Genomic DNA, 144,179 nt, shown 5'->3' with positions numbered 1-144,179 from the left:
ATGGATAATTATCAAAATGAACGACATGGCACGAGTAAACCACTGCTTCACCTTTGATAAAGGGTTTGCCTCTACATAAGTAAGAAAATTCACTGTCTGTGCGTGTGGATTAAGAGGAAGAAAAAATCGTTCAAGTAAGTGCATTTTTGCTGTGGCAGTTAGGCTAACAGGTGGAAAGCTAATAAGTTAAGCTATGGCTGACGATTCAGCTTCAGTACAAAAAAGGCAAGTAAGGCCAACAGCAAAGGCTATGAAGGAAGCTTTACAGAGGCAAACAAGTGCAAGGAAAGCTAAGCTAAGTCAGCTAACTAAAAGGAAAAACGAAATGCTTGAGTTAATGGAGGGTGATGTGGATGTGGTAAAAACCAAGTTGAATACAGAGTTTAAACAGCTACTTGGAGATTTTTGCAACCTCAACAATTCTGTAAAGGGGCTTTTATACCAAATTAAGTCTGAAGATGAAATGATAAAGGATGAGCAGTGCTGGTTTGAACCCAAAGCCACATCATTTCGTGAATTCATTACTGAGGTCAATGCTTGGCTTGATGCTGTTACCCAACGTAGGGAAGAAGCAAGCAAGTTTAATTAAGATGTGAGCCCTAGTGATAGTATATCAGCTACATCCTCTAGGAGGTCTAGGAAGTCTAGAGCAAGTTCTGGATGCTCTACAGCATCGTCTGTAGCATCCTCTGCACGTTTAAAGGCTGAGCTGGAAAAAGCAGCGCTGTTGGCTAAAGCTGCATCACTAAAACAACGACATTCTTTGGATAAAAAAAGAGCTAAAGGTTAAAGCTGAAAAGGAGCAGCTTGAGCTGCAAGCTGCACTTGCTGCTGCTGATGCTCAGCTTAAAGTGTTACAAAATTACGAAGAGTCATACGAGTCAAGTGATGCACAATGTGATGCAGGTGTGGTGTCTACAGTAAGGAAGGGAAAATCCATCCCTGTGCTTAATGAAGCAGACTGTCAGTCTGTCCACAGTCCTGCCTCAGATGTTCTTAGTGCTAATGGTGATGACTTACTCTGTCATTGTCCTCACACTAAGTGTGTTGCTCCTTCGATTAGTCCAGTATATACACAGACTCTGTGTACTGTAATGCAGAGGCAAAAAAGAGATTACAGATTGCTTAGTACAGCAACAAAAATGATCTTCTTTACCACCTCAGAACATTCCCACGTTCAAGGGAGAGCCTTTGGACTATATACTGTTCATGAGAGCATTTGAACATTTGGTGTAGAGAGTAGAACAGAAAACAGCACAGATCGACTGTATTTTTTGGAGCAGTACACCAGTGAGCACCCAAGGGATTTAGTACAGAGTTGTTTTCACATGAAGCCAGATGAAGGGTATTGTGAAGCTAAACGTCTCTTAAAGGAATATTTTGGAAATGAAAACAAAATATCTGTAGCATACATGGATAAGGCTTTAAACTGGCCTGACATCAAGGCAGATGACAGTGAAGCACTCAACTCATATGCCCTCTTCCTGACAAGTTGCAAAAATGCAATTGCAGAGTTGGAGTATACGGAAGAGATGGATAATGCTGCCAACATGTGTGCAATCATTTCCAAATGCCCATGTAAGTTGAGAGAAAAGTGGAGAGGTGTAGCCTGTGACATACAGGAAAAACAGGAGTGCAGGCCCAGATTCAGAGACATAGTAAGGTTTGTTACCAGACAAGCAAAGATTGCTCTCCACCCAGTGTTTGGAGACCTAAAGGACAGAAACAAAGCTCAGACAAAATCTCTGCCAAACATAAAGTCAAATAGAATAGGTAGCAAAAAGAGTTTTACTACCACAGTGACGAAGTTGGACAATCAGAGTGCAGATATGGTTTATGTCCAAGTAAAAAGATTCCTGTTAGCACTACTAAACCATTCAGTAAGCCCTGTATCTTCTGTCAAGGGGAGCATACATTGGAGCAGTGTAAAAGGTTGCAGAAATCTCTTCACAGAGAAAAACTGGATTTTCCCAGAAGCAAAGGCCTATGCTTTCGCTGCCTTAAACCAGTACACATGAGTAAGGCATGTGGAGAGAAATTGAGCTGCCAACTTTGCTCAATGATACACCCCACTCTTCTGCACATGAAGAACAAAGAGAAAGCTGTACCCAGTTCAGAGCAAGCAAAGGACACAGAGAATCCTACAGTGATCAGTAGCTTTGTGGACATAGCTGACAGAAATGCTTGCAATGGGGCTGGGAACACAGACAGTGTTCTTGCAATCTTCCCAGTACAAGTAAAGGCAAAGAAGGGCAGCAAAATAGTGACATCTTATGCTTTTTTTGGATCCCGGCAGCAATGCCTTATTTTGCAGCGAAAAGCTTCTGCATAAGCTTAACCTTTGTGGACGAAACATTAGCATTCTTCTGACCACTGTTGTAAACTTGTCTTCTGGTGGTTTCAAAGTGAAGAGAGGAGACCAGTCTGGATATAATGCTGTTTATTGAGCGCTCTGGTTGATCCTCAGACTGATCTCAGAATGATCTGGTCACAGGCTGAATCTCAGACTGATCTAATGGTTTGTAAGAGGCACACATCTTTATACCCATTTTACAACTTCACACATGGATTGATCTTTACCTAAAACAGGATCTGGAAGCACCAGGAACTGTCGTAACACATCACTGTCGTGAACAAGCCATAAACAACCTAGGCCATATACATCATCTGAGTTCCTGGTGCACTGTCGTAAAATTAACAGCTGTTCTTATCATAGGTGTTCAAAACAGGGAATGTGTGATCTCTAAAACAGTCCAAAATGTTATAGGAGAAATTGTACAATTCAGATCCAAAGGAAAAAAAACAAAAAAAAACAATACAACACCACCATGGGAGAGCAAAGGATTGTTCACTGTAATGCTGTAGCTGGGTTGGAAGTGAGTGGCCTTCATAGTAACAACTTTATTGAGTTAGAGAAAGTATTCTCCCAAAATGCAATTCCAGTGAGCAAGGCGAACATCCCAAGTCAGGAAGAAGTAGACAGATGGCCTCATCTGAAAGATGTTCGAATTCCAATCATATGTGGAGAAATAAGTCTGCTAATTGGTGCAAATGTGCCAAGGACATTGGAACAAGAGGAAGTAATCCACAGTGTAAAGAATGGACCCTATGCTGTGAAAACAATGCTAGGATGGACCATTAATGGACCACTTAGAGAGGACAGCTGCAGCAAGACCAAAACTGGTGTACCACATGTACTGTCAAATCGGATATCAGTGGACAGACTAGAAGAACTGTGGTGTCAACAGTTCAAGTATGACTTTCCTGAGGGTAGGCAAAAGGAGTAGGCAGAGATGTCAAAGAAGGCTCTAATTTTCATGGACAGGGTGTCCACATCAGCCCAGCTGAAAAATGGCCACTACTCTATTGGTCTGCCTTTAAAGAACAAGGAGGTTAAAATGCCCTACAACCGTGTCATTGCTGAACAGCGTGCCTTAAATTTGAAGAGGAAGCTTCTCAAAAACACTCATTTTAAAGAGGACTATATCACATTCATGAATGATATGATCACTAAAAGCTATGCAGTGAAAGTTCCAAACAAAGACATCAATCGCAGTGATGGAAGGGTGTGGTACATTCCACATCATGGAGTATACCATCCCAAAGAACACAAACTCCGTGTGGTGTTTGATTGTGGAGCATCATATCAAGGAACCGCATTGACTAAACAACTTCTCCAAGGACCCGATCTGAGCAATACTTTAATTGGAGTTTTAACAAGGTTCCGTCAAGAGCCTCTGGCAGTAATGGCTGACGTGGAAGCCATGTTCCACCAGGTAAAGGATCCCTCTGAAGATGCTGATCTGCTCAGATTCTTGTGGTGGCCAGAGGGTGATGTAAATCAGAATCTAGACGAGTACAGGATGGAAGTACACTTATTTAGAGCCACTTCATCACCAAGTTGTGCTAGCTATGCTCTGAGGCAACGTGCAGAAGACAACAAGCACAAATTTGATGCTTCTGTAGTCAACACATTCTTGCACAACTTTTACATTGATGATTGTCTGAAATCAGTTCGAGGTAAGACAAGTACCAGTAAGCTTGACAGACCCATCACTAAAATATGTCTTCTTCAAGCCACAGAATGAGGCAGTGGTAAAGACTGCACTCCTACGGTGTGTCAAGTGCTAGCAACCTCTGACACCAGAAGACATGATCTTTTTCTTCAAGGACTGTCTTGAATGTTTATGGGCTATTCACTTTATGTAAGATAATTGTTTCTATTAATAGAATAAAATTATGGGCCTGGTGTGTATGGGCCAATTACTAAAAATTATCAAACATTTAATTTATGTTTATTTTGCAGTTATTTAGTTTTTGGGACTATTGGTTTAAGATATTAGATTCCATGAGATAGTTTACAGTTTCTGTAATATTTAGTTTTAAACTAGATAATTTAATGTTTCTTATGTGTTAGTTCATAGTGGTACTGCAGTGTCAGTATAAAGGGGTACTGTCTCTTTAAGAAAGGCGCTGTTGGGAGGGAAAGCAGTGGATTGGCGAGTTAGGAGGAAAAAAGGTTTGCTTGGAGATAAAGGCTGTGGAAGCTCACGGTTTTCTTACCTTAGCCATCGTTTTTGTTTGATAACTGCAACGTGGAAACGTGTTAATAAAATTTGTTTTTCCTTTTAAAACATTCTTCAAGAGTGGAGAATGGATAATTATCAAAATGAACGACGTGGCACGAGTAAACCACTACTTCACCTTTGCTAAAGGGTTTGCCTCTACAAGTGCTGTCTGAAGCCTCAAAACTCATGTTTATGCAACTGTGGTGTCTGGCCTTGTCCTACCTCCAGAGATTCCATATTTACTTGCAAAAACTAAGCATGCGGTGGAAACTCCTTTTATAACTTCTATATTAAATCAATTATATTGTTAACGCGGCTTTACGTTGAATGACATTACCAGGAAATTACTGTGAAGTCATCTGATTGAAATGAATAAAGATTCCAGGACACCACAAACTCTTCCAAACTGAACTGTGGTCTATTTAATGTATAGGTTCCCCATACATATTACAGGGTATGTGTAATGTGTACGTCACATGGTTGGGTCGAAACAGAATACATAAGACTCAATTAGGAGTCCATGCTTTAACATGATTCACATTTAGGAGACAATTACCTATTCTATTTACAAGTGTGCATAAACACAGCACCCTCTAGTGGACTAAATGTTGCTCATACTGCACGTAAGTACAAGAATCACAAACTTCTATAGACAACAAACCAAACACTGAATCACTATATTGAACAACATTGCAACAAACACAAATGTACAACAAAATGGTCATGGGGTTTTGCTTTTGACCATGTACACTTAATATTAGTAACACTTTTCTCAGGCACAGTAGGGTTATCAGCAATAATGTGTCCACAGAAAATGGGTTTGCTTTCCTGTCCATCCTGATCTATACCAATTATATTGCATTTGATTAAACATGCTTTTAATATCATTGGCAAATACAATTGTATGCTCCCGAAATGTCAATAACACACCTATTAAAGAGGCACTTAGCACAGGTCCTGCCACAAGTCTTTCATTCAGATTGCTTCCTTCATAGTGGAATGAACAATTAAAAACTATTCTATGTTTTTCATTGTGGGTCACAAAGTGATGTGGAATATACAATGATTTTGGTGACTGCCACTTAGATGTTCTTCACTTCACTTCAGCAGTTCGCCTTCAAATATATGTGTAGTTGCAATTCTAAGCTGAAAGCCTGTAATTGATGATATAATGTGATAAATATTGTCCACCAGATGACGCTCAAACATTATTTATACAGAACACCAAGCCTGACACTTTTGCAAATGCAAGTCCATCAATAATATTTATAGTAAAACTGGATAGATTTTGTGTAGATTATAAAAGTTTGAAAAATCCCCATTTTAAAGGAATCTCTGTGCTTTAACCAGATTTTTTTTATTAAATAATATGATCATGAATGCCTTGGGAACTTTGTACACAGAGGCTGTTACAAAAGTGTGTCTTTTAATGTTCATAGTAATATTGCAAAATCTGAAATAATTAATCACAAATTTAAAACAGTGTGACAAACGTTTAAGGAATGCTGTGGCACAAGCTGTAAGTGCTTGACCTTAGAACCAGATGGCCTTAGTCTGAATCCTGTTGCTGTTCAATTTTGTGTTTTTTGTGTTTGAATTGGGATCAATATGTAATCAAACAGTGTAATTAAAACACAAAAAAACCTCATGCCACAAGTGGAGAAACCTGTTAGTTGTGGACTTTGTAACTAAAAGGCCTAGGTTCAAATATAACTGCTGATTAAACTAGGGAAGCGACTCATTAGAATAACATAGAATGAAGTACATTTTGACTGAATTACTTAAATCATATAAAATCTGAAATGATGAAGAAATTTATGCTTGACCCTTATTGATCCCAAATTTGTTGTATTAAATGAATGCACTGATGGTCAGGTGGTGTGAGTGGTGAAAAATTGTGTGTGAGTGGTGCAAGCAGTTGACTTTGTAACTTGGATGGCCTGTGTTTGGACCCAGTGGCTGGCTGGAGTATGTTAAGTGAAAAATTTTATATATAAGAAATATATTTAGGATATATCAAAGTAGCTCCAAATATTAGTGGACTTTGCTAGTACAGACCATGCCCGTAAAGGATGAAATGGGGAGGTGAACTCAGAAGCCTTTGGGGATAAGTTCAGGGTGACTTATGGATGCGTATGAAGCCGGACCCCCCGTTGAATAAATAAATACGAGAAAAGGGTGAAGACAGGGTGGAGACAGAGTGGAGGTGGGAGGAAGTTTGTCCAACTCATAAGTGACGTGAATTTGCGAGGTATATATAGGGCTGAGAGGACGAGTTCGGGCGTGGTCCTACTCCCAAAATTATGTTATTACATACCTTCAATTTGCTAGTACAGACCACGCCCATAGAGGCAGAAACAGGGAGGTGAATTCAGAAACCTTTGGAGAGGAGTTCAGGGTGGCTTAAGAATGCGTATGAAGCCGGAATGGACAGGTTCAGGTACTCTGGTCAAGGGTTTGATTGGTGTCCTGGATCGTGTGTAGGTGAATGAAAGGGGTTAGTGAGTCCATGAATTAACTACCTTTAATAAACTGGTGCACCACTGAGCACCATGTGAGATGTACAGAAATAGCATTGGGTGGAGTAAACTGAATGTCCTTTATTGATTATGATAATGACAGAAATTGTAGCGTGGTTGTTAATTTAAATATTTAAATGCCGCAGCGATAAAGGGATAATGATTGCACAATGTGATAGAGTCGAGGTTGGTCTTAAGATGGCCAAGATCATCGTGTCAGCAGAAATCAAATTGATCAACTACTGATAGAATTTTAAAGTATCACTATCTAAATGTCATTAAGCTACAGTGTAACAATAAAAATGACATTAATCTGGGGTCACCATGACAGTGCATCAGACTGGATGCACTGGACGGATTATTGCCACTTCAGTGTAATTGATATTGGTTGGGTAATGGTGAGGGGTCTGAGGCTGGCAACAATAGGTGGAAAGTGGATTAGTAGCAGCCTTGAAGTCATGTACTACTGATGGGCAGCATTAATAAAGCAAGATGTCCTTCGTTGGCAGCTATGCCATGATGGTGCATAGAGGGAATTGAGAATGGAAAGGTGATTTAGAGGGATGTCAGATGAGGCCAAATAAGAAGCCCCAAAAGCTTCATCACCGCAGGAATGGCAAGATAGAGAAAAGGCAGTTTGTCACACAGGAGCAAACTCTGAAAAAGACAAAATCCAAAAGGTGATGAGGAGCTCAAGCATGGTTGCAAGGTAGAAAGTTGACTCAAGGATAGCGGAGATGCCTAGATGGTGAAAAGCAGGTGCCAGAGGAGAGGTAGCATGAAAGAGGGTGAATTGAATTTGAGGTGGCATCAAGTGGCTGAGTGCTGGTCCAAGGCAACACCTTAGAAGAGAGCATAAGCTGAAACTTAGGGTCTAGGAGCAGCGTGGTTGCAAAAATGAGAGTTCAGGTTGAAGGCCCACAGCAGCTGGAGGAATCAGTGTGAACAGTACCATAAGAGGCAGGTGAGGTGCAGTTGCTACCAGAGAGATGAAGGATGAAGGTCCTCAGTGGCACAAGCAGGAAAGTTAGAAGCCGAAAGCAACGTGGGTCAATAGGAGAGAATGGGTTGAAGGTCCATGGCAGTACCTGATACAGAGTAAGGGGTGAAATTATAAGATAGGAGTGGCATAATGTAACCGGTGGCGGCTTCTTATTTTCTCTGCGTTGTGTTGGTTAATAATGACCGGACCACCGATGACCACCGAGCTCTCCACCGTCCGGGTGAGCCCTTAACCCTCCTCTTTTGTCCAGCGGTCAGAGCATAAAGCAGCTTTGCAATGGAAGAACAGCCTGGGATGAAATGTTGATAATACAACACCATCCCAAGGAAAGATTTGACTTTCCTCTGAGATGGCGTGAGCCCATCAGAGTCCATGAGGTCCTGTTTTCTGAAGGCTGAGATGACCTTAACTTTCTCCTGGTCAACTGAGACACCGCTGCTATCCACCATGTGGCCAAGAAATGTTACAGACCTGCGAAGAAAGTGACACTTCTTCTGTGACAGCTTCAGATTGTTTGCTCTGAGCCACGAAAAGACCATGTCCAGACGTTTCAAAGCCTCCTCCTCAGAAGGGGCAAAGGCGAGCAGATCATCAAGGTAGCAGAGGAGACTTGAAAAGTTCAAGTCACCAAAAACACTGATCATCATTCTCATAAAGGATGCCGGACTGTTGCACAGACCCTGGGGAAGCCTGTTGTGTTCGTACAGGCCCAAAGGTGTTGTGAAGGCCGTGTACCATCTGTCATCTGACATACCATCTGGAGGGGGATGTTGTAAAACCCCGATGTGAGATCCATGGTGCTGAAAAAGGCGTTCCCATCAAGGGCAGCAAGGCAATCCTTAAGTCACCTGACTTCTTCCAGACAAGGACCAATGGTGAAGCATATTCACTGACTGACTTACTGATGATGCCTTTTGTTTCCATCTCAGAAAGAACCTCTCTCAGCTTGTGATAGTGCGCTGGAGGCACACGACGATAAGGAAGTCGGAAGGGGCGGTCATCAGTGAGGTGAATGCGGTGGACAAAGCCCTTGGCTTCTCCACAGTCCAACTTGTCTTTAGAGAAGACATCCTGGTAAGTAAGTATGACATCGACCAGCTGCTGTGTCCACTCCTCTGACACCTCACATCCCTCCAGGTCAATATCTGCCAAACCACATTCCTTCAGCCGTTGAGATGGATTTGAGGACCGTTTTGAATTTGTGACAGGTTCAGTAGTTGAATTGGTCTGAGGTCTACAGACACCCTGAGAAATGGGCAGGTCTTCCACAGCAAGACATGGAAAGACATCTGCCCCCTTCGCATTGCGCCGCAGTGTCACAGGAGTCTTTGTTGTGTTCAAGATTTTCTGGATGTTGGATGTCACTACCCATCCAACAATTATGTCTCTAGGGGCTGAACGGGAGGAGGTGGGCTCCACGATGACAGTGCTCCCAGGTGATAGATGGGCATTGCTGGGCAACTTCCCCCACACAAGATACTCCTGTTGTGGTGCAAGGGTGATAGACTGCCTTAACTTAACTGTACCAACCTTGTCAGGCATGACAGACCCAGACCAACGGGTCATGCAACACAGCAAATCAAGAAATTGCTTGCACTCAGGATTAGAGGAACTGGAGCATACAAGCTCCCAGAATTTTACATCAGACCTCATCTTTTGGATCAAGGGTCTAATAACATTGCTTCCAATAATCAGCTCATCTCTCTGCCCTGGAACAAGGAACGTAGGGATGGTGAACTTGGAGCCATGAATCTCAATGTCAAGATCATAAATACATTTGGGCTTTGCCATAAGGCCACCACAGCCAACAAGGACCACCTTTTCAGGCACAGGTTTAGGAACAGTGAGGACACCTGCTGCTCTTAGTTTGGACTCCCCTTCTTCACTAAGCGTGCATGACATGCTTCCTGAATCAAGCATCCCTCTCAGAGTACACTGATCACTGACTTTCACTGAAGCATAAAACAGGTCACTTGTTTCTTCTATTCTGTGTGAGCCTACAATGATCACCTTTGTGTCATCTGGGAGAGAGCTACAACAGTTCACATAAGTTGACTGCAGATCATGTTTGTCGTTGAGGGTGTCTCTGGCATCGCCCATGTTAACCCTCTCATCACATGGGCAGGCTAGTTTAAATCAGCACCAGAGGGAGGAAGAGTAGGAGTGGCCCCATGACGGGGGGAACGTGAACACTCAGTCCTAACATGGCCGGGACTGAAGCAGTTATGGCATAACCTATAGAGCCTGCAGTGTGCATGTGTTGAGTGATCCTTTGAACCACAGACTCTACAAGGCTCTGGGAACTGTTTGTTGCCAGGATAGGCTGTGAAGCAGTCCTCCTCTTGTTCCTCATATGATGATCTAGGCACTCCTGGACCTCAGCTGCGGTCCACTTCTCAGGTGGCTTCAGCTGGAAAGTCAAGCCAAGAGTGGGATCAGGACAGTGGTTTATAAACATCATGACCACTTCAGCACTCGGGTCCTCCACAGATTTGCCTCGCCTCTGGAGACACTCATCAGCAGCATCAATGGATTTTTTAAGATGAATCCAGTAATCAAGAGCACTCTCCTGTGCCCGGGGCAGGGTTCCATAAAAGTCTTTCATGGGCAGATTAGAATATGCTAGCTCACTGAAGTTCCTCTTTAATATCTCAAACACTGCTGTGGGTAGATCAGATGTACACAGCTCAGGTCGACTGCGGGGAGATACTTTAACCACATCTCTAGCTCTGCCCGTCAGTCTTGACATTATCAAGTCATACATTTCAGTATACGTCTCACACTTAACCCTCTTCAGGTAAGTTTTCATCATATTTTCCCATTCATGAACAGAAAATGCGTCAGTGTGATCACCCCTGAAATAAGGTGGAGCTCTGGCATCAGATTGTACAACAACCTTAAGCTGTGATGCATCAATGGAAGACTGACACAGTGTAGGCTGAGACTGAACAGTACTAGGCTGATAAATGGCATTAAGGCTTGCTGATATGCTGTCCCCTATTTGTTTAGCAAAATTACTAAACAGACTACCAAGGGCCTCAACAGGAATCACCTGGGCAGGCTCAGGGTCTGGCTGGGAAATGGGTGTGGAGCTAGCAGTGGGGATCAAAGGTGAGTTGATAAAAGATTGATCAGCTGCATAGTTAGGGACACCAGGGGACACAGGTCCACCCCTACCAAAACACAGTGAAGGCATTTGTTTGCCCCTTCCCTCTCCTAAGATGACACCACGCCCATAACCTGCCATAAACTGAACCTTGAAAGGGTCCCCACTTGACATCATAAATAAAAAATTGGCAGAAGAGGAAAAAAAATAAAATAAAATAAAAAAAGTTTTTTTTTTTAAAGCACACAACCAGATATGCAGCAAAACATAAATAAAAACACAAAACCCCTCAAATTTTAAAACCAATATACAGAACCAAAATGTTTATATTTTTCCAATTAGAAGTTCAATGATCACTTTTAAAAACACACATCCCTTATTCAAGTTTATCCCCAAAAAGGAAAAAAAAAGAGGGTCGTATTGATGGGAATGACCCTTAGAGTGTCTATGGTGACGACACACCTTGACGGCCAGCGGAGGGCGCACGAAGGTTGTGAAGCCAGCAGCAGGGGGAGAGGAGACGGGGGTGACTGCAGCTACACCCGGAGATCAGACGAGCGCTGATCGGCGATGCAACGGGTCTCACGGCACCAAGTGTAACCGGTGGCTTCTTCTTATTTTCTCTGCGTTCTGTTGGTTAATAATGACCGGACCACCGACGTGTTTTGAAGTGCATCTCCATTTATTGGATGAGCAAACTGACAAAACAATGATCAAAATATCACACTCCGGTTAGCGATCACTAACTCTAAGCCCAGCTCCCGCCAAATGCCACAGAGAAAAGGGGCGCGCGGTGGGGAGGGTGCACACAGTAATGTACTGAATACAGCAACTGATTATATAAAACATACCTGACAAAACAATGATCAAAATATCACACTCCGGTTAGCAATCACTCACTCTAACCCCCTACACAAACCAAACAAAGATATTATTGTTTATTTCAGATGGTTTAAAAATTAATTTCCCAAACTTTCACTCACCGCTCCTGCTAAATGCCACAGAGAAAAGGGGCGGATGGGCACGAAACTACACCTTATAAAGGGGCTGTCCCCAGAAACGTTCCACACACTAACTGGAGTTACACAGACACGTCAGGTGATTTACATAAACAAATAAATTTTGTGAAATTATACATAAATAAACATGAAAATAACATATAAAGACAGGCTTTAACTGAACACTATTAACAAGGAATTGGCATTGTTACAATAACTCGAAAGGAGAGAGTCTGGGACAAAGGTCTGTGGTAGGAGAAAGCACGAGCTGCAAAGCTAGGGCTGGGAGCAGCTTAGCTGCAAGCAGAGAGGCAGTAAGTAAGATCCAGCAGGAGAGAGTGCAAGCCGTACAGTTGATGCAGGGCACTGTTTGTTTGTGAGGGGGAAGGCATAGGTATGAAGGTCCACAGCAGCTTCTCAGGAGAAAGCGCAAGTTGCAAAATTGGAGGTGGGTGGTGCAGCCTCAAAGCTAGGGGTTGGGACAAAGGTCCGTGGCATGAGAGAGGAGGGCTATAAAGGCAGGATGCAGCGAAACCGCAAGGGGAAGGGGATTAGGATGAAGGTCTACATCAGGAGAGAGGGTGTGCTGTAAAGGAAGAGGCAGGGTATGGGACAGCCGCAAAAGGGAGAGGATTAGGATATAATCCTAGCAGCACCTGAGAAGAGGATGAGCTGGAAAGTCAGAGACTGGGAGTAGTGCAGCAGCAAAAAAGGTGGGGGATTAAGGTCCACCAAAGCACCTGAAAACAGAGCAGGAGATAGAAGCTGTAGAGTGTGAGCAGCACAGTAGCACAGGGAAGGGTCTGGTACGATAGTCCACAGCAGCATCTGAAAAGAGAGCATAAGCTAGAAACCAGAGAGTGGGAGAAGCACAGCAGCAGAGGAGTCAGGATGAGGGTCCACAGCAGCACCTGATTATAAAAGTGAGAATTGTAAAGTTAGAGGCAGGGTCGGGCACGGCTGCAAATTCAAGAGGTTGGGTTGAGTGTCCACAAAGTACATGAGCTGACGATGGGAGAATGAGACAATAGGATTAGAGCAAATCTAGGATGAGGAAATTGTGCAGCGAGGAGACTGCGCTGAGTGCCTAAAGGGCCAGGCAGGCCTGCAACAGCAACATGTAGCGGGAGTGTGAGGTGGAAAGTTTGATGCATGGAGCGGCAGCTGCCATGGGGTAGAGGGTGGGATGATGAAGGGAGGGGGTTGGTAAGATGAAAGTAAATCAGCAACAAGGCATTGCCATGCAGTGAGAAGACTGCGTCAAGTGCCCACAGCACTGGACAGGAGGGAGGCCCACAGCAGCACCTATGGAGGGGTGTGGGCTAAAAGGTGTGAGGCATGTAGCTGCAGCTGCCACAGGGGTTGAGGTGGGATGATGAAGGGAGGGGTGGGATGATAAAGGGAGGGTGGGATGATGTGTAGAGACAGCTGTAGAGGAAGAGAAAGGAAGGAGTTGGGATGATAAAGGGAGGGGTGGGATGATGCATAGAGACAGATGTAGAGGAAGAGAAAGGGAGGGGTTGGAATGATAAAGAGAGGGGTTGGGATGATGCATAGAGAGGATAAGAGTAAACGAAACAAGCATGGAGAGCTGCGTCTAAATGGGTGCAATGCTGTCAATCAAGGCAGTGTTCAGAGGAAAGGAGCTGCTGATTCAGAATGAATGCTTAAACGTGCTGCCATGTTTCTTTTCCAATTTTTTCAAATAGGACCATCTTGGCAAGCAGTGTAGGTGAACTAGTGCCCAGGTGATGTGCATAAATATTGCAGAATCCAAGCCATTATCTAATGCAGCTCAGGTAAATATACTATTATCACAACAGCCCTCTAAGGCACCAACTTGTGAGACAGCAAAGACTATAAGACATTGAGGCTAATGCCTCCAGCTAGAGGTGGGCGATCCCGGGAATTTTGGTATCGATTCGATACCAAGTTAAATGCAGGGCCAGTTTCGCCAATATTGATACTTTATTTATTATCACAATGAACATTTTTATTTAGAAACAATGGAACAGTAACAAAACAAAGTTTGCCTTAACATTAGGAAAATAAATCTTTGAGGTAGAAAAGGAGAAACCACAATACAAAAATAAAATAAAAATTCTCCCCTCACTATACATCTTTTTTATTTCTTTTTTTCTTGTTTCTTTTTTCAAATAGAATTGTTCTTAGGAAAAACAATAAAAAATGTTCTTCCTTTCAGTTCAATTTTGTTTTTTTTTCATAATATATCACACAAAACACTTAAAAAAATCTCCTGAGATAGAGGGCTGACAAACCAAAATACAACAAAAATTAACACACCACAACAAATACTATAAACAGTTTAAAATTTATTCTGTTTTTCAAGATGAACAATACAATAAAATAATACAAAAAATAAAGAATTTCTTCCCTTCAGTGCACTTTCCTTAAATAAAGTGTGTAAAAAATATATAACTTAAACCTAATTAAAAATATAATTGAAAGCTACTTAAATCTCTACCTCGCAGACATTTCAATACTCTGTGGTGTCTCTCTTCGTACTGTGACGTGTTGACTTGAGGTGCAGGCTGAGTGGGCGGGCCAGGCTGAGCTTACCTGCATGGCTGTTTGGCTGGCGCCACTGAGCCACATGACGGTGCAACAACAAAAGACGAGAGGGAGGAGGGTACGCTGCTCCATGCTGTGGGACACAGCACAGCGCTACTCTTACAGAAGAGAGAGTAGACTTTGATGAATCCGCGTGCACTGCAGTCAGTGCGAGCTGGAGAGAAAAAAAGCTTGAGTATCGATCTTTTTACAAGAGTATTGCTCAATATCAGTACCAGCGTTGTTTTTGATATTTGGATCAGTCCGCCCATCACTACATCCAGCTTAGACACAACCAGGAAGGGTAACAGGAAGATGAAGAATGCTCCAGCTGGGGTCATTGAGTTGGAGATGGGAGGTTGTGACATTATCGCATTGCTGCGCAGGGGTTCCGTACACTGGCAGAGGGGTTCCTCTTGTTAGCTGAGTGAGCAAAGGAAGCACACCACACCACGATCCGATATTCAGTATCAGTATCGGTCCAATTCTGGCCTAAATTGCTGGATCGGATATCGGAAAGGAACAAAAGATGCAATCTGATCCATTAAATATAAAAAAAAAAAAATTTGGGTGGTGAAATTTGCAACATGCCGTAAGCCAATGCAACACTTTTGCATAGGACCAGCAAGCCAGTCAAACAGCAAGACCGCCAAGTGTAATTTATGTAATGCTACTGTTTCACGAGGTGGTAGCAGTGTTGGAAACTTTAACACCACTAACATGATTAAACACTTACAGAAACCCCACGGAGTCCACGGAATTTATCAACCTCAAATGTTAAGAAGAAAACTCCCTCCAGAAAGCAACAAAGCAAAGCTGATAACGAAGAAAATTGTTGAATTTGTTGTGCTTGATGACCAGCCTCTTTCTGTTGTGGAAAATGTTGGTTTTCAACGCTTAATGGAGCATTTGGAGCCACACTACGTGCTGCCAAACTGGCATTTCATCTTGGAGCAAGCTGTCCCAGCTAAATACAAGCAAGTATGCAAGTTTATCTCTGAATACTTGCCAATTCCCAATTTAAGCTTAACATCTGATATCTGGAGCTCAGATGTGAGTCCATTGTCATTGCTAACTCTGACAGCACAGTGGATAGACTCAAGTTTTACTTTACAAAAAGCAGTGCTGCAGGCTAAACAGTTTCGTGGTTCGTACACGGGAGAGTCCATCACTACAGCTTTGGAGGAAATGTTGAATGTATGGAAAATTTAGAAGAGCAAAGTCCATGTTATTTTACGAGACAATGCTAGCAATGTAACAAAGGCAAAGGACCGACTCGGACTTGCAAGTTTGGGATACGCGCATACCTTGCAGCTTGTGGTGAATGAAGGACTGCTAGCACAATGTAGTGTAAGTGGTGTGGTGGCAATTGGCAGAAAAATAGTGGGGCACTTCAAGCACTCACCACAAGCATATTCACGTTTGGAGGACATTCAAATGGAGCTGAATATGCCACCCAAGCGTCTGGTACAAGATGTGCGAACAAGATGGAATTGCACATATTATATGATCAAGACTCTCATTGAACAGAAACGAGTCTTGTGTGTGAGGTATATTTAATCATAAGGCCTTAAGCACAGTATTAAGGAATCTTCACTGTTCAGACATATGCTCTGTTTCTGTGCTCCACAGAGAGAAATGTTTAGGATAAGCTGTCAGTGAGGGTAGGAGACTATAAATTTTACCCCTCCCTTAGTCCCTAAACATGCAAATGTTAACCAACCTCTATGATTACCATATTTGGAAAGGTTAGAGAACCATATAAATCCTAGCCAGGAGGGGGAGAGAGAAATTGAGCGCTGAATTGAACACTCCTCTCACGGGATCCTTAAGAACCCGTAAGACACTGTTTTGGTAAATAAAGATGTATTTACACCTTTAACCGTGTCTGCTGAGATTCTTTTCCATCACCGGTCTTCACAACACAGCAAAGTTAACAACAAAGATGGCGACGAGGGTGGGATGCTGAGTTGTGGCCTTCCTGCTTCAGACGGCTCCTGCATTCGAACTCCCGCTTAAAGCCGGCAAATAGAAGGTGAGATTTTCACAAATTTCAGCACTGGTTGGGTGTTTGGGCTGTCTGATGCAGAAAGAGTTGCACCGAGATAGACTCATTAGTGTATGCAGTGTTGTGTTGATGATGGTGTTGGATAAAGTTTCTCCGTTCTAAATGTTTAACTATAGGAATAGAAAAATAGAAATGAAGGAAATAAAAGGGAATAATGAAGAAAAAAGTAAAAAGGAATAGAAGAAAAGGAAAGGAAAAGTTGAAGTATAAGTGTAGAATAGCTTAATTAGTAACGATGAGGTGAGCTGCTGATGACATGCGAGTTTGGGTAAACAGGGCCCTATTTTTGCTTAAAACTTTAAGACATGAATCACAGTCATTGCGTGAAAGTAAGCTTTGAGTTATTGTGGAATTGGATTATATTGAAATAGTGAGAAGCCCTGGGCCCAGTGGCATTTGGTTAAAATTGATTTAAGGTTAAAATGAAAAGGAATATAAAGGAATGGAATATAAGAGAAACAATATAAGAGGATAAAGGAAAAAAGCAAAAGAGCTAATAGAGTTAAATAAAAAGAGGATGCCGCTGATTCGGATATAAGCCCTCTGTTGAGGCGGGATTAGCCCGGCCGTAAACCCTGAAAAATTCACTAGGTGATTTTTTGGGTCAGTTTGATGAGAAACTGGAGGTGTGATACAGAGATTTAATTAGGGGTGCCCACTCGAAACACTGTTGATGAAGACTGTATTGATGCTGCCTCTTTTTGAATTATTACACCTCATAAGGTAGCATAAATTAAAAAATAAGGAAAAGAAATAAAGGAATAAGGGCGGCACAAAGCATGCTGTTAATTTGTGAATGAGTTGACTATGAGAATTGTGTTAAAGTGATATGTGTGTGTAAGTGCTGTTTGGGGGTTGTTGGATGATGTGTATGTGTGTGTGTGCTTAGTGAGTTAAGAAAAAAGGAGTGTCTTGCTGTGTATGTGTATGGTCAGCTGAAAGAGTTTGCAAGTGGGGGAATGATCACCCCCCTCCCTTCTTTGGTCCCTCATGAGTGTGTGTGGGGAGAACTGGTCTCTCCCTTGCGCTGTTAAGAGCCATACATTTTCTGTGGGTGTGTTTAGAGAAAGTGGGGAAAGGACACCTCTGCCCAGAGAGTGTCAGAAGGAAAGAGTGTTTAGAGAAAGTGGGGAAATGTGATGAAGAATGAGAGATTTAGAAATTAATAGGGAAAGAAATTTGTAATGGTAAAAATTATGAGCTTCATTCAAGGACAGTTATTTAAATGATTAAATAAAAATAAATGAGCTTTCTGGGAGACTGTAAATTAAAGAAAACAGTGGAAAATGAGCTCCAGAAAGACGATTTTATGAGCTTTCTTGGAGACTATAAATTAAGAAAAATATAGACAATGAGCTCCAGAAAGACGTTTTTAGATTATGAGAATAGGAAAAAGGAGAGCGAGGTGTTAAAGCTGAGTAATTAATAGGGTACATTGGGGAAACTGTAAGGTTTAATCATGGGAATTAAAGGAAAAATTGTTATTGGGGAAAAGGAGAGAATTTGAAATCTCCATATGTTGGCTTTTATTGGGAGAAGGGTCTGGGCACAGATCTCACGCCTGAGGCTACCTCTCCTGTGGTACCTATCTGAGGCGCTAGAGAAGAGGTGGCGCCGTTTCCATTATCGCCATCTAGTGTCATAGGGTGGTTTTGCCAGTAGACCCAGAATTGAAACCGTTTGTGTGGGAGCGTGTTTGTATGTGACAAAATTTTGGACGGACAGGTCTGGAGTTTTTTTGACGGTACGTTACGAGATGTCTTTGTTTAATTAACGAGGATATTGGGTCGCTGGGATAACTTTTTTTCCAAATTAATGAACTCACGTTAGCTCTGCATGCATCTACCTTGCTAATTTAGCTATATATATATATATATATATATATATATATATATATATATATATATATATGTGTGTGTGTGTGTGTGTGTGTGTGTGTGTGTGTGTTAAATACATTTTTTGACTTATAAAAATAATAAAGTATTTTTGTTTTGGCATGAAGTAGATTAACCAGATGGCTAAATGTGTTTGTTTCGTAGTTATGTAGCATATTGTATGATCTTTATATATATCAATTATTTATTTATACATTCATCTATCTATCGTTGTGTCTGTATGTCTATGTCTGTTGTTATATGTGCATATACTGTCCTGGTACAAGGCAAATGCATACACAGATCAACCAAAAACAATGTATACAAGAGAGCAACAGATGGACTCAAGTCTGTAATGTTATAACTACAAGGTGCTCCTGTGGACAGTGGAGCTGAGAGAATATACAGTGAGTGTAGAAACAAGGAGTTGGTCACAATATCATGGTTGATCCGCGTATAACTGTCTACAAAACTTCCATTAATGCAATTATTAATGTATGTTTTTTTCGTTTTTACTTAGATGCAGTCTCTCTTCAGTCTGGCTTTGTGGTTCAGCCCCATCTTTAAACAGATGCACAACATGCTGCAAAATGTTTCATTGTCCTTTGTGCCCTGTGAAGTTGTTTAAGCCTACCAACTTGGCAAGAGTTAAGAAGCACATTGAACTTCATTGGAAAAATGCAATACCGGTTAAAGGTATTGTAACCTTGCTATTTTTATTTTTGGCAGGACAAAATTCATGTTGATTCATGTGTTTTATTTTTAACTTATTTTCACATTTTTCACAGAATATCGAATTCACAGATGTCATCAGAATTGCAGATAAGAAGGACACTGTCATTGCGCTCTGTGCTCAAAAACCATTTTGAGGAGAGATAATATGGAAAGCCATCTTCAGGCATATCAGGTTACTTCCTCTGTGGTGCACACACCTTCACCTACAGAAGTACCTTATTATACCTCTGCTATATTCACTTCAAATTCCTTAAAGGAAGCACCACCTCATTTAAAGTCAACCACACCCCAGGCACCTACTTTAACAGTTGGTGCTTCTAAGATTTCATCATCTGCTCCTGTACTTTCCTCTACATCATCCATTCCTCTGTCACTTCCTTCTCCGAAAAAGGCTCAAACGACATCACCCCAAAGAATAAAGTGCCCTCACTGCACTACAATTGTACATGAGAAGAATTTGCCTGGTCACATTTCCAGAAAACATTCAGAAGCAAAACCAGATATAACCAGCACATCACATTTGAAAAGTGTTTGTGTGGAAAAAATAATGTAATGTCACAAGCTTCATTTTACTGTCTGTTCATATTTATGTCCAATAGTGTATAAATAAAACTTTATATTTCTCATAGACTGAAGCCATCATAGAGAGGACATTTGAGGTGATAAAATGCAACAGAGCAAGTCTGAAGTGTACATCGTTCGTTTTAGAAGTCATGACTCCAGAGGTAATAAATTATATTTAAAAATGTTGTTTATTAACATTGCATTATCCTGTCTAATCAATAATTTATCTCACTTTAAGATCACCATCCTTCTGTTGAGAAAACTGGAAGGATTCAACAGATATGAAGCTGAAAATGTTTTTTCACGTGTAGCCTTTGAATGACTCAAACTGATTGCTTTTTTCATTCACTAGTTTGTTGAATTTTAAAAAACTGCTTGTTTTTATTGTTATTATTATTTTGTTTGCATTTTGCTGTTACATAATATTGCTGTTTTTTGCATAATGACAGTTTGTTTTATTAGTAAAAACCTGTTCTTGCATGTCACTTATTTTTTTTTTTTAAATTCTGTAGGATTTATTCATTTATAACTACTTTCTTTTATTACATTTGTCTCTGTTCATATTTGCGTTTTATTCCATATGTTTTATAATTAAAGCAAGAATGCTGTCATTAAATGCAAGATTTCTCTGTTCAGAATATTTTTTGTTTTAAACTGTAAAATTGAATGTGTGCTTTTTCTTAATTGTTGTTTATTCACATTTTGCATTGTTTTTTTATTATTATTTAATTACTTACTAATTTTGGAATACAAATAAATACTTTGTTTTCAGTGTAATTTAGTTAACAAATCATTTTGAAAATGCACTATTATAAGGTGTCATTAAAATACAAACTAGCATTTTATTAAAGGAAATGCAATAAGAACGAAATTCTTAAAAAGGATGCCTAAAAATATGATTGAGAAAATGTCGAGACACATTGTTAGAGATCACAACAATTAGTCTTTATTTTTAGTCACTGACTCCTTCATATTAGAACATAAACATATCGATTATATCCCAATCAAATTTAGTGGAGATTCTGAGACTAACCTCAATATTAGCTAGGCAAATATTTCACTAACCAACCATATACTATAATTCCAGGAATATGTTTGACTTAAATTTTTGTACATCATAATATGTTACAGAATCGTATAAAATGCAAAAAGACGGCAAAAACATTGAGTTTATTTACAACTATTTCCACTTGCCAGAGATTCGCACACTGCGTGTTCCGCCATGTTCACTTTATCAATCATGTGACTTTCAGAAACAGTGATGTCATTTCCCGGACTGATGAGATAGGTCTCGGAGGAGAGGAGGACTGACAAATGAGATTCACGGCCTGATCCTGTTGGGAGAAAAAAGAGATCATGGGTTTAAGTTCCTCTCAATTTCGCTGAAGCTTTGAGATCTTACACTTTGATTGTTCCACTCTTGAAAAAGAGAGAGATGGCAGGACTTTGATTTGTGATGTACTGATAAAAGCCACAATGATTTGGTTTAAAATAGTTATTTGGGCAAATTAAAAATATAAATGTATGAAAAATATTGATGTATAGTGCTGTGCAGGAGTTTGGGGCTCCTGAGAATGGGTGTGTTTGAACTGAGTCTTTCTATGGGTGTGGTGCTTGTGTTGTGCTTGTGATCTAAAATATAAGGGAAATAGAGGATAAATTTAACATAGTGGGTAAGAGTGAATTGGTGGAGCAGTAATTTGTTTGGGTTCTCTTTAAATGCAATAGTTTGATGAAATTGAGACACATTGTATGGGGTAATTGTTTTAGGCCAGTGGAACTGAGGAATGGCCTTATATGGAGAGAGCTGCCACAAGATGAAATTTGGATTGAATTAATAAAGTGTGTTGGAATGGTGTTGTTTCAGTTGGATGTTGAGCTTTAATGTTGCTCATTTGGGTTTAATGAATTAACTGTTGAATGAATTAATTGTTGCTCAGAAAAAGGGGTTGAATCTTATAGTCTCTGGTGTTTAGATCTCTGTGAAGTACTGTTTCTTTATATAAAAAAAATGAATTAGCTGCCAACGGATAAATGAAAAAGTACTGCCAATGTGTGAATATTGGAAAACTCTGAGTGTTTGACAGTGGTGCTTTCTGGGGTTTAAACATACCACTGCGATGTTTTTATATGTGAAAATTACAACATAGTACATTAATCTTATCTTAGTATATACATTTTAAGAACCAAGATGCAGGGTTGAAAATTTACTATCAAGTGGTCATAAAATGTGACATAAGTATGTGACATGTTTATGTTAAACTGGTTAAGCAAAACCAGATGTTAAAAGAAGCTGTATTGAGGATGGACTTAGTTTTGCCATCAATCACTTTAGACCCTTTCGAGGGGGGTTGAGAAAAAGGTAATTCAGGCTTTAAGCCAATGAAGAGATTTGTTGGAGGTGTTTACAATATTGAATGAAGGGTAAAAATGTTATGAATGAACTAAATGTTGGTAAATAAAATATAAATAAGCATATTGAATGTTTATTTATCAAAAAGTAAGCTGAATGTATTAAATTTCTATTTGTCTGTTTCTCTTATCCTGTGCGGTGTGAGTGTGTGCGTCTGTTTCTCTCATCCTGTGGGGGTGCGTGAGACAAGGAGCTGGCTGGAAAAAGGGGGGTCAAAGTTACCCAGAACAGAGCTTCACAAAGGCCAGTTATTTTATCCACAAACTTCTTTCACAAACACCTGCATTGATACATTTAGATTAAATCATTAATAGGTTTCATTATTAAAAAGTAATAATTAGGAATTCATTGATTTGTTTATCTATTTGCATTTAGTCCATTATTTGTGCTATAGTACATGACATAGACTTTTTCTGTCGCTGATCTGGCAACCCGTTTGGCTGTTCCTGTACCCGATTAGAAGCTGTTTTGATCGCTCGGGTTTTCCTGTTTACTCGTTTCTACTGTTATTTCTATATTTATATCTGTTTTTATAACCTACTAACCATCCATAGATCTATCTTTTAGATTGTCTCCACAGGAATATTCATTACAGAGGCACTAAAACTGCCACTGGACCCTGGAGTAACGTTCTTGGTGTAAGTTACTAAAATCAACTAAAAGCGGTAAGTACCTGTAATTCCATGGCTACTACTGGCTGTTTTGCCTGCTCAGAGTGTGGCATGTTTAGTTTAACCCCCTTTTCCACCTCTAGCGATAAAGATAGTGGTTGTGTTTGTACTAAGTGTCAACTAGTTAGCTCTCTTGTGGATAAAGTGGACCAGCTAGAAGTGTGCATCCGGAGCTTATTATTGTTAAGGGATAAACAGCGAGATTCAGTGTTAGCAACTCCGGGTGCCTTAGGGAGAGTTAGCACCCCCACGACTCCGGCGTTAGAGCCCTCACAGCGGGGTGAATGGGTGACGTATCGGCGTCATAGCCGGAAAGCTAAGGCTGATGCTAACGCTGAGGCCAAAGCTAGCCCACTGGGACACCACGCTCCTCCGATTCGCGTGTCAAACAGGTTTGCCCTGCTCAGCGAAGCACCCGCTGAGGAGCCTGTTAAGAGTGCTCTGGTTATAGGAGACTATATTGTTCAACACGTGAAATTAGCTACTCCTTTAGGGGCACCGGCAATAACAGTTAGCTGTTTATCGGGAGCCAGAGCGCCGGATATTAGTGGCAACCTTAGACTGTAAGCTAATAGGAGATATTCGAGGGTAGTCATTCATGTAGGGGCCAATGATATTCGTCTGCGGCAGTCTGAGGTAACTAAGGGTAATATTACAGAGGTGATTAAACTGGCCCAGACGATGTCTGATGACGTAATCTGCTCTTGCCCCATACCAATGCGGCGTGGCGACGAAGCTTACAGCAGACTTTGGGTGTTAAACTGCTGGATGTCCAAGTGGTGTTCCAAAAATCAAGTGGGCTTTATAGACAATTGGTTATGTTTTGAGGGCAAGCCTGGTCTTATAGGTAGGGATGGTATCCACCCCACGCGGGAGGGTGCTGCCTTACTTTCTTGCAGCATAGCACATAGTCTTTTAGTTAGTCAGCAGAGTAGTGTAGAAGGCTGCTGACAATCCAGAGCCGGGACCAGGCCGCAGACAGACAGGCTAAACCGACCGTCTGCGAACTGTCTTGAGGCGTCACCCAGGTTCAACTGTATTGAGACTGTGTCTTTCCCCCAAACTAAATGTAAAAGTAGAAAAACAAAATCAGCCTGTTTCAGCAACCTAATCAATATTAAATCATACACAACACCTAGCAGCAACACCTCAGAACTAAAATTTGGGTTACTCAACATAAGATCACTAAACTCAAAAGCACTCATCATAAATGATATTATAAGTGATCATAAATTCAATATTTTCTGTCTCACGGAAACGTGGGTTAGACCAAATGAATATTTAGCACTAAATGAAGCAACCCCCCTAGGCTATAATTATGCACATAGCCCAAGAATATCAGGCAAAGGAGGTGGAGTATGTGTAATTTACCAAAATACCCTAGAAATTAGTCTTAAACAATGTGACACCTTCTCTTCTTTTGAGGTTCTCTCCACTATTATTACAAATCCGGTCACAAAAAAGGACGCATTTTTATTATGCAACATTTACAGACCACCAGGGCCTTACTTAGAATTTCTGAAAGAATTCAGCAATTTTGCTACAAACCTAGCGGTGTGCAATCATAAAGTTATAATTGTAGGAGATTTCAATATCCATTTTGAGAAGGAAAGTGACCCACTAAAAAAGGCATTTACCTCAATCTTAGACTCTATTGGTATTACTCAAAATGTAACAGGGCCTACACACTACTACAGTCACATTTTAGACTTAGTTCTGACACTAGGTCTTAACATTGACAAAATTAATATCTTACTGCAATCCTCAGCAATCTCCGATCATTACTTAATTTCATATGAGCTACGTCTTAGCCATAATATATGTAAGAACGCTCGCTATTCTACAAGGCATATAATAAAACCATCTACCGCCCTACAATTTATAGAAAACCTACCAGAACTATCGACCCCAGTTCCAACTCCATCAGACCCAATGGACCTAGATCACAGGTGTCAAACTAGATCTACGGAGGGCCGTGTGGGTGCAGGTTTTCTTTCCAACCATGCAAAAGCCCCACACTACTTTAGAAAAGGTAGCACCACTTAAACATAAAAGTATAAGACAGAAAAAGCTCGCATCATGGTATAATGATAAGACCTGTACTTTAAAACAAACATTACGAAAACTAGAGCGGAAATGGCGATCAACCAAGCTTGAAGTGTTCCATTCTGCCTGGAAGGACAGCCTTATAGAGTATAGAAATGCCCTCACTAAAGCTCGCTCAGCATATCTGGCCTCGCTGATCTCCAATAATAAAAATAATCCGAGAGCACTGTTTAGTGTGTTTTCTAGAATTACAAAAAATCAAGCAGGTTCTGAACAACTAATTCCAGCAACTCTCACCAGTAAAGATTTTATGGACTTTTTTAATAATAAAATTGAGAATATTAGACAACAAACTCAAGCCACAGGATTAAATCCATCCTGGCTGCCACCCGATGTGAATGATATAAAACATAATGTAACTGTAAAAGAAAGACTTGAAACCTTTTACCCACTCCCACAATTAGAACTAGAGAAGATTATCATCTCCACAAACTGTACAACTTGCACACTTGATGCAATTCCCACAAAGTTGCTCAAAGAAGTACTACCAGCTATTATTGATCTTCTTTTAAATATAGTAAACTCATCCCTTAGTCTGGGCCATGTACCCAAAGCTTTTAAACTAGCAGTTATTAAACCTATGATCAAGAAACCAAATCTAGATGCTAGTACACTGTCTAATTACAGGCCTATTTCTAATTTGCCATTTCTGTCCAAGATCTTAGAAAGAGCTGTGGCCCAACAACTTAGTTCAAATCTGCATAAGAATCATATATATGAAAAATTCCAATCTGGATTCAGGCAACATCATAGTACAGAGACAGCACTAGTCAAGATAACAAATGATCTTCTTCTTGCCTCTGATCAAGGCCACGTATCCCTGTTGGTGCTTCTTGATCTAAGCACAGCCTTCGATACAATAGACCACAATATTCTCATAGAAAGGTTAGAAAACATGGCTGGAATCACAGGGGCAGCCCTATTATGGTTCAAATCTTACTTAACGGAACGTAATCAATTCGTAAAAATAAACAATCTAAATTCAAATTATTCTAAAGTAAGATTTGGAATTCCACAAGGCTCTATTTTAGGACCATTATTATTTACATTATACATGTTACCGCTAGGCACAGTTATAAGAAACCATGACATTAACTTTCACTGTTACGCAGACGACACACAATTGTATATTTCAGCCAAGCCCGATGACAAACACAGATTAAAGAAAACAGAGGACTGTGTAAAAGACATGAAAGGCTGGATGTTGCGTAACTTCCTCCTTCTAAACAGCAACAAAACAGAGGTCCTGCTTTTGGGTCCAAAATTGGCAAGAAATAAATTATCAGATTTAATTTTAAATCTCGCTGACTTTCCAGTTAAACCTGGTTCAGCAGCAAAAAATCTTGGTGTCATAATTGACCTGGATTTATCATTTGATCAACACATAGGTAGTATCACTAGGACAGCTTTTTTACATCTTCGCAATATTGCTAAGATTAGAAATGCCTTATCCCTTCAGGACGCAGAAACATTAGTACATGCCTTTATTACTTCAAGGCTTGACTACTGTAACGCACTACTGTCAGGATGCACCAGCAGCAATTTAAGAAAACTTCAACTAGTTCAAAATGCTGCAGCTAGGGTCCTCACTAAAACTAGAAAATTTGAACATATCAGCCCAGTTTTATCATCACTTCATTGGCTGCCTGTTAAATTCCGCATTGACTACAAAATTTTGTTATTAACATATAAAGCTCTACATGGGCTTGCTCCTGAATATCTTCAAGATACAATTTCCTATTATGAGCCTGCACGTTCACTCAGATCACAGAATACTGGATTTTTAATTGTTCCCAGAATTCAGAAGGCCTCAGCTGGGGGAAGAGCCTTTTCTTATAAAGCCCCCAGACTCTGGAATGATCTTCCAGAAAATGTTCGGGACTCAGACACAGTCGCAATCTTCAAATCTAGGCTAAAAACACATCTGTTTAGTTTATCTTTTGGTAGCTAATGCTCCCCCATAGATAAAGGCGGCAGATCCGGGGGGTCCATGGACACAGGGAATTATAGTAAACTGAGACGCTGGTGCTGTCGTCCCGCCGCTTCTCGCGATCACTCAGGTTTGTTGACGGTGGAGCGGAGGGATGCCAGTGTTTCAGGATGCTCCCGTGTCTGTGTGTCCTCCTGGTTCTCTCCTTTTAGTTAAAGCTGTCATAGTCAGATCTGCCGGAGTCATTAGCCACACTCTGGAAATTTTCATATTTTCTACTTTACAAACACAAAACAGTTCAAAACTAATTCCATCCCTTTACATCTTTCCGAGTAAACGACTGCCCACCTGTCTGTCTGGACACTGATGGATGACTGTCGAGATCCTCCTCCACGCTTCAGACCAGCTGCCCATGCTCCAGCAACCACCAAGTGCCTTGAAGCTGTCCCTACACTGAAGTTCTCATGGGCTACTAACTATTATCACCAGTAGATTGACCAGAGGAGGATGGGTCACCCCTTGTGAGCCTTGGTTCCTCCCAAGGTTTCTTCCTCAGCTGGGGGAGTTTTTCCTTGCTACTGTCGCCCCTGGCTTGCTCACTTGAGGGTTTTACATTTGTTTTTACATTTCATGTCAAATCTTTGTCTTACTGGAATTCTGTGAAGCTGCTTTGTGACAACATCAGTTGTGAAAAGCGCTATATAAATTTGATTTGATTTGATTTGATTCAAAGAAAGCTTGGCAACAGGTTGTTCATTTTTTAAGATAATGCTTTGATTATATTTCCAATAAGAGTTAACGAGGTTTATGAAGAAAAATTATTATTTGGAAAAGGGGTTTCTGATTTAAGCTTTGTTATAGGTGTAATGGGGTTGCAAATATTTAGTGGTAATTATATGTAGAAGTGCTTGTTGAGCCTTATATAAGTTTGTATATTCTTTAATTACAAGGTAGTTATTGAATGTTTAATAAATCTAAGTTTATGGTGCACTTAGTAGTTATATCACTTAGTAAAGGGGATTTAGTGGTGTGAATTGTATTGCATATTAAGGTTTGATTTCTCTGAAGTTGGCAAATTCAATTGGGGTTTAATTTTTATTGATTGTGGTAATATAGTGGCCTATAAACAGAGGAAAAAGGGAGAGAAATAATTAATAAGTGTAAGTTGGGAACATATTTAGTCATTATTATGCTAAAAATGGGCACTGATGTTTCAAAAGGGGTTACTCCTGTTGATACAGTTAAGAAAAATAATCCTTTAATAAAAGGAATTGCAAAAATATCACAAAAATGTTATAAGCGATGGCCTGACATAGACCAACCATGGCCAGTAGAGGGGACACTTAACCCAGATGTAATTAAAACAATAGAGGTACTTGTATCAACATACAAAGCAGGACAGAAGAAAAGGCATCAAGGAGAAAAGCGAAAGGAAAAAAGAGAAATAGAGCTTGGCATTCTCCAGTTATTTGAACAAGAGTGTCAGAAACTGATAAAGGAGGCAAAGGAAAAGAGAGAGAAAGGTGCAGAAGCAATAAATCAGTGTACAAAGACAATTGAAAAACAAATGGCAGAAGTTAATGTGTCTTTTTCACATGTGGACTCAGTTAAGACACCACCACCTTATGAGAAGGTAGTGAAAACTGAGAAAGTCTATCCTCAGCCTCCAGTGATCAGTCAAGGTGGAAGTTATCACATTGAAGACGAGGATGAATGCATCATTGAAACAAGACAAGCAGAGACAACGATAAAACTATATCGAAGTTCCAAAAGCAAGAAGAAAACTCGACGTCTGCAGACTAGAGGTGAACTGAGAATGAGAAGGAGGACTATTGGAGATGAGGATCTGAGTGACCAGGAGGAGGCCATAGGTGGATATGACCCAGCCATCAGACGAATGCTGGCTAAAGCAGAAAAAAGAGGAGATGTGGGTAGAAGGAAAGAGGACTCAAGAGATGGAAGTTCTGTTGAAACAGAGAATGAAGAATGTGATGATGGATAGAAGAGTAAGGTACCGTCCCCAGGTCTGGTCAGATGATTCGGACAATCGGGTTTGAGGGAGTAAAACAGCTGATTCCTCTCACAGAACCAATTGAGCTCTGCTATAAACATCTGAAGACTACAATACCCATACTGGTATCAGAACATACACCTATTGCACTTTTGGGAAGAGATGCTTTGTGCAGACTGAACTGTACAATAAAATGCACACCAGACGGCTGCCTGGTGGAAGTGCTGAGTGAAATGATTGATCAATTGATGATGAAAACAGAGACTGAAGCTTCTTCAGTATTTTGGATTGGAAATCTTAGCGAAGAAGTCTTGGAACCAGCCAAGATGTGGGAGAGGTTTATTGTAGAAAACATGCCTGATGCAAAGACTCCAGAGTATCCATTTCATTGTACACTGAAATACTTTAAGGATGCTGAACAATCAGATACAGAACAATGGCTGAGTCATCAACCAAAGCAAGTTGAATTACGTTCATGTTGCATAATTTTGGGACCACAAGGAGCTGCTATGAAGATAGACAAAAATGATTACTTGTATAAAGAATTTGATATGGGAAAAAGTGTACCACATGTGACTTTGCTGGTGTCTGAAGATTGTGAGCAGAAACAAATAGGTGAAATGATGGCAGAAGCAGAAGAAGTTGTCTTTAAACCGCTAAAAGAGTATCTTTCCATCTGGAGGAGTGAAGATCAGTGATTTATTAACATTATGATTACTACTCAAGGACAGCCACAAGTCATGATGACATATGAATCACTTTGCAATGAGAAGATGGATTCAAACTCTTTGAAAGAGGAAATGCTGCGATATGTTCCAAAATGTTTATGGTCACAACATAGCACTGACATTGGATTTGTGAAATCAGCTCAACCAGTGAAAGTTGAACTCCGACCAGGAACAAAACCTCCATGGAAGCCTCAGTATCCTTTGAATAAAGAAGCAATCAAAGGGATCGAACCACAAATTGAAGGTCTTGTAAAAGCAGATGTTCTGATGATAACACAGAATCCACAGAGTAATACACCTTTGTTGCCTGTGAAGAAGCCAGATAACTCTTATCGTTTAGTACATGATTTGAGAGCAGTAAATGAAGTAGTAGCAGACTTTCCAGCAGAAGTGCCAGATCCACATGTTTTGTTAGCCCAAATTCCTCCGGATGCAAAGTATTTCACAGTATTAGATTTATGTGGAGCATTTTTAGTGTTCCACCAAGTATAGAAAGTGAGGGTTTATTTGGGTTCACATACAAGGGGCAATTCTATGAGTATAAGAGATTACCACAGGGAAATAAACATGGTCCTCACATTTTCAATGAAGTATTGAAAGATGATCTAGTTGAGGTAGATCAGAAGTTAAAAACTACTGTCATTCAATACATGGATGATATTCTTCTTAGTGCACCAGATGAGACATGCCATAAACTAAGTGTAAGTGTAAAGATGCACAAACTGTTGTCAAGTTTTTGTGTAGAGTAGTCATAAGTAGGTGGGGACTTCCAGATCGAATATCCTCAGATAGTGGGAAAGAGTTTGTGGATAAACAGTGAAATTTATTTTGCAAAGATTGGGAATTAAACAGCGTCTGGGAGTTGTGTACCATCCGCAAAGTCAAGGGATTTGTGAAAAAATGAAAGGTGTCTTGAAAAATCGGATTGTTAAAATCTGTCAGCACACGGGGTTAAATTGGATAGCAGCACTTCCATTAGCATTAATGGTGTGTCGCTCAAGTGAGCTGCGTGATTTACACATGACTCCTCATGAGTTGATAACAGGCAGACGAATGCCAACGCCATGTTTGCGTAGAAGTGGGAAAGGTCCAAGTTTAGCCCTTTTAGAAGATGACATGCGAGCATATGTTTCATAATTAGCTAATTTACAGAAAAGAATATCCACATACGTTTCAGAAAAGCAAAGAAAAGAGAAGGAGCAGGAGAGGCTGGATGAGCAAAGGAAGAATACAGTATGAGAACTGAAGAGAATGAAACTTTAGAGAATTTTACTTTTCCAGTGTCGAAAGTTAGTGAGAGGGTAAATGAATCACATCTAACTACACTAGTGCCTTTGATAATTTCAACAACGTCATCACCTTTAAAGATGGTGATTAAAGTTAAATTAGGTAAAACAGTTCATCTTCCCTGTAAATGTGGAAGATTAAATACAGGGAGTAATGGTCCTCCTAAGTGGAAAAATAGTTGTGGTGAAGAAGTGGTGTTAACTGGACCTGAAGTTGATCATTTGCTTCGTGACCAGAGAAAGTATCTTTTGTTTAATGCCTTTAGGTGGTTCAAAGTTAGAGATGATTGTTCAATTCTTTTATATAATGTTACATGGGAAGATCAAGGGGAATAGACTTGTACTTATTTGGAGCCAGAGCTTAAATTTGTGACATTTCAAAATGTGTGGAGAGAAGGGTACATAACTCGTACAGTGATTGTTATGATAAAGGACCCGAATCCTATTGAAATTTTTACATCTACTAAAAGAGTTCAGGACCAAACCACTGCAGCAATGACTCTGAAGGTTACTAAAGAACAAATTAAGCCAATTACTTTAGCTCCAGAAATAAGTAAAGGAAATAATGTAACAAATCAGATTACTATTTTAGATATGCCATTAAAGGAGATAAATAGTACTACACTGCCAAAGATAACTTCTGCTTCGGGTACATCTGAATCTATCACAGCTGTTGTAAATGGAAAAATAACAAGATCACATAATGTTGTAAAAGTAACCCAGACTCCAGAAGTAATGTCCTTTCCATTGCAGAAGAAAGTAAACATAGCACAGGGTCCAGAGTTAAATATAGAGCATGAAGTGAATATTAGTCAAGTGGCTTTTGAAGCTAGAAACCCAATGGAAGACATGTATTCAAATGGTTTAGTAACCACTCAGAAAATGACTTTAGAAGGGCAGAGAGAGTTTTTTGATTTTGACTGCACCTCTGAAGAAATAACTGACCATTACCATGCATTACAGAAAAGAGAAGCAAAATGGAAAGCAAATGGATTTGATTCTTCAGTGTCACAAATCACAGACCCATGGGTAGCTAGAAATGTATAGTTTCAGCAAATAACCCATTCCGTAAGAATGAGTATGAAGTTGACTGGTCCATGTGTGGCGAAAGTTCCAACACCAAGCACATGGCCGTCAATTTTAGAGACAGTACCAGAACCACTGCATGCTATGTGTCAATCTTATGCTTTATCATGGTTATTATATCAGCAAAACTCTGAAGAAGAATGGCTTTATCAGTGCATTTGTTTAGACCTAGATTAAATTGTACTTGGTTGATGAAGCTGCCATATGTGGATTTCCTTGATCAGCATGAAAATATACTAACACCACGGCCTGATGGGATGGAAGTAAAATCTGTGGAGACTAAAGACTGTTTTTGTTCCAATGATACTCACAATGGACAGGGGATGTTTATGGGAATATCCGATTGTGCTCATTATATGATGAATTTTAAAGAGTCTAAACCTAAGGATGCTTTGTTTAAAGTGAATTTTCATAAACCAGATAGCAAACAGAGTAGAACATTAATGGTGCAGTATGACATTTTGCCTGTAAATGTGACTATAGGAAATTTTAAGGATATTTGGTGGGTTTGTGGAGATAAAGCATACATATTTCTACCATATGGGTGGACAGGCTGTTGTTATATGGCAACATTAAAGCTTCCTTATGAGGTTTATACTCTCCAAAAAGTTGAAGCAACTGATGAAGGGAATTCTGAAGGGAATTCTGGGAGAAGAAAGAAAAGGGAAATGGCTCAGTTTCATAGCTTGGAAGCCTATCATTGGAGAATCAGTATAGGAGAAAAATGGGGTATAGGATTATTCCCATGGTATAGTGTGACATTTTTAGCAGATCATATAGATAATATTACGTACACTTTACAAGGATTTGCTAATGAAACAATAAGAGGGTTTCAGTATTTGTCAAATACACAAAAGTCACAGATTAACATTGTTAAAACATGACATGGCTCTGGATTACATTTTAGCTAAGCAAGGAGGTTTATGTGTGGCTTTGAATCTAACAGGGGATGCCTGTTATATCTTGATTCCGGATAATTCTGATAATATGACTAGTGTTATAGAAGCTTTGAAGCATATAAGGGAGGCATTTGGTCCATCAAAAGGAGCTGGATGGTCTGTGAATGCTTGGTTATTGGAGAAATTAGGACCACTAGGAGCAATGTTGGCTCAAGTTTTTGGAGCAGCTCTTTTAGCAGTGTGTATAATGTTTTGTTTTTGCACACTGTTGTTAACTTGTGCAAAAGCTATGATTTTGAAATGGGTTGGAGTTGTAATGCCTGTAGAACCGACTCAGACATACATGAGGAGGAAATTTTGGAGAACAACCTGGTGGAAAGATATCCATTTTGAATATCCACTATTATAAATTTTTACTTTTCAATTATAACATTATTCTATTAGTTTGTTAGGTTTAGTATTTAGTAATCAATTATAAAGATTCTAGGATGAAGTATACACTGTAGATTATAAAACATATTACTCCATTAGTATTACTATTATTAAAGTTGTATTTAATGTTTATTTGCATCTGCCATTTTTTGCAAAAGATACTGGCTGTTGTTTCTTTCTTCCAGAAAGAAAAAAGGGGGGAAGATCACTGTAAGGGAGGATGGTTGTTCGAGATTCCTGAAATGCTATAGGGATCCAAAAACTCAAAAGAGGACAATAAAACAGAAGTACTTTGAAACAGAATGGTGAAGACTTGCTGCAGCTCAGTATGTCATCAACATCACATCAGAAGACAAAATTGCTGAAAAGACAATATTATGTCATATGTTCCTATTGAATTGTTTATTATTAGTAATCTTTGATAGTGATAAACCATTATATGAGTGATATTAAAAATTGTAACAACTGTTTATTATGAAGACTTATAGACTGATGAAATGTAATCTGTGTAAGTGTATTAAAATCTCAGATGTTTTTTGTTTTTATCGATGTTAGGGCCAAGGGGTGTGTCAGGTAGGAACAGATCCATTGGAAGGTCCCATGGGTCGACCAGCCTGAATTTGGACATTGGTTTGATTTTATTTTATGAGATTTCTATACACATTTACTTAAGTCAACTCCCTACACATATAGAATAAATTTAATTGGACTGGAGTACAGTTTGTGATCGCCTAGGCAGAGGGATCATGGGGGAATTTTTCCTGTCTAAAGTGTTTGAAGGATTTTCAAGAAAGGTGGCTGCCTGGCAGGGGTTTTTTCGCCCTCACACTCCATGAAATTTTGTTACATCATAATGCAAGTGATGTTAAAATTGTGTGTAGGAAGGTATCACTTATTTGTTATGACATTAACATGTATGGGTTGCTTAAAATTTATGAGACTTGAACAGTCTCGAAGGGAGGAAATTATGAGGTATATTTAATCATAAGGCCTTAATCACAGTATTAAGGAATCTTCACTGTTCAGACATATGCTCTGTGTCTATGCTCCACAGAGAGAAATGTTTAGGATAAGCTGTCAGTGAGGGTAGGAGACTATAAATTTTACCTCTCCCTTAGTCCCTAAACATGCAAATGTTAACCAACCTCTATGATTACCATATTTGGAAAGGTTAGAGAACCATATAAATCCTAGCCAGGAGGGGGAGAGAGAAATTGAGCGCTGAATTGAACACTCCTCTCACGGGATCCTTAAGAACCCATAAGACACTGTTTTGGTAAATAAAGATGTATTTACACCTTTAACCGTGTCTGCTGAGATTCTTTTCCATCACCTGTCTTCACAACACAGCAAACTTAACAACAGCCACACTCAGTGCACAGCAGTGGGGTTTACTGGAAAAGGTCATGGCAGCTTGCACCCCTTTTGAGGAGTTAACAAGGGAGGTAAGCTCCTCATCGTCATCTGCATCTGATGTCATCCCGATAGTCTGTGTCCTCAAGCGCCTTCTCTCTTGAGAAAACGAGGCCGATGAAGAAATAAAGAAGATGAAAAGCACCCTTCTTGAGGCAGTTAACAGATGCTTCAGAGATGTAGAATCTGAGCCACTATACACAGTTGCAACGCTGCTGGATCCAAGATTAAGACATGTATGTGAATCTTCACATGTTATTTTATCAGATTAAAGTGTGTGTGTGAGTGTGTGAGTGACAGAGAGAGAGAAAAGGAGTGTGAGAGAAAATGATGAGGACATTTTACTCAAGATCATAGTTTAGTAAGCCTACAGGATGGTACTGATCATTTAATATTACAGTTTGGCAATTTTTATAATTCCAGATACTTCACAAGTGTAGAAACCTCAAAACAAGCATCTTTAATGGTTGAGGTGAGGAAGATGGAGGAGGTGCTGAGGGGAGCCATAGCAGATTCCTCAGAGCTAGCAGAGGGGGCATCATTTTCAGCAGCTTTGGAACCAGTAAGCAAGACACCACAGGTGGAATCTGCAAGCCCCAGCAGACTTGAAAGCATTTTTGATGAAATCCTGAAGGAGAACACTGTAGAATCTGTTCCTCAGTTAGCCACCACAGGTGAACACATTGAAGTGCAAACCTACCTCAGCGAGCCAACTATTTAGCGCTCAGACAATCCACTGCTATACTGGCAAGTCAACTAACCTAGATTCCCCACTCTGGTTTATACAGCAGCTCAATTTCTGTGTGCACCTACTATAAGTGTGGAGAGTGAGAGACTCTTCAGTACAGCCTCCATCATTATTGATGAAAGAAGAAGCAGGCTGACAGCTGAGAAAGCTGAAATACTGATCTTTCTACAGAAAAACCTGCCTCTCATGTTAGAGTGAACATACTGTTACAAAATGGTTTTCAAAAGTGACTGTTTTTCAATAATGGGCAGCTACTGCCAAGTCTCGTGGTAGGGGAATCCTATATCCAAATACTTGAGTTATAAAATAAAAATAAATAAATAAAGTCATATTTGTGTGTATGTTTATTTGTATTTTTATACTGGAAATGTTTTTATACAGGTGTTAAATTCTGTATAGAGATTGGAACTTCAGGTTTCACGTGATGGAAAAAGATTGAACTGACAGCCATCTTAATACTAGTTGAGGGTCACAAAAAGCCATGTTTGCACTATTTTCATTTTGAATATTACTTTAGATCCTTATATTTAAAGTTTTGCTTTAAGTTTTAATATTTGAGGATACATGTCTGAATAGTGTTGACCAGCTAAATGCTGTGAAAAATTGTAGTGGAAATAGTACGCACACGTTGCAGAGTCAATGATAATTAATTATTATTTTATTAATATTTAATTATTTAATTCGTTTTGCTATGCTCCATGTTTGGGAGCCATTAACCAATATGTAGCGTCCTTACCTGTCTTAATTTTAGCTTAGACAAGTAAGTCATCTTCACATATTATACAGCAGAATTAGCTAGAATTAACTATTATTAATGAATTATGCTCATTGACCCGCTGTGGGTTCTTGACTCTGAAATGGAATCTGAACTAGAAATTATAATTCCATACAAGAAAGGTGCACACACAAACAAATAACCAAGCATTAGTTTTATCACACAACTGGTTTATTAATTGTAATATCAAATAATGAATATTAATTAGACATTCATATAATGAAATGGATTAAAGCGATAGATGAGGGACCAGGGAGATTAATATATGAGGGAATTTCTCTATGATAATTATTACCCTAAGGTCTAAGAAAGGCTATTGTTTATCCCAGCAAACTTTCAGTACCAACCCATGAGCCATGAGAGACATGAGACCATGTGACCTTACGTATCCGGAGATCGACAGGGAGCATGTTGCTGACGGTGCCTTCTGGCACGACTTCCTGGAGGATTGCAGACGCGGGCCTTGTAGGTCGCAACCGCGGGCATTCATTTTCTCCCGAGGCTTTCAGATGCAGCCGTCGGAGCTGGTGGTGTTCTGAAGGTCTCTGTGGGGATTATTCGTCGTCGCTGATCTGCCGCCTTGTGAGAGAGAGACACGTCCATGCAGGTCTCTCCTGGGCAGGTTTCTGAATCTCAGAAGGTCATTCTGAGGGTGCGTGCAGCCATCCTCTTCGTGGCGTTGACATCGTTTGGAGGGTCAGAGGCATTGTGGCATTGAAATTTCGCTAGGGTTAAACTATAGCTTTTCTTAATCTATAGTTTCTATCTGGACCACGATTTAAAGGTCCAAGACTGTTTAAGAAAGCCATGAGTCTGACGCCTGCAGAGTCATTTCCAAAGCTCAGGTCATTTTACTCTTTTAGCCTTGAAAAAGGCTAAGAGAGATAATGCCCCAAGTATCTGGAGCCTTGAAGTGAAGAGTCGAACAGTGGAGAAAAAGTGGCAGAGGCCCAAAAGCCTGAAAAAGCTTAAAAAGCTTGTGTCATTTGTGTCAAACCCGCCCTGAATACCTGATTCGTCCTCAATGAGGGAGAATTGGAGCTTTTCTTGCTTTCTTGCTCTTGTTTCCTGTACCTTGGGAGTTGCATCACATAGAATTTATGACACTTGACAAGACAAAGACTTGACCATCCCTGAGTGAATACTTTGCAATATAAAAGATTATATGTTAACACAAAGTAATATCATTAAGAAAAAGACAACCATGTTCTATATAATTATTAGCCAACTAAACACATAGTATGTGGCTACCTTGGTTCTACATAAATTCATATAAACAAAAATGACTTTAAACACATGTAAATTAATTCCACCTATTTTGATTTTCAAAAAGGGATTAATTTCAAACAGTTATGCCCATATACAACTTGTTTTCCATGTAAGAACTTTGGGATGTTTGAGTCTTTAAAAAGGTGTCCTTTAAAGAGGGCATTGTGAGTTTCAATCAAGATTGAGTCTCTGTGTCTCTCTGCAAACTTTTCTTGACCCTGGGGGTCCTTAAGTCATAAAAAGGGTCTTTGGATGGGGATTTTAGGGCCTGCTCTGGAGGTTTATCTCACCTTACATCTGCTAGTGAGGAGATGTGTTAGCCTCTGACTTCAGGACAAAGGAAGTGAGGCTAACAGGGGCGCACCTCTGGGGGATCCATGGATAAAGAAATCCCTCGAGTGCGCCCATCAGACCCCCTAAACCCTTAACAGCTCCACTGCGGGACGTCGCTGCAGGGCCTCCTGTCTCCGTGAAGGTGGCGCCCGCCGCTCCTGTCTCTGTGAGCGCAGCGCCCGGCGCTGCTCTCACTGTGAGCGCAGCACCCGCCGCTCCTGTCTCTGTGAGCGCAGCGCCCGCCGCTCCTGTCTCCGTGAAAGCAGTGCCTCCAGCCGCATCTGTCTCAGTGAAAGCGGCGCCTCCAGCCACTCCTGTCCCTGTGAAGGCGGTTCCCTCAGCCGCTCAGGTCCCACCGAAGGAGGCTTCCACGGCCTTTTCTGCCCCTGTGACTGTGGCTACGGCCGTTTCTGTCCCTGTGAACGCGGCTGTGCTGAGAGCGAGCACATGGCTATGTTTGTTGTTGTTTCCTGTCTTCGCCTTTGTTCCGCCTCCTGGTTCGTCACCCTCGTTATCTGTTTCAGGTGTGTCTCGTCTATGTTTGGTATTTAAGCCCCCTTGTCTCACTTCCTCCTGTCGAACATTTCTCCTTTCACCTTTGTCTTTTCCCAAGTCATGTCGTGTTGTTTAACTCCCGCTTCTAGTCCGGTCGTTATTGTTTTCTAGTCTTGTCGTTTTGTGTATTTCCTGTCGTCATTTAGTCTCACGTTTGTTTGTTTCTACTTTCCCTCGTTTTGGTTTTTGCCCTAGTCCCAGTCTCTGTTTCGTTATTCTCTGTTTGTAAATAAAACCTATCTGTGTTTTAGCGAGTGCGTCCGCCTACCTCAGTCCGCCCCATGATCCGTGACAAGATATCTCTGAAAACTAGCGAAAGCTTGGGTATTTAAAATCACATCTTCAGAAAGTCAAAATTTCTTATTAGAAATGAATACACATTCATCATATCCACTACAAAGTTATGTTTAAATAAAAAAAAAACAGTACTGGCAACTGAACTGTGTTTTGGGTGCAATGTATTTCTTGCAAATGAGTATAATATAATAATGTTACAATACTTTGACTGTTGACTTATGTAAAAGGCACCCAATGGTTTTTTTTTCAAAGCAATTATTTAAAAAAAAAAAAACGGATTAGTTTTTGTAAAATAAGTTTTGTAAATGTAAAATATCGCTATCGTATCGGACCTAAAAAAGTGGTATCATGCCATTCCTAGCAGGTATTATCTAGGTGGTGGGCCATTCTCAGCACTGCAGGGACACTGAAATGTTGGTGGCGTTTTAGTACAAGGGGATCAGACACAGCAGTGCAGCTGGAGTTTTTAATCAGTGTCCACTCTATTAGACACTTCTACCTAGTTGGTCTACCTATACACTGCTAGATACAGAAGCTCATCAGCTGCTGTTTTTTGTTGGTCATCATCTAGTCCATCAGTGGTCACAGGACACTGCCCACAGGACACTTTTGGCTGGATATTTTTGGTTGGTAAACTATAATCAGTCCAGCAGTGATACTGATGTGTTTAAAAAACTCCAGCAGCACCAATCATACCAGCAGAACACTCTAACACATCATTGCCCCATTGATCCACCACTCAAATCATACCTGCTCGGTGGGGGTCCTGAGCATTGAACAGGAACACAAGGTATGCAGAGAAACAGGTGGACTACAGTCTGGGATTATAGAACTTACAAAGTGAGAACTATAAATGGGAATGAAGCTCATATATTGGACAATGAATGTAGAAGCAAGTCTTATGGTTGAATTGCGTAACACTGAAATTTTCATTACTCCATAACTAAAACTCTACAACCAAATTTTCTGTTCCCTGTTCACCCTCCCCCAACCTCTCATATCAGATAGCTACTACCAGTACAATGGATCTGCCAAAGAGGCAGTTAACAAAATCACAGAGGAATTGGCCCTCATGGCCTCATACCGCTTTGTGGTACCCAAGATCCATGGACCAAAGAAATTAGTTAGTATCTACCATTCCCTAATTTTACACCAAGGGCCACATACATGCAGCACTCCAACAGTAAGTACAGCAAAGCTCTTGTTATTATGACTATAGAGTTCATAATATAGTTATTACAGGCTGCTACGGCTGTCTTGAATCTGTGTTGTATTTCCTGTTAAAACTGAGAAGCGAGCAGACTTTTTAAAAGCAAGCACAAATTTCAGAAACAAGGAAAAACCTGGAATGCACACTGAAAACAGTGAAACGAACGCAGAGCTACAAGGAAGCGAGCACATGTTGCGGTTAAATAGCGATGATGTGACGATGTTTAAGGAAGTCTCCACCAACACTGTCTTACTTATATAAAGATTTTTTTATAAAGAAAGAACAGCATCAATCCAAGCACTTTGAGCTGCTTTGGAGAGAGTTTCAGCCAGTACTCCTCTCACTAACAGCTGTAAATCCCCACTTAAATAGGGGGTTGTTTTTCGTCCACTCATCTGAAAATTCTTCATTCCTTTGTTACTAAAAGAGGAAGAGTGAGGGGTCTGCTGACCTGGACCTCGCACCTCCTTCTTAACGCAGGAATGGGCCTTATATCCATACATTCTATATGTTGGAGAACTATGTGGAAGAAGCCCAGAAAACAATATATAAATATTCCATATGTTAAAGAACAATATGTGAAAGAAACCCAGAAAACAATAGGTGGAAAAAGCATGGATACCACAATGTGCTGCACAGTGCTTGTTTTCTGCTCTCTGTGTCAGGACTGGGTGGACTGATGGAGACGGATGCAAGTGCAGTAATACAATAAACTTTATTGAAACAAAAAGACCTGGACAGAGAGAGAGCTAAACAGAGACCTAGACAAGGAGAGATAAACTGAGACCTAGACAGGGTTACTTTCTTAGAGAGACCTAGACTAGAGAGACAGATACATAACAGACCTAGACTGGGAGACAGATACAGAGAGACCTAGACTAAGAGACAGATACAGAGAGACCTAGACTAAGAGACAGATACAGAGAGACAGACAGACCTAACAAACATAGAAAGGGAAAATGTCCAACCAAGGAGTGGTCACACTAAGGAACTTAAATGCACAACACAGACAAGGAACACCTGGATCAGATAACAAGGGGGCAGGACTACAAAGGTGGCACAACAAAAGGATGGAGCTAAGGCAGGACTAGGGCGGAGACTGGAACAATAACAAACAGAACCATGTGCTAGAGCACAGGGTGGGGAAAACAGACACATGACAGGGCCAGGGCATGACACTGTCACTGTTTTCACTTGGTTTTCTTGATTCTGTGTGCTCTTTGAGTCTGACTTGCTCGATTTAACGTTGTTTTTGCGCTCTTGCATAAAAGACAGTGATCTCACTCCATACACAACACGTACACTGTAGCATCCATCATCCGGACTTTGTGAAATGAGAATAGGTAAGAAATCTACTCTCACTAGAAAACTGCAGTACTGCATATCAATACAGTACTCAATGAGTACTGTAGTACAGTATTGCCTGTGGACTGTTCTGTAGGACTGTAAAAATAAAGTATTGTCAGGACCGGCCGGACTGACGGAGGCAGACCCACACGCTATAACACAATGTCTATACACAAGATAACAAAACTAAGAGATTCTAACAAAAGACCAGAACAGAGAGTAGGACAGAGAGGGAACTGGACAGAGAGACCTAGACAGAGGGAGCTAAACAGACAAAGAAATCTTGAGACTAACCTGGACAAAGAGAGCTAAACAGAGACCTGAACAGGGAAAGCTAAACAGAGACCTGAACAGGGAGAGCTAAACAGAGAAACCTAAACTAGAGACAAATACAGAGCTAGACTGGAAGACAGATACATACAGACCTAGACAGGGAGAGCTGAACAGACTAATAGACAAGAAAGGTACAAACAGACAAACCAAATGGGAGCACAAAGCACATGGAAAGAACAGACAGACCAGACTGATATACGAAGGAAGCAACTCGAAAAGTGAGGGCCAGACAAGCAGACTAGTGACAGATAAGCAAAAGTGGAATGTCCAGCAACCAGGAAGGCACACAAAGGAACTTAAATATACAACACAGACAAGGGACACCTGGAACAGATAACGAAGGGACAGGATTACAAAAGAGACACAAAAGGAGACACTGATGAGGAGGAGGAACTAAGGCGGGACTAGGGCAGAGACAACAACAACAACAAAGGGCCATGTGCTACATGATCACATGGTGGGGACAACAGACACAGGACAGGGCCAGGGCATGACAAATGTCCCCTCCTAAACACACAGCTCAGGGGCACGTAAACCTAGACCTCCCAGGAGCTGGCGCAGGAGAGGAGCAAGGAAAACAAGCCAAGACTGACGGGACAATGAACCAACAGGTGACAGGACTCAGGAAAAGACAGGAACGGACACAGAAAATGGAGCTGGGGTCATGACAGGACCGGAAACAGGAGACTGGACTCTGGACAGGACAGGAGACTGACAAAGGGGAGCAACGAGAGACAAAACTGGAGACCAGACAGGGGACTGGACAGGCGACTGATGAAAGGGAACAGGAGACGGGACTGGAGTGGAAACACAAGACTTGACAGAAGACTGGACTTGAACACTGGACGGGGACTGAGACAGAACAGGTGTAGGAAACTGAGACAAGACTGGGGACAGAACAGAAACATAAGTGGAAGACTGGACAGGAGCATGTGACAGGGGACAGGACAGGGTGCTGGATATTGGACTGGGAACTCAGACTGGACATGATTAGAAACAGGGGACTGGAATGGAGACAGGACAGGTGATGGGACTGAGGCTGGGTACTGGGAAAGGACTGGACTTGAGACAGGACAGGAGAAGGGACAGGTAACGAGACAGGAGACAAGACACTGGACTGAAATGGGGACTGGACAGGACTTGGCAAGTGCACAGGGGCCAGGAAGTTTACAGGAACTGACACAAACACGCTGACAGGGACCGGGACAGAGACAAAAGCAGACACAGGTACTGGGACATGGACAGAAACAGGGACCAAGACAGGGACTGACAGAGGAGCAAAAACAGACATTGGGGAGTGCCTAGGACTGGCAAAAGTCTGAGGTGAAGTCATGTTGCAATTTTGAACAAGCTTGACTTACTGCCGAGGATGTGAACACAACTCAAACTCTAAGAGGACCGTATGGCTCGCCGAACCAACCTTGGCACCCCATACTCACAAAGCACCTCCCACAGAATCTCTCGGGGAACACAGTCATGCGCCTTCTCCAAATCCACAAAGCATGTGTAGAGTGGAGTAGCAAATTCCCACAACCCTCAATCATCTGTGAAAAAGTAAAGAGTTGGTCCATTGTTCCACGGCCAAGACGAAGTCCGCATTGTTCTTCCAAAATCCTAGGTTTGACTATCGGACAGATTCTCCTTTCCGGCATATTGGCATAGACTTTCCCAGGGAGGCTGAGAAGTGTGATGCCACAATAGTTGGCACAGTTTCTCCTGTCCCTTTTTTAAAAATAGGAACCACCACCCGTTTGCCAATCCAAAGGCTCTGTTCCCAATGTCCATGCAATATTTTAGAGGCGTGTCATCCAAGAGAGCCCCACAGTATCAAATGCCTTCAGTAACTCTGGGCGAATCTCATCCACTCCTGGGGTGTTGTCACTGTAAAGTTTTTTCACCACCTCAGTGACTTCAGCCAAGGAAATGGACCCCCCAGACACAGACATTTCTGGCCCTACCTCCTGCACAGGAGGCATGTCTCTCAGGGTAAGGAGTTCCTCATAGTGCTCCTTCCAATGCCCAACAATATGCTCAGTCGAGTTTCGAGTTTCACCATCCTTACTGAGCACAGCTTGGACAGTGTCCCTCTCCCCATCCTGAGCTGTCTGAGTGTTTTCCAGACCCTCTTTGGGCCACCCAGAAATCATTCTCTATGGCCTCCCCAAACTCCTCCCATGTTCTGGATTTTGCTTCAGAAACTGCCACAGCTGCAGCCTTTTTTGCCTGCCGGAACCCATTCGCAGAATCAGAAGTTCCCAGAGCCAGCCAAGCCCAAAAAGCCTCCTCCTTCCCGTTCACAGTTTCCCTCACCCCTGGTGTCCACCAACAGGTTCTTGGGTTGCCACCATAACAGGCACAGACAAGCTTTTGACCACAGCTACACGCAGCTGCTTCTACAGTGGAGGTCTGGAACAGGAAGTCCATTCAGACTCCATTCCCTCCGGAACATATGAGAAGTTCTCTCGGAGGTGAGAGTTGGAATCCATCCGGGCAGAGTCCTCTGCCAGCTTTTCCCAGCCCTTCCTGTAGAAGGCATCAGTGTTAGCCCAGTCCAGTTTATTGTAAATGTGCACTCCCAAGCATTTGTAGTCCTTCACAGTGTCCACACCGACCCCCCTGATGGACACAGGGGACACCGGTGCCTTGTCCCTCCTCAGGTCCACCATCAGTTCCTTTGTCTTTGTCACATTGAGCTTCAGATGGTTCCGCTCGCACCATGCAACAGTCTTTCACCATTGTCCTGTACTCATTCTCATCACCCTTGCTGATACATCCAACTATTGCAGAGTCATCAGAAAACTACTGAAGGTGGTAGGTCTCTGTGCAGTAGCTGAAATTCATGGTGTAGAAGGTGAAGAGGAATGGAGAGAGGACAATTCCCTGCGGGGCTCCAAAGTTGCTGACCACTGTGTCCGACACACAGTGCTGCAGGCATACATACTGTGGTTTGCAAGTCAGGTAGTCAACATTCCAGGACATCATTGTCAGCTTTATCACACAGAAGAGCAGGCCTAATGGTGTTGAATGCATGGGAGAAGTCAAAAAGCATGACCCTCATGTGCTGGCTGGCTTGTAAAGGTGAGCATAGAGTCTGTCGTGCAGGTAGATGACGGCATCCTCAACTTTATTCACAGTATCAGCCCTGTGGAAGTTTCTGTGCAAAACAACAAATATTTAAATTTTACTCTGAAAGTAAACAGGGATGAGTACCATCGGGCATTGTTTTCACACCTGAGAAACATAAGGAATTTTAGCATGCTCAAAAAACATCCACACCTAGGCAATGTGAGGAATGTTTCAAGCAAGTATTGTTTGTTAACAGACTAAGAATGTCTGAAGTATGTCTGTCTTTTCACTAGTATTGAATGTCTGCTTCACTAAGTTTTGCACAAGACTTTGATATGCAAGTACATCACGACTCGACGCTCCAAGTCACCGAGGTAGCGTTTAGTGCAAAGCCTTCACTAGAAAACCAGCTGCTGAAATTAAAAGATGTTTTTAATCTCCATGGTCAACAAAAAGCGCATACTGTATTTGATGAATGTAGGTTTTAAGTGAGCCATACCAATACTAATATGTAAATTAGGCATAAGATTTAATGTGTGTGTGAAATCAGGTCGGCAAGGTTGCAAAAAAGGTCATTTTTTTGTAATTTGTAAAATTCACTGACATGGTGAATGCCTTCGGAACAAGAATAGAGAGGAAAGAATGCTACATTACGAAAAATCAAGCTCATGCTTTATGAAGACCATATTCTGAAGATTCTTGTGGGCCATTCCTATGAAAACAGGACAATCAACACTAACATCCAAGGTGGACTCTACCTGAGCGCTTCCCCATCAACAGTCTAAGGAAATTCCTGCCATTAACGTGCCTGAGGAATTTTATTCTGTACAACTTGAATCTGGTGTCATCTATACAATCAAAGGAGGTAATCACTGGACTGGAGCTTCAGGAAAGACGAACTTGCAGTCACGGACAGTCTGCATTTAATAAACGCCCCCACACAAAATGACAGGTTATTTTCCAAACTTACCAGTTCTGGCACATTACAAGATGTACAGAAAAAACATTTCCTTAATGTTGAGCGGGTGGTGGTCAAACACAATGTTGGAATTATAATCACATCAGTTGAAATATTCAAGGAAGAGTCCAACACCCAGGGCAGCATGTTTGCAGATGAACACACTGGTCCTTCACAAATCAGGTATAACATCAATGCAACTAATGCCACATGTTCTGCTGAAAATCTAGATCAGGATGACAACATGGATCATGTTATAAAGCTAGGGTTTTTAATTTTGCTCAAACATGATTCCATCACCCCCACATTTGTCAGATTAAAACGATACTAAAATATGCTACTCAGAGGTCAGCAAACCTAGGCACACTCGTGCAGATAAACACAGATGATGTATCAGTTAGCATCAGTGACAAGGGAAAGAGAGCTACAGATTTCAAAGTGAGCGAATGAGGTGTGTGAGTGAGCAAAGTATAGGAATGTCCTCCTGTCCTGCAGGATTTTGTAAGAAGAGTCAACACTCAACAGGTAGAATGAAGTGATATCAGACACTGCATCATGCTCAAATACTGAAGCAAAATTCAAAGTCTGTCATAGCATCAGCAATTTCTAGATAGCCTAATATGAATATGAATGCCAAAGTTAATCTGTGAACTGATGACATTGCTTTACAGAACCGTTAGGCTATATCTAGCATGCTTGCCAGGGGGTAACTTTACTGTGGGGTTTTTCAGTCATTCTCTTGCTATATAATCATAGCATAGCCCTATCATAGGACCGTGCATGGATGTCGTTACACCTGTTCTTTAGCCCATCGAGTTATTTCAACGTTTCTCCATCTCCAGATAGCCGTTGGCAATTGGTATGTATCGCTTTCTTGGTTGAATAATGTTGGCACAGTGTTGCCAACAGTCCCATAAAATATGGAATTGTCCCGTATTTGGACACTAAAAGCTGCGTTCTGTTTTGAACCAATACAGGACTTGTTTGGTTTAGTATTTTTGAGGTCACACTGTTATGGTGATAAACAAACACGCAGCTCTCTCTCAGCCGTAGCAAGGGGAAGATACTCCACAGCTCCACAGAGAACATGCTTTATATTGGTCGTGATCTTTATTTATCCAATCAGCAGCCAGAGTTATCTGTCCATCATTCAGTTCTACAGCCAATGAAGTCACAGTCCCTCCTACAGGGGGATTTTTTTGCAGCCACACGCAGTGGGTCAGTGCTCAAAAAGTGGGAACTGCAGCTCTGTTTTAGATAGAACTCAGTGTCAGTCCTCTAACGACCCTTGAATTGCACAAAGATTGTTACATTTCAATCAGTCCCTGAAACAGTCACATGATTGTGCTAAAATGAATTTTTGCTTGTTGTTATAGAATGATAAGTAATGAGGCACTTCTCTCTCTGAGACTCAGACCCCGACCCTTGATGGCCCACCCAATCATCCATCCATTCATCCATCCATTATCCACCACTTATCCGGGTCCAGGTCACCAGGGAAGCAGTCAGAGTAAAGAAACCCAGACCTCAATCATATTCATATGATAATATCATGATAATCTGACCACTCTTATTGGAGGATTACAACGTGAGAAAACACGCATTTTAGTCATATAAACATAAATACATAGCTGTGTTTTTACACTGAGCGCAGAGCTTTAGTATGGCACAGTCATGCATTTCAGCTGTTGATGCAGTGCAGCAGATCCAGGAGAGCTTTTCCCTGGAGAATGTAGAAGAAAGCAGGTACTCAAGACAAAAGCAGTGAGGACAGTGAGAAAGAACAGCTACATTTCGAGGAACATGTTGATCCGAAAGGGGATGGTGATGAGTAAGTGAAATATCTTTAGATTTTCTGCCGCATGTCTGGCGCTGATTTGCTGCTAGTTAGTTCAATAGTATTCCAACAACGTAATTCCTGAAGCTGACTGTATATGTTTAAATGTGCAGAGGAACACAGTCCAACTGATAGAGAAAAAAACAGCCTGTTTTTGTTATGAAAGTTATGAAATACTTATGAATGTGTGTCATTGCTGCTAAAATGTATAAATAGCCATTTCATAACACATGTAAACTAATGCTCTATCAATATGCCACCATTGTATTATGCCCCCATAGTGTGTGTGTGTAGGCTATTGTGATGCATACGTCAGGTGTAAATGACTGAAATACTTATAAATATGTGTCATTGCTGCTGAAATGTGCAAATTGCCATTTCATAATGGAAGGAAACCGATAGTCAGGGAGCTGTAAACACCAGTGTGTAGCCAACATCCATGTCTACAAATTGCAGACTTTTATGTGAAGAGAAATGTTCACAATGTGTTTTTTCGATATCAGCACCTTGAAAATATTTTTTGAGGAGTCAGTGCTTAAAAGTTAATTTTTTTAAAGAAAAACACATGAATGACACATACTTCCCTCGCATTACTGTTGCTGGGTTTCTGCTGAATATTAGCATATGTAGCTTTTTGGGAACAAACTTTTCTAGGTAAGTGAAATTTGTAAAAATATCAAGGCATGTCAGATCACCTCAGAGGCTGAAAGGCCTCAGAATCCAGGGGGTTAACAAGTCAGAATGACAATTTTAGATACCTGTATTTACACTCTGACTAATAAGTACAGTAATTTATAATATCTACAATTATAATTATATAATTCATTAAGAATGGTTATGATAATATAGGCATTAAATATAAGCTATAGGCATTCACTTAATGTTAGTTTATTATTTTATTTAAAACATGTTTATAGCCCCACCTAGGGATTCAGGAGCACCACAATTTAAATATGTCATCTGATACTCATTAAGATCAAGCCTATACATTTTTGTAATATATGGAGGAAGCATTTGTTAGTTATGGGGGCATGGTGACACAGCAGGTAGTGTTGCAATCACAGCTCCAGGGACCTGTAGATTGTGGGTTCAAGTCTCACTCCAGGTAACTGTCTGTGAGGAGTTTGCTGTGTTCTCCATGTGTCCGTCTGAGTTTTCTCCAGGTGCTCCGGTTTCTTCCCATGGTCCAAATATACATGTTGGTAGGAGGATTTGTGATTCAGAAGTGTCCATAGGTGTGAGTGAATGTGTCGCCCTGTGAAGGACTGGCACACCCTCCAGGGTGTGCTCCTGCCTTGCGCCAAGTGATTCGAGGTAGATTCCTGACCCACTGCGACCCTGAACTAGATAAGCTCTTTCCACAGCAGTCTGTAAAATTCTTTTCCCATTCTGCACTTTAAAAAGGGTCTCAGGTTTGATTATGAAGGCATTGTGATAAGTGCTGCAGTCCTTTGCTGTGAAGTGACACACTGCCCCATCAGCTGGTGTGAGGAACTGGGGACCCATCACACATGCATGGATCATTCATACAACATGCTTTTTGAAATCCAGGTGCTGACTGCTTTAACATAATTTTGTCTCCTGACAGCTCTTTGAAACTGTACATCAGACTCCCAAGTTATTTTACTGTGTTTAGCTGACTGCAGGAACTTCTGAAGGCTTGCCAGACCAGGGTAATTGCATGTGTTGATATAACATATATGCAGTTCTCAGACAGAGACAATAGAATAAATGGAGAGCCAAGCAGAGAATCAAAAAACATTAAAACAACAGAGAAACAACCACGAGAATGCTCAGCACACAACATGACTGACAATACTGGGCAAAGTACTGAGGGAAGCAAGATTTTTTACCTAAGAGAGGGAGAGGGCGCAGTGTGCCAAATCGACCCCTGACTGAAGCAGCCGAAGAAAGAAGAAGAGGAAGAGAGCACAGATATGTATAATTACTAAATTACTAAAAAGAGACCTCATGATCTAACTAGTACCACTCGTGACACTAAGACAATGACCTACCATTAATTAATATCCAGACAGAGCAATTACAAATTGTTGTATAATCTCCAAGTGTGCATGTAAAAACCCTAAAATTTACTGCTTTTTCTTACTAATCCTCCACTTCTCCTCTGTGACCCATAAACCGATTTTGTGCCACCATATTGACACTTGTCAAAAACCCGGTGGAGACTAATGAAGCCACTTAAAATTACCATCAAAGAGAGTATGCAAACAGAGAAGGCTACATACAAATATAACTCATTCAGCTGGTATAAGCAAATATAAGCAGGTGCTAAACATCCACAATGGAAGGAAGTTCTGTATATGTGTGCAGCAGCTGCAACTGACTCTGAAAGCAAATGTGATAGGCCCAGTTCTTCAGTAGTCAACTTCATATTTGAAAGGGATTATCTGTCCTGTTTCCATAATTACCACTTGTTCATATGAAAAATACATACATACATCTTCTTTCCGCTTTTCCATTTCAGGGTCGCGGTCATATGAAAAATAAATAAATAAATAAATTTTAAAAAGTAAAAAAAAGGTATATTTCTTGCTTAAATCAGATAAAACATAATAGGTGGCCTTGTAACCTACATTTCATGTGGTTAACATAATTCATGTTTAAAATCTATTGGCTAGTGGAGGGTTAAATTTTTCCTGAGAAGTGAACCGCAACTCGGTCACAACCATTGACAGTATAAATAAACATATCCAGCTGTTTTCATTGGGATAACGTGTTGCCAGTCATGATCTGATCAGCTCCTGCAATAAATACTCAAAATGTAACAGGGCCTACACACTACTGCAGCCACACTTTAGACTTAGTTCTGAAACTAGGTCTTAACATTGACAAAATTAATATCTTACCGCAATCCTCAGCAATCTCCGATCATTACTTAATTTAATATGAGCTACGTTTTAGCCATAATATATGTAGGAACCCTCGCTATTCTACAAGGCGTATAATAAAACCATCTACCTCCCTACAATTTATAGAAAACCTACCAGAACTATCGACCCCAGTTCCAACTCCATCAGACCCAATGGACCTAGATGTACTAACTGATTACCTAGAAAATACCTGTCGATCTACTTTAGAAAAGGTAGCACCATTTAAACATAAAAGTATAAGACAGAAAAAGCTCGCACCATGGTATAATGATAAGACCCGTACTTTAAAACAAACATTTAAAACGAAAACTAGAGCGGAAATGGCGATCAACCAAGCTTGAAGTGTTCCATTCTGCCTGGAAGGACAGCCTTATAGAGTATAGAAATGCCTTCACTAAAGCTCGCTCAGCATATCTGGCCTCACTGATCTCCAATAATAAAAATAATCCGAGAGCACTGTTTAGTGTGTTTTCTAGAATTACAAAAAATCAAGCAGGTTCTGAACAACTAATTCCAGCAACTCTCACCAGTAAAGATTTTATGGACTTTTTTAATAATAAAATTGAGAATATTAGACAATAAACTCAAGCCACAGGATCAAATCCATCCTGGCTGCCACCCGATGTGAATGATATAAAACATAATATAACTGTAAAAGAAAGACTTGAAACCTTTTACCCACTCCCACAATCAGAACTAGAGAAGATTATCACCTCCGCAAACTGTACAACTTGCACACTTGATGCAATTCCCACAAAGTTGCTCAAAGAAGTACTACCAGCTATTATTGATCCTCTTTTAACTATAGTAAACTCATTCCTTAGTCTGGGCCATGTACCCAAAGCTTTTAAACTAGCAGTTATTAAACCTATGATCAAGAAACCAAATCTTGATGCTAGTACACTGTCTAATTACAGGCCTATTTCTAATTTGCCATTCCTGTCCAAGATCTTAGAAAGAGCTGTGGCCAAACAACTTAGTTCATATCTACATAAGAATCATATATATGAAAAATTCCAATCTGGATTCAGGCAACATCATAGTACAGAGACAGCACTAGTCAAGATAACAAATGATCTTCTTCTTGCCTCTGATCAAGGCCACGTATCCCTGTTGGTGCTTCTTGACCTAAGCGCAGCCTTCGATACAATAGACCACAATATTCTCATAGAAAGGTTAGAAAACATGGTTGGAATCACAGGGACAGCCCTATAATGGTTCAAATCATACTTAACGGAACGTTATCAATTCGTAAAAGTAAACAATCTAAATTCAAATTATTCTAAAGTAAGATTTGGAATTCCACAAGGCTCTATTTTAGGACCATTATTATTTACATTATACATGTTACCGCTAGGCACAGTTATAAGAAACCATGACATTAACTTTCACTGTTACGCAGACGACACACAATTGTATATATCAGCCAAGCCCGATGACAAACACAGATTAAAGAAAATAGAGGACTGTGTAAAAGACGTGAAAGGCTGGATGTTGCGTAACTTCCTCCTTCTAAACAGCAACAAAACAGAGGTCCTGCCTTTGGGTCCAAAAGTGGCAAGAAATAAATTATCAGATTTAATTTTAAATCTCGCTGACTCTCCAATTAAACCTGGTTCAGCAGCAAAAAATCTTAGTGTCATAATTGACCCGGATTTATCATTTGATCAACACATAGGTAGTATCACTAGGACAGCTTTTTTACATCTTCGCAATATTGCTAAGATTAGAAATGCCTTATCCCTTCAGGACGCAGAAACATTAGTACATGCCTTTATTACTTCAAGGCTTGACTACTGTAACGCACTACTGTCAGGATGCACCAGCAGCAATTTAAGAAAACTTCAACTAGTTCAAAATGCTGCAGCTAGGGTCCTCACTAAAACTAGAAAATTTGAACATATCAGCCCAGTTTTATCATCACTTCATTGGCTGCCTGTTAAATTCCGCATTGACTACAAAATTTTGTTATTAACATATAAAGCTCTACATGGGCTTGCTCCTGAATATCTTCAAGATACAATTTCCTATTATGAGCCTCCACGTTCACTCAGATCACAGAATACTGGATTTTTAATTGTTCCCAGAATTCAGAAGGCCTCAGCTGGGGGAAGAGCCTTTTCTTATAAAGCCCCCAGACTCTGGAATGATCTTCCAGAAAATGTTCGGGACTCAGACACAGTCGCAATCTTCAAATCTAGGCTAAAAACACATTTGTTTAGTTTATCTTTTGGTAGCTAATACTCCCCCATAGATAAAGGCGGCAGATCCGGGGGGTCCATGGACACAGGGAATTATAGTAAACTGAGACGCTGGTGCTGTCGTCCCGCCGCTCCTCGCGATCACTCAGGTTTGTTGACGGTGGAGCGGAGGGATGCCAGTGTTTCAGGATGCTCCCGTGTCTGTGTGTCCTCCTGGTTCTCTCCTTTTAGTTAAAGCTGTCATAGTCAGATCTGCCGGAGTCATTAGCCACACTCTGGAAATTTTCATATTTTCTACTTTACAAACACAAAACAGTTCAAAACTAATTCCATCCCTTTACATTTTTCCGAGTAAACAACTGCCCACCTGTCTGTCTGGACACTGATGGATGACTGTCGAGACCCTCCTCCACGCTTCAGATCAGCTGCCCATGCTCCAGCAACCACCAAGTGCCTTGAAGCTGTCCCTACACTGAAGTTCTCATGGACTACTAACTATCATCACCAGTAGATTGACCAGAGGAGGATGGGTCACCCCTTGTGAGCCTTGATTCCTCCCAAGGTTTCTTCCTCAGCTGGGGGAGTTTTTCCTTGCCACTGTCACCCCTGGCTTGCTCACTTGAGGGTTTTACATTTGTTTTTACATTTCATGTCAAATCTTTGTCTTACTGGAATTCTGTGAAGCTGCTTTGTGACAACATCAGTTGTGAAAAGCGCTATATAAATAAATTTGATTTGATTTGATTACCAGGAAAGTGAGAGACTGCAAGTGCCTGCATGTGGTCAGAGGCATAACCATACATTCAAGTTAGTAAGAGTGCTAAGCTCAGTTTGGTATTATCAACATTAGAATATGTTTCTTCTAGTCATAAAATTTTAAATCTTAATAACTAATTAAATCTTTTTAATTTGCACTCTGAAACTCAGCATTTATGTGCAATAATGTAAGCTATAGTTTTAATCATAAATTATAATTCTCTTTATATAATTCTGGCTTATTCCCACAATGGTCTTATATTTAATCTCACTGCATTTAGCAAAATTTTTATATTGTTTTCTTTGGCCAGACATTGAATGTCCACATTTACAAATATATGTTATTTGACATGGTCATTAAACAAAAGAATAAATCGTCAAATCAAAATTATTTGTATAGCGCTTTTTACAACAGATGTTGTCACAAAGCAGCTTCACAGAACTCCCGTAAAGGCAAAGTTTTGACATGAAATTTTAAAAATGTAAAAATCCCCAGCTGAGGAAGCCAAGGGCGACAGTGGCAAGGAAAACCTCCCTTAGCTGAGGACGAAACCTTGGGAAGAACCAAGGCTCACAAGTGGTGACCTATCCTGCTCTGGTCAATCTACTAGTAATAATAGTTAAGAGTCTGTGAAAACAGTGTAGGAGCTGCTCCAATGCCCTTGGTGGTGGCTGGAGCATGGGCCGCTGGTCTGAAGCATGGAGGAGAAGCTCGACAGTCATCCATCAGTGTCCAGCTGGACAGGTGGGCGGTTGTTTACTTGGAAAAAGGTAAAGAGATGGAATTAGTTTTAATCTTTGTTTGTAAAACAGAAAATGTGAAAATTTCAAGAGTGTGACTATTGACTCCAGCAGATCTGACTACCACAGCTTTAACTAAAAGGAGAGAACCAGAAGAACACACAGACGAGGGAGCATCCTGAAACACTGGCATCCCTCCACTCCACTGTCGACAAACCTGAGTGATCGCGTGAAGACACCAGCGTCTCAGTTTACTATAGTTCCCTGTGTCCATGGACCCCCTGGATCTGCTGCCTTTATCTATGGGGAGCATTAACTTACAAAAGCTAAACTAAACAGATGAGTTTTTAGCCTAGATTTGAAGATTGCGACTGTGTCTGAGTCCCGAACATTCTCTGGAGGATCATTCCAGAGTTGGGGGACTTTATAAGAAAAAGCTTGTCCCCCAGCTGAGGCCTTCTGAATTCTGGGAACTATTAAAAATTCAGTACGCTGATCTGAGTAATCGTGGAGGATCATAATAGTACCTTGGAGGTTTTCAGGAGCGAGCCCATGTAGAGCTTTACATGCTTTTACAGGCAGCCAATGATGTGATGATAGACCTGGACTGATATGTTCAAAATTTCTAGTTTTAGTGAGGACCCTGGCTGCAGCATTTTGAACTAGTTGAAGTTTACTTACATTTCTGCTGGTGCATCCTGACAATAGTGTGTTACAATAGTCAAGCCTTGAAGTAATAAAGGAATGTACTAATGTTTCTGCATCCTGCAGGGATAATACATTTTTAATCTTGGTGATGTTGTGAAGATGTAAAAAAGTTGTCCTAGTGATTACTGCCTATGTGCTGATCAAATGATAAATCCAGGTCAATTATGACACCAATATTTTTTCGCTGCTGAACCAGGTTTAACTCTAAAGTCAGCAAGATTTAAAATTAAATCTGATAATTTATTTCTTGTCACCTTTGGACCCAAAAGCAGGAGCTCTGTTTTGTTACTGTTTAAATATTACTTTAGAGAATAATTTGAAGATGTCGTTTACATTTAAAAATTCATAATGTTCCGTTAAGTAAGATTTGAACCATGATAGGGCTGTCCTTGTGATTACAACCTAGGTTTTATATATATATATATATATATATATATATGCACACACACACACACAGCACCCTCCATAATTATTTGCACCCCTGGTGTTAGTAATTTGTACAACCTCCTTTTGCCAACAAGACGGCACTTATTCTTCTACTATAACTCTTCACAATATAGGAGAATAAATACAAAAAGAGAGATCTTCGACCATTCCTCTTCATGATCCCATGGATCCTTACAAGGTTCCCAGGTCCTTTGGAGGAGAAACAGGCCCTCAGCACCACCAATCCTCCACCATACAGTGAGCATGAGGTGTTTTTTCTGCGCAGTCATCCTTGGTGTTACACCAGACCCACTTAGAGTGTTTGTTGCCAAAATGCTCTATCTTGGTCTCATCTAACCAAAGCACATGGTCCCAGTTAAAATCCCAGTACTGCTTGGCAAACTCCACCCGTTTACACTTATGAGTATAACTCAGGAAAGGCTTTCTCCGTGCATGCCTCCCAAACAGCCTGTTGGCATGTAAATAGCACCTGATGGGTGTTTTGGGAGACCTCATGACCCCAAGATGGTACCATTTGATTCAATTCTCCTACAGTGAGCTTTGGAGAATTTTTTTACTTCTCTTACCATCCTTCTCACTGGCAAGATACCCTTGCGTCCTCTTCCAGGCTTGTTTGTCACAGTTCCAGATGTTATGAACTTTTTGATGATTGCTCTGACTGTAGATAAGGGCATCTGCAGGTGAGTGGCTATTTTCTTGTAGGCATTGACTGATTTATTAAGGTCGACACACATCTGCCTTACTTGAATAGTGTCTTCTCTTGCCTTTCCCATGTTTAAGAATGAGGAAGAGAAATAGGCCTCTGTGTAACACCATATTTATACCCCAGGGAAACAGGAAGTGATGAATTATTAAAGGTTCCTAGATACTTTGACCCACTATATACACTACAGTAGATATGACAAATGGTTCAAATACATTTATTTCCAAGAAATTATTAAGGGTGCCAATAATTGTTGAACAGGTAATTTTATGGGAAACTATTATTTCTTAGTCAGGCTTTTTTTTTTCATTTGAGTAGAAGGCTGCTTTTTCTATATATTTTTTTCAGAGTGAGATTATGCTTCTGCAATAAAAAATTAATTTATTTGAACACATTTCAACTAGGGGTGCCAATAATTCTGGAGGATGCTGTATATATATATATATATATATATATATATATATATATATATATATATAGTTAAGTTTCTTTATTTTTTAATTTTACTTTATTCTTTCAACAACTATTTAATCTATTTCATAAACATTTAAATATGTTGTTGGATTTCATTAAAAAGTGACCAATTAAAGGAGTTTGAGTGTCATGTATATGTATTTTGGTGCAGTGTGTATGTGTTTATATATATACATACAGACAACCCCAATTCGAATTAAGTTGGGATGTTGCGTAAAGCATTAATAAAACAGAATACAATGATTTGCATTCTGAAAATCCTGAAATGAAAATCCTTATTTTTACACTACACATACCATATAGGCTTTCTCTAAGTTATTTTGAAATGGGACTTGGCTCAGACTTTAGTCTATAGACTCATGACTAGACTCGGATTTGTATTTTGTGACTTGTGAACATCTTTGACTCTATCACAAACTTCCACCCAGATAGGAAGTGTATTTGTAAGATTAACTAGGGTCTATGTCAGTCAACTCAGGGAGAGGATGACCTGCCCTGCAGTGCACCCAAAAATACAGGTCCTTTGCTTATGAGGAGAGGCCTGTAAAAGGTGGGAGAGAAAGTCTGAAATCATATTTTGAACATTCTACATGACTGTTTTAATATAATAAACAAATAAACCAGTAACAACATTCATTAATTCATTCATTATCTGTAACCGCTTATCCAATTCAGAGTCGCGGTGGGTCCAGAGCCTACCTGGGATCATTGGGCGCAAGGCGGGATTACACCCTGGAGGGGGCGCCAGTCCTTCACAGGGCAACACAGACACATACACACACATTCACTCACACACTCACACCTACGAGTCGCCAATCCACCTACTAACGTGTGTTTTTGGACTGTGGGAGGAAACCGGAGCACCCGGAGGAAACCCACACGGACACGGGGAGAACACACCAACTCCTCACAGACAGTCACCCAGAGCGGGAATCGAATCCACAACCTCCAGGTCTCTGGAGCTGTGCGACTGCGACACTACCTGCTGCGCCACCGTGCCGCCCCCAGTAACAACAAAACAAGAAAATAAATAGAATGCAGATAATTTTAAAAATAATAATTTTAATGGGAATTTTTTGTATAGGGAGCACTCCTGTATACACGGAAGAGGCTCGGTCTTAGGCACTGCATGGTGCACAGGTGTGAAGCAGGTGACAATCCTTGTCTCGCACTGCCATCTGCTGTGCATTCTTGGATAGGCGTTCTAGTTTGGCCAAAATGCAAACGTGTACACTATTGAATTTCATCAATAATCTTGAGAGGAAGATTTAGAGGGAGATATATGAGAGGCTGTATGATTTGCCATTAAGTGGGGGCAGAAAACGTTTTAACTTTAAACTTTATATGATACATAAAAAAAAATAAAATAAAAATCAGAACACATTTCTAAATAGTTTTTTACCCCTGAGAATTAGGGGTAATTTTTACCCCCTGCGCTTATTACTGACCTAAGTCAACTTCAGCTAGTTTAGAATGCTTCAGCTAAGGTCCTTTATGAAACAAAACAAAACAAAACAAAACAAAAAATCTGATCGTATAAGCCTTGTTCGATCATGAAACATATCCACTTGGATGAGGATACTCTTTTCCTTTTACAAATGAAATTAACTAAGAATTTAAATGAACAGAATCCTCTTTTTCAGGCAAACAAATCAGTTATCTTCTGCCGCTGTCACTCAAACTGTGCTTCATGTCCAGCTGCTGATGAGGATGTCCCAGATTTATGGTGTTTGCATGAGTACGGCGAACGCCTGACTCTTCCGTGCAGACAACCATTGCAAAGCAATGAAGGCTATGTATGTATCTATAGGCCTGTTAAATTAAAAAAGAAATCAAGCTGGAATATAGCAATCACAAAATTCTTATAAAGTTTATATATTATTAACAGCAGCATATGTGGATATTAAAGTGTTCAGTAGTGTTAATAGGAACCAGACATCTGAACAGTTAAATGTGTCTAAAAGCTAATTCAACTGCAAAAAGTGAAATCTATGCAAGTAGGCTGTATTTAAGTAAATTTTACTTGTTAGATTTCATTTTCTGCAGTGAGAGAACATAAGATTGCCCTCCAAAAAGGGCTGACTGGACATAATTACTGACACAACTTCTACAATCTAAAACAAATCACTTTCACACCACTGTGTTACGGTGAGCATGTGATGGACCCAAGCACTATATATATAGTGAATCCAATAGGTGGTTAGGGTAGAAATGGAAGTGCTTTGTGAATATTTTATTATTATTTTCTTTTTCCCACTTCAAACCGGCATAACAACAAGTCCACAAACAGCAAACAAAGGAGATGCCAAGTTGGCATGCTCAGAAACAAATAACTATTAATGTAACTAATATATCTATGATCAGAGCCTTTTTATTTTAACTGCCCTTTAAAATCCAGTTTGTGTCTTTACAGCCCTTTCACATCTTAATTTTTTTTCCCCTCCCTTCAGGTTAATCTTCTCTTGTCAGCTTTTTTTTCTCTCAACCATTTTTTCTTTACAGCCTTTTCTCGTTTCTGCTTTAGCCATCTCTTTTCTATTTTATTTTCTCTTTCAAAGGTGTCTTTTATTTGTTTTTCTTCTTTTGCTGTAACCACAATTACAGTTTGCACTTTCGAAAATATTGGCTTGTGTTTGAGCCTGGCTTTATATGCAGCACTGCACAGCTGAAGCTGGTTGGTGCTGATTGTTGCTGAGGATTCTGTGAATTTGAGTCCTGAGAGCCAGATCCTCCAGCTCTTTCCCTGCACCAGCCAAGCCCCTTCCGGTTGCTGACAATTCATTCACTCATTCATTCATTCATTCATTCATTCATTATCTGTAACCGCTTATCCAGTTCAGGGTCGCGGTGGGCCCAGAGCCTACCTGGAATCACTGGGCGCAAGGCAGGAATACACCCTGGTGGGGGGGCGCCAGTCCTTCACAGGGCAACACACACATTCACTCACACACTCACACCTACGGACACTTTTGAGTCACCAATTCACCTACCAGTGTGTGTTTTTGGACTGTGGGAGGAAACCGGAGCACCCGGAGGAAACCCCGAGCACACCAACTCCTCACAGTCACCCGGAGCGGGAATCAAACCCACAACCTCCAGGCCCCTGGAGCTGTGTGACTGAAACACTACCTGCTGCGCTACTGTGCCACCCTGTTGACAATTCAAAGGAAATTGAATTATTTTTAATAGCTTTTATTTTAATTATTTATTTATTTTGGACTTCATTGATACAATACATTTTTATATATTGGTAAAAAAGTGTGGCCCTCTACTGTAATGTCTATGTAAATTTGTACACCCCTGCTGTAAACAATCGGATTAAGTGTAACATCAGCATTCATAAACAAATCTATTATCGAAGCTGAATAACAGACCACGGTGATTAGGAGATAATGGGCCTCATTCATGAAACGTAAAAAACACGAGCAAACTGTGCTGTTGATTTCACAAATGCATACGATCAAGAAAATCATCTGGAAACAAACTTTTTTTCTTCACACTGGCTCATAACACACAATTTTAGAAAGGAATATCCTATTTTGTATTGATTAATTTATATAATTGTAATCACCACTCTTATTTAGAAGATGCATTATTTTAAATAATGATAGTTTTAGGTGCCTAACATATTTGCACAATACTGCTAGTTCACTGAAGTTTGTCCTGCACAATTCTGCTTAAGGTGGGGGAGGCTGAATGGAAGCTAAAGGCGTTTATTCTTGACATGAGCTCCTTCTATGTGTTTTGGCCAATTTGACTCTCTCTGCAGTCTCTCATAGAGGGATAAATGCCTGTAGACTTGATCCTAATTTGCAAAAGTTCTTTTAAATGTGTTCGTTTTTATTCATCATGTTATTTAACATTGGGGCTGCATGAGTGCACGCAGAGTAAACGTGCCAGTTACAGTGCGTCAAGTATAACATAACTTAACACACAAACATACAAAAGAATGGATCTCGATAGTAAATGGACCAGAGAGACATCACTCAGCTAATAAACCAGTATCGTCTCCAAAGGCGTTAAAGTTCTCTGTGCAGAGCTGTTTGTTAATCAGCAGCAGCACATCATCAGCTATTGACCAAAGACCAAAAACACATTTATATTAATGATCCACATTACTGTAACTGTCTGACTACACCAGTAACAAAATAATTCAGCAAGCAATTGCTTTTTAGCTACTAAAAGTTGCTCTTAACAACAGGCTGTATTAGGAAGAGGAAATGTTATGTGAAATTGTTTTATTATGAATTAATTTACTGTTTATTTTTTTAGTTTGTGCATTTTAATTATTTTTATTAACTTTTATTTAGGGCGGCACGGCGCAGCAGGTAGTGTCGCAGACACAGAGCTCCAGGAATCTGGGGGTGGGGGTTTGAGTTCCTTAAAAAAAGTACTCACAAAAAAGTGTCCTTAGGTGTGAGTAAATGTGTGTGTGTCGCCCTGTGAAGGACTGGTGCCCCCTCCATGGTATATTCCTGCTATGAATATATTGATGAATATAAAAAAAAAACATTTACACATACATATGTTATGCTCGCGTTTCATGCATGAGGCCCACCGTCATTAAGCCCAGGAATCACAGCTCAGTGATTGTTTCATTAGGTGACAATGAAATGGTTTATTGAGCTGTGCTTGTAGATTTTGTAAGGTTCAGCTTACTTGCTTCTTATTCTGATGGAGCACAATGAAACATCATCACCCCATGGTGGAAAGCACCACCATCCCAAAAAAATTATTATTGCTTATATTATTATTATATATTATTATTTTTGGGCATGGCAGGATTTCAGATTCTCAACTGATGGTCTAAGCCTTTAAAAAAGGGTTTCTTCAAAGGTCATTTAGTAAAAGTACTAGTTTAATATCAGGATCAGGGGCTCCCAAATTCTGGAACTGTTCCCAATTTTCATGAGCGTAGTAAACAGTTCAGTAGTGCAAATCACCTGCCAGGTTTCTGAGATATAAGATATTTTTTTGTGTTCTTCTCAGGCATGAAGATGATGATGTAACATTTGGGGACGAAAATGCACAGAAGCACACCAAAACTGGATGCCAATATAGCGAATATCTCTACAGCTACGGTGAACTTTCCTGGAGAGCTGACATAGGCCGGAATGTAGGCAATCCAAACAGCACAGAATATGAGCATGCTGAAGGTGATGAACTTGGCTTCATTAAAATTATCTGGCAGCTTGCGAGCCAGAAAGGCCAGGATAAAGCAGAAGGCAGCGAGGCAGCCGATGTAGCCAAGGACGCAGCAAAACAAAGCCACAGAGCCCAGATGGCATTCCAGGATGATCCGTTCTCGGTAGAGCCAAGTGTTCTTTACCGGATAAGGGGGAGCTGTGGTCAGCCAGGCCACACAGATGCCACACTGTAGAGCGGAGCACAGTAACACACCCAGCCGCTGCTGAGGGGGGCGGAACCAACGTGCAATGTTACTCCCAGGCAGAGTGGCCCTGAAAGCCATGAGAACCACCAGAGTTTTGCTCAGGAGGCAGGAGAGACAGAGGGCGAATGTTAGGCCAAAGGCTGTGCGCCTGAGTGGACAGGCCCAGTGCGTTGGCCGACCAAGGAAGGTCAAAGCACACAGAAAGCAGAGGGTCAGTGACAACAGCAGCAGAAAGCTCAGCTCTGAGTTGTTGGCGCGAACCAGGGGTGTGTCTCTGTAATGGAGAAAAATGGCAGCCACAGTGACAGTAGCCATAACACCCAGGACAGCAATAGCTGCGAGGGCCATCCCAAAACCCTCTGTGTATGACAGAAACTCAATCTGTTTTTCCACACAGGTGTCACGCTGAAGGTTTGACCAGAGATCTTCAGGGCAGAGGCTGCATTCAGACTGGTCTGAGAACAACAAAACAAGCAAAGGATGTTACCTGATGAAATAACTTTCAATGAAGCACATGATGCATTTGATACATTTCAGTATTAAGAGCTAATTAAGGACATAATTATGAATAAACATAAATAGTAATTAACAATTTCAATAGAGCTCTGTGTGCTTTGTAGGTAACAAACTGGTCAGTTCTTTCAAGTTACCAAACATGCTTGGTAATTTGTGATGGAATAGGAAGATTTTTTTTTTTTCATTTGGCAATAAATGAAAGTGGTTTCATAATACAAGCGAGGGGACATCAGCACACAGAGACAGAAATTGTGTTGGTTCCTGTGGCTTCCACATCATCCTAAGTTTTAAGGATAGGATTCCGATATAATAATAATTGGGTTTTTTTTGCTCTCAGGTCTTACTAAACTGGAATAATTAACAGACTGTGTAATTCTGATGAATTAATGGAGGCAAAATGTGAGATATTTTCAGTGGCATGAAAAATCCTCAACCTCCATTTCTGGAGGGTAACATCACAGAGCTGTGTTTAGGATCTGCTCTCTTCCATCATGCTTGATGGCTACCAGTGGAAATTAATGTTGTACCTTAAAACGTTGCCTTCAAATTATGAGATAATACATACATTTCTAAGTACAATTCATAGGTTAAGAATCTGTGCTTTGCTCTGCCATTGTATTACTATAAGTTAATTCTGACCATGCAAAGCACTCTGTTTGGGGTATAAACGTCCCCAACAACACAGCTGTAATACCTATGCTGTTGCTAATGGAGCCCTCAGGGCAGGGCACACAGTCATAGCAGCAGACCGGTTCACCTTTACGTGTGACTTTCCTGTAGCCTGGCACACAGCTAGTTGAACACACTGATACCGGCACCTGAGAGTAGAAGGGGGAGAGGGGTGTGAGAGAGAGCTTAAAACATTTTTGAACATCCTTTCTTTTACATGCTTCTGCTAGGTGAAAATTTGTCAACACATTTGTCACACATTTTGCATGCAAATACATATTTGCTGAGTGAAATGCAGGGGGAAAAAATGTAGTCAAGAAATAAGTGTCAACATCATTACCTCCTTAGACCCTCCTTGCCACACAATGTTGTCTTGGTAGAGCAATAGCTGCTGCTCACTTGGAAGAGATGAGTCAAAGCGTCCCACTGTCACTAACCGCAGTGGCCCACCCTCAGGTCCTTTGTGCCAGTTTACGACATCATATGAACCCACAGGATCTCCATGCTCATCAAAATACACAGTGTCCCCAAACACATTGGTATAATTCACCTTTTTCAGGTACTGGATCACCTAGGAACACAAAAATTATGTTTTTACTATAGTATATTCATGGACAACTGTTTTCATCAGATACTCAGCATAAAAGGTTTTCAGTTTTGAAAGAGGGGAGAGTCGAGCTACACAAAGTCTGATGTGAAAAAAACACCATTGATCTTTCATGAAGCTCATAAAGCAAATGAGCAAAAAAGAAGTTAGTTCTCAGAACATGCCACTGAATGTGTACAGCGTTATCTGGATTGTGAGACACAGAAAAGCAATTGGTAATTACATTAAATACTAAAATGTCTTGTTTGTTTAGACTTTTGTGAAATTCTTTGGAACATATGTTTTCAGTTTTTAAAAATTAAAAAATATGCAAGGAATCTTTTGGCTGAAAATTAAACAAATGGAAGGTGGTCTCTGATTTAGCAAAATACTGTATTTCAAAACAAAATTTCTTATATAAATATTAATTCACAGAGCTGTAACGGCTTTTTTTCCAAGACAGCAGGGCTAGATTTAGTTATACCTGCCAGGGTTGCAGATTGTAAATATCTGGACACTGATTCTGTTTATCTTTGCTGCTCTCTTTCTTCTGGCACATAAGCAGGTCGTGTAGTGCATGTGCTACAGCGTATACAGCCTTGTGTAAGTTATAGGTCACTCTGAGCTGGGACACATCATTGTAGATAGTCTCTGTGTCTTCAATCCTTTCCTGTCCAGTACAGGTACGGTTATATTGGATAGGGTCAGCCATAGAACCTACTGGTGTACTCATATTAAAGGTGCAATTAAACTGCGTTTCCCAAAATTCCCTGGAAGAGGGGTTATATGGTTGCGCTATAGGCTGCAGGCTGTGTAAGAAGTTTTTGAGGCCTTGGATTTCTGCTCGGCGAATGGCAAAACCAATGGTACCACTGAGAGATGGATAGCTGGAGGATATGAGACTGGATGTTACCCAGGCTTCACTGGCCACCCATTGCTTTCCAGTCATTTTCTGTCTCAATGTCTCCTCTACAATAGGCTGGATGTCCTCTTCAATGGCGATAGCCACCAGAACATGAGCTGTAGATTCTCTTATAGTTTTCACAATGTCCTGGATCTGTTGCTGAGATGGTACCTTGGGGACAATAACCCGAAAGGCCACACACACACCCAGGCTGGTTACCTCAGTGGTAAACATGTCCATAGCCGTTCGGCCATAAGCATCATCAGACCCCATGGTCCCCACCCATGTCCAGCCAAAGCGCTTCACGAGTCGAGCCAGTGCAGCAGCCTGGTATGTGTCACTGGGGATTGTACGGAAGAAATAGGGAAACTGTTGCTTATCACTCAGGCATGCACAAGAGGAAAAGTAACTAACCTGGGAGTTTACAGAGAAAGAGGGTGGGAGAGAGGATGTGAATGAGAAGGATGAGTATTCATTTGTCCAGTCATTCAGAATGTGAGAATAGGACAAACATGACACAAATGCACTACATTTTTCCAGTTTTTCAATACATGCCTGCTTCCCTGTATGTCATGAATAACAGATTGTAATTTAAATAATACAAACCTTTAAGATTATTACATTTAGGAATATTAACTTTCCGCATTGCACTATATAAGTACTCTTTGTGATATTAAGCTAAGATAATTGGAAGTATTAAAAGTTGGTTAAATTTACACTTGGATTAAGAGGAAATGAAAAAACAAAGCAAAAAGTTGAATTAAAAACTTTAAGTTGATCTGACTCTTTTTTAATGTACAGAGAAGTGAAAATCCAGTAAACACCATGTTTGTGTCTCACCAGTGGGATGCTGAAGGGGTTAAGCATTCGGGAGATAGCCATAGACAGAGTGGACCCTGAGTCTCCGATGACCAGAGGGATTGCGGGGGATGAACATGCTCCTGTGATGTTCCTCTTCAAGGGTTGCGAGGTCACAGACAAAGCTGTTTTCATGGACAGAGCCACCAGCCAGCAGGTGTCATAGAGTCTGTAGCCCAGGGTAACATTGGGCAGTAGATCAGGGTTCTGGTTGATTTCCTCTATGAAAAAGATCATGGCCTGTGTCCAGCGAAGTGCACGCAGGTTTAATCTGAAACAAGACACTGAATTTAAGACAGAAATCAGTGGCATAATCATAGAAGCTTTCTGCACAGATCATAACGATAATCGATATTGCAGATTACAACAGATTACTTTCAGATATTTACAAAATATACTATGTTTATCACTGTTTTTATGAGGCAAATGTTGGATTGAAAGTAAAATGCATCAGTGTAACAGTGCCTCATTTTAAGTGTTCTATATGCAACATGTACAATTTAGACTAAACTGTACAGGAGACACAATTGTATTTGTACATTCCCTATATATTTTAACCTCATTTAAAGAACATTACCCATATTTACATATACAGTCATGCCCATAGATTTTGGGATGTAAATGACTACCCACATCTAGAAGCAGATTATGTCAATGGGAATTCTATGTAAAATATGATTAAGAGCTATGCTCATACTTTATCTAAAACACTTAATTATAGAAAGGAACATTTTACTTTTGGGCACTTTATCTTTTTTAAATATATAATGTATTATTACATAATGAATCAGGTGTTGGTAGAACACAGCATAACATCAAAGCCAGTAAAGGACACAGGGTTTATAATCATTGAAGCCCTTAAGAAACAAGAAGCAAAATTAATTTATGCTATTCTGTAAACAATTCATTCTGTTTAGTGCAGTTGTAGATCCGTAGCCTTCCTGTAATCACAGGGCACAAAGCTGGCACACTGCCTGGACAATGTGCCAATCCATTATAGGGCATTATGCAAACTCAATCACCCAGTCATTCCCACACTCCCATCTATGGACAATTACACCTACAAACGTGCTTTTGGATTATGGGAGGAAACACGATAACCTGGAGCACTCAGGGAGAAGACACCAAACTCCTCATAACTCCAGTGACCCAAGGTAGGCACTGAACTGACAATCACAGAGCTTTGAAGTGAAACTACCTGTTGTGTCACTGTGCTTCAGAGAGAGAGAGAGAGAGAGAGAGAGAGAGAGAGAGAGAGAGAGAGAGAGAGAGAGATGAAAATGAAAAACAGGAGCTAGTGGTCTTTACCCCTTGCATCTCCTGTTTCCTGGTGAAGTGGTGAAGCTCAGCTCCTGCTCCATGCCTTTCGAGTGGATAGGGAACATTCCAGCCAGAATCACCTGACCCTCCTTATGGACCACTGCATTGTCCAGGTTCTGCCATCGCTCACAATCCTCAGAGCCCCCATGGGTGGGGCAGAAGAAAGACAGCAGGGTCAGGACCTGAAGAAGCAGCATATTCTCACTGTCTGCACACTGGTGGTCCGCTAAGCATTTAGTGCAGAGTGGAGACTTTTATAGAGGCTGATGAATAAATAGCCTCTCTGTAGGGAAATTACAAGGCAGAGGAGGGTAAGATATGTATACAAACGCACACTTACATACAAAGAACACTACCCCCAACATGACGTCCTGAAGTGCCCCAAAAGCCAAGACAGCACTGCGACATTTTATTCCAAAAAATATGGGACACTTTAAAAAATGTAAATGAAAACAGATTGCAATAATGTGCAAATTACCCATGCCATCATGAATCTTGGCTTTTAAACTGTGCTCTGATAACAAGTCAGACTGTCCCTCTCCTCTTTAATGGAGTATTGCACTCTTTGGAGGGTTCTCCTCTTTGGTGAACCTTGAAAACCTCATTCAATGGAATTCACATTCATGCACTGTAAAAATGTTATAGAAAATCATTTTTTTGAGCACTCTCTCTAATAATTCAGATGATATCAACATGAAAAAAATATATCCTTGATGCATGATTAATGGATTGTTTACTAAAAAATACATAATTGTTACACCAACACAATCAGGAAAAGATTACTTATATTTTCATTTGTTGGATCCTTGATTGTAGGCTTAGCCATTGTTAGTCCCCACATCTCCTGACATCAGGAAACCACTGAAACAGTTGTTAAGCAAAACTAAAGAGTTTGCCACAGGGATCCTCAAAATCATACTTTGATCGAAGTATGCACTTCATCAAAAATCTTCAAAAGTATCTACAGTATAAACAAACCACTGGGCAAGTATTCAGCAGTGAAGTAATTGTTGGGGACAAATGACAATTTGAAGTTCTAGGTACCACCTAGCCTAGGGCTCTCTCAGAAGAGCATTTATGCTTATGCAAAGGTGGTTTTATGGAATTTGGGAGCCATTCATAACCCTGCAGGCATCTTCACAGAGACAGAATGAAAATAATATCATTCAGCAGTGTTGCTCCAGGCTATTTTCCTAATCAGTCTTCTATAATATCATCAGGAGACATTCAGTGCTTTTCCCAGGATCATTAGGGCTAAGTAGGGGAAATATTACTCCACTTTAGAATACTGATGCTATGCGAAACGCACATACTCAATGGTATGTCTTAAAGTTGGCTTCTACTAACATGTTTTGTGAACATTTTGATTAAAAAATAATGCTAAATTTATAGCTGATTTACATGGCTATCATATTAAAAGTGATCAATTAAATCTTACCCTTCCATGCTCAGGGTAGTCAGCTAACATGGAAACTTTACTCCTTATCACGTGGCCATAATATCTGAGGTGTGCTTCTTGCATCTTTCCACTGATTGGTGGCACTCAAAATTTCTTCCAAACATACATAATTTTTTACTTCATGAAGTTGAAGTCCTTCCTTCATTTGACCAAGCTGTGCCTTTTTCTACCAGATCTCAGAGCATGTTTGGATGGAACAGCTGGCTAATGTGAGTATCATTATGGCAGACCCTGAAATCCTTCTCCACTGAGTTTGAAATGTTTAATTATTCTTGCTTCATCACTAGTGATAGTGATACATTCATTTGTGAAAAGTTGTTCTGACAGAATCGTCTGTTCATGCTCTGTGTTCATTTCCTCCATATTTGTGCATGGTCTCAGAAAGCTTACAGATAGGAACAGAATGGAGTAGTACCATTGGAAACTGTGGAGGCAGTGTAGATGATAGTTCAAATGAAACAGGCCTGTCACATTAATTGTGTTATCAACTAATCGTACTGTGTGTGTGTATGTGTGCTTGTGTGTGTGATTGGGGTGAAACATGTTTCACAGTTGCAAACAAAGAAATAATCTGACACCATTTTACCTCCAGTTCCACTGCCGGGTCAAATTGACCCGAACAGTATCTATGTGATATAAACATGCAGGGGGTGGTTGCAAATATGTGAGAGAAACCATTTTCGTATTATATGTTGATTACACTAATTAAGGCAAGCAGACGAAGTTTCATTCTGAAAAAAATAATTTAACTATTTTTCTTAGACCTTCAAAGTTTAAAATGGGTCAATTTGACTCGCAACATAACAGGAGGGTTAAAACAGTGGCAACAATAGATGGCAATATAACAAACCTGAAAGCACATCTGAAATATAACCATCCCATATAGTTTTCTGGGAACAAACACCACGGTTGAAGAGGGGCATTCCCAACAGTGGGCCATTATGGATGTGTTTGCTCAACAAATGTAAATATAATTGTGACAGCACAAAATGGCATACTCTCACAGTTAATGTATATTTCACTTATAGCTAATATGCTGATACTTTGCACTTTTTGTTAACAAAGTTTATTTATAAACTTTATTAACAAAGTTTATTTATAATTAATTTAGGATATTTCAAATTTTTGTATATACCAATGACTTATTATCCATAATAAGTTACTTTTTAAAAGTGCATAATTGCAATAATTATAATGCTATTATATTATAATTGTATCAGTGGTGGGTTTCCTCCAGGTGCTCCGGTTTCCTCCCACAGTCCAAAAACACACGTTGGTAGGTGGATTGGCAACTCAAAAGTGTCCGTAGGTGTGAGTGTGTGAGTGAATGTGTGTGTGTCTGTGTTGCCCTGTGAAGGACTGGCGCCCCCTCCAGGGTGTATTCCCGCCTTGCACCCAATGATTCCAGGTAGGCTCTGGACCCACCGCGACCCTGAACTGGATAAACGGTTACAGATAATGAATGAATGAATGTATCAGAGGTATTTATTGGTCTTAACATGACAATAATATAATTTATCGCAATTATTTCTGGAACAGTAAAACGTCCAAAATATAGTTATGGTGACAGGCCTACTTGAGACACCACTTAGAGTCCACCCTGCTGAGCGTGCACCTGTTCCCTGCATCAAGTAAATGTATAGAACTTTTTGCATAGTTTGACATATCAAATTAATTAATATCAAACTAGATTTACCAGTGCGTAAAACATATCAGGTTTAGTAACAAACAGAAAAAGTAATAATTGTTGGACTTTATAATATTCTTCATAATAAGGCACAGGACTCACTGAGACTCCGTTCACTTTATTCAAAATGCAGTCTTCACAATATTGCAACCATTGTCTTGTTTTAATTCTGACCTGTTTCAATATAGATATCCTCCCAGAAAGTGCAGCAATATCAAATCATTTCATACCTCATCTCATATTAAATTCATTCATTCATTCATTATCTGTAACTGCTTATCCAATTCAGGGTCGGGGTGGGTCCAGACCCTACCTGGAATCATTAGGCGCAAGGCGGGAATACACCCTGGAGGGGGCGCCAGTCCTTCACAGGGCAACACACACACATTCACACCTACGGACACTTTTGAGTCGCCAAGCCACCTACCAACGTGTGTTTTTGGACTGTGGGAGGAAACCGGAGCACCCGGAGGAAACCCACGCGGACACGGGGAGAATACATCAAACTCCTCACAGACAGTCACCCGGAGTGGGAAACGAACCATGTTAAGTGTGTCATCTTCCACATCTATAATTAATAATATACTTCCAAGTTTACCAGCATCTATATCTCAGAAATATATTCAAATGAATTGTATACTGCTTAAAGCGCACCGTCCATTGTTAGATATAGATGCACCAAGTTAGATAAAGTCGCACAAAACGCAACCACAAACACAACTAGGTGCACTGTCCATTTTGAAATCAGCTGTGCCCAGGAATCCTGTTTTTCTGTTGCATAGAGGGGAACAAGATAAAAAAAAACTGGCATTTCACCTTCTTAAGTTACAACCTCCAGATTTCTCCTGATTCTTTCTCCTTCGTACAAAAGAACACAAAACAAATCATCAATGTTTCTGTGCCACGTCAGAGCAAATATGTCATTAAACATACAAACTCCATTTCCAGAAAATTGAGACATTTTGTAAAATGCAATAAAATTAAGAATCTTTAATTATTATCCTGAACATTTATTTACCAAACAACATAAAGAAAAGATGTAAAATAATGTAACCAAATTTATTGTTTAGTTATCATAAACAAATTTTGAATTTGATGCCTGCCACACACTCAAAAAAATTATGAATGGGGCAAGATAAGAGTGCAAAGTTTATTACTCATTACTCATTATAAATTCACAAGGAAAGATTTCACTGGAACAATAACGTTTTCTTACCACATAAATTAATGATATCTATGTCTTGTGTCATGAAAACATTCTTAGGGCATTACCAGTTTAAGTGTTAAAAGAACCAGAAAGCGTAAAAATATAGATCAGGAAGAGTTTAAAATAATAAATTCATAAATAATTAAACACTCCTAAGTGCTGAACTGTAACTATATTGCACTTGACTCTTTAGAAGGCTTAGAACCAGTGCTTGTAACAGTGGGAAATCTAGAATATTTTCAGTTTCACATGTTCATTCATTCACTGCCTATAACCGCTTATCCAGTTCAGGGATGCGGTGAATCCAGAACCTACCCAGAATCACTGGGTGTAAGGTGGGAAAAATTACGCAGTAACGAGTGTTTGGATGGATAAGCCGGATAATGGCTGAATAAGCATGGTCTAAAAATAAAATTATTGATGATAAAAATCATCCCAAAAAAATTTTATATTGCTGTTATTGTTACTGTTTGCTCCACGGGTGCCAAGTATGGCTGCCCACTGCTCCAAGTGTGTGTTTTCTCTGCCCCTAATAAAATGTGAGTGTGTCTGTTCACTCTCTGAGTGAATAAAATGTTAATAAAAACAATTCTTGCAGCACATAGCTTAAAAAAAAAAAAAAAAAACTTGTTACCATAAACATTACACATGTATTCATAAACTCAGATCAACATGTAATGTGAAAAATACTGTAAATTAACCTTGAGCTTTTAGGACATCTGCTAAACAAACAATAAGTAAGTAATGTGAAAGGCACAATTACTAACAGATATTATTTTCTTCTGGGAATGAAACAACTAGATACATTATTGTAGAAAAAGAGAAGAATACACAGCTGTATTGTTAGGTGTGCAAATTAATGTGCAAAAAGCATGCATCTCTGCATGTTTGAATTTGTTATATTTCTTGCTGTTTATCAATTTTACTCCAACTATCCTTATTTCTAAATGTCAATTTTAAGAGGAAATCACACTAATTTTAAAAATGCCCATAAATATTTTTTCCCTAGAAAATAAATAATACATTGAATGTCTACAAAGTTATTCAGAGTAATTTGGTGTAAAACTAAACAGAATTCATGGTGACAGAAACCATATGTCTGAAACATTTAATACCTCTGTCACCCTCACAGGAAGTTATTGCATGAAACGTTTAATAGCACCCCCCACCCCAACATACAAAAAATCTGAAAGCATGTGTAGGTTCCCTGGTGGTTTCCTAGTAAATAAAATGGCATTATACAAGTGTCTGGCTGGTTAAGTATACTTAGCACAAAAATTATGGAAATTTCAGTTTCATAGATTATTTCTTTGTTGTAACAATGCTTCTTGGCAATAAATGTTATACGGTTGGAAACCTTGTCAATCCCCTTTTAAATGGTACCACATTTGTAAGGAACATGCATTCATGGGATGAGCAATAGAGCTGAGTATGTGGGTTGCGCCCATGAAAAACCTGACAAATCTTCTCTGCCAATGCCAAACAGCTTAATTTGCTGTTGCTATTGACATTAGTTGTGAGCTTCTGGTACCCCCAGGTTCTGCCAATCAGTTGTCGGATTAGCAGCACCTGTGAGCATGGGCCCTGCAACAGTGGCCAGTAGGTGTCTGCTCCAAGAATCGGCATGCCACGTTTGACTGATCTGGATAGGGCCAGTGCGAAAGGGCAACTTCAAGCTTGTGTTTTGCAAAACAAAGTTGTGGCATTATGTGGAGTGAGCCCTAGTACCATCTCCAGATTGAAGGCCAATTTCCAAATAACGGGGGATGTCAGAGACAAGCAGCGAAGTGGGCATCCCAAGAAGACGACACCTCAAGAAGATTGTTTCTTCACCCTGTAAGCACTTAGGTACCATAGGCAGAGTTGCAGTCAAGGTTTGCAGGATGATATGGCAGACGGCTCTCTGCCCAAACAATCTGGAACAGACTGCACGCAGCCAATCTCCCGTCTTATCGGGATGCCAGAAGGCCTGACATGACTACCCTTCACCATTAGGCCAGTTTGTGCTGGTGTTCAGGAACATTATGTTCAGCAATGAGTCCAGATTCTGCCTACGGTAGTTGGATCATAGGGTCAAAGTGTGGAGAAGACGCAGAGAACAGTATGCTGATTGCTGCACCAATAGAGTAACATCTTTTGGTGGAGGCAGTGTGATGGTGTGGGGCGGCATCTCCTTCACTGGAAAAGCGAGGCTTGTCATCTTTGGAGGCAATCTCAGTGCAGTGAGATATCGCAATGAAATTCTGCAACCAGTGGCAATCCCATATCACCACAGTCTGTGGCCAAACTCTATCCTCCAAGATGACAACACTCGCCCCCACAGAGTTTATCAGAGACTACCTCTAGAATGTCTGAGTGGAGAGGATGGAATGGCCTGCCAGCATTCCTGACCTCAACTACATTGAACACCTGTGGGATCAGCTTGGGTGTGCTGTTTGAGCCAGAGTAAACAACACAACCATGTTGGCTGACTTGCGACAAATGCTGGTTGAAAAATGGGATACCATCCCACAGCAGTGTGTGACCAAGCTGCTGACCAGCATGAGGAAGAGGTGCCAGGCTGTTGTGGCTGTATATGCCACAAGCACTGAGGTTTCTGTTTGTTAAATAAATAAATTGTTAAATTGCCAATATGTCTTGTTTCTTAAAACTTCAATCATCCAATCCACCAAACGAGTCAGTGGCAGAATAATTGTTGCATGGGCACAACCCATATACTCAGCTCTACTGCTCATCCCACAAATGCACGTCTTTACAAATGTGGCACCATTTAAAAGGGAAACTAACAGGCTTTCCAGTGGTATAAGATATATTGCCAAGAGGCCTTGTTACAACAAAGAAATAATCTACTAAACACTGTCACGTCCTGTGTCTGTTTTCCTCACCATGTGCTTATTTAGCATATGGCTCGGTTTGTTGTTCTTGTCTCTTCCCTTGTCCTGCCTTAGCTCCGCCCTCTCATCAGTGTCTCCTTTGTAGTCCTGCCCTCTCGTTATCAGTCCCAGGTGTTCCTTGTCAGTGCTTTGTACATATACCCCTTTGTTTGCTGTTTTCCCTGGTCAGTTCTTGTGTGCGTGCGTGTTTTCACAGTTGTGTTCTGTTCCACTGAGTTCTAGTTTGTTTTTTTGTTTCCCTGCTCATGTTTGTTGTGTTTGCCTTGGTTTTGTTTAAATAAAGATTCCTTGCATGTTTTTTTTTTTTAATCAATGCAATTATGTATATAGAGAGACTTGTTCCTTTCAATGATATTCTCATTGTTCCAGATTACTGTCTTATGTGGAGAGAAGTTATGTGATAATTTCCATAAACGCTTGTTGATAAAATTCAAACAGATGTAAATGAAGTTTTGAGGCAGTTACAAAACAACATAAAATGTATATTATTAGGGATGAAATGCCATAAAGAGTTGGGTGCTTTTAAGCATTCTTTTAACCATTTCACTTTAAAAGTATACCACCTTAAAAGTCCTTAAAATCCAAAACTTCGTATCCACCATCCCCTCATTGGATCCTGACAAGATCTCCTTCTTCATGTGGTGATGTTTGTTTTTCCACACAAAGTTAATGAAGACGTTAATAATGTCTTTGCCGGATTAAGAGAGAACAGTAGACAAAACATGACAGTCCTTCGGCTTTGGTTAATAGAATCCTTCTTATGATGGAAAGGTCTTTTTGGAGCCACATGTTTAAAATGCTTTTAGTTTTGTTTAGTTTGGGAGGGAAGTTGAAAAACTAACATTCCATGCTCTCCTTACAAATATAAATTCCAAGATTCATTCATTCATTCATTGTCTGTAACCACTTATCCAGTTCAGGGTCGTGGTGGGTCTGGAGCCTACCTGGAATCACTGGGCGTAAGGTAGGAACACACCATGGAGGGAGCACCAGTCCTTCACAGGGTGACACTCACAACTAGGGACACTTCTTTTACTCACCAGTCCACCTGCCAATGTATGTTTTTGGACAGCGGGAGGAAACAGCAGCACCCAGTAGAAACCCACACAGACACAGGGAGAACACACCAACTCCTCACATACAGTCATCTGGAGCGAGACTTGAAGCCACATCCTCCAGGTCCCTGGAGCTGTGTGACTGCGACACTACCTGCTGCACCACCGTGCCGCCCTAAATTCTAAGATACATAACTATTTTTATGCAATGTTTTGTCCCTGGCCTTAAATAAGCATAATATTTCACATTTAGATTTGTTCCGTTTTATTTCTACTGCAGCTGAAAATATGTCTATTAGGGATATAGGATATTCAGCTTGTTGTTTGTTCTTTAAAAATCAAGCGGCATCACCAGCTAATTGAGCTATTCTTATTTCTTTACCAAAAGTAGAAAAATCTTTAAAGGCGCTATCTGTAAGATATTTATTGTAATTAGTCATAAAATATCCAGGGAGTGTGATCATAGATTAAGGAAACAGTGAAAGCTAAAACACTGCTCCCGCTCTCTGTCCAATCACAAACTGTTCTAACCCACTGCATTGCCAGGTCTACAAACAGTGTGAAATGAGCAAGTAAACAGAGTTTTTTTTTTAAATATTATTATTTTTTTAATATTTTACCAGACCCCAAAAAGCCCCACTGCTCTTCTAAAAATCTCCATGACCAGAGACGGAGTAAAATGAGAGGAAATATTGGCCTTGTGTTTAAAAAGTAGGGGCTGATTAGGTGCAGCAACATTACTGAACAAAGCCAGAGCTGGGTAGTAACAGCAAATAATTTCTTTAAAAATGTAGAAGTACAGATATCTATGTATAGGTTAAAAGGAATAAACGCCATAGGTTGTGTGTTGCATACAAGTGTCAGGACTGTGTTTTGTGTGTCTTATACAAAGAAGGTGAATATAGGTGTATTTTAAATAGAAAAATGGGAATTAAGTTTGGTTTAGAAAATCTAGCGCTTGCTTTAGCTTTGCATAGCTGTTTAAAGTGTGTAACGTGTTCTAGAGGGAGATAAAAACTACAAATCAATTCTAGATTACAGAGATTAGTTATTACCCCAGGTAAATGAGTGTTGTTGTCACGCCCTTGTCCTGTTGTGTCTGTTTTCCCTGCCATGTGCTCTCGTAGCACATGGGTCTGTTTGTTATTGTCCATGTCTCCGCTGAAGATAAAAATGTTTCTTTGAACCGTTCTCAAAGTATTTAAAATTTACCAACTCATGAGAAAATAACAAAAAGGTCCAAAATACACCCTCCCTCTTCGGGGGAGGCGTGTCCGTTACGAGAGAGTCGCAGACACCAGTCGAGTGAAGTTCAAAGCAAATCAAAGTATTTATTTAACAATACTGGATCCAGGAGAACTAACACATTGAGAACAGTGTGATACCCCTCCCAAGTGAAGCTCTGACCTCACATGATCTGACTCCAACAGTTATACCCCAGATAACGTATAGCCTGGAGGTGAGGCGTTTCTGGCTGATTAGCGTATATTAATATGCATAATTTCACGTGTTAGTACTCAGCTCTTCACATGCAAGTATTCAGGTGCCTGTTGTGACCCTGAAGACATTCTTTATCTGGCCAGGCTGACAATGGGCCTCTCTTCCCAGTCCTCTTTTCCCAAGAGAATAAAATTTAGGGAGTCAGAAATATACACTTCAAGGCCACAAACAGAAGCTACAGATCAGCGCCTCCGTGACCAACACTATGATGTCAGTGTGTTACAATCCTGGAGTGCACATCTGTTCAAGGTTAGACGTTAAGAATTAAAAATGGGTAAATATCAAGTTATCATGCCATATAGTGAAGTTAGCTTTTTTTTTACTCTTTAGGAGTAATTATCATATAGAGTTATTAGTGCAGAATCAAGCAAAAATGTTTAACTACATGTGTAAGCAATTCATAATGTAAATGCTGGTTAGTTATTCATATAAATGCATATAGGGTACAGGATTTCACACAATGAGTATGCTAATTTAACTAATCATCATTTAAGGATATTTGTCAACAAACACAAAGTAATAAAATTGTTTTCTACAACACCGCCCATGTCCCGCCTTTGTTCCTCCTCCTCGTCCAGTCAGTCAGTCGTTTCCTATGTCATGTTATTAACTCTGTCTGTCATTTCCTATGTCATGTTATTAAGTCTGTCTGTCGTGTTTGCTCTAGCCCTCTGTTTAGTTTCGGATTTAGCACTGTGTTTATGTTTAGCTTTAGCTATCTGTGTTTATTTAGCTTTCTAGGTCTCTGTTAAGTATCTCTGTCTAGGTCTCTGTTAAGTATCTCTGTCTAGGTCTGTAGTCTGTCTGTCTTTCCCGTTTACTTTAGTTCTCCGTTTTAGGTTTAGTCTGTCTACCTCTTTGTATTTTAGTTTAGTCTGCTTAGCTCCCTTTGTCTGTCTCTGTTAGCTCCCTTTCTGTTGAAGTCCTTTTTGTTTTGTTATTTTGGTTAAATATATATAACTGTGTTTTAAGCAAGTGCGTCCGCCTCCATCAGTCCACCATGTGTTCCTGACAGTTGTTCAGAAATATAAGCTTTACTTTTAAATCTTGAGTGTAGGGATGTTCTTACTGGAAATGTGTCCATAAGATCATTTGAAGCATCATTACAATCACCTCCAATGATAAGGTGTGCTTCCTTGTACTTGTTTTTAAGAGATATGTAAACATAACCTTGACTTGAGCAGAGTAATTGTAGCTATATAAGTTACAAGCTAGGAGTTATTTAGTTCAAGAGTCAAAATTATATGACATGAGTGTTTCAATTATATTCCCATTGAATTGGTTAAAAAGAATGGTGGGCAATACCTGCTGACTGAGAGGAGTGGCAAAGATAAATGTGGTCACCCCATTGTGCTTTCCAAAACTTAACATTACTTTCAACTGAATGGGTTTCTTGTAAAAAAAAATTAAATCAACATTTTTCCATCTACAAAATATAAAAATGGATATTCTTTTAGAAATATTACGAATACCATTAACATTGAGAGATATCATTTTCAAAGAACTAAAATAGTCTGCCGTCAGAGGATATATATAAAAAAGAGAAATTATTGAATTAAGTGAAGTGAATTGTATGCTTGTGAACAAAACTATATGAACTAAAGCTCTGAGCTGAAGGTGTCAGAAAATTAGATAGAACGTAAGTATAAACAAGTAGAAAACAAAATCATTACTTTTTTAGCCAAAGAAGTGAACATAGACTTTTTTTCTGGAAAACAAACTAATACAAATATTACCAACAACTATGAGACACATAATAATGAGTATGCCTGATATAAAATGATTATGCTAAAAATGCTGACACTGTGCTGGATTATTTAATGTTGACACTGTGCTGGATTATATAATTAATTACTAATCTTACTTATAAAGGATAACAAAATAACCCAATGAAGAAAAAAAAGTAAATTAAAATAATTTATTTAAGTGCACTGCTATCTGATGATTTTGCAGGCTTAATGATGTGCACTGTGTGTGAAACAATTGGGGAATGCTAGTTTTCATGGCATTGCCAATACTACAAAATACTTTTGTAGGGCAAAAATAAAAATGTAGAATCAGCCAGTTTAGATAGCAAGGAAAGTCTGTTTATAAACAGGTGACACATTTTGAAACTTCAATTTCTTATTAAATGCTTATCCTTTTGCTATTACCGAATACAGTTCTGGATGTTTATTATCCCTTTCATAAAAAAATATATATAAAAAGTGAAGTAATCATTTGAGTATGTAAGTGTTTAAATAAATATGCAATTTCCAACAGCTGTAAGGTGCTAGAAAAGCTTGAAATTTTACCTTGAAAGTGTTTCAAAAGTGCTTGAATTAGATTTTGGAAAACTGTATGAACCCTGAAATAAGAAGCCATGTTTATTTTTAATGTGGATTGTTTGTATTTCCTGCACAGCATAAGAAGAAATGTATAAAACCCATCAAGAATGTAACATATACTACAAGCTCGTTGTAATGTATGCACCATTTTAATGTGTAAGGGAACATTTGAACAAGAACCTAAAAACATAATTATCTGGTGGCTGTAGTAGTGAGGTATAAATTGCTGCTGTGAGTAGTTCTACAGTAAGCACAAATATCACTGCAGTAAATCAATACATTGATGTATAAGCTTGAAATACATGGCTGAGGAGCATTGGTCAAAATGCTTTTTAAAAAAAAATGTTTTCCTTAACATGATTCACCAAAAGGGAGTTTAGGGGCTCTAAACAATAAAACGTCTAATAAAACATAATACATTGAAAACTTAAAATATAGAAAACAGTTAAAATGTAAATGTAGATTCTGTGCTGCTTTAGAAAAATGATGCCTAGTTTTGCACTCAAACTGCTGATAGAGGATGAGTTGCTGTATTTACTCAATATTTTTTTACATTGCTCTATATTGTTGGTGACCCCTGACTACAAAGGTTGTTGTGTGGTAGGTGACACATTAAGTGGTGTACTGGATTTATCATTAATGTACTAACCCTAACCCAATTGTCATTGTATAATTTGCATCCTGGATTGATATAGTGACATGTCCATATCGTCTCTAGCCAAATCTTTGCCCATGGTCAGACCACATGCTTTGCTGCTGTAGTGAAAGCGGCCGGTCAAATGAAAGCAGCAGGTCGTAGTTTGAAGACCCCTGCTTTAGCGGCTCTCCGCAGTTAAAATAAAAGTCTCAAATCCCTTAGACCTCAGGGGCTCTGTGGACAAGCACACATGTATTATATGTTGAAATATATGCATATTCCATAAAATATTATTAGTTTTAAGTCCCCTGTTATAGATTAACTTCAGACAGCAGCAGATGGTGAGCAAGTCTGGAGCCTTAAGAATAAAATGGTGAAAACCTCACCAACTAAGGTACCCTCATCACCCACTCAACTATTCAACCCTCATCACGCAGTCACTGAGTGTTAGTCTACTGACAAAAGTGCAAGAGCACCAGATCTTGAACAAAAGAGTTATGTCCTCAAGATGGTCCTGAAAGTGTGACCAGATCTGACTCAGTGTTGAAGGTTCTTTGTGTAACTTGGCATCTATATCAAGAAACACTGCCTGATTAACTTGTTTGTCAAGCAAAGCATCTTATTTCACAGGTTATATATACAGGTTTTCAGAAAAATAAGCAAAATTAAACAAGATATATCTGTTACTTCTTTCTACTACTGAACGTTTTTCTACTGCTGTGAATTGCCCCACTGTAGGTCTATTAAAGAATTATCTTCCATTATTTTATGATTTTTCCTGCATTTGTCAGGAATTTTTCAGAGTGACTATGTACAAACTGAATAATAGAGGCCTTGAACCTTTTTTTTTTAATAAACATTGGGTTGTTGAGAAAACACATAAATTAATATCTCATAACCACATCAGAGTGTATATACAACTATTTAAGGTAAGGTAATAACTAATTACTCATACAAACATCCTAAACAGATTAGTTCGGTAGTAGGCCTACTGCCTTTAGTAGCAGCCACCAACTTATTTAGCATTGAAAAATTTGTTGTTTCTGTTAAAATCTTGTAAGGCTATTTATACAGTACTCCTACGCTGTTAATTTTAAATGTAATGTAGAGAGATCAGTATAAAGGATAAGGAAACAAGTAAATTCAGTCTTAAAAATATGTCTATATCTTTACCCATGCACACACTGCTTGTGTTTAACAACAGGAACTACAAGCAGTAACTACATGAAATTAAATTAAAGACAATTATAGTTTAAGTGTTTTAGTAGTAATTTGTTTATGAAACTTTATTGTACAGAAAGACAAAATTATCCAGACTAACTAAAGGGACTTGCTAGCCACAATAATGATGTGAAGTGAAATAGTTCAGCCCATGCATGCTAGATTTTTGTGTTTAATTAGGAGCTTTGTCTAAAAATATGGTGCCAATCAGGACCAATGTTTTTTTCACCTGACACTTTTCTGCCAACATGTCAAAATGTCAAGGTAGCAGTTAGAAAAGAGGCACATCTTTGTATTGTTTCTAGCAGTGGCTACTGTAATGTGTCAGGCATCGCAATCATAAATGGGTCATTGGCATTGGGCTCTCGCTTACATACTTGTGTTTCTTCATAGCTGCGTAATATTGAATTTAAACGCTGCACTGGTCATTACAATGGTCTTTAAAGGCAAAGTATGTTATATGTTCTTAACTTTCAAATTATTTTATTGCTATGTAAGTGGGCACTTCAACACTGCCAGGATCACATCTAAGGCACCAGTACCTGCTGGAGAGAACATCAAAACATCAAATTAGGTTACCATTGACACCTGCAGGGTGAAATATATTCAATAATTTAATGAATGAAATGAGTGAGAACTTTATACCTCTCATGCCCTCGTGTTTCATAAACAAGTTTGGTACATGAACAATCTGGTAAAAAAAAAATTGTCTGAAAGGGGAAACTTACATCACACTAACTTACTGTACACTGATCGACCATATCATTATGACTACATCCTTGTTTCTGCACTACATTCTATTCTCTCTCCATTTTCCATTGACCCTATCATAAGACTTTGCTGTTTTACCATTACCAACATAAGTCCATCTGTTTCTTTGAATACTTTGTTTGCCCCCTTTTACCCTGTTCTTCAATGGTCAGGGACCCCACCAGACCACCACAGAGCAGCTATAATTTTCAGTGCTGCAGTGACACTGATGTGCTGGTGATGTGTTAATGTGTGTTGTGCTGTTACTACTAGATCAGACTGAGCAGTGTTGCTCAAGTTTTAAACCCTGTATAAACTCACTGTCCAATCTGGTAGACATATCTACCTTGTTGGTCCACTTTGTAGATGTAAAGTCAGAGACATTAGCTCATCTGTTGCTATACAGTTCGTGTTGGTCATCCTCTTGTCCTTTATTAGTGGATACTTTATGCTGCCCACAGGAGGCTGTTGGCTGGATATTCTTGATTTGTGGAATATCCTCAGTCCAGCAGTGACACTGAGGGGTTAAAAAACTCCAGTAGCCCTGCTGTGTCTGATCCACTTATTACTATTTATTACACTAATTAACACATCGCCATTACATCAAGCACTGCAGCACTGAGAATTATCCACCATGAAGATCATACCTACTATGTGGTGGCATTGACCATTGAAGAACAGGGTGAAAGGGGGCAAACAAAGTGTGAAGAGCAACAGATTTACTTCAGGTTTTGTACTTCCAATCTTCCAGTAGGGTCAATGAAAGAGCTGAAAGACTGGACTATGAGAGTAGAAACAAGGAGGTGGTCATAATGATAGGTTGATAAGGTTAAGGTTCTTATTGTAAAATATTCACAACAATTGAAATACGCAACTATGAAAGGACACATTGACTTTGCTTCCTGCTCTTTTACAGAGTTTAATTTTTTATTCATTTTTTAAAAATGAAAATACCCATGCTTGTGGCTTATCAGAATAACTAAGATTTTGATTCTTTTGATTCTTTCTCAGTGGAAGATCATTTGCAAGTAACAAACTCTAAGAGCATGGACAAACACATTAAATTATTTTCTGATGCAAAATGTTTAGCATAATACAAAGGGAAACTTACAAAACTAATTGTTCTAAAAACAATTAGCATTCACCCATCAGACAAATAAAGGAGACAATAATAAAAGGCTGTGTAAGATTATATTTGGAAGCCTCATGGGCTCTTGCAGTCTTGTAAAAGCAAATAAAAAGACTGGTCTCAGGGGCTGAGGCATGTTGTTTGTGAACTTGGGCACACCACCATGGAGCTGTTAATTCAGTTTTCAACTAGTGCACAACCCAAGGCCATCATTAACAATCCATGGCTGAGTGAATCTGGGCAGAGAAGTGGCATCTCAGACTTTGCTCTCCTACCCTCCTCCCTCCTGGGAGGTGGCAGGTGTGCTGCAGCCTGTTAGACATGTTCTGACAGGTAACTGTTTCCAAATCAAGAGATGAAATGAGAGCTTGTGTCATTATTCAGCATTGCATCATTATTCATTAGATTCTCTGCGGCAAAGGCATGAGGCATAAATGATTAGGTGAGCACTCTTGTTGATAGGTGATACACAGGGGACTTCTCTTTCGTAGCAAAACAGTATTAGCATCTGGAAGTTTTAATATGTAAAAAGTACAAGTAAATAGAGTCCTTATCAATACATGAAATTATTTAACTGCTATAATATGAAGCTTCTGGCTTTATATTTTAATCAAGTTTATAGTATAATTGGTCTGAATATACATTCAGGTCTAGAAAATAATAGTTTAATGCCTATATCTGCTGATTCTGGTATAGAGTTCAGTACTGTAGATTTCCCTGCTGTTAAAGGAATACTACATAATATTTTTAACTGAAAATTACAGCTTCAAAATCATTGAGATGCTCCACTGAGCTGCGGAAACTATGTAACTTTCGAAGGCAAGTATGAAACAACCCTGTTCCCCACTTTCAGTACAGTGCTTTAAATATAAGTTACACTAGGGGGAGCCCCAGGAGCAAAAGAAAAAAATGTATACATTTAATGACAATTCAACAGTACTTTCTGTGTACATACATAAAAACAAATCACTAAGCATGAATAACAAAAGTGAACAAGTAAAGCCATTAAAAGAACAAGACATGGGTTGCAGTGTTTTGGGTATATCAAAAAGGCAACATACGCAGATTGAACATAAAATTTTTTACACCCTCTTTCTTTTTACACTCACTCTCCACTCTCATTGCCCCACTAACCCTACAGAAGGACTTTGTCATTCTAAAATTACAGACTGTAGTCCATCTGTTATTCTGCATACTCTTTGCCCCTTTTTAATCTGTTCTTGAATTGCATGGACCCTATATAATTTGGTGGATCATTCTCAGCTCTGCACTGACACTGGTGTGACTTGTATGTGTGATAGCATGTGTCATGCTGGTATGAACGGATCAGACACAGCAGTGCTCATGGAGTTTTAAAACACTGTCTCCACTTACTGTCCACTCTATTAGATACAACCACATTGTTTGTCCACCTTGGAGATGTAAAGTCAGACACAGTAGCTCATCTGCTCATTGCTGCCCAGTTTTTGTTGGTTGTCAACAGGAAGCAACAGGTTTAAAATCTCCAGCACCACTCCTGTGTCTGATACTATGTCAGTGTCACTGCAGTGCTGAGAATGAAACACCCAAATAATACCTGCTTTGTGGTGGTTTTGGGGGCCCTAAACAATGAAGAAAGGCAGTGAACAAAACAGATTGAGTACATTATGTAATTGCAGAACTACTCAGCAACTACACTTTACAGTAAGTGTAGAAACAAGGGGGTGGTTATAATGTTATGACTGATCATTTTATATTTCCAAATAAGTGAAGAAACTCAAACAAAATTTAAATAAACAAATATTAATTTGACTATGTTACAGATAAACAAGGCTTTCACACAACAGGGTTATTATTATATTATGATATCATGAATTATACAATTGAACCCTAGACATTTTAACTGGCTATTAATTTTGATACTGCCACAATTCAATAAATGCTTTGTATTACATTCAAATTACTTTGAACGGGGCCAGCCTTGGCCTGGTGGTTAGGAAGCTGGGCTTGTAACTGGATATAAGGTTGGGTGGTATAACGATAATACTGTACACCCGGTGGAGAAAAACAAGTCCAGTAGCCCAACCCTGAGCTTGGGTTAGGAGAGGAAGGAGGATGAAAACAGACAAAATACTCAGAAGACAATTCACTAGACTTTGTGCATACAGGGGTGAGGCTTTATCCTCTAATTATGGGTTGTGTTGTGCTAAACAAAGTACCTGTTAGCTGGCCTGGTCTGCTTCTAAACAATGCAGGACCGTCTTAGTTTTCTTAATTTGTAACTTTTCTCTTCCTGCAAAACGAGTCGTTGAAATTTGCTCTCTAAGAATTTTTTTTTTTTGTCAACACGTGTGTTGGTGTGCACGGGCTGTGCTGACACAAAAGTGAAGACCCTTCACTTGAATTTCATTCATTCATTCATTATCTGTAACCGCATATCCAGTTCAGGGTCGCGGTTAACTTGAATTTGTGGTCACAGATATAAGGCTCTGTGCAGCTCGACAGTGCACCCCCCACACACACATCCTCCCCACGGTAATACTCTATACCACGATAAAAATGTGAGACGTTATGTCCGTATGAAAAATGTGGATACCTAACCTCCAACTGCTCGGTGGCTAGGGCTAGTGTGTGTAAATGTGTGTTTCATTGCACAGATTGGGTTAAATGCAGAGAATAAATTCCTCTGTGTGCATGCACAGTAGCCAATAAAAGTGATTCTAATTCTAATTAATTAACTTTACAACTAATATATAATAATCTAGCTATGAGGTGGAGGAACAAAATCATATGGTCTTCAGGTTTTAATAAAATTTAAATATATCCTTTTCACTAATGTTATCCTATCAATTTCCCTCCAGATGCTGAAAGAAATGGTTTGTCTAAATCCAGATGTAGACAGCTAACACATATTTGCTAAAATGTATTCTCTGGTTTATCACTATCAGAAGTGTGGTAATGAAGCTAATGTCGCTAATAAACACCAGAAGTCAATTGCCACCCATATCTTGTCTAGAAACACACTTTCTGTCAACCCATTCAAACATCATACAGACCATTAGTCAAGTATCACCCACATTTTAAATATTGCATGTATTTGTTAATATAGTTTGAGACAGAGTGAGAGTTAGTGTGAACGTGTATCAAATCAAATCAAATCAAATTTATTTATATAGCGCTTTTCACAACTGATGTTGTCACAAAGCAGCTTCACAGAATTCCAGTAAGACAAGATTTGACATGAAATGTAAGGACAAATGTAAAACCCTCAAGTGAGCAAGCCAGGGGCGACAGTGGCAAGGAAAAACTCCCCCAGCTGAGGAAGAAACCTTGGGAGGAACCAAGGCTCACAAGGGGTGACCCATCCTCCTCTGGTCAATCTACTGGTGATGATAGTTAGTAGTCCATGAGAACTTCAGTGTAGGGACAGCTTCAAGGCACTTGGTGGTTGCTGGAGCGTGGGCAGCTGGTCTGAAGAGTGGAGGAGGATCTCGACAGTCATCCATCAGTGTCCAGACAGACAGGTGGGCAGTCGTTTACTCGGAAAGATGTAAAGGGATGGAATTAGTTTTGAACTGTTTTGTGTTTGTAAAGTAGAAAATATGAAAATTTCCAGAGTGTGGCTAATGACTCCGGCAGATCTGACTATGACAGCATTAACTAAAAGGAGAGAACCAGGAGGACACACAGACACGGGAGCATCCTGAAACACTGGCATCCCTCCGCTCCACCGTCAACAAACCTGAGTGATCGCGAGAAGCGGCGGGACGACAGCACCAGCGTCTCAGTATACTATAATTCCCTGTGTCCATGGACCCCCCGGATCTGCCGCCTTTATCTATGGGGGAGCATTAGCTACCAAATGATAAACTAAACAAATGAGTTTTTAGCCTACATTTGAAGATTGCGACTGTGTCTGAGTCCCGAACATTTTTTGGAAGATCATTCCAGAGTTGGGGGGCTTTATAAGAAAAGGCTCTTCCCCCAGCTGAGGCCTTCTGAATTCTGGGAACATTTAAAAATCCAGTATTCTGTGATCTGAGTGAACGTGGAGGCTCATAATAGGAAATTGTATCTTGAAGATATTCAGGAGCAAGCCCATGTAGAGCTTTATATGTTAATAACAAAATTTTGTAGTCAATGCGGAATTTAACAGGCAGCCAATGAAGTGATGATAAAACTGGGCTGATATGTTTAAATTTTCTAGTTTTAGTGAGGACCCTAGCTGCAGCATTTTGAACTAGTTGAAGTTTTCTTAAATTGCTGCTGGTGCATCCTGACAGTAGTGCGTTACAGTAGTCAAGCCTTGAAGTAATAAAGGCATGTACTAATGTTTCTGCGTCCTGGAGGGATAAGGCATTTCTAATCTTAGCAATATTGCGAAGATGTAAAAAAGCTGTCCTAGTGATACTACCTATGTGTTGATCAAATGATAAATCCGGGTCAATTATGACACCAAGATTTTTTGCTGCTGAACCAGGTTTAACTGGAAAGTTAGCTAGATCTAAAATTAAATCTGATAATTTATTTCTTGTCACTTTTGGACCCAAAAGCAGGACCTCTGTTTTGTTGCTGTTTAGAAGGAGGAAGTTACGCAACATCCAGCCTTTCACGTCTTTTACACAGTCCTCTATTTTCTTTAATCTGTGTTTGTCATCGGGCTTGGCTGAAATATACAATTGTGTGTCGTCTGCGTAACAGTGAAAGTTAATGTCATGGTTTCTTATAACTGTGCCTAGCGGTAACATGTATAATGTAAATAATAATGGTCCTAAAATAGAGCCTTGTGGAATTCCAAATCTTACTTTAGAATAATTTGAATTTAGATTGTTTACTTTTACGAATTGATAACGTTCCGTTAAGTAAGATTTGAACCATAATAGGGCTGTCCCTGTGATTCCAACCATGTTTTCTAACCTTTCTATGAGAATATTGTGGTCTATTGTATCGAAGGCTGCGCTTAGGTCAAGAAGCACCAACAGGGATACGTGGCCTTGATCAGAGGCAAGAAGAAGATCATTTGTTATCTTGACTAGAGCTGTCTCTGTACTATGATGTTGCCTGAATCCAGATTGGAATTTTTCATATATATGATTCTTATGTAGATATGAACTAAGTTGTTGGGCCACAGCTCTTTCTAAGATCTTAGACAGAAATGGCAAATTAGAAATAGGCCTGTAATTAGACAGTGTACTAGCATCAAGATTTGGTTTCTTGATCATAGGTTTAATAACTGCTAGTTTAAAAGCTTTGGGTACATGGCCCAGACTAAGCGATGAGTTTACTATAGTTAAAAGAGGATCAATAATAGCTGGTAGTACTTCTTTGAGCAACTTTGTGGGAATTGCGTCAAGTGTGCAAGTTGTACAGTTTGCGGAGGTGATAATCTTCTCTAGTTCTAATTGTGGGAGTGGGTAAAAGGTTTCAAGTCTTTCTTTTACAGTTATATTATGTTTTATTTCATTCACATCAGGTGGCAGCCAGGATGGATTTGATCCTGTGGCTAGAGTTTGTTGTCTAATATTCTCAATTTTATTATTAAAAAAGTCCATAAAATCTTTACTGGTGAGAGTTGCTGGAATTAGTTGTTCAGAACCTGCTTGATTTTTTGTAATTCTAGAAAACACACTAAACAGTGCTCTCGGATTATTTTTATTATTGGAGATCAGCGAGGCCAGATATGCTGAGCGAGCTTTAGTGAGGGCATTTCTATACTCTATAAGGCTGTCCTTCCAGGCAGAATGAAACACTTCAAGCTTGGTTGATCGCCATTTCCGCTCTAGTTTTCGTAATGTTTGTTTTAAAGTACGGGTCTTATCGTTATACCATGGTGCGAGCTTTTTCTGTCTTATACTTTTATGTTTAAGTGGTGCTACCTTTTCTAAAGTAGATCGACAGGTATTTTCTAGGTAGTCAGTTAGTACATCTAGGTCCATTGGGTCTGATGGAGTTGGAACTGGGGTCGATAGTTCTGGTAGGTTTTCTATAAATTGTAGGGCGGTAGATGGTTTTATTATACGCCTTGTAGAATAGCGAGGGTTCTTACATATATTATGGATAAAACGTAGCTCATATGAAATTAAGTAATGATCGGAGATTGCTGAGGATTGCGGTAAGATATTAATTTTGTCAATGTTAAGACCTAGTGTCAGAACTAAGTCTAAAGTGTGGCTGCAGTAGTGTGTAGGCCCTGTTACATTTTGAGTAATACCAATAGAGTCTAAGATTGAGGTAAATGCCTTTTTTAGTGGGTCACTTTCCTTCTCGAAATGGATATTGAAATCTCCTACAATTATAACTTTATGATTGCACACCGCTAGGTTTGTAGCAAAATCGCTGAATTCTTTCAGAAATTCTAAGTAAGGCCCTGGTGGTCTGTAAATGTTGCATAATAAAAATGCGTCCTTTTTTGTGACCGGATTTGTAATAATAGTGGAGAGAACCTCAAAAGAAGAAAAGGTGTCACATTGTTTAAGACTAATTTCTAGGGTATTTTGGTAAATTACACATACTCCACCTCCTTTGCCTGATATTCTTGGGCTATGTGCATAATTATAGCCTAGGGGGGTGGCTTCATTTAGTGCTAAATATTCATTTGGTTTAACCCACGTTTCCGTGAGACAGAAAACATTGAATTTATGATCACTTATAATATCATTTACGATGAGTGCTTTTGAGTTTAGCGATCTTATGTTGAGTAACCCAAATTTTAGTTCTGAGGTGTTGCTGCTAGGTGTTGTGTATGATTTAATATTGATTAGGTTGCTGAAACAGGCTGATTTTGTTTTTCTACTTTTACATTTAGTTCGGGGGAAAGACACAGTCTCAATACAGTTGAACCTGGGTGACGCCTCAAGACAGTTCGCAGACGGTCGGTTTAGCCTGTCTGTCTGCGGCCTGGTCCCGGCTCTGGATTGTCAGCAGCTATCTACACTACTCTGCCGACTAACTAAAAGACTATGTGCTATACTGCAAGAGAGTAAGGCAGCACCCTCCCGCGTGGGGTGGATACCATCCCTACCTATAAGACCAGGCTTGCCCTCAAAACGTAACCAATTGTCTATAAAGCCCACTTGATTTTCGGAACACCGCTTGGACATCCAGCAGTTTAACGCCCAAAGTCTGCTGTAAGCTTCGTCGCCACGCCGCATTGGTATGGGACCAGAGCAGATTACGGCATCGGACATCGTCTGGGCCAGTTTAATCACCTCTGTAATATTACCCTTAGTTACCTCAGACTGCCGCAGACGAATATCATTGGCCCCTACATGAATGACTACCCTCGAATATCTCCTATTAGCTAACAGTCTAAGGTTGCCACTAATATCCGGCGCTCTGGCTCCCGATAAACAGCTAACTGTTACTGCCGGCGCCCCTAAAGGAGTAGCTAATTTCACGTGCCGAACAATAGAGTCTCCTATAACCAGAGCACTCTTAACAGGCTCCTCAGCGGGTGCTTCGCTGAGCGGGGCAAACCTGTTTGACACGCGAATCGGAGGAGCGTGGTGTCCCGGTGGGCTAGCTTTGGCCTCAGCGTTAGCATCAGCCTTAGCTTTCCGGCTATGACGCCGAGACGTCACCCATTCACCCCGCTGTGAGGGCTCTAACGCCGGAGTCGTGGGGGTGCTAACTCTCCCTAAGGCACCCGGAGTTGCTAACACTGAATCTCGCTGTTTATCCCTCAACAATAATAAGCTCCGGATGCGCACTTCTAGCTGGTCCACTTTATCCACCAGAGAGCTAACTAGCTGACACTTACTACAAATACAACCACTATATTTATCGCTAGAGGTGGAAAAGGGCGTTAAACTAAACATGCCACACTCTGAACAGGCAAAACAGCCAGTAGTAGCCATGGAATTGCAGGTACTTACCGCTTTTAGTGAATTTTAGTAACTTACACCAAGAACGTTACTCCAGGGTCCGGTGGCAGTTTTAGTGCCTCTGTAATGAATATTCCTGCGGAGACAATCTAAAAGATAGATCTATGGATGGTTAGTAGGTTATAAAAACAGATATAAATATAGAAATAACAATGGAAACGATTAAACAGGAAAACCCGAGCGATCAAAACAGCTTCCAAACGGGTACAGAAACAGCCAAACGGGTTGCCAGATCTCTTAGAACAATCCCCTGTCATCCACTGAAAACGTGTAGCTCAAAACGGTGGTCCACAATTTTAGATAATGTCAGGTATGTCCCAGAAATATGCATAATAGACTACAAATGTGATTTCTGTTGTTTCTGTTTTTAAATGGACATCGTTATTTTGAAATTTCAATATTATTTAAGACCAGTTGTTTACATTAAAATATATAAATAAATGTTCTTAATCTGTGGTATCCTTATGAATAGCACGCATGCAATAGACAGCTGAATTTCAGCATAGCATCTACTATCTAGAGTAGCTCAAAATTCATCATACAGCAACCCTGTAAACCTTTGTTAAGTTTGTAACAGTGTCCTAAAACACCAAAAACTCTTTGTGGCAATTATGAAGACCAGCTTAAGATTTGTAGGTTTTAGATTACAATATATTTGAGATATAATTACAGAAAATATTTGATTCTGTATTGACTTCTAATGTGTGCTAACAATGATCGTAGCCTCATAGATACTTGTGGTGCTACACTAAACAAACATACAACAACAAGACACAAAACAGTTGTTGGGTGGTCAACTACATTTGGGATAAGTGGAGCAATTTTATTGTTCCTTACACTACATGCTACAAAAAATATTTTGTATGAGGAGAAAAATAGAAACATACGGTAACATAATAAACTTTTAATTCATGATGGAAGGTCAAGTAGGGCTTCTGCGCTTTTATGAATCTGTTTAAACTTTATCAGCAGAGGGCGCTGAAGACCAGCATTAAGCTGACAGACCTGTCCATCTGCATAATCATTACATAACATTATAGTGCATGTACAAGTACATATTAGAATGTCATGTAAATATCATAAAAATAAATACCTTAACATATTTACTTTTTAGGAAGTTGTACTGTTTAAAAATACATGAAAACTAAGCTGAGGTTAACTTCGGGAGGCATTGCAGAATGGATAATGCAACAGGCAAGAGGGATTCAGAGTCTAGGGATGTAGATGGTTACATGTTACAACTTGAGAAATGAGCTGACACAGACTCTCATGAGGATGCTGTTGTCTGAAGAGCAATGAGACAGGTGTCTCTACAAACAGTAAAAACACAAATAACAACCTTGTTAATTGAACCACAGCTGGCATCAACATCAACGTACAATTATACACACCTACAGGGTTTAACGTTTCATGATGCAATGCACAATGAGATCAGGTGTGAAAGATTAATTGTTTACCTTATGATCTGCAAATTTCACAAGTGTACTTTAACATCATAATACATTCCAGAGTGTTAAAGACTTCAATGATAATCCAAAAGAACTGCTTCTTATTCAAATTGCAAATAAACACAAAATATCATATTTTAGATGAATATGTAACATTACTAGAAAAGATTTTCTATATCTTCTAAAGATTGCTAAGAAATGCCTTATATCTGCATTATGGAGAAAAATTATTCCAGGCCTTCATTACTTCAAGTTTAGATTATTGTAGTGCACTGTTGTCTGCACAGCAGAAACCTTCAATTAGTTCTGAACAAGAACAAAATTAAACGAAAAACGAAGATCAGCCCAGAACTATAATCCCCACAGTTACATTGTGTATTGATTAAAAAAAATGTATGCATTGACATAAAAAGCCCTACATTATTATAAACAATCATGTCCAGTTAATCCACAGGGTGCTGGCTTTGCAATGGTTTCAAGAGTTCAGTAGGCTTTAGCAGGGGGTAGAACATTTTCATATGGGGCCCCCCAATTCTGGATAAATCTCCCAGTTTATGTTAGGGGGAGTCTCACTGTGTAAGTCCAGGCTAAAAGCTTGTTTACTGTAGTTTTTGGTAAATAACCTTTGCCAACAGGCTAAAGGTTTGTCTTTAGATAATGTGTACAGTGATATTCTATGTGTGAATGTGTTGGTTTAACTTTTTCCAAATCTCTCCTCATGGCAGTCCATATTGTTTGGGGTTATCATCCAATACCTAGTTTCATTCATTCATTCATTCATTCATTGCCTGTAACCGCTTATCCAGTTCCGGTGGGTCTGGAATTATTGGGCGTGAGGTAGGAACAGACCCTGGAGGAGCCCCTAGCCTAGTTTTACAGGTTAATAAAAAAGAATCTGAATAAAACATCGTTCTACAAACTCACTCACACCTACTACTTTATAGAAAAAAAAAATATATTCTTTATTTGTATTAAAATCTGATTTTTTTTTTGTATTTACTGTGATTATATATAATTTTATACAAGCACCATGCTTACTGAGAAGGCATTAGTTTAAATATATATATATATATATTTTTTTTTCCTTTTTGACTTATCAGAATTTCCTAAAAAATCATTAAAAAAATAATAATGAGCAGCTTTATCAACCAGTGGCAGTAGTGTAACAAATTGTTGTAAGAGGATATGGCATGCTCAGGCCATATTTTTTTGTCATTGTGTGAATCAACAGAAAAACACATGTGCACTCAATTGTTTGCAAGATTTACTCTGCAACTGTGGCTAAAAATTATTTGTCTATGAATGCACTCAGTGTGTCACACTGTGAATTAAGTTACCTCCACCAGTATGTGTTCCTGCCTTGCACCCAGTGATTCCAGGTAGGCTCCTGACCCAACTTAACCCTGAACTGGATAAACAGTTACAGACAAAGAATGAAGGAATACACCCATTGTTTCGGTCAGGTCCTAATGACAATGAAGTCTGTTCTGGACAAGCAACAGTCCAACTTATATATTAAGGGAGTCAGAGTCTTCTCCGAATATTGTATCCTACAAAAGTTTAGGGCCTTTCATGATCCCAAGTTGTAAGACGCTGTTCTAGTTGCTTTATATGTTGAACACTTGATGAAAAAGTGAATAAAAATAATACTTTTATATTAGTTCACCTTAAAATTGAAAAACATTTTATTCATTGGAGTATTACTTTGTTACAAACACTTGCTCTATACTAAAACAGACATTCCACTGGAAAAAAAATTATTTAAGTGCACACCAGTGAAATCGTCACAGCGACTGTACTGCTCTCATGACACGCCCCTATACCGAAACAAAGCAAGCAATACGCTTATTAAACGTACAATCACTAAACATGTCAACAGCTTTATTTTAAATTATAGCAGCAGCTGAATAGTCGAAGATGTTAAATAAAGTTAATTCATTCATTCATTATCTGTAACCGCTTATCCAGTTCAGGGTCGTGGTGGGTCCAGAGCCTACCTGGAATCATTGGGCGCAAGGTGGGAATACACCCTGGAGGGGGCGCCTGTCCTTCACAGGGCAACACAGAAACACAGATAGACATTCACTCACACACTCACACCTACGGACACTTTTGAGTCGCCAATACCAACGTGTGTTTTTGGACTGTGGGAGGAAACCGGAGCACCCGGAGGAAACCCACGCGGACACGGGGAGAACACACCAACTCCTCACAGACAGTCACCCAGAGCAGGAATTGAACCCACAACCTCCAGGCCCCTGGAGCTGTGTGACTGCAACATTGCAGTTATTCTACAATAATGATATTGTAGATGGTATTAATTTTCATTCATTCATTGGCAAGGCAAGAACACAACCTGGAGGGTATGCCAGTTCTTCACAGGGCAACACACACACATTCACTCACACTTATGGACATTTTGGAGTTGCCAGTACGCCTACCAATGTGTTTTTGGACCGTGGGAGGACTCACAGTCAGTCGCAGCGGGACTTGAACCCACAACCTCCAGGTCCCTGGAGCTGTATGACTGCAACATTGTCTGCTGCACCACTGTACCACCCATAGATGGTATTCTTACAGTTCTAAGTTCTATTGAAGTAAAACATGTACATGAACACAATTTCTTTTTGGCAGTGTGGAGTTCTACGGAGGTGTGGAGGGTGCATCATTTGTTCTATTGCTTTCTGGAGCTGCATATTATCCCCTCAGTGGACACACTGGGGTTTGGAATAAAACAAAACAAAAATGTGTTACCTTGGGCGGGTTGTCAGGTTACAGCTTGTATGTAGGTGATGTATCTGTGATGTATGCATGTATTTTATATTTATAGAAACTGTACATATTTTGTTGCTATAAATATGAATCTAATCACATCTGAATAACAGAAAATTGGAATGAAGGAAACGTTGCGATACCTGCTTTTAGAAAAGAGACTTGCAGTCTTGAAATATTTGTGGAGTGTGAGGTTAAGGACATTTCTCAACAAGTAGGAGCAATTAGACTAAATCAGCCTTCACAAGGATTATATAAAAAATGTAAAGCTACATTATTAAAAGGACATTTCTAGGAAAAGTCATGAAATGAGAGTTCTGGAATTCCATCCAGTACAAAGAATTATATATTTATTTAATCTTATGGGTAGCAGGGGACCATTGTGGCACCTCTAGATATAAGTAGGTCAACCAACTGTTCAAAAATTATAAAGAGTATATCTCAGTCTATGATATGTGAATAAAATCTTATGCTGTTAGTGGGCAGAAGACTAACCAGAGTGATGGTGTTGGGTCCACTGATTTTTGAGGACACACAAACCCTACCATCAGCCTGAAACTATTGGTATCATGACACATCATACCACATGTTGCCATTTATCTAGGGTCCAGCTAGCAACCTCAGCAGCCCAGGTGAAGAACTGTGTCTGGTATTGTGGTATTAACAGGGGACTCTGGTGAGTCTTCTGCCACCATATCCCGTGGATGCTAAAGATCAGTGCACTGACTTGCTGGATGAGTGTTGGGCCTCCTGCAGTTAATATGGGTGTAATTTCAGGCAGAGTCGCTTGTCTGTTAAAATGGATAATTCTAGCCATATACCACTGGTCAATATAAGCATCCATGAGTTGCCCTTTTGCTGTCCACTGTGAGTAGTAATGTCTTCTATTATACATTCCTGGTCCACGTGACACTGTGTATTAGAGAATGGAAATGGAATGTATAGAAGTGTTTCACTGACAATAGTTTTTTTTTTCCTTAAAAGAAGAACAGTTTAAATATAATAAATTGAATTAAACTGTTTTGACATTCAAATGGATTGCATTTTTTGTGTGTTCAGTTTAACCAGTTTTTAATTTTTAACAGTCAAAATAGTAATACTAGTAATAATAGGAGAGCACAAAAACAAAGAAATGAGAAAAAACTAAATTAAACTATATGGACTAAAATGAACTCTAAAAACAAAATGTGTTAATCTCCGCTTTCACATATTCATCTTTAAATTAAACTCTTACCTTACAAAACACAAATTCACTGTGCCAATAAACCCATTAATGCACCTTTGCATGTGTCTATTATCCACCCTGGTGACAATGTCATTAAAATAATTGTAGATTTTTAAAAAGTAAGGATGTATTAAACCCAATTTAAATTGTACAATGACATGTTAAGACTTGATAAGATCACATGATCACATATTTGAAGGGCTGAGAATAGGGTTTATTGCACTATATAATGAGATCTTCCAGTTGCAGCAAAGCACTGGGTACTGCTCTAGAAGCTTTGTGATGTTTCTGTATGCTTGTCTGCTACTCTGTATTTTTACAACAAAAGGAGAAAAGGCTAAATGTCAAATGATAGGGAGCCCAAAGTACCCCTTGCTTTCCAAGGATGGGGATGTTATCATTGGAGGAGCCTTTTCAATTCACAGCAGAATTATATTTCAGACACCATCTTTCACTGAGAAACCACAAAGTCTAACCTGCAACAGGTTTGTTTCTTCTTGCCTTCAACTACCACTGCAATCTAAATTAAACTCTTGAGGGGAGGGTGAGGATGTGTGCCAAGTGTAAAATTACACATTTTTTGTTTGTTTAAATACAGTATATTGTTCAAATGTGATTAATAATTTGTACTTTTGTTTAATAAGTTAATGTACTGATATATATATATATATATATATATATATATATATATATATATATATATATATTTCTTTTCTTTTTTTTTTAGTCTGAACCTGAGAGAATTACGGTTTGTTCAGACTATGATATTTGCTATTGAAGAAATAAACAACAGTAGTCTTCTTCCCAATATTTCAATGGGATACAAGGTATTTGACAGCTGTGGCTCAACATTAGCCTCTATGAGATCAGCCATGGCATTGATAAATGGCCAGGAGACTATGGAACAAGAAACCTGCTCTGGGCATTCAGCAGTGCAAGCAATAATAGGAGAGTCAGAGTCATCATCAACCATTGTGATGTCAAGAACAACAGGGCCATTCAATATTCCAGTGGTAAAATGCATGCACATCCAACTGCTTTTGGTAACACCTGCAATAATATTACAAAAATAACTCTATTTTAATATATTTATTTTACCCAACAGATAAGTCATTTTGCAACATGTGCTTGCCTGAGCAACAGAAAAATCTATCCTGCCTTTTTTAGAACAATTCCCAGCGATTACTATCAGAGCAGAGCCCTTGCTCAGCTAGTGAAATATTTTGGCTGGACATGGGTAGGGGCAGTGAGAAGCGATAATGACTATGGAAACGATGGCATGGCAACATTTATGGAAGCAGCGAGAAAAGAGGGAGTATGCATTGAGTATTCTGAAGCCATTCTAAGAACAAATTCCAAGGAGAACATCGCTAAAGTTGTGGAAGTAATCAGAAAAGGCACTGCTAAGGTCTTGGTAGCATTTCTGGCCCAAAGTGAAATGGATGTACTTTTGGAAGAGGCTTTTGCTCAAAACATGACAGGAATACAGTGGATAGGTACTGAGTCCTGGATAACTGCCAGGTACTTGGCAACAGAAAGGACATCAAAGGTTATCAGCAGTGCAATAGGCTTCACCATTAATAAATCTAAAATTCCAGGGCTGAAGGACTTTCTTTTCAAGGTTCATCCATCACAAAGTCCCTCAAGTGAACTTCTAACAGAGTTCTGGGAAACAACATTTGGATGTCAATTTTCTCCAAAAGATAACCACTCAAAGCTTTGTACTGGATTTGAGAACCTAAAAGAAATAAACAACAGTTTCACTGATGTGTCAGAGTTGAGGATTTCCAACAATGTATATAAAGCAGTTTATGCAATAGCAAATGCCTTGCATAATACATTGGCTTGCAACACCTATATTCCAATTGAAAATGCAATTTGCACCCAAAGGGACACACTGCTCTCAAGTCAGGTAGGAAAATGTTAAATCTTAAATATAGAGATCACTTTTATTTTAAATAATGTAGCACAAACATGTATTTATTGTTTTCCAGATACTACATTCTTTACAGAGTGTGAACTTTACAATGCCCACAGGTGAGCAGGTATATTTCAACAGTAATGGAGACCCTACTGCAAGGTATGAGCTTGTGAACTGGCAGAAAATTGATACTGGAGACATAGCCTTTGTTACAGTGGGTTACTATGATGCATCTCTCCCAAGTGATCAGCAGTTTGTTATGAAACCTGTCAGTATATCTTGGGCTGGAAATAGTCATATGGTAAGTAGGAATAAACACAGATCAGAAAACATAGTTTAAATGATTTGTTGTAATTTTCGGGTATGTAACTGAGAATGTGTGGCAGAGGCCCAGGTCTGTGTGCAGTGAGAGCTGTCAGCCAGGTTTCAGACAGGCACAAATCAAAGGGAGACCACCATGCTGCTTTGCGTGTATACAGTGCCCTGTGGGTGAAATCAGCAACGAGACGGGTACACCTTGCATTTCCTTACTGTAGAAAATATTTATGTTCAAATATTTGCAATCTCTTCTCATAATCCTTACTGTTATTTTATTCAGTATTTTTTTAGAAACATAAGGAAAAAGTAATTCACCACTTTACTAATATAAGGGATAAGGCTGAATGTTAATTTTTAGATATTTTTCATCCATTGTAGCTCTATTGTACAGCTTTCTAAGTCTAATAAAACAATTATTCTGCTGACTATGTTTTTGCATATAATCTTTCTTAATTGTTTTTTACAGCCGGGCAAAAAAAGGCCTTAAACCCAGATTGGGTAGTGTTAAAAATAATTTTATGCATTTAACTGCAATAAAATTGGTTTTAAATTAATGAAAACTGTGACTCCAAACTTGTGAATGGTGATTTCAAATTTTTTACGTTAAATTGTTTATATAATATTTCATTCTTCATTTTTTTCCCCATGATTTTTCACAAATGATAAAATCACTGCCTATTCTGCTTCATTTTAGATTCTGTCGAATGCATCAGATGTCCTCTGGAATACTGGTCAAATGAAAATCACAGTTTCTGTGTTCCAAAGAATGTGGAATTCCTTTCTTTTGATGAGAACATGGGGATTCTCTTGACCATATTTTCATTAACAGGAGTTTCTCTTACTTTAACTGTAGGATTGGTATTTTTCTACTTCATAGACACACCACTTGTAAAGGCAAGCAACATTGAGTTAAGTTTCCTGCTGCTCTTCTCACTGAGCCTGTGTTTTCTCTGTTCACTTACTTTTATTGGACGCCCCTCTGAGTGGTCTTGTATGTTGCGCCACACAGCATTCGGAATCACTTTTGCTCTTTGCATGTCCTGTGTTCTGGCAAGAACAATAGCAGTGGTGATGGCCTTCAAAGCCACAGTTCCAGGCAATAGTCATCCTCAGTGTTCAGTGCCTGTACAGAGAATGAGTGTTTTCAGTTGCACTCTATTTCAGGTCATCATATGCATATTATGGTTGTCACTAGCACCTCCAGTACCCCGCAAAAACATGGCTCACTCCATTGATGCAATAATTCTAGAATGTGATATAGGTTCAGCAGTGGGTTTCTGGGCTGTTCTGGGATATATAGGTCTGTTGGCCCTTTTATGTTTTGGTTTGGCTTTTCTGGCTCGGAAGCTGCCAGATAACTTTAATGAAGCCAAGTTCATCACATTCAGTATGCTCATATTCTGTGCCGTTTGGATTACCTTTATTCCAGCTTATGTCAGCTCTCCTGGAAAGTTCACTGTGGCTGTGGAAATATTTGCCATTTTAGCTTCAAGCTTTGGTTTACTCTTCTGTATATTTTTTCCAAAATGTTATATTGTTCTGCTCAAACCAGAGAAAAATACTCGGAAACAGCTAATGGAAAAAGTACATGTAAAATCACAATGACTCACTTCCGCCCCCCCCCCCCCCCATTTTAAAATGGGTATTACTGAAATTACAAGAAATGTGTAAACTATATGGGGTATCTGAACAAAAAAAATCAATATCAAATACATAATTATATGTGTAACACTTTATAATATAATATGCATTGTATTATCTAATACAATAATTTAAATGTAAACATGAATGTTTTATATGTTGAAGGTCATTTAAAAGTAAATTATGACCTGTAATTAAAATATAATCTTCACACATTTAAAAATATACTGCTAGCATTGCTGGATTCAGCCTATGCCCTGATTGGATCAAACATAATCCACAAATTATTGTTCCATTTTTATGTCATCATACACACTCTCCTGATTGGACAGACAAGATAAACATGACACTTGGCTTCATGTCAGGCCTTGTGCTCTACTTTTATTAGATGTATATAAAGACACAGATCTGCTAAATACTGTCAGAGGATTCCATAAGGCAAACATTTTTATAAAGAGTCATGCTGTTGCTTGGAGACATACTGATGATCATTATTTATACTGCTAATGCTAAAGAGCTGCAATGCACAGCATATGGGGCAGATGACCTCCTGCATTTTTCTAAAGATGGTGATATTTCCATAGGAGGCATATTTTCATTCCATCAATATCCGGTTGATGTGAATCCATCACTACAAGTCAACCCAGGGATTATGAGGTGTTATGGGTAAGAGAGTGGTGCGATAATTAATGGTACAATACAGATCCGTAGAGAACTTTCATCAAAACTACAGAAATGTTGTACCATATTTAATATAATATTTGAACTAAATATGAGCTACACAAAAAACAGAATATTTTCAGGTTTTTTTAAGGACAGGAAATGAAATGCTTTAGAAAATGTATATCTGTTTGTAGGATTGATCCAGGAGAGCTTCAGTATGCCATGATAATGATGTTTGCTATTGAAGAGATTAACAATAGCACAGATATCTTGCCTGGCATTGCACTGGGCTACAGAATATATGGCTCTTGTCCCAGCATTCCTCTCTCAGTGAAGGCATCACTGGTTCTCATGAATGGGCCAGAAGAGGGGAGAGAAAAATGTAACAAACTGTCCACTGTGCATGCTGTGATTGGGGAAACCACTTCCACAGCCACCATAGGAATTGCAAGGACCATGGGACCGTTCAACATACCCGTGGTTTGTTAACAGACAGCTTAAATTGCTTAAATATTAAATATAGTGTCTAATATAAACTATTTATTAAAAAAAAGGTACAATTATGTCTTTATTCATGCTAATAAACTTTAGTCTCACTGAATCTAACCTCTCAGAGTTTAAGTAATCAGGTTAAAATATATATATTTTCACAAAACGTGTTTTGTAAAGAAATCAGATACCTTTTATCAAATAAAATATATACTGAATATAAAGAAAAACAAAAAAAATTGAGATTTTTTTTTGCTCCCACAGCTCAGTCACTCAGCTACCTGTGCATGTCTCAGTAACAGAAAAGAATACCCCTCATTCTTCAGAACAATTCCCAGTGATTACTACCAAAGCAAAGCACTAGCAAAACTGGTTAAATACTATGGCTGGACCTGGGTGGGAACTATCAGAAGTAGGAGCTACTATGGCAATGATGGGATGGCTAGTTTTCTAGAAGCTGCTGAGAAAGAGGGTGTATGTGTGGAATACTCAGAGGCTATTTACAGGACTGACTCCAGAGACAAATTTCTACATGTGGTTGATGTAATTAAGGCATCAACATCCAGGGTCATAGTTGCTTTTGCAGATGGCAATGACCTGGACATCCTTATTAAAGAGCTTTATGACCAGAATGTGACTGGCTTTCAGTGGGTTGGAAGTGAGGGGTGGATCACCTACAGGTACTTAGCCAATGCCGTGAATTACGCAGTGGTCGGTGGTGCAGTAGGATTTGCTGTACCCAATGCATACATTCCAGGCTTAAGGGAGTTCATTGTAAGCAGGCGCCCCTCTATGGCACTGGGTAATACCGGACTGGTTGAACTGTGGGAGAGCGTGTTTGACTGCAATCTAACACCACAGTTACACAATAATACCAAATCCTGCACTGGAGAGGAGTCCCTGGAGAATGCAAACACAAGGTTCACAGACGTGACAGATGCAAGCCTGCTGAACAACATCTACAAGGCTGTATATGCAATAGCTTATGCTGTTGATGGACTGTTGTCCTGTGTGGAAGGGAAAGGCCCATTTGTCAATGCCACATGTGCAAATAAACGAAGAATAGAGCCATGGCAGGTGGCATGAGCACTATATTTCAGTTGTCTCTAAATTGCTGTATTTAAATAAGTAAGTAAGTTCAACAGATATTTCAGCAGTGCACTATATTTTCCAGGTTCTCCATTATCTCTCCCATGTAAACTTTACATCTAAAACTGGAGAAAAAGTACTGTTTGATAACATGGGTGACGCTGTTGCACATTATGCTCTGGTGAACTGGCAGATGAACAGTGAAAAAATCATAACATTTGAAACAATTGGCCTATATGATGCATCCCAGCCTGATGGCCACCAGTTTGTAATGAATAATAATGTTAATGCAGTCTGGGCAGGAGATCAGTATACGGTATGTAAAGCAGAACACACTACATATACATACTACATATGACTTGCCATCATCAATTGTGCACAAAAATAATTGACATCACCAGCATGTCAAGGCCATTTCTTGCAATGCATATCTGTGGTCAAACTCTAAATGATGCTATCTATATATATATATCAGGTTCCTAGGTCAGTATGCAGTGAAAAATGTCTCCCAGGGAGCAGCAGGGGCCTCATGAAGGGGAAGCCAATCTGCTGCTTTGACTGCATTCCCTGTGCAGAGGGAGAGTTCAGCAATACCACAAGTGAGAAGACTACCCTCTTCTTTTTTGTACTAACTCTACTGGTGTTTCTGCATGTTCAACTAAAAGTTCACATGATTTCATACCATTCCGAAATGTTCCCCTTTCCCCATTTCAATTTGTCTATAATTACAGATGCAGTAACATGCCTTCTGTGCCCTCCCGAGTACAGATCAAATGGCAACAGGACTCGATGTGATTTGAAAAATATTGAATTCCTAAACTTTGATGAACTTATGGGGATTTTGCTGATGACATTTTCTTTGTTTGGTGGATGTCTCACCATCATAATTGGGTTCATATTCTTCCATTATAGACAGACTCCCATTGTCAGAGCCAACAACTCAGAGCTGAGTTTCCTGCTACTCTTCTCTTTGACTCTGTGTTTCCTCTGTTCACTTACATTCATTGGTCAGCCCTCTGAGTGGTCCTGCATGCTTCGACACACAGCATTCGGCATCACCTTTGTCCTCTGTATCTCCTGTGTTCTCGGGAAAACTATAGTGGTGTTAATGGCCTTCAGGGCTACACTTCCAGGCAGTAATGTCATGAAGTGGTTCGGGCCTCCACAGCAGAGACTTAGTGTTCTTGTATTAACTCTCATACAGGTCATTATTTGTGTGCTTTGGCTGGTAATATCTCCTCCTTTTCCATATAAAAATATGTACCATTACAAAGACAGAATAATTCTAGAATGCCATGTGGGGTCGGTTTTAGGTTTCTGGGCTGTGCTGGGTTATATAGGTCTCTTGGCTCTTTTATGTTTTGTTTTGGCATTTTTTGCAAGGAAGTTACCTGATAATTTCAATGAAGCCAAGTTAATCACATTCAGTATGCTTATATTCTGTGCAGTTTGGATCACATTTATTCCAGCTTACTTCAGTTCACCTGGAAAGTTTATAGTAGCTGTGGAGATATTTGCAATTCTAGCCTCAAGCTCTGGATTACTTTTTTGTATATTTATTCCCAAGTGTTATATTATTTTACTAAGATCAGAAAAGAACACAAAAAAATACATGATGGGAAAAGATCCTTCAAACTGATAAAAATGTAACATGTAGCATTTTTTTTGTAAAATGCAATGAAAACAAGAATTTGTAATGTGTTAATTCTCAAATGTTTTCACTAACAAATTGATTGTGCTTTGTAAATAAAAGCAAATTTAAATCTGATCCGCAGAAAACAGGGACAGGTGCAAAATAAGAGTGAAATTATTATAGAATATATGAGTTATGCTGTTTTGAAATATTAAACTATATAAAGTTGAATATAAACTATATAAATGGAGCCCCCCCCACCCCCCAAAAAAAAAAGCAAAGAAAGCAATGAGGGAATTGTCAAAGAATTCAGAAATAACATTTCTCCACATAAAATTGCAAAGTATTTAGATTATATACTTCATAATTTACATAAAATTGTCAAAGGGTTCTGGAAATTCAGTGAAATCTCAGTCCGTGTAGGCTCTGCATGAGAGATACTACTCTTCCTGCTAAATAGGACTTTGTGGCATTGGGAGTATTTCAGAAAACCATTGTCACTGCAAAACCAAGAAATGCAGTCAGAAACTCTTTTACGGCAAGAAGAAAGACGTACCTATTCTATACAGAAAGTCTGCATTATTCTTTGTGTCAAAGTTTGGATGGTCTGAAAGACATGAAAGAAATGTGTGCTCTGGTCTGACAAGTTTCAGGGTTTCATTTTGTAATCAGGAAAAAATGGATTATCTCTTAAATTATCTCTGCCAAAAGTAAAAAGGACCATCCTTGCATGTGTGAGCAGGTACTACTGATGTGGATGTGTAGATACAGATTTTAGAGAGATAAATGATGTCATCAAAGTGATACCTTGTCCTTAGAACTCCATGGTTATTTCAGCAACACAATGCCAGAACTTATTCTGCACATGCTACAGCAGAGTAGCTTCACTGACTCGGAGTGCATGTGCCTAATGGGCCATCTGTCTTTTACGACACAACATGAAGAAGAGAAACCAACAAATGCAGAAAGTTGGACAAATTTTGAGCAACTGAAGTCTTGAATCAATATAGAATGGGCAAAACTGCAACAATATTATGCACAGTTCCCAAATAATTCAGAAGTATAATAAAAAGAAAGTTGCAAGAGTGCCTCTGTCCTATGTTTTTGGACTGCATTCTAAGCTGTTTATACAGCATGTTGGAAATCTTTTCTATATATTTGTCAGTTTAATAAATGTTCAAGATAATTAACAAATCACAGATTATTGTTTTTATCTGCATTAAAAACATTCCCAATTTCCTGAAACAGGATTACACAATACCTGCCGTTCCAAAGTAATAGGGGTTAGGACATCTTATCGCTTAAAGTAATAGTTGCTCCTATCCTTGCACTTGTCCATACACTGCTTCCAACACTGATTGATAACTTGCTCCCTATTATATTCCACCCCATTGACGGGTGCCATTTTAATCAAATTAGGATGGTTATTCAGTTAATTTAAAGTGTTTTAAATATTGTGGCTGATCACTTTATATGTATATAAATGTATTTAATTGATTTGAGGAAAATCACCAAAACCACTTGCATTTGAAATGTGAAAGAGCCAGCAGAGAGCAACAAGGTGCATTTTACATATTAATCATCATTTTACAAAGTCACACCCCCTTCACTATGGCCCAACAGTGTACTATTTCAGCTAAGGACATGCCTTTCCACCTGTATAAAACCTCAAAACCATCCTGTTTAAAAAAAAAACAGAAAGCAGAGACCTGGCAAATTATATTAATTATAAACTCAAAATTTTTCTAAGCATTAAACTAGATAAATAATTGGATGGAGCCTATTTTTGTACTTTTGCACGTTGTAATGACCATCATAAATTTTTCCAGAACAAATGGGACATTTTGTAGTCTTCTAGGAGAGCCTGTATACCCAACACTTTCAAAGGATGGTGACATCATAGTTGGAGGGATTTTACCCTTTCATAGCACATGGGACTTCGCAAACTTGTCCTATTTGGTCAAGCCATCACAAGTCAAGTGCAAAAGGTAAGAATTTTAGGAAAGACTGCATTACCCACACTAAATAAAACAATCAAATACACAATAGTGATGAAGATTTGTTAAACTGAAATGTACTGTCCTATTAAAAAACATGTGTATGATTCTCTGAATATTTTTAAAAAGTCTTGATTTCAGTGCCTTCCAGTTTTCACAGTCCTTAATCTATGCAATAGAAGAGATCAATAACAGTTCCTCATTACTGCCTGGAGTGTCTCTGGGCTACAGAATTTATGACACCTGTGGTTCTACAGCGATGGGTGTTAGAATGGCTATGGCACTTATTAATGGAAATGAGCAGACACATTTGGATGAACCCTGCACAAAGCCAGCCCAGGTGCAAGCAATAATTGGAGAAATGTACTCGTCAGCCTCAATGGCTATTGCAAATAGTATTGGGCCTTTCAGTGTTCCTGAAGTAAGAATTCATAAAATGTCTATATGTATATATATATATATATATATATATATATATATATATATATATATATAGTTACCTTATCTTAGCATTAATAGGAAATTAATGACAGAATGTTTTTAGATCAGCCACTATTCCACCTGCGAATGTCTCAGTGACAAAAAGAAATATCCATCATTTCTGCGTACTATTCCCAGTGATTATTACCAGAGCAGAGCACTGGCAGAGATGGTTAAGCACTTTGGCTGGACCTGGGTAGGGGCAATAAGAAGAGATGATGATTACGGTAACAGTGGGATGGCTGCATTTACTGAAGCTGCAGAACAATTGGGAATATGTTTAGAATATTCACTTCCATTTTTCAGAACCTATTCCCAAGAAAAAGTGCTGAGGATAATTCAGCAAATTAAAATTTCCACATCTAGAGTAATAGTAGGATTTGTTGACACATGGGATATGGAGATATTGTTGCATGTGCTTTTTGAACACAATGTAACTGGATATCAATGGGTGGGAACGGAGGCCTGGATCTTTGTTCCAGAAGTAGCTGCACTGGACAAGCACAACATACTGCAAGGAGCTATAGGGCTATCTATCCCCAAATCAACAGTGACAGGGCTGAAGGAATTCATTCTGGATATATATCCTCTGAAAACAGCAGGCAATGCCATATTTACTGAATTCTGGGAGGCTCTGTTTAATTGTAAATATAAAATACACAATGACACTGAGGGCCTACAACTGTGCACAGGCAAAGAAAAACTGTCTGACGTGGAAAACACATTCACCGATATGTCCCTGATGCCCATTTACAGTAATGTGTATAAAGCAGTATATGCTGTTGCCCACACACTACACAGCCTCCTTGACTGCATACAGACATGTCCAACAAAGAAGCAACCTGATCCTCTCACAGTGAGTTTATAGACAAATTATAGCCCATCTGCATTTAGGCCATAGAGATTTTGCACACACACACAATAAACATTAAATCTAGTAAAATAAGTGAATAAATAGAATATACTGACAGAAAAAAAAATAGTGACATTATTAAGTGTGTATACTAAACAATAAAACATTCATGAACTTAACATATTTATTATATTTTGGTAGTTCCTAAAACATCTCAAAAGGGTGCGTTTCAAAACAAAAGATGGAGAAGACGTATTTTTTGATAAAAATGGAGATCCTGCTGCAAAATATGAGATCATAAACTGGCAGAATATAAATAAAAAATATAAGCATGCATTTGTCACTGTTGGATCTTATGACTCTACGTTCCCTGATCACAAACGATTGGTGGTAAACGTGGACTCAATTGTATGGGCACAAAATAGCAATCAGGTGAGTATAAAGGAAAAGGTAACTTCTTGATCTCAATAAAAGTATGTATTTATAAGAGTGTAAATATTTCCTTTATACAGGTGCCTGTCTCTGTGTGCAGTGAGAGCTGTGCTCTTGGCACAAGAAAAGCTGTACAGAAAGGAAAGCCTATCTGCTGTTTTTACTGTATACCATGTGCTGATGGTGAAATCAGTAATAGTACAGGTACAGATATGAGAAAGAAATATTAAACAACTTTCATAACTTTTGACTATATTATTCCCATGTCATCTAAAAATTATGACAAAATTAGTTTAAACCAGAATATTACATATTACATGTAAATACTATATATTTAGTCACTTTAGTAACTATGTACTCCTCCGGGTGCTCCAGTTTCCTCCCACAGTCCAAAAAAACACACGTTGGTAGGTGGATTGGCGACTCAAAAGTTTCCGTAGGTGTGAATGTGTGAGTGTGTCTGTGTTGTCCTGTGAAGGACTGGCCCCCCTCCAGGGTGTATTCCCGCCTTGTGCCCAATGATTCCAGGTAGGCTCTGAACCCACCGCGACCCTGAACTGGATAAGCGGTTACAGATAATGAATGAATGAGTAACTATGTACTTCTATTTCATGTTAATTACATTTGTTTTGCATTATGTTGCCAGTATATCTAAATATTATTATTTTTTTATTCTTAATTTTCTGATAGACTCAATTAAATGTAAACAATGCAACGAAGACTACTGGTCAAATCCACGCAGAGATGAATGTGTAAAGAAGGAAATTGAATATCTCTCTTATGAAGAAACCATGGGAATGATGTTGACAGCTGTTTCCATTACTGGTGCTTTTGTGACAAAAATGATAGCAATCATATTCTTTAGACACAAAAGAACTCCAATAGTCAGAGCCAACAACTCAGAGCTGAGCTTTCTGCTGCTCCTCTCAATGGCTCTGTGTTTCCTCTGTTCACTTACTTTCATTGGTCAGCCCTCTGAATGGTCCTGTGTACTGCGTCACACAACGTTTGGCATCACCTTCGTCCTGTGCATCTCCTGTGTTCTGGGGAAAACAATAGTGGTGTTAATGGCTTTCAGGGCAACACTTCCAGGCAGTAATGTCATGAAGTGGTTTGGGCCTCCACAGCAGAGACTCAGTATCCTTGCATTTACTTTTATACAGGTTCTTATCTGTATTCTTTGGTTAAAAACATCCCCTCCATTTCCTTTTAAAAACGTAAAGCTTTACAAAGAAAAGATCATTCTAGAATGTCATTTGGGATCAGCTATAGGTTTCTGGGCTGTGTTGGGTTATATAGGATTCTTGGCAATTCTATGTTTTGTTTTGGCTTTTTTGGCTCGTAAACTCCCTGATAACTTCAATGAAGCTAAGTTCATCACATTCAGTATGCTAATATTCTGTGCCGTTTGGATCACATTTATTCCAGCTTATGTCAGCTCTCCTGGAAAGTTCACTGTAGCTGTTGAGATATTTGCAATTTTGGCTTCAAGCTTTGGTTTGTTATTCTGCATCTTTCTTCCAAAGTGTTATATAATCATACTGAAACCTGAGAAGAACACTAAAAAGCAAATTATGGGAAAACTACCTGTTAAAAAAACTGAAAAACAGTGATCTAATCTTAATTTTTTTAAGACTTAAAACAGTAGGGCTGGTCTTGTTAGCCTTAACACTTAATGTGCAATTCTGCTCATGTTATCCTGTGAAACTAGGATCACATTTATGACCATTTTGTGTATCTATGAAATTTTGGCTATTAGTCATATTCTGATTTTCCTGCTTTTGATGTGTATTTGTTTTATATAAATAAGTTTAATTAGATAAAAGGTGGCTGGATGTATTTACCTGAACATCATTTTGCTTAAAGATATGCTGAAATTATGCTACATCTACCTTAAATGCTTGTATTTCTATGACAACTATAAACAATAAAATATATTGTTGCTTTTGTCAGAATGAATGCATTCTTTTATTCATTTTCTATAACTGTATTCATTTCCAAAGTGTACTTTAGAGATACATAAAACTAATTCTACAATAAGATTACATTGCATACTACATAGGGCTAAGGAAGATGTTTGAGATTCAGCCCTAGTGGTTTGGCAGCGTAACTGCTCACAATGGCATAGGCCACCTGCACAGACTACAGTATAAGCCCTGAATGGAGTCAACGCAGAACCATAAAATTGGCCTTTAGTATGTTCTCTGCATCACAACATATTTTGTAACACATCTAGGAACACTAGCTAAGATCTGGGGTCGTTTCTGCTCCTGGGGCTCTCCCTAGTGTAGTTCAAATTTACAGCACTGTACTAAAATCAGTAGGGAGCTGGAGGAAATGGGTGGCTTCCTACCCTTCTCCAAAATGTACATAGTGCAGATTCTGTGGTGCTGAGCCAAGACAAGCAATGACAGTGTAGCCTCACAGTGATTTTGAAGCTGTAATTTTAAGGTAAAATATAACATAGTGCTCCTTAAAGCTATGTTTTTTTTCTACATAGTTGCAAAGTTTGAGATATTTGAACCATTCATTCATTGTCTGTAACCGCTTATCCAGTTCGCTGTGGGTCCGGAGCCTACCCCGAATCACTGGCCGCAAGGTGGGAACACACTTGGTGGGAGCTCTTCGGTGAGCGCCTATTTGCCAGACTATTACTCATGGTGTCTGGTAGGGCTTAGTTCAAAGAAGCAACATGGGTTCTACTTCTCCCACCACCTGTGGGAGAAGTAGAAATCTGGGTCTGGTGCAATGTGGATCGGGTGGCAGCCACATGCAGGGACCCTGGTGTTCTGATCCTTGGTTACTGAAACTGGCTCTTGTAACATAGAATGTAACCTCTCTGGTGGGAAAGGAGCCTGAGCTGGTGTGCAAAATTGAGAGGTACTGGATACAGATACAGTCAGGCTCACCTCGACACACAGTATGGGCTCTGGAACCAATCTTGAGAGGGGCTGGATGCTCTTTCACTCTGGAGTTGCCCAGGGTGGGAGGCATAGGGCAGGAGTGGACTTACTCATAGTCCCCCAGCCCAGTGCTTGTATGTTGGGGTTCACCCCAGTGGACGACAGGGTAATTTCCTGCGCCTTGGGGTTGGGGAAAGGACGCTGACTGTTGTCTGTGCTTATGCACCAAACAGCAGTTCAGAGTACCTGGCCTTCTTAGGGACCCTAGAGGGGGTCCTGGAAAGTACTCATTCTGGGGACTCCATTGTCCTGCTGGGGGACTTCAATGCTCACGTTGGCAATGACAGTGAGACCTGGAGGGGGATTATTTGGAGGACCGGCCTTCCTGATCTGAATTTGAGTGGTGTTCAGTTATTGGATTTCTGTGCCCATCACTGTTTATCCATAACAGTGTTCGAGCATAAGGGTTTCTATAAGTACATCTGGCATCAGGATACTCTAGGCCGCATTTTGATGATTAAATTTATATTCGTATAGTTGGACCTGTGGCCATGTGTTCTGGACACTAGGATGAAGAGAGGTGCTGAGCTGTCAACTAATTACCACCCAGTGGTGAGTTATATCAGATGGTGGTGGAGGATGACGGACAGACCTGGCAGGCCCAAACATGTGCTGAGGGTTTGCTGGGAAAATTTGGCAGAGGAACCTGTCAGAAAGATATTTAACGCCCACATTCGGCAGAGATTCGACTGCATCACAGGGGAGGCTGGTGAAATTGAGTCCAAATGGGCCATATTCCAGACCTCCATTGTTGAGGTGGCTAATTGGAGCTGTAGCTGCAAGGTTGTCAGTGCCTTTTGTGGTGGCAATTCCTGCACTTGGTAGTGGACCCCTGGGTGAGGGAGGCTGTCACACTCTTCAGTCAAGAGTCTTATCGAGCCTGGCTTGAGAATGTGTAGAATATTCCCTTCCATTTTTCAGAACTTATTCCAGTGAAAAAGTGCTGAGGGTCATTGAAAAGATCAAAACCTCCACTTCACGAGTGATAGTGGGATTTGTTGACACATGGGACTTAGATGTTTTGTTGCATGTGTTCACTGAACACAATTTTACTGGATATCAATGGGTCGGAACAGAGGCCTGGATTTTTGATCCAGACTTAGTTGCACTCGATAAGCAGAAAATACTGCAAGGAGCCATTGGGCTAGCTACCCCCAAAACAACAGTGACAGGTCTGAAATAATTCATTTTGGATATATATCCTCTGAAAACAGCAGTGCCATTTTTACTGAATTCTGGAAGGCTCTGTTTATGTGTAAATATACAATACAGAATAAGACTGAAGACTTGCAACTGTGCACAGGCAAAGACAAATTGTCTGATGTCAAAAATACATTCACAGACATGTCCCTAATGCCCATTTACAGTAATGTGTATAAAGGGGTCTATGCTGTTGCTCACACCCAACACAGCCTCCTTGGCTGCACACAGACATGTCCAACAAAGAGGCAGCCTGATCCTCTCACAGTGAGTTTAAAGACAAATAACAGCACAATTTGTATTTGGGCCATAAAGTTGTTGAACACAAAGAGCATTAATTCTAGTAACTAAAATATATACGGACAACAGTAAAACTACTGATATAATTGTGTTCACTGAACATGTTTGTTCTATTTTTGAAGTTCCTAGAACGCCTAAAAGGGGTGCATTTCAAAACCAAAGTTTGAGAAGAAGTAAGAAATTGAATATCTTTCTTATGAAGAAACTATGAGAGTTTTACTGACGGCTGTTTCCATTACTGGTGCTTTTGTGACAAAAATAATAGCATTCACATTCTTTAGACATAAAAATACTCCAGTTGTTAGAGCCAACAACTCAGAGCTCAGCTTCTTGCTGCTCTTCTCACTGGCTCTGTGTTTCCTCTGTTCACTTACTTTCATTGGTCAGCACTCTGGATGGTCCTGTGTACTGCGTCACACGGCATTTGGGATCACCTTCGTCCTCTGCATCTCCTGTGTTTTGGGGAAAACAATAGTGGTGTTAATGGCTTTCAGGGCTACACTTCCAGGCAGTAATGTCATAAAGTGGTTTGTGCCTCCACAGCAGAGATACAGTGTCTGTGCATTTAATTTTATACAAGTTCTTATCTGTATCCTTTGGTTAACAACATCCCCTCTTTTCCCTTTTAAAAACATAAAACATTTCAAAGAAAAGATCATTCTATAGTGTCATTTGGGATCAGTTTTAGGTTTCTGGGCTGTACTGGGTTATATAGGACTATTGGCACTTCTTTGTTTTGTTTTGGCTTTTTTGGCTCGTAAAATCCCAGATAATTTTAACGAAGCTCAGTTCATCACATTCAGTATGCTCATATTCTGTGCAGTTTAAATCACCTTTATTCCAGCTTATGTTAGCTCTCCTGGAAAGTCCACTGTAGCTGTTGAGATATTTGCAATTTTGGCTTCAAGCTTTGGTTTGTTATTCTGCATCTTTCTTCCAAAGTGTTACATAATCATACTGAGACCAGAGAAGAACACTAAAAAGCTACAAATTATGGGAAAACTACCTGTTAAAAGAGATGAACCTGTGATAAGTGATTATGTCAACATTATGAGTTAAACATTACAGTCTTAATTATGTTAAAGGTTAGAAAAAGAAGACCACCTTGTCAGCCTCATTGCTTAATGTGTTATTCTGCTCATACTGTTCCAATTTATGTCTGCTCTCTATGAAACTTTTGTTATTGGTTACATTCTGTATTTGCGGAATCTACGTGGAATCACGGGCCACAAGGTAGGAACACTGGAGGGGCCGCCAGTCCTTTGCAGAGTGACACATACTCACACATTCTTTTAATGATATATATTTTATTTAACACATAAAAATATGAACATTGTTTTCATTGTTATGGATGTATTTAACAGAATATTGCGTTGCTTAATAATAAAGTTAAGCAAAATTTATGCTAATTTCTTTAACTTCTTCTAGAATCTTAACGTCTTTATCTGTGTTTCTAAGAGGAATATCATCACTGTCCAAAAACAATAATTTATCTCTGAAATGGTGACATTAAAGGAGAAGGAAAAAACATTATTACATCAATGTAAAATATTTAAATTTTGGAGCATTTCTGTTGGTCCATTCATCATGACATTTTCACCCAAATTTTCCCACAGCTGCTGGGTTCAAATGATGTAGTAAACAAAAAGTAGACTAAAAATTGAGATACATCTTTTTGTTAGGGAAATGGCGATATAAACAATAAACCTGCTGACATGTTTGTGTTCCACCGTCACAGAAAACTTTCACAAATGGAGAACACACCAAATTTTCACAGACAGTGGCCCAAGGTGGATTTGGAACCCATAACTGCATGACTTCAGAGCTGTTTCACAGCGATACTAACTGCTTTAATACACAGGGAGTGTAATCTATGGCAAACCTGTAAACACTGACATTATAGGAAGAAATGCAAGCACCAGCGTTGTATAAAATACATTTTACGTGTTATTCAGCATTTTATGTGTTACGTGTATTCATTTTACGTGTTATTCGTGTTTACGAAGCCCCAGTGTCAGTAAATGGCTAAAAAAATGTTGTTCTTCGGCGCGATGAGCTAAAGAAACTCCACAAAGCCTCTAAGGGATATTGCAAACCTAAGCAAATAAAACAGGAAGTTGCTTCATTTGTGAGGCTTTGTTTAACATAACACAGGGTGCTGACTTGTAAAAAACAAAGGGAGGGGGACTGTTCGTGTTTATAAACAACGTGTGGTGTTCATAAACAACTGCATAGTGAATATTGGACAATTCTGCTCACCTGACCTGGAATTCTTCTTGGTAATAAGCAGAGCATTTTATCAACAAAGAGAATTCACAATGGTCAATGTTATGGCTGTATACATCGCCCAACAATGAGATGCTAAGCTAGCACTAGCAACATTAGCAACATTGATACTACACTCGCGTTTAGCGAACAAGCCTTAGCATCCCCCGAGTTTTCTCTTCCACCTTAAATGGGTCAGCTCGACCAGCAGTTCCAAAACAAACCGTAGTTTTAGTCAAGCTGACGTTAGTTTTTCTCTCACTCAATGTCACTAGAGCCTGCTAGAGTAGTTAAACAAGATGTCTCATTTTTAGTAAATTTATATCACTCTTGTATTTAGCGAGTTTTCCGTTCCACCTTAAATATGGCGGCAGTTACATTCAGTTTAAAAAAAATCAATCCAATTTTTTTTTAAATAATATATTTAAAGCCTTTTTCAAGGTCTTTTCTGACTGGCATTGTGTGTTAGTGTTTGAGTATCACAGCCAAGTGTATATTACATTACATCAGTGGCGGATGCTGGTCTTTCAAGGAGGGGAAGCTCAATTTCGCCAACAGCGTCAGGCCGTGAATCTCATTTGTCAGTCCTCCTCTCCTCCGAGACCTATCTCATCGCTGAGTCCGGCAAATGACATCACTATTTCTGAAAGTCACATGATTGATAGCCAACATGGCGGAAAACGCAGTGTACGAATCTCTGGCTGTAGCAAGTGGAAATAGTTGTAAATAAACTTAATGTTTTTGCATTTTATACGATTCTGTAATATATTATGATGTACACAAAATTTAAGTCACATATATTCCTGGATGTATAGTATATGGTTGGTCAGTGAAATATTTGCCTAGCTAATAATGATGTTAGTCTCAGCATCTCCACTAAATTTGATTGGGATATAAACGATATGTTTATGTTCTAATATGAACGAGTCGGTGAATTAAAATAAAGGCTAATTGTTGTGATTTCTAACAATCTCAACACTTTCTCTACATTTTTAGGCATCCTTTTTAAGAATTTCGTTCTTATTGCATTTACTTAAAAAAAAAAGTTTGTATTTTTAATGACACCTTATAAAAGCACATTTTCAAAAGTAAAGTACACTGGAAACAAAGTATTTATTTATTTGTATTCCAAAATAATTGAATAATTATTAACAACAATGCAAAAAGTTAAAAATTAAGAAAAAGCACACATTCAGCTTTTTTAAATTTACAAATTCTACAGTTAAAACAAATTTAAATAGGAAAACAATGTAATAAAAGCAAATATTCTGTTTATTATAAAAACAAACTACAGAATACAAAGAATATAAATAATGAAATAAAACAAATCTGTACAGAGAAAATAAATGGCACGCAATAACAGGTTTTTACTAATAAAACAAACTGTGCCATCACACACACACACAAAAAAAACCAATACTATGTAACAGCAAAATGCAAACAGCAAAACAATATAATAAAAGCAAGCAGTTTTTTAAAATCCAACAAAAACTAGAGAATGAAAAAAGCAATCAATTTGACTCATTCAAAAGCTACACGTGAAAAAACATTTTCAGCTTCATATCTGCTGAATCCTTCCAATTTTCTCAGCAGAAGGATGGTGATCTTAAAGTGAGATAAATTATTGATTAGACAGGACAATGCAATGTTAATAAACAACATTTTTTAAATATAATTTCTTACCTCTGGAGTCATGACTTCTAAAACGAACGAGGTACTCTTCAGACTTGCTCTGTTGCATTTTATCACCTCAAATGTCCTCTCTATGATGGCTTCAGTCTATGAGAAATTTAAAAATTTATTTATACACTATTGGACATAAATATGAACAGACAGTAAAATGATGCTTGTGACATTAATTTTTTTTACTTATAATCAAGACTTGACCTGAGCACCATTTAATTTGTCTTTGAAAGAATGGTGAGCCATACACCAATTATAAAAGATCAGATTATTATATTAGGACATTGGTTCCCAATTCTGGAACAGAGAGCCTGCACATTTTAATTATTTCTTGCTGTAACTCACCTACCACTGGTCACCAGTCTTATCCAAAAAGGGCCAGTGTGGCTGCAGGTTTTAATGCTTATCAAGCAGGAGTTCAGCTGATTATATTTGTTTAATCACCTGGTTTCGGTCTTCAAAGTATTGAAAAGGTTTGTTTCTGCTTAGCTGTAATTAAACCTGTAGCATCTGTTTGTGGATAAGACTGTTGACCTCTGAATAAAACAATTGGTTTGATCAGGTGTCAGTTGCATCAGAGCAGGACACTCTGAATTGCAGAGTAGGGAGTACTCCGGGACAAGGAATGGAAACCACTGGTTTCAAACTGCTCAACACATCTAGCCTATTTATTTTCACAGGTGACATGCTTTATGATCATAGTATAACCGTAAAACGAAACCTGACCTTTGTGTTTAACCCATCTGTGGACACACACACACACACACTTTTGAGGGTTAGGTGCCTTGCTCTAGGACACTTCAGCCATGGATGGTCCTGCCCGTTGTGGGGATTGAACCAGCAACCTTCCAGCACCAAGGCCATGACTGCCTGTTTATTTATAAATAAACCATATCTTAAATTTGTTCACCTGTTCTTCATCAAAAACTGATATGCTTCCGTCTCTAATTTGCTTCATCTTTGGGTGAAATGTGGGGTTCTCATGAAGGAACATCCTGTTGGACCTCAATATTCCGTGTTGTAAATTCCTTTGTAGTGTCTACAAGCAGAAATAGAGGCTAATAACTGTTTTAAAAATGAAACAAGTAAAAAGTTGCTTTCTCCAATATAATATGAATATACCTAAAACAGTAAAGAAAAAGGGAGGAAAAAAGCTAGCCTAAAATAAAGTGTCCACAAATAGGTATATTCACAAATTAAAATGCTCTTTACAAGAATTTCTTCATCCGTTACATGGTTGATGACTGATCCTTCTCTTATGGCTGCGTATGTCCTGGAGGCACAAAAAAAGTTTACATTTTTTTAAATTCATGTATTTTATACAAATAATCTAAGAAAACATTTAACATAATAAATTAAACCTTTTATATAGATAGGGCTCTGGGCGGTGACAACCACAGCTAAATGGCACGTCTTCTTGCAATGTTTCCACTCCAGCACAGTCGGCATGCAGCTGAGCCCCACAATACTGACACTGGACCCAATTCACTGACTGCACTTCTGAATACATTGATCTAAAAAAAAAACCAAAACACCACAGGTTTTAGACCATATATTTCAATGTTAAATTGGTAAATTGTTTATGCAAAAGATAATTTTCTATTACTTTTTTCCTATCCTTTGGTACACACAGGCATATATGTCCAGTGCAAGACAGTGGTAGTGGTGTGTAGATTTTCGTTCTTGCTCCGTCTCTACTGGTGGTAGAGGTTCCTAGTGAGAATATTTTTTTTCATTATGGTCAGTGTAATACTGCAGTGAAACAGTACATGTAGCAAAGCAAGAATTCATAGCAATGATTTTTTTAAAAGAAATAAGACTCTATAATTCTATATCTATATATAATTTATATTCCATGATATCAACCAATAAAGAAATATAACCAAACAGGAACTGAAATCAACAGAAGTATCAGTATACTGGATCATTACACTGAATTATTAAAATTGGATTGTTTAATATTGTTTAATCTTTAATATCAATCTACTGTAACCAATCTTGAAACGTAACCTGGCTGCACACATGTTCTCCGACCCGGAAGACAGGTTGCAAGTGTCCTTTCAAAAGAGCTTTAGCATCATCTGTCCAGTGGGCAAATCTCTTTCCATAGCTTAAAAAAAAGATCATATATGTTTTCAATAATCAAGTAAATTGCTGGGGAAAATAAAAAGAAAAGAAGAATATATGATCTTACCCTTCTATCTCAAAGTTCTCCATTATCATCACACACCACCATTTACGTAGCATTGGCATGTCATGCTAAATAAAATAACTTAAATTATTATTATTTATAAGAAAAATATTATATATATTATAAAAATATAAATAAATAAAATCTACTCACAACAGTGAAGTCGAAAGAGCCATCCAGTACAACATAAAGTGCATACTTGAAAAAGGAGAAAGACAGATACACAATCATTTAATATACACATGACAGAAAAGCAATAAATAAATACATAAAAATAAGATAAAATAAACAGATAAGTTTCAAAATTGTCACCATTAACATGAAGATGCCACAATCATTTCCCCAGTGCTGAATTGGAAGGTCCTTTTAATAGAAAAACATTCTGTTAGAAACAACTTAATATTAACATAAAGGTGGGAAAGAGTTGTGTTTTATTCGTTTTTTTTTTACCTGCAAATCCCACCCCGTTTTCTCCTCCCACTGTCCTGGGTTCAGCATCTGAGCCAGATTACTGTCATTTCAAAGAAAACAATAGTTTTAAGCAAAGAAATATCATCAACCCACCTCAGCTGACAATGAACCACACATAAAATTTAACATCAAACAGAACATGAAATTGCAACCCAAATATTCCATGCTGTTACACACTTGGTCTTGGAACGAGACCGGTAAATACTTGAACGGCATGCAATGTTTGCTGTAAGCTATAACCTCAACATTGTTTGGAACATCAGATCACCAAATCCACGAGATTCAGTTCTTTTTGTGAACATGGGATCTAGAAAAAGAATTTCCCTCTTGGCTGGCTTCAAAACCTATGAGTGGATATGAAGTCTGCATTCTCAGTAAACATCTTACACACAAAAATGCTCACTACATCCCATGTCATAGATACAGTTAGCAAAGCAACATTTCCTATAACAGTCCAATACCAGACTGAAAACAAAGAAAAAGTACAATGCAAATGATTAAATTAATTTACCGATAAAATGTAGTGTCCTGATGTCCACAGTGGGATGACAAGGGCCTCTTTCAACTGAGCATCATACTTAGAAATACAGATATTATTCACATAATAATCACACGATAACACTGAATATTGCGAAAATAGGTTTAGGGTTAGAGTGCAAACACTTACTGGGAGATGGTCAAGCGGATCAGCATTGCAAGGAGGTAACCACGTTGGCACAACATAGATATTTGCAATGAAAATATTCCTTCCCTATAAATTATTTTTATTAATACCTACATTAATACAATACAACCACAATCAGCAAAATTACAAAGAAAATTCCTAGCTGTGTGATTATTACCTGTGCTCTGGCAATTCCATCAATGATACTAAGGCAGGCATTTCCTACCTACAAACAAACAGCAAGAAACAGATAAATACCCTGTCCAGCCACTTGCACCGAAGTGTACTTAATGAAGTGTCGGTTCTGTGTAAATAAATCAACACACATGCAGCCTAACCTGATTCAGATACATTACATGTATAGGTTTAATTATACAATATGTTTAATGGTTTAAAAATATTTAATCACCGTTGCTTCCATGTCTTGGGGCAAGCCCAAAGTCCAAAAGTCCTCCCGGACAAGGCAAATATTTCCTTTTTTTACAATAAGCTCTTGTCTTGGCTTTTGTTCATCTAGGACATAAGAAAGCTGTAAAAACAACATCATATTAAACATATATTGCATATCACTATTTTTGTACTTAAACATATGATTTATTTTGGACTATAAATTTCCTTATACCAGTTTCTCCTGGTCAGAGTGAAAAGTCAACGACCAAAAAGCCCGAGAAGGTTTGATGTTCTGAAACTTTGTGCGGGCTTCACACTGCATCCCACAGGTTTCATATTCTGCATATGACAAGTGACAAAGAGTGACATGAGAAAAAAAAACTAAAATATTTTGGACAATACATTTGTTATTTAAAAGCAAAAAATGTTCTACCATCATCACACGAAGACACAAGTGTTTGGGGCTGCATGGGTTCTGGGGATCCTTGTTCCACTGACATCACACCTGACTGCTGTGTATGTGTAGATGCTTGGGAGGTTTGAACAGAAAGCACGTTAATTTGTGCACGCACGCACAGAGTATAAAAATAGGAACCAGGATGTATATAATTAACATAAACACACTTACCTAAAACTGCTTGCCCAAGCTCATTCAGAGTTATATTGTTAATACGCTGGTCCATTAGTCCTCTCTTCAGCTGTGTCTCCAAAAGGCGGAAGTTCACTGATGTATTGCGATGGTGAATAATATTTCTCATTAAAAATACATGTGTTGAGGGGGACATGTTGTTCAGAAAATAATTATTTTTTCGCATACTTCCAAACAATTGTTCTGCTATCTGACTGTTGAGTGAACCTTGGAGTTCTGGGACAAGATTGATTCTCCTTAAGATGTCCCTCTGATCCTTTGTGTTTGATTCATGAAGCTTATCGTAAAGCACATAATGACTGCTAGCCCCAGTGATGGGATGGCCACTACCATCTGAATTGGGAGACCTTTCAACAAGCCAAGAGAGGGACACTTCAAGTTTTCCTTTCTGTGCTGCAGAAATGTTTTCAGGTGTAGGCTCAGCCAACCGTCCTTCATGGGGTTTGAACGGTATGATGGCTGGAAATCTCAAGTTGGCATGTGTGGCCAAACCACGAGCAAAATCATAGACTGACACATTTGGTATGTGTTTCCATGATAGGAGAAGATCAGTGAAGTCTCTAGGACTTTCTGCCCTTAAGTTGAATTTCAAACTATACACAACACCATGTGGACATGCAATGACACACCATCCACCTGTTAAAAAAAATGAATATAAGGAAGAGAAGAACAAAAATGATGGACAGGCAAAATAACTTTTCTGAAATTTGCTTACCAGAGGCACCCCAGATTTTCTGAAAGACCTTGTCATAGGTGTGCCTGTTCTTCATCTCCTGTTGCAATCTTACAATTAGGTCATCACGTGACCCTCTTGGGTCTATGTGGCATGCCTTGCATAGTTTGCGCACTGTGCCTACCTAGAGAAATACACACACACACACATTCACTTCATAGCCCTACAATAGCCCTACATCTAAATATTTTGTTAGACCCAACAGTGCTACTGTGTCTGATCCACTCAGTCCAACACACAGTAACACTCCACAATCACCATCCATGTCACTGCAGTGCTAAGGTCCACCAGGGGTTGGAACAGGTTGAATGAGGTTTACAAAATATGCAGATCAACAGATGGACTACAGTCTGTAATTGCATAACTACATAGTGGTCCTGTACATTCAGTGGAGCTGAGAAAATAACAACTGTAGAAATAAAGTGCATTCATCACATTTCATTTTGCATTTACACTACTCATGTTTTAGTTATACCTTTTGTTTTTTAAGCTCATCCATAAGACGTTCCTCTGTTATCATGAACAGTTCTGCCTCTGGACTCTCTCGAACAGGCAAGACTTTTTCATACTCTGTGTTAAGCACACAGTCTCCTTTTCTGGTGTGTCTGCCAATCCATGGTGCCCAATATTCATAAGATGGATGAACAGCCCAGGGATTTTTTGCACGACCTAATAAATCAATAACAAAAATAATGACAAGAAGGTGTCACTGTGCATAGGTATTCAAACCAACTGTCAAAGCTTTTTGAAAGCATTTTATAAATGTAATGTATTATTAATAATATTATATAATTATTAAAATAACAATTCATAAACTTACTGGGGACAAATCCACGAGCAATCATTTCAAAATTGACTGAGTTCCAAAATTCTTCAATGTTGACCTCTCCTTTGAAGTTTTTAGGAGGCTCTTTTATGTCACTCACTGTCAAACAAAAAGCACTTTTAGGCTTGTTTTCCAGACAGGGATTAAATGCAGTCCTTGACTCTACAAGGTTCTGAATGTCCCCATTAAAAGATACCAGCCCTTAAAGCAACATATTACTAACAAGGAAGCCTAACCACTCTCACAATAGATCTAATATGGTAAAATATCCAAAACTGTTTATTTAAAAGTTGAAAAAAAAAAAACCCAAGCAGGGACAAGTTCGAGATGGGACCCTGGGATGAGGAGGGTTAGCAACTCTCTAGGACTCTGGGATGAGGTTATTTAGCAGCTAGGACTCTGGGATGAGGTGGACTAGCCACTAGGTCTCTGGGATGAGGTCATTTAGCAACTAGGTCTCTGGGATGAGGTGGGCTAGCCACTAGGTCTCTGGGATGAGGTAATTTAGCAACTAGGTCTCTGGGATGAGGTGGGCTAGCCACTAGGTCTCTGGGATGAGGTAATTTAGCAACTAGGTCTCTGGGATGAGGTGGGCTAGCCACTAGGTCTCTGGGATGAGGTGGGCTAGCCACTAGGTCTCTGGGATGAGGTAATTTAGCAACTAGGTCTCTGGGATGAGGTGGACTAGCCACTAGGTCTCTGGGATGAGGTCATTTAGCAACTAGGTCTCTGGGATGAGGTAATTTAGCAACTAGGTCTCTGGGATGAGGTGGACTAGCCACTAGGTCTCTGGGATGAGGTCATTTAGCAACTAGGTCTCTGGGATGAGGTGGGCTAACAACTTGGTCTCTGGGATGAGGTCATTTAGCAACTAGGTCTCTGGGATGAGGTGGGCTAGCCACTAGGTCTCTGGGATGAGGTCATTTAGCAACTAGGTCTCTGGGATGAGGTGGGCTAACAACTTGCTCTCTGGGATTAAGTATGGGCTGAGATGCTCTAAAAGGAAGAACTTACCCGCCATGCTGAAGACTCCTTTTTTGTGTAGATCCATAATAACAACAGCAGGGTAGTAGCCACAATTAATACAGGAGTATGTATAATCATGACTTGTGAGCGCCTCAAAATGGCAATATGCATGTAGAATGGTGTCTCTTGATGGAAATTTAACACCCCGAAGTCCCTCCAGTGAATTTATGGTTCTTGAGACTGCAGTATGGTTCTGTAGATGACATTTTTGTTTTAAAAAAAAAAAAAAAAACGTATGACAACATTTAATACTCAACCACTTAAGTGTACCATTCAATGTGTTATTTTACCTGAAGGTTCTGCCTCAGAAAAATGCAGAGTTCCAAGGTAAGCACAACATGATCATCAAAATTATGGAGTCCTGCTTTCCACTCTTGATAACGGTACACCATCTGACACAGAGTGCATTGTTTGAAGTAAGTTGACACATCTAAGGAAGAAATAATAATAATAAGTGTTACTGAATAAAAATTTAAAATTACCTGAGGTATTAATCAAAGGCTTAAACTTACTGTCAATAATGCCACCTATACCCACAATCCGGGCTTTGTTTGTTATCATCACTGGATTATCCAAAGCAGGATGACTCGAACAGAAAGTGCAATTGGTCTCTGTTGGAAGAAGTTTTGTTGGGTAATTAAATGGTGCTCTGGGAGCTGTCACGTCTTCTGGGAGTCTGGAGGGAATTTTTTTCTGAGTACAAATATACTGTACTACACGTTCCAAGTGGTCTGTTACAGGGTAGATCGGCTGGGTAGTGGGCTGGTGTGTCACAGCAGCATGTGAATCTGTCTCAAATAAGTGTTTCTGAGTTTGGAATAAGTGCCATTTTGCTATACTTTTGTGCACACAAGACATTCTTGCCTTAGCACAAGGACAATGCCATGAGTTCTTCTTTGTCTTGTAGGTCACCATAATTCTGCCAAGACGACTGAAGTGCTTCTTCACTGGCTCATAAATAGATAGACATATTGCTTGGGATGAACCACTGAGTGTTACTTCTACAGACAGAGGTACATGGGCTGACATGGCTGCTTTCTGTCTTTTTATGCACAGAATCTTCTTTGATACACCAAATAGCTTATGATGCACCATTTCATCTAGAACACCCTCTTGAAGGAACTCTTCACTTATGGTGTGAGAACAATAGTCAAGTGAACGAATATGTTCACAGTGGCTGAAGGCACATCCACTCCGTAGTGCTAGAAGCTGGTACTGAAAACATTCTTCTAATTCACATCCAGTAAAGTGTTTTTTGCCCCATGTCTTTCTCTGTACATGAACAGGTATAGAAAAACCATGCCTGCTTCTTTGAACAGCACACACACCATTGGTCGCATCCACACAAACGCTTTTCAAATGTGATGTGCTGGTTATATCTGGTTTTTCTTCTGAATGTTTTCTGGAAATGTGACCAGGCAAATTCTTCTCATGTACAATTGTAGTGCAGTGAGGACACTTTACTCTTTGGGGTGATGTCGTTTGAGCCTTTTTCGGAGAAGGAAGTGACAGAGAAGTGGATGATGTAGAGGAAAGTGCAGGAGTAGATGATAAAATCTCAGAAGCACCAACTGTTAAAGTATGTGCTTGGGGTGTGGTTGACTTTAAATGAGGTGGTGCTTCCTTTAAGGAATTTGAAGTGAATATAGCAGATATGAAAGGTACTTCTGCAGGTGAAGGTGTGTGCGCCACAGATGAAGTAACTTGACAAGCCTGAAGATGGGTTTCCATATTATCTCTCCTCAAAATGGTTTTTGAGCACAGAGGGCAGTGATAGTGTCCTTCTGATCTGCAATTCTGATGACATCTGTGAATTCGATATTCTGTGAAAAATGTGAAAAATAAATAAAAAATAAAACACATGAATCAACATGAACTTTGTGCTGCCAAAAAAATAAAAATAGCAGGGTTACATTACCTTTAAACTGTATTGCATTTTTCCAGTGAATTTCAATGTGTTTCTTAACTCTTGCCAAGTTGGTAGGCTTAAACAACTTCACAGGGCACAAAGGACAATGAAACATTTTGCAGCATGTTGTGCATCTGTTTAAAGATGGGTCTGAACCACAAAGCCAGACTGAAGAGTGCATCTATGTAAAAATGAAAAAAAAACATACATTAATAATTGCATCAATGAAAGTTTTGTAGACAGTTATACACTGATCAACCATCATATTGTGACCAACTCCTTGTTTCTACACTCACTGTCTATTCTCTCAGCTCCACTGTCCACAGGAGCATTTTGTAGTTATAAAATTACAGACTCAAGTCCATCTATTGCTCTGTTGTATACATTGTTTTTGGTTGATCTGTGTATGCATTTGCCTTGGACCAGGACAGTATATGCACATATAACAACAGACATAGACATACAGACACAACGACAGATAGATGAATGTATAAATAAATAATGATATATATATATATATATATATATATATAAAGATTGTACAAAATGCTACATAATGGCAAAAAAATATTGTGTTAAAACACATTGCGTAACTAAGAACCAAACACATTTAGCCAACTGGCTAATCTACTTCATGCCAAACCAAAAATGCTTTATTAATATATTAATACGTCAGGCTATATATATATATATATATATATATATATATATATATATATATATATAGCCTGACGTGACAAACAGCGTCTAATGATTGTCGTACCTAGCTAAATTAGCAAGGTAGATGCAGAGCTAACGTGAGTTCATTAATTCGGAAAAACAAAAAGTTATCCCAGCGACCCAATATCTTCGTTAATTAAACAAAGACATCTCGTAACGTACCGTCAAAAACTCCAAATCTGTCCGTCTAAAATTTTGACACATACAAACACGCTCCCACACAAACGGCGTTTCAATTCTGGGTCTACTGGCAAAACCACCCCATGACACTAGATGGCGATAATGGAAACGGCGCCACCTCTTCTCTGGCGCCTCAGATAGGTACCACAGGAGAGGTAGCCTCAGGAGTGAGATCTGCGCCCAGACCCTTCTCCAATTTCGGCCTACATCATAAAATGTGTCGGTTTATTTATATTCTCCCCTTCGTTCCTTTATAAGAAAATGCTTTTTGACTCTGTCGTACCAACAAGGCGTCTTTTCCAGGGACTTGACTAGTGTCCTCTCAATGGCTCGTCTCGTTTCGCTGTACTTCGCTGCTTCGCAATTGAACTCAGCGTCCTCGCTGTTTAAAACACTGTTAAACTGCGGGAATGATTGAGAGGAAAGCCGCGCCTTTACCAGTGATAAGAAGCTGATTCTGAACAAAAGTTGAGCGCGTTGTAGTGAATATTTATTCAATGACATGTACACACAACAGTATATATTTGATCACTTATTTTTTGACATTTTAGGGGAAGCTGAGCTTCCCTTGCAGTCTTAGAGCAATCGCCACTGCATTGCATACACTGTTAAATATTGATAAAAATAAAATTAATGTAACGGTTGGGTTAATTCTTCATGTAAACGCTAATTTTTAATAATGGTTGGTTGTGTGTTCCTTATACAATTACAACATTAGTTCTCTAAAATCTTAAATATCTTAACCATATCTGATCATGTGTTAGATGAAATTTCCTTTTATTCTCAGCACATGGCAGCATCAGCCAATATCCATTTATGTAATTTCAATTTGCCTGCATTGTTGTCTGCATTTTAGATCAGTAGTTACTAACTTAAAAAAGATGTATGTTCATATCTACACTTTCTCTGTCACCTCAGATAAAAACAGCCCAGCATTGCAGACTATGTTTTGAAGAAGATCTGCACACTACAGCAAGCAGCTGTTCTCACTGATGGTATCCTGAATATGCTAGTAACAGACAGGAAACCAAATTTGGCTTGTCTTCCTTTTTATCCGATTAATAATCGATTAATCGAAAAAATAATCGACAGATTAATCGATTATCAAAATAATCATTAGTTGCAGCCATACTGCCTTCCAAAAAATAGTAGAAGAAAATGTTAAATCAGTTAAATGTTTGTTGACAGTTGTGGTTGTTTTAATCACTACCGTTAAATGCTGCTGTTTTGCACTTTGCATTGTATTTGTTTATTTTATTACCCAGAAATGGATGATTATTTAATTTAATAAGCTATTTTGTAATACCTACCTTTTGGGTTCCATTGGCTATATTTCAGAGTTTACAAGTGATCTTTTATTAAGGTGTTTAAATAAAAATCCAGTTATTTATACAATTGAATGTGTGAGTGCAATCAGTGAGTTATTACAAGACAGCCATAAAAACAATTGGCCATTGCAACAGTGTTTATTATTTTTAATATTGAACAATAATATTTTGTCCATATCGTCATGTAAAATGGAGATAATATTGTTCTGTACCAGTGGAAATAAGTGGTAAAACAAAGAGCCATTTAGGAGCCGAAAGAGCCGGCTAAGAGCCGGCTCCCCAAAAAGAGCCGAAATTCCCATCACTAATTGCAGGGGACTTCAATCAGGCTGATCTCAGAATACCCCTCCCCAGATTCAGCCAGTGTGATAGATTGATTGTTATCATTGCATGGATTAATAATCAGTGCTCATTCGGCAAATAAAATAGCCATGGTCAAACATTAAATAATTCATTTGAAAAAGAACACGTTTATAAATGATGTAAAAAGCCTCAGTGGAACTCGTAAGAATATATGTCACGTTTCAGTCTGTCATCGATTTGATGTGATGTGATTGATTGGTTATGCCTTCGGCTGCTGGAAGGGGGCGCTTCGGTTGCGATGCCTCATTCTCAAGGAAGCTGCTGAGAGTGAAGCATTGTGTCTGAGCATCTTTATTGATCCCTTCCTGGATCAGGGCCTTGTCGTGGCGGAAGGGCTTGTGTGGTCTCATGACCTCCAGGGCTATGTCGTCGGGAGCTGTTAGCTCCCAGTAGGGTCTCCCATGGCGAACAGGTCTGGAGTGAAGATCCAGACAAACATGATCCAAAAGCATTCCTATGAGTACACACATTAAAATTCAGTGTACCCTGCCCGGGAAAGGGTTACCGGGACCTACCCCTGGAGCCAGGCCTGGGGGTAGTGTCCGACGGCGAGCGCCTGGTGGCTAGGCAGCCCACGTAACCCGGCCGGGCTCAGCCCGAAATGGCAACGTGGGAGGATCATGTAGGCTCACCACCCGCAAGATCCAGAGTAGGGGTGCAGTGCAATGCCCATCGGGCACAGAGCGGGGGCAAGGGGGCCCCTGGCGTCGTGGAACTTGTCAGCAGAAACTGGTTCTTGGTACGTGGAACATAACCTCACTGGGGGGGAAAGAGCCAGAGCTGGTGCGTGAGGTTGAGAGATACCAGCTAGATATAGTTGGGCTCACCTCTACACACAGTGTAGGCTCTGGAACCAAACTCCTAGATAAGGGTTGGTCTCTCTCTTACTCAGGAGTTGCACAGGGTGAGAGGCACCGGGCGGGTGTGGGGATACTCACAAGTCCCCGGCTGGCGCCTGTACAGCTGGAGTTTGTCCCAGTAAACGAGAGGGTCGCCTCAATGCGGCTCCGGCTTGCAGAGAGGAAAACTTTGACTGTTGTGTGTGCGTATGCACCGAACAGCAGCTCAGAGTATTCGGCCTTCTTGGAGGCAGTGACTGGAGTTCTAGAGGGGATTCCATGCACTGACTCTGTTGTTTTGCTGGGGGACTTCAATGCTCACGTTGGCAATGACTGGGAAACCTGGAGAGGAGTGATTGGGAGGAACGGACTGCCTGATCTAAACCTGAGTGGTGTGATGTTGTTGGACTTCTGTGCTAGCCATGGTTTGTCCATAACGAACACCATGTTCGAACACAAGATTGCTCATAAGTGTACTTGGTACCAGAGCACTCTGGGCCAAAGGTCAATGATCGACTTTGTGGTTGTGTCTTCTGACCTGAGGCCGTATGTTTTGGACACTCGGGTAAAGAGAGGGGCTGAGCTGTCATCCGATCACCATCTGGTGGTGAGTTGGATCCAATGGCGGGGAAAGCTGCCGGACAGACCTGGTAAACCCAAACGTATTGTGAGGGTGTGCTGGGAAAAGCTGGCAGATGACTCTGTCCGGATGGATTTCAACTCTCACCTCCGAGAGAACTTCTCACATGTTCCGGAGGAGGTAGGGGGAATGGAGTCTGAATGGACACTGTTCCGGACCTCCATCGTGGAAGCGGCTGCATGTAGCTGTGGTCAAAAGCTTGTCGGTGCCTGTTATGGCGGCAACCCAAGAACCCGTTGGTGGACACCAGGGGTGAGGGAAGCTGTCAAGCGGAAGAAGGAGGCTTTTCGAGATTGGCTAGCTCGGGGAACTTCCGATTCTGCGGATGGGTACCGGCAGGCGAAAAAGGCTGCAGCTGTGGCAGTTGCTGAAGCAAAATCCACAGCATGGGAGGAGTTTGGAGAAGCCATGGAGAATGACTTCCGGGCGGCCTCAAAGAGGTTCTGGAAAACACTCCGACAGCTCAGGAGAGGGAGGGGGGACACTGTCCAAGCTGTGCTCAGTAAGGATGGTGAAACTCTGAACTCGACTGAGCGTATTGTTGGGCGTTGGAAGGAGCACTTTGAGGAACTCCTTAACCCGAGAGACATGCCTCCTGTAGAGGAGGTAGGGCCAGAACTGTCTGGGGGGTCAGATTCCATTTCCTTGGCTGAAGTCACTGAGGTGGTGAAAAAGCTTCGCAGTGGCAAAGCTCCAGGAGTGGATGAGATTCGCCCAGAGTTACTGAAGGCACTCGATACTGTGGGGCTGTCTTGGATGACACGCCTATACAATATCGCATGGACCTCGGGAACGGTGCCTTTGGATTGGCAAACCGGGGTCGTGGTTCCTATTTTCAAAAAAGGGGACCGGAGAAAGTGTGCCAATTATCGTGGCATTACACTTCTCAGCCTCCCGGGGAAAGTCTATGCCAAGGTGCTGGAAAGGAGAATCCGTCCGATAGTCGAACCTAGGATATTGGAGGAACAATGCGGATTTCGTCCTGGCCGTGGAACTATGGACCAACTCTTTACTTTTGCACAGATTATTGAGGGGGCGTGGGAATTTGCTACTCCATTCTACACATGCTTTGTGGATTTGGAGAAGGCATATGACCGTGTTCCCCGAGAGATTCTGTGGGAGGTGCTCCAGGAGTATGGGGTGCCAGGGTCGCTCCGGCGAGCCGTACGGTCCTTGTACTCTCAGAGTTTGAGTTGTGTTCGCATCCTTGGTAGTAAGTCAGGCTTGTTCAGTGTGGGCATTGGACTCCGTCAGGGCTGTGCCTTATCTCCACTCCTGTTCCTGATATTCATGGACAGGGTGGCGCGGCGTAGCCTGGGGCAGGAGGGCTTCCGTCGAGGATTTCGGGAGGTGGCATCTCTGCTTTTTGCGGACGATGTTGTTCTTCTGGCTTCTTCGCACGGAGGCCTCCAGCGTTCACTTGAGCAGTTTGCAGCCGAGTGTGAAGCGGTCGGTATGCGGATCAGCACCTCCAAGTCTGAGGCCATGGTTATCTCCCGGAAACAGATGACATGCTCCCTTCAGGTAAGGGGTGAGAACCTGCCCCAAGTGAAGGAGTTCAAGTGTCTCGAGTTCTTGTTCACGAGTGATGGGAAGAGGGATGGTGAGATTGACCGTAGGATAGGTGCAGCGTCTGCAGTAATGCGGTCACTGTACCGCACCGTTGTGGTGAAGAGAGAGCTGAGTCATAAAGCAAAGCTCTCAATTTACCGGTCAGTCTACGTTCCCACTCTCACCTATGGTCATGAGCTCTGGGTAATGACCGAAAGAACAAGATCGCGGATACAAGCGGCCGAAATGAGCTTTCTCCGACGGGTCGCTGGGCGTACTCTCCGTGATCGGGTGAGGAGCTCAGTGACTAGGGAGGAGCTCGGAGTAGAGTCGCTGCTCCTTCGCATTGAGAGAAGTCAGTTGAGGTGGTTTGGGCATTTGATCAGGATGCCTCCTGGACGCCTCCTACTGGAGGTATACCAGGCACGTCCAACTGGAAGGAGGCCCCGGGGTAGACCCAGGACACGCTGGAGGGATTATATCTCCCGGCTGTCCTAGGAACGCCTTGGGATCCCCCAGGAGGAATTGGTGGATGTTGCAAGGGACAGAGACGTCTGGGCTTCTTTGCTCGCCCTGTTGCCACCGCGACCCTGAAATGAAGAAGCGGAGAAGAAAATGATGATGATGATCTTTATTGATTTAACCCCCCCCCCCCTTTTTTCAGGTATGGAATGAGCATGCACTTGAACTGTGGACATATATATGCCACCTCTGTTATATTGATTGTTTGTAAACGGGTTCACCAAATGCTTGGAAGCTTTATGTCATGTTGTATTTTTTTTAGAAGACTGTTAGTCGGCTAGCTAAGCTAAGCACACTTCGTCCATGGCTAGCAGAGAGCACTTTGTCACCAGACTATGCATAGCACATGCGGTGATGAGATTCTGTATGTGTATTTGTTCTGTTTGTAGTGAGAAACTATTGTAGAAGAGACATTGTAATAATAGAAATAGGGAAAATGTTTATTAATGAGCACACAGATGTTTATTTCCAGCACATGTGGGTTTGATGTTTATGTTTATTGGTTTGTCTGCCATTTTTATAAATTCATAAATGTCATGTTTGCATCCACCTGAAAGAGAGGACAGAAAATTGTACTGCACACTGTATAAGACTGCTATTTACCTGTGCAGGAAAAATAAAAGTAACTAAGATCAATTTTGGAATATTGTCTTAGGACCAAGATGTTGCGCACTGATGATTGTTACAGTTTTTATACTGATGTTTTGTACCTGTGTATATATTTCAACAATATTAATTCTCAATGAAGCTGCTGAGAGTGAAGCATTGTGTCCGAGCATCTTTATTGATTTACCCCCCCCCCCCTTTTTTTAGGGTGTAACATTAGCATGTGCCCTGTCCAACCAGAGAGAGAAACACAAATAACATTCACACTCTTCCTAAACAAAAACCATGGATGAACAGTGAAGTCTACTCTACTCAAAGCATGTGATGCAGCCTACAGATCTGGTAACAGAGAGCAACCAGGCACAACGTGAAGGCTGGTATCAGGGCTGAATGCATACAACACTCAAATCCAAGCTAACATCTCCAAAAATTCAGACCCTCTGTACATGTAGCAGAGAATTCAGGCAGTGACGATCTACAAGAGCAATGTCATCAGCTCACCAGCCACAGACGCTTTCTTCCCAACTGAACTTAACTCATTCTATGCATGGAAACCAACCAATGAAACTACAGCTCCACAGGCAAAATAAACAGTACAGATGAGGTCAGGACCGGACCCGATGGCAACCCAGAGATAGTCTTAAGAGCGTGTGCCAGCCAGCTGGCTGCCACCTTCACAGACATTTTCAACATTGGCACAGTCTACTGTTTCTGTCTGCTTCAAAACCACAGTCATCATACCCATACCAAAGAAACCCAACATCACGTGCCTCAATTGCACTCACACCCATTGTGAAGAAGTGCTTTGAAAGACTGATCCTGTCTCGTGTTAAGGAATATCTCCCAAGAACTTTGGATCCTCACCAGTTTGCCTACCAGGCAAATCGTTCCACTGAAGATGCAATAGCACTGGCAATGCACACTGCGTTGAACCACCTGGATAGCAAGAACATCTATGTTAGAATGCTGTTCATCAATTTCAGTTCAGCATTTCCCTACTAGATTGATCTCCAATCTCAAGACCCTGTGTATCAGTCAGTCAGTCTGCAGATTTCCTCACTGGCAGGCCTTAGTCTTTTAGGATGAGCAGCTACACTTCTCCCACCCTCATCCTCAGCACAGGCTATCCACAAGGCGAGCATTCTGACCAGCTGCATCACAGTTTTGTATGGCAGCGCCAATGCTGTGTTATGAAAGGCCCTGCAAAAGGTGGAGAAAACTGCAGTCCATCACAGCATCTGCCCTCCCAGGGTACACTTGTTGTCTATTGCATTGTTTCAAGCTCTATGTTTACGCACCAGCCAAATGCATTTCATTATACAGTGTACTGCCGTAAATGTACAATGCACAATGACATTGAATTTAATTGGATTTTCTCTACTGTGCACAAGCTCAGCATTACAGGGTATCTTATCTCAGTCTGATCAGAACCCGCTGTAATTCAGCCAAAGCAATGCTAGAACTAAGCAACCCTGCAACGTCCTCATTTCCAATGTATCCTTGATTCCCATCAAGACTGGTGCAAATGCAGACCAGTTCACAAGGCCCCAAGAGTCCAACAGAGAACCGGTTCAAGAACCCGAGTTCATTTACTGGAAGAGGGGTATGGCTGGCAAAGACTACATAGTTTGGGCTAAAATGAACTCATACACAACTTTTTTTTTTTGTCCACAAATTTAATGATCTCAAATTCACCCATTAATATATGTTTTGTAATCACTTCATCTGAATCAGGGTTGCAGTTGGTCTAGAGTCTACCCAGAATGATATGGTACAAGTCAAGTTAATAATTTAAATAATACTTTTAATTAGAGATGGAAGGATCGATCGGCTATGTATCGGTATCGGCCGATTTTTAATCAAAATATGAGATCGCGATCAGCCGATATTTCTCAAATTTAGCCAGTCCCAAGCTAGCGTTTCATCCAGGAGGAGTCTCCTTAAAACCTCCCCGGTAAAGTCCCTGCAATTCCTATCCGAACTGTTAGAAAACATGTCGTCAGTCTGGCAGTTTTTTGCCTTATGTGACACAGACTCATCCAGGGCGTTTTGTAAAATTTGTAAAACCAATGTGTCTCGTGGGGGAACCGAAACAAAGTCATTTAACACTACTAATCTGATACGGCACTTAATATCCCACCTAAGGGTTTTGCGCAAACAAAACGGGAGCCGTGTTCCGGTGAAGAAATGCCAGGACCAATTCAGATGAACACAGCCAAGCCAACAGAAAAATCACGAATAGATTCCTTGTCTGAGGAATAGATCTCTCTGCGCCTTGCACAAGTGTGGATAGTGAAAGATTGTTTAGCGTCGCTTCAAATATACTGACTGAAAAGAGGAACAGACTCATCCCAGAAAGCTGAAATATTACTCTTTGTGAAAAGAAATATGCCTTTAAAACTCAACATTAAGAACCAGTAGTTCGGTAGATGGGCCTTTTTCCCATTAAAACAGGCCCGGTTGTTTAATTTCAAACTTTCCATATTTTATACCTGCTGTTTTATTTAATCTATAATTCATCCAAGACCTAATTGCACAATTTCACTGACGCTATGCAGACATTTTTTTTTATTTATTGTATAACAATAATTCAATATCTACATTTAATGGTTGCAATTTTTCGTTTTTTTATAATAACCCAGGTTCTGAGTTTAATACCTGCAATTTTGACTGTATTTATGTAATATACTGTTTTTTCGTGTTAAAATAATTAATGGTCTAAATTTAATGATTGCAGTATTTTATTAATTTGTGTACTGTTTTAAAACAATTCAAGTTCGTTTTAAAACAATTGTAAAAAGAAATATAAATCAAAACTAACGGTTGCAGTTTTTCATTTAAAATAACCCAGAATCTAATGACTGCAGTTTTGACTGCATTTAATTACATTTTGTTTTTTAATTAATGAATGGTCTAAAAGTAATCATTGTTTGAATTTATTTTTGTATTTATTGCTAATTTTATGTATTATGCAGTTTCACATGAGTTCGTTAAAAATGGTAATAAACCATTTTAGACCAAGTTTCGTGTCTTGCGTGCTAAAAATTGCTATCGGCCGATCGTGCTGAAATGTGATCAGGGATCGGAATCGGCCTCAGAAACGTTGATCGTTCCATCTCTACTTTTAATACATTGCAGGACTTCACTCACTCATACTTGCTGATAATTTTACACATCATATTCACATAACTGGGCACCAGGAGGAAACTCAGAAATTGATTCAAGACCAGGACCAAACTCAGAACAGGATCATGGAGATGTGTGGCAGCAACCTTATCTGTGTCGCCACTCTGCCACCATGATCACGATTTTACATCAGTCTTTCACCAGGTCTGATAAAAACAGGATTAATAAATTCTACAGTAGCAAACCCATCTCATTTTGCCTAACACAATGTCCCACTTGCCAAAATTTTTAAAGAAAAAGACCTTCTGTTTGTAATAAACAAATGCATTAACCAAAATTTGCGAAAACACAAATAAACAATACAGCCAGAAAGCAAGCATATTAATGATCTTTTCCAGTTAGTGCTATTAATATTTGAAAGTCACACCTCCTCTGACTGCACCCCACCAGTGAAATCTTACAGCAGAGGATTTGCTTTTCCATCTATATAAGTATCACAAACCATTCCAATCAGAAGACACATTAGATCTTACACACATATTCAATCATTATCTGTAGTTATTAGGCAAATGGAGTCTATTTTCAGTCTTTTGCGTGTACTAATAGCAATTATCAATCTTTCTGGGGCTGATGAGACTTGTAGCCTCCATGGAGAGTCTGTATATCCACAACTTTTAAAGGACGGTGATATTATGGTTGGAGGGATTTTCCCCTTTCATAGCACATGGGAAAGCCCAGAAATGTCTTTTTTGTTCAAGCCACATCCTCTGAAATGCTGGAGGTAAGTAGAAAATAAACGAGTCATGGTTGAACATGCTTTATGTGAGTATAAGGTTCTCTTTATTTAAACATCTCTATAGATCTTTGCTATTCTGTTTAAATATATTATTGTGTAGTCTTGATTTCAGAGCCTTCCAGTATTCACAGTCCTTGATATTTGCAGTAGAAGAGATTAACAACAGTTCCACATTACTGCCTGGTGTCTCACTGGGATACAAGATATTTGACTCCTGTAGTTCCATAGCTATTGGGGCTAGAATGGCCATGGCAATGGTTAATGGAAATGAGCAGACAGTCTTGGATGGACCCTGCACAAGACCAGCTCAGGTGCAAGCTATAATCGGAGAGACTTACTCATCAGTGTCAATGGCTATTGCAAATAGTATCGGAGCTTTCAGTATTCCTGTAGTAAGGAGCATATTTTAACAGAACTATTTTCAATAACACTAAATTGTTAATAACATTATATATGTTAACACTATATTTGATATATGATATAATATCATAATTAATTAATAATGATATATTATTGAATTATTTTAGGTGAATACGTTTTTACGTGAATATTTATGTAATTATGTTTTTAGATCAGTCACTATGCCACCTGTGAATGTCTCAGTGACAAAATGAAATATCCATCATTTCTGCGCACAATCCCCAGTGATTACCATCAGAGCAGAGCACTGGCAGAAATGGTCAAGCACTTTAACTGGACCTGGGTAGGGGCAATAAGAAGAGATGATGATTATGGTAACAGTGGAATGGCTGCATTTACTGAAGCTGCAGAGCAGCTGGGAATATGTTTAGAATATTCCCTTCCATTTTTCAGAACCTATTCCCGAGAAAAAGTGCTGAGGATTGTCGAACAGATCAAACGTTCCACTTCTCAAGTGATAGTTGGATTTCTTGACAACTGGGACTTGGAGAGTTTGCTGCATGTGTTTTATGAGCACAACATCACTGGATACCAGTGGGTAGGAACTGAGGCCTGGATCTTTGATTCAGAACTAGCCGCACTGGATAAGCACAACATACTGCAAGGAGCCATAGGGCTAGCAATTCCTAAAACAACAGTGACAGGTCTGAAGGAATTCATTCTGGATATATATCCTCTGAAAACAGCAGGCAGTGCGATTTTTATTGAGTTCTGGGAAGCTTTGTTTAATTGTAAATATAGAACACAAAATGATACAGATGATGTAGTGTGCACAGGCAAAGAAATTTTGTCTCATGTGGAAAACACATTTACTGACATGAGGTTGATGCCCATTTTCAGTAATGTATATAAAGCTGTATATGCTGTTGCCCATACTCTACACAAACTGCTCGGCTGCACAGAAACATGTCCTACAAAAAAGCAGCCTGATCCTTTGCCGGTGAGTTAATATGATTATGATTTTAAAGTTTATCAAGGCAACCCCATTCAACTTCACAGGCAACATGATTCAAATACTTCCATTACACATGTCAAATTGCTCAGACATTGCATTTGTGTATTCATTTTTAACTTTCAGTTTCTAAAACAACTCACAAATGTAAGTTTCAAAACAAAAGAGGGTGAAGATGTTTATTTTGATAAATATGGAGAACCTTCTGCCAAATATGAGATAATAAACTGGCAGACAAGTAAAAATCAGCATGATTTTGTTACTGTTGGAATTTTTGACTCCTCTAACCCTTTGGGTCAGTTAGCAGTAAACATGTCTTCTATTGTTTGGACACAAAATAGCAATCAGGTGAGTAGAAAATGAAAAGGTTGCATCTTGATGTTAATAAATGTATGCATTTTTAGGAAGATGAATGTTTCCCTTATATAGGTGCCGGTGTCTGTGTGCAGCAAGAGCTGTCCTCCAGGGACCAGGAAAGCTGTACAGAAAGGAAAGCCTATGTGCTGCTTTGACTGTATACCATGCGCGGAAGGAGAAATTAGTAATTTGACAGGTAAAAAAATATATATATTTTTTTACTTCTTATAGACAACATGCAAGGATGTTGGTGTTTTGTTTAACTGTTACATATGTATTGTACACTATTGTATTATTTATTTTCTCACCCTGACAGATTCTATTAAATGTGAACAATGCAATGAAGACTACTGGTCAAATCCACGCCGGGATGAATGTATAAAAAAGAAAATTGAATATCTGTCTTATGCAGAAACAATGGGAATTCTGCTGACAGCTGTTTCTATTACTGGCGCTTTTGCGACTATGATAATAGCAATCATATTCTTCAGATTTAAAAATACCCCAATTGTCAGAGCCAACAACTCAGAGCTGAGCTTCCTGCTGCTCTTCTCACTGACTCTGTGTTTCCTCTGTTCACTTACTTTCATTGGTCAGCCCTCTGAGTGGTCCTGCATGCTTCGTCACACAGCATTTGGGATCACGTTTGTCCTCTGCATCTCCTGTGTTCTGGGGAAAACAATAGTGGTGTTAATGGCCTTCAGGGCTACACTTCCAGGCAGTAATGTCATGAAGTGGTTTGGGCCTCCACAGCAGAGACTCAGTGTCCTTGCTTTTACTCTCACACAGGTTATTATTTGTGTGGGTTGGTTGACATCATCCCCTCCATTCCCTTTCAAAAACCTAAAGCACTACAAAGAGAAGATAATTCTAGAGTGTCATTTAGGTTCAGCAGTAGGATTCTGGGCTGTACTGGGTTATATAGGACTACTGGCTGTTTTGTGTTTTGTTTTGGCTTTTCTGGCACGGAAATTGCCTGATAATTTTAATGAAGCCAAGTTCATCACATTCAGTATGCTCATATTCTGTGCTGTTTGGATTACCTTTATTCCAGCCTATGTCAGCTCTCCTGGAAAGTTCACTGTAGCTGTGGAAATATTTGCCATTTTAGCTTCAAGTTTTGGTTTGTTATTCTGCATCTTTTTCCCAAAGTGTTATATAATCATACTGAAACCAGAGAAGAACACTAAAAAGCAAATTATGGGTAAATTGCCAGTTAAGTGACCTAAAAGGGAGTAAACTAAATATATACAACCCTTGCAGACTTGACAATACATGGTTACAATTAAAAATACATTATTCATAGGATTAAAAAGAACCCAGTGACATTACCATTAATGGCCTTAAAATTCTGTTTGCCACAGTGCAGTCATTTTTTTCCCAGAAATGTACAGTTTTACTGAAAACTTCACAAATTCATAATCAGAATTATTATGAAGTACTGTGATTCAGTCAAGTGGTTTATTAATGAGGAAAAAGTAGGTTAGGTTAATTAATTTAAGTTCTTTGTCTAGCTTTTAAAAAGTATACCACTGAATAAAATGTGTACAAAACAGACTATGTAGACATAGTAGAACTCAATTTTATAACTGACTCTTGTACAGGAGCTTTGGTTTTTCAGAAATCTTCATGATTTGGAACTGAGTATTAAATTATGACTTTATATTACTTTACATTGATATTTTTATGTATAACTAAATAATGAAAAAATCATTTTTGACTAATAAAAAAGAAAGAATATGTATGCATTATTTCCATTGAATTGAAATTGAACTATAAATGATGATACCCGTAAAGGATTGCAAGCAAATGTACCCACATGGTGTAGTTTGATTTAGCCAGATATATTAGCAACTTGTGAAAAAACTCCCAAAGAGATGATTATATAGTTAATGTTCTACAAACTCTGTGTAAAACTGAATATAATCTACAGAATGTGACATATATTTACAGTCACCTTTCACAATTATGAGAGTAGATATGACTCTGTAATATAATAACAACTGCGACATTAGGTGTGTGCTTAGATGCAATCCATAATATTAAAAGAAATCAAAACAATTGCTTAAATATTTTTGCTTTCAGATTTGATTTTTAGAAATATGAAAGTCCAAGATATACAAAACAGTTCACAGATATATCACTGCTGCACATTTTTAGTAACGGGTATAAAAGACTGTAGATGGTTACCCACACCGTACACTGCTCGGCTGTAGACAAAGCCTTCCAACAAAGAGGAAGCCTGACCTTCTCACTTTGAATTAATTTAAGGTTTTTGCTCCTAGTTTGAACCCACATCCCCAGGTATCTGCATCTATGTAGTAGTGACACTACCTGTTGCACAACAGTGCAAAAAAAAACCTAAAAACTGCCATTTGTGAATTAATTATTTTATTCATATAGCAATTTTCAAAAGCCCAAAGTGCATTACAATGATAGTACACAGAGCAAAGAACATCAAAGCAATACAGAGAATATCAAAACAGCACAAATAATAGAGGACATAGCCAATCACTGTGCAGCAAATAGCCACATGTAAATACCAGAATGTCAACAGGTCAACACCTGGAAACATGTCCCCAATCAACACCAACAACAGAGTCAACTGGCTGTTAGTAATAATTTTTAGCAATGAGGATCTGATCTCCGTAATCACCAACTGCTGCAATATGAATACATTCCACCGGCCGATATCTGCAGCAATCTTCAGCAAGGTTACCAAACTGCTATTCGCCAAGCAACAGCAAAAAAGGTCCTCCTCCCATATTGGTCATCAGCAGCATCCAACAGGAGCAACAACAGGATGCCAGCCACTGGCAATGACAACAGGGTCATCAAGATGACAGTGGTGACAGCTGCCAGGCAGAAGCTGATAGTTTCCACTGTTCAGCAGGCCCAGCCTTCAGCATCAGGGATAGCAAGTAGCGAAAAAGAAACCAAGCAGTCCAGAGCCCATGTGGCTAAGCATATGACAGCAGCATGATGGTTTCCATAACCACACCCCATGAGCATTCAATGGTCACAGAAATTCAGCAGAAGTTTCTTCTCTTGGAAGTTTCTGCTATTTACACACTGAGATTTGTTGATTCCCTAAATCTTTTCATGATATTATGAACTGCAGATGTAGATGTAAATTCTTTGTGTTTGCATAAAAATTAGGACAAACAAAAGGAGATGGAAGAATTGATTATTAACACAGAAATACACAGACCAGAAAAGAAACACAAAATAATATGAGCCATGCTAAGTCTAATGTAGATAAAACACTAGCCAAAGAATTTCTAAAGGCAGAATTAAACCAAGGAAAAAAATCATAAGGAATAAAAAAAAATCTAAAAACCGTTTAATAAACAAGCAAAATAATAAAATATTTATGTGGATATCCCAGCTCTGAGATATGACCTCTTTAACAGTAGGGCACGGCAGGGGAGAGACTGAATCCTAGCTATCACATACAACATGTTTTTTTCAGCCAGACTTTATAAAATATGAAATTTAAGTATTACTAAATAATGTCTGGATCCCAGCGATGCTCTGATTATTTGTCAAGTCGATATTAATTCTGGTTCATAAAATGTGGTGCTTGCTTTTAGTAATGCTTAATAAACACAGTTAAAAGATAAACTCATCAGTTTCTGTCATGATTATGTTTTCTGGTGTAAACAAGTCACTTTAATACAGGGCTTCACTTTTGAAGTTTGGTATGCACAAAAAATAACAGGTTTCAATGATAATAAACTATATTAAAATGATAAAAATATCCTTTGATTTTTGCTTAGGGCCAAATGATGAAAGGAAAGAAATCTGTCCAAAAAGGCATTTGTTGTTTATCTTGTTAAAGGGAAACAGTTTATGTATTAACTTTCAGCAGCATAGTTGCATGAACAGTAAATTCACCAGTTTTAAATCAACACTATTAGTGTTAACACTGTGAGTGTTAAATTATTACACTAACAGTGTTAACACTAAAAGTGTTGATTTAACACTGGTGAATTTACTGTGTGGGTATGGAAGCATTTGTGCTGCCAACCTGCCCCATGTGTCCTCTTTTTTGAAAATTCAAATATGGTAATAATAATGTGAGTATTGGTTCTTGATAATTTTAGGATGTAGATTCCTATAGTCTCACTCTATTATTTTTGTTTGTATGTTGTTTATGACATTTATGAATCCTTAAGCAAATACCATGGCACCATTATAAAAGTGTCTTTTTCTAATTAAAATGTTTAATCCCCTGGGGCCGAAGAAGACACTGGCGTGTCAAATTCGACATTTTGCAAGTTTAAATTAATATCTTAGTGATAACTCTCTGAATGTGTAGAAATTTATGGAAGAAAATTTGTCTCATCAGAAATATTACCACCTTTGAATTTGTAGCACTGAATTTTTAATGTTTTTGTTTGAAACTGACCAATAGAATATCAAGAAATCACTAAGAACGTTCCCATCTCTTCAGTTACCCTTCATGTTTTATTCAGTCAACGTCAGAGAAATGGCTTGAAAAAGTTTGCATGCGCTGAGGTGCCGCACATTTTGAAAGCAGCGACGAGGAGAACAGAGGGTTTTTTATTGATATAAGGAAGAGGAATACGAAAACAAATTTTATCCATTTGAAGATGGGCAACTGTATTTTATGACACAATATGGAAGCAAATCTGTCTCATCAGACTTTGAAATATTACCAGCTTTGAATTTGTAGCACTGAATTTTTTTGCGCTGAAATTATGCATCTGAATTTTGTAGTTTTTCCATGGTATGGAAGTTGTGTTCATATTTTGCCATCTAGCAGCGACAGAATGCAACTAGTGCCCCATTTAAGGTGAAAAAGAAAATCCAAATGAATCGATTGCTTATCCTTTGTATCCCGGCTGTGTACTCAGAATTTTTTAACTCGTATTTTGGCATCTGAATTTGGTCTATCGAATTTGAGCAACTTCTTTGAGCAAAATTTGTGTCATGTCCGTCTGAGCAAGAATCTTCAAGCTGGTTGAATTCCTAGCATTTGAGAAAAAATGGAATTCATTCTAATGCTAATATCATTGTTAGGAGTATGTATCACCACAGACATTGTGTTTTTTTTTGTTTGTTTGTTTCCTTTAATATATATACATATATAAGCATACTCAAATTGTTAGAGCAAATAACTCAGAGCTCTGCTTCTTGCTGTTCTGCTTGTTAACACTGCATTTCTTGTGTTCACTTATGTCCTTTTGTCAGCCTTGTGAGGGGTCTTAAATGCTTCTCCACACAGCATTAGGAATCACCTTCATTCTCTGTATCTCCTGTTTTTTTGGGGAAAATCACAGTGGTGTTAATATCATTCAGCGCTACAATTCAAAGCAGTGACATCATGAAATGGTCTGGGCCTTCACAACAAAATCTCTGTGTTCTTGCCTCATACAGGTCATTATGTGTGTGGTTTAGTTAACATTATACCCTCCATTCACAGCAAATTCACCAGTGTTAAATCTACACTATTAGTGTTAACTTAACACTAACAGTGTTGATTTAACACTGGTGAATTTGCTATGTTGCCTTACAAGAACATGAAAGAAAATACAAAGAAAGTATAATTTTAGAGTCCAGTTAAGGTTCAACAAATAGTTTCTGGGATCTATGATCTGCTGATTTATGTAGGATTTCTGGCACTGCAAGATAGCTTTAATGAAGCCACATTAAAGTTCACCACATTCAGTATGCTCATATTATGTGCCATTTAGATCACCTTTATCCCAGCATGTCAACTCACCTGGAAAATTCACTGTAGCTGTGGGGAATATTTGCCATTTAAGATTCAAGCTTTTGTTTGCTGGTCTGTTTAAAGTGAATTTAAATACATTAAAATAAATCAACATGTAGATATATGTATATATTTTTATATATTTTGTATTTATTTATATTTTATATGACAGCAAGCAGCATGCTAATTAGCTTTGTTAGAAATGACACACCCACTAACAAATAATGGGACATTGTCAAAGGCAGCATGTCCTAAACACTAGGAGTCAGACAGAAATGGTCTATAAATGAGTGAGAGTACAGGTGTTGGTTACAGGGAGGTTCCAAACACCCTATATCTAATGTTACTGCTAGAGCTTATATTGCTAATCTCCATGTCCATTCAGGCAGAGGAGCTAATGTGTAGGAGGCTTGGAACAATGCTTCAGCCTGAACTGAGCAAGGAGGGTGAATTCAACATCGGAGGTATCTTTAATTTTCGCACAGGGCAAGATGGAGAAACACTTACATTTCAGAGCTTTCCTGCACAAAGAAAGTGCAAGACGTAAGTATAACAGATAACAAACATATTTTTCTCCCACATCTTGCCTTTTATTTTACTTTTAACAATTTGTCTATTTGCAGATTCAGTTACAGGGAGATCCAGTTTGCATTCACCACCATCTTTGCAATAGAAGAGATAAATAAGAAAGCAAACATTTTACCAAACCACACACTGGGATACAAAATCTACAATGCATGTGGCTTTCCAAACATTATTGAATCTGCAATTGCACTGACGAATGGGCAAAGGCCTATTATTAATGAAATCAACTGTACCAAGGCAGACACTGTTCATGCCATCATAGGCAACTCAGCATCCACTCCAACCATGGGGTTTGCAAGGATAATTGGTCGGTTTAATATTCCAGTGGTAAGATACCTCCCTAAAGAAAGTGCAGTAAATGTGCATGGACAAAAATAATGCAGATGTCTGCAAACTGCCATGAATTTAGTCTGTATTGTTAAACTATGTTGCAACATTACTGGATATGCTCTATTATGTAAAGCTGGGATCTACTAAATTACTATGTTGTCATTTAATTAACATTGTAATCTGAAACCCAAACACACTGTCCTCTGCAACCAGATAATTGACTCTGCTGATATCTGGTTCTACTGGAATAATCTGAAATATTCGCTTTCACACTTTGTTTTCTCCCTTTT

General features: G+C 39.4%; 8 protein-coding genes and 1 long non-coding RNA gene across 10 annotated transcripts in view; 5 read left to right on the top strand and 4 right to left on the bottom strand.

Annotated features, from left to right (window-relative positions):
* Positions 1–61,569: 61,569 nt before the first annotated feature.
* LOC136709675 (extracellular calcium-sensing receptor-like) lies at positions 61,570–66,955 on the bottom strand. Its single transcript, XM_066685089.1, has 6 exons — positions 66,864–66,955; positions 65,538–65,826; positions 64,278–65,111; positions 63,548–63,778; positions 63,233–63,356; positions 61,570–62,477 (listed from the first exon to the last, which is right to left on the bottom strand). Exons 1-6 carry the CDS (start codon positions 66,938–66,940, stop codon positions 61,570–61,572), a joined length of 2,463 nt encoding a protein of 820 aa, XP_066541186.1. The 5' UTR covers positions 66,941–66,955.
* Positions 66,956–81,875: 14,920 nt separating this feature from the next.
* On the bottom strand, positions 81,876–114,912 carry LOC136710126 (uncharacterized). Of its 2 annotated transcripts, XM_066685777.1 has the most exons (5): positions 114,798–114,912; positions 112,402–112,479; positions 108,523–108,607; positions 99,250–99,410; positions 81,876–90,679 (listed from the first exon to the last, which is right to left on the bottom strand). In XM_066685777.1, the coding sequence occupies exon 5, from the start codon at positions 90,574–90,576 to the stop codon at positions 89,638–89,640; it is 939 nt and encodes a 312-aa protein (XP_066541874.1). In that variant the 5' UTR covers positions 90,577–90,679; positions 99,250–99,410; positions 108,523–108,607; positions 112,402–112,479; positions 114,798–114,912; the 3' UTR covers positions 81,876–89,637. The 2 variants fall into 2 exon arrangements, with proteins under 2 accessions (XP_066541874.1, XP_066541875.1); XM_066685778.1 differs by lacking the exon at positions 99,250–99,410 and having other exon boundaries at positions 81,876–91,913.
* Positions 96,331–99,892, top strand: olfch1 (olfactory receptor C family, h1). The gene is made up of 6 exons (XM_066685776.1): positions 96,331–96,533; positions 96,776–97,061; positions 97,154–97,960; positions 98,043–98,270; positions 98,356–98,479; positions 98,982–99,892. The coding sequence occupies exons 1-6, from the start codon at positions 96,331–96,333 to the stop codon at positions 99,890–99,892; spliced, it is 2,559 nt and encodes an 852-aa protein (XP_066541873.1).
* olfcj1 (olfactory receptor C family, j1) lies at positions 100,389–103,808 on the top strand. Its single transcript, XM_066685625.1, has 6 exons — positions 100,389–100,594; positions 100,786–101,071; positions 101,345–102,157; positions 102,255–102,485; positions 102,645–102,768; positions 102,901–103,808. The coding sequence occupies exons 1-6, from the start codon at positions 100,389–100,391 to the stop codon at positions 103,806–103,808; spliced, it is 2,568 nt and encodes an 855-aa protein (XP_066541722.1).
* On the top strand, positions 105,576–109,177 carry LOC136709327 (extracellular calcium-sensing receptor-like). Its single transcript, XM_066684472.1, has 6 exons — positions 105,576–105,790; positions 105,929–106,220; positions 106,344–107,135; positions 107,334–107,564; positions 107,645–107,768; positions 108,255–109,177. Exons 1-6 carry the CDS (start codon positions 105,576–105,578, stop codon positions 109,175–109,177), a joined length of 2,577 nt encoding a protein of 858 aa, XP_066540569.1.
* A 773-nt stretch (positions 114,913–115,685) lies between the features above and the next one.
* Positions 115,686–122,020, bottom strand: LOC136709838 (uncharacterized). Its single transcript, XM_066685369.1, has 22 exons — positions 121,894–122,020; positions 121,549–121,742; positions 121,056–121,197; positions 120,320–120,976; positions 120,125–120,220; positions 119,924–120,030; positions 119,711–119,830; positions 119,480–119,527; positions 119,305–119,388; positions 119,149–119,214; positions 118,878–118,981; positions 118,617–118,677; positions 118,479–118,529; positions 118,320–118,364; positions 118,170–118,234; positions 117,986–118,085; positions 117,582–117,688; positions 117,337–117,489; positions 117,188–117,248; positions 116,886–117,014; positions 115,976–116,071; positions 115,686–115,897 (listed from the first exon to the last, which is right to left on the bottom strand). Exons 1-22 carry the CDS (start codon positions 121,916–121,918, stop codon positions 115,814–115,816), a joined length of 2,595 nt encoding a protein of 864 aa, XP_066541466.1. The 5' UTR covers positions 121,919–122,020; the 3' UTR covers positions 115,686–115,813.
* Positions 122,021–122,944: 924 nt separating this feature from the next.
* Positions 122,945–125,914, bottom strand: LOC136709839 (uncharacterized). Its single transcript, XR_010804538.1, has 5 exons — positions 125,717–125,914; positions 124,844–125,015; positions 123,438–124,748; positions 123,216–123,355; positions 122,945–123,118 (listed from the first exon to the last, which is right to left on the bottom strand). It is a non-coding gene; the product is annotated as an uncharacterized lncRNA (long non-coding RNA).
* A 9,364-nt stretch (positions 125,915–135,278) lies between these two features.
* LOC136709846 (extracellular calcium-sensing receptor-like) lies at positions 135,279–138,458 on the top strand. Its single transcript, XM_066685379.1, has 6 exons — positions 135,279–135,490; positions 135,606–135,897; positions 136,077–136,865; positions 137,004–137,225; positions 137,307–137,430; positions 137,551–138,458. The coding sequence occupies exons 1-6, from the start codon at positions 135,279–135,281 to the stop codon at positions 138,456–138,458; spliced, it is 2,547 nt and encodes an 848-aa protein (XP_066541476.1).
* A 4,934-nt stretch (positions 138,459–143,392) lies between these two features.
* LOC136709326 (extracellular calcium-sensing receptor-like) overlaps positions 143,393–144,179 on the top strand; it is a 3,391-nt gene continuing 2,604 nt past the window's right edge. The window contains exons 1-2 of the mRNA XM_066684471.1: positions 143,393–143,460; positions 143,598–143,886. Coding sequence (XP_066540568.1) covers positions 143,393–143,460; positions 143,598–143,886 — 357 coding nt within the window. The remainder of the gene's footprint in view (positions 143,461–143,597; positions 143,887–144,179) is intronic.

The sequence above is a fragment of the Hoplias malabaricus genome, chromosome 11 (genome assembly GCF_029633855.1).
Source record: "Hoplias malabaricus isolate fHopMal1 chromosome 11, fHopMal1.hap1, whole genome shotgun sequence".
Lineage (NCBI taxonomy): Eukaryota > Metazoa > Chordata > Actinopteri > Characiformes > Erythrinidae > Hoplias > Hoplias malabaricus.
The sequence above is the reverse complement of the archived record's forward strand: the minus strand, read 5'-3'. Positions and strand labels throughout refer to the sequence as shown.

Coding starts and splice junctions, on each gene's coding strand:
- LOC136710126 (XM_066685777.1), bottom strand. CDS start 90,576: ATGGCTACTACTGGCTGTTTTGCCTGTTCAGAGTGTGGCATGTTTAGT.
- LOC136709327 (XM_066684472.1), top strand. CDS start 105,576: ATGGAGCCTATTTTTGTACTTTTGCACGTTGTAATGACCATCATAAAT. Junction 106,221..106,343: donor GGCCTTTCAGTGTTCCTGAA/GTAAGAATTCAT, acceptor GAATGTTTTTAG/ATCAGCCACTATTCCACCTG. Junction 107,769..108,254: donor TGAAATCAGTAATAGTACAG/GTACAGATATGA, acceptor ATTTTCTGATAG/ACTCAATTAAATGTAAACAA.
- LOC136709838 (XM_066685369.1), bottom strand. CDS start 121,918: ATGATTGCTCGTGGATTTGTCCCCA. Junction 119,215..119,304: donor ATCCGCTTGACCATCTCCCA/GTAAGTGTTTGC, acceptor TGTATTTCTAAG/TATGATGCTCAGTTGAAAGA. Junction 115,898..115,975: donor TAGAAGTCATGACTCCAGAG/GTAAGAAATTAT, acceptor TCTCACTTTAAG/ATCACCATCCTTCTGCTGAG.
- olfcj1 (XM_066685625.1), top strand. CDS start 100,389: ATGCTGTTGCTTGGAGACATACTGATGATCATTATTTATACTGCTAAT. Junction 101,072..101,344: donor GACCGTTCAACATACCCGTG/GTTTGTTAACAG, acceptor TTGCTCCCACAG/CTCAGTCACTCAGCTACCTG. Junction 102,158..102,254: donor GAAGAATAGAGCCATGGCAG/GTGGCATGAGCA, acceptor TATATTTTCCAG/GTTCTCCATTATCTCTCCCA.
- LOC136709675 (XM_066685089.1), bottom strand. CDS start 66,940: ATGTTCCCTATCCACTCGAAAGGCATGGAGCAGGAGCTGAGCTTCACC. Junction 65,827..66,863: donor GGAAACAGGAGATGCAAGGG/GTAAAGACCACT, acceptor GTCTTGTTTCAG/ATTAAACCTGCGTGCACTTC. Junction 65,112..65,537: donor ACCCCTTCAGCATCCCACTG/GTGAGACACAAA, acceptor GTAAACTCCCAG/GTTAGTTACTTTTCCTCTTG.
- LOC136709846 (XM_066685379.1), top strand. CDS start 135,279: ATGGAGTCTATTTTCAGTCTTTTGCGTGTACTAATAGCAATTATCAAT. Junction 135,491..135,605: donor CATCCTCTGAAATGCTGGAG/GTAAGTAGAAAA, acceptor ATTATTGTGTAG/TCTTGATTTCAGAGCCTTCC. Junction 135,898..136,076: donor GAGCTTTCAGTATTCCTGTA/GTAAGGAGCATA, acceptor TTATGTTTTTAG/ATCAGTCACTATGCCACCTG.
- olfch1 (XM_066685776.1), top strand. CDS start 96,331: ATGTTTCTGTATGCTTGTCTGCTACTCTGTATTTTTACAACAAAAGGA. Junction 97,062..97,153: donor GGCCATTCAATATTCCAGTG/GTAAAATGCATG, acceptor TTTACCCAACAG/ATAAGTCATTTTGCAACATG. Junction 97,961..98,042: donor ACACACTGCTCTCAAGTCAG/GTAGGAAAATGT, acceptor ATTGTTTTCCAG/ATACTACATTCTTTACAGAG.